This window comes from Gallinula chloropus (genome assembly GCF_964237585.1).
Source record: "Gallinula chloropus genome assembly, chromosome: 2".
NCBI classification, from domain to species: Eukaryota; Metazoa; Chordata; class Aves; order Gruiformes; family Rallidae; genus Gallinula; species Gallinula chloropus.
The window spans coordinates 90,468,093-90,611,025 of record NC_140086.1 but is presented as its reverse complement, the minus strand read 5'-3'; the positions used below and the strand labels follow the sequence as shown (position 1 = coordinate 90,611,025).

The 142,933-nt window shown below is 45.6% G+C and overlaps 1 protein-coding gene across 2 annotated transcripts; it reads left to right on the top strand.

Moving 5' to 3' along the window:
• The first annotated feature begins 25,795 nt into the window (after positions 1-25,795).
• On the top strand, positions 25,796-139,011 carry SLC22A23 (solute carrier family 22 member 23). Of its 2 annotated transcripts, XM_084260038.1 has the most exons (11): positions 25,796-26,445; positions 43,494-43,597; positions 48,619-48,773; positions 107,522-107,690; positions 113,371-113,498; positions 119,882-119,971; positions 124,915-125,017; positions 127,954-128,186; positions 130,559-130,591; positions 131,992-132,115; positions 138,304-139,011. In XM_084260038.1, exons 1-11 carry the CDS (start codon positions 25,915-25,917, stop codon positions 138,659-138,661), a joined length of 2,028 nt encoding a protein of 675 aa, XP_084116164.1. In that variant the 5' UTR covers positions 25,796-25,914; the 3' UTR covers positions 138,662-139,011. The 2 variants fall into 2 exon arrangements, with proteins under 2 accessions (XP_084116164.1, XP_084116165.1); XM_084260039.1 differs by lacking the exon at positions 119,882-119,971.
• The last annotated feature ends 3,922 nt before the right edge of the window (positions 139,012-142,933 follow it).

Below are 142,933 nucleotides of genomic sequence, written 5' to 3'. Positions count from 1 at the left end.
ATTTAGGTGTTCCTCTAGGCCCCAAGTACTGAAGGATGCAGAAATGAGTTGTAGTGACCCCTCTCCCTCCTCACGCCTTCCTTCCCTTCTGCTCTATGCTTTCCCAGAGGCAAGTCACACCAGCTGGCCCTTCTGCAAAGATCTCCTGACAGTCACTGTCATACTGTTTTAGGTGATTAGCCAAAAATACACTGGAAAAAAAAGACAGTGTTTTCTTTTCCCTGCTGGCATACCACAGAGAACTGGGAATGTCAAAATATGGCATGGATGACCATGCCTTGTTGAAAGTCAGGGGAGGGAGAAACTTGTATGTTGAAAAGCCAGCAAAGAACTAAATAATTCATAGTGGGAAATTAACAGGGTTTGGGAATTTCCCTCCTCTTCACCCCACTCTGAGGTGTACTACACCAGGGATCTTTCTCCATGAGATGCTGGCTTTTGCACCCATCACTTGCTGCCCTTTCTCAGATGCAGCAATGAACAGAAGTAAAAACCTCTTTTTCCCCAGAGCTCACTGTAAGCAAACATCAGACTCCCAGATTCCTCTGTACTTCAGGAACAGGACTTCTATCCTGTTGCAGAAGGTCTTGAGAAGCAAAGCCATGAGCCTATGGAGCAGTTGTCCAAGCAGTTGCCTATGGAGTTCAGTAAGACCAGGCCCCACGCTGTCTTGATGAGAATAGAAGGGTCAACAATCGGTCAGCATATTCTTGTGTATCATGCAGCAAGGCCACAAGATGTGGGAGCAGGAGGTGTGATAAGGATTCAGTGTTCCTGGGACTGAGAAAGAGATATGATTCCCAGGCTACAAGATGGGTGGAGTTTGTAAATGTAACCTTTAGTTAAGAGCCAATTAGAATACAACAGGTATAACACGTGGTAGGAATAGTATAAAAGGAAGTGTGTGCTTGCAATAAAGTTGAAGTGCTTTATCAACCACACTGGCTGTCTGCATCTTCCCTCTTCCCACGTCACTATCCACCATCTGAGAATTGCTATGTATGGTGTGACTGCCTGTTACTAAAAAAAAAAAAAAAAAAAAGCTATAGGCCTCTGCTATGGGATAACCCTGCCCTGGGATTTGAAATTCAGAAATAAGGTTTTGAGTCTCCTGAATTGTACATTCTTCAGGGGAAACACTGGAGTGCTTTGTTCTTCATTTCACCAACTTGCCTCCAAAAACCCCTACATCCTTATTTTGCAGGGCATAACTGGGGTGGTATAAAATGCCAGGCATTTCCACAGCATGTGAGAAGTGCTTTGGTAGTCCATATGAAATAGTCTGTACAAGGGACAGAGACTAAGATAATGGGTTTCCACATGGACACAGCAGGCATGGCATACATATATGACAGAAGGGTATGTTAAAGGAGTTCTGTCTGATCACAGCTCTCCTTCATTCTACCTCTTAAAAACCTGAAATAATGATGCAACCTCCAGTAAAACATGTCTCGTTCCTTATTCCTTTTCCTCTTAGGCAAATGATGCAACACCTGAGACTGTTGACACATTGAACTGATCTCACAGCTGACTAATGAGGAGGCAGACAAGCAAAGGTGATCCCGCACCAAGTAATGGGCATAATGGGCTTGATGCCTTTGTGTAATTTATCATCAAATATTATTACATCAGCAGAAAAGAAGACCAAAAGAGATTATATTCCTCTGGGACTCCCTAATTTTAGATTACAAAGTGAGTTAATCAGATGAGAAATGTTTAAAATGAATAGGATCGCCTTTCCATGCACGCTTGGGAATTCCTTGCTTCAATCACAAAAACCACTAATAGAGCAGTGGCAATGTGAGAGCTGAAATTCATTTCAGTCCATTCCTGCCCTCGCTTGCCCTGGCGCAGACTTGTTCCTGCTTGGTGGCCTGGCTTAGCCGCAGCCAAGGACACTGTCACTCCTGGAGGATCTTTACCAATGCTGCTGATGCTTGCACTGCATAGCACCCTGCCCAGTTACAGATGGAAAAATCCATATTCTAAGTATTTTTTTAACTGAGCACCTTAGCAGGTATTTAGTTAATGGTCCCTCTTTTGTTATGAAGCTTGAAATAGTAATATTTGCAATATAATGCAATTAATTTCAAGTTGTCCCATGAAATCTATTGGAGTTCTTATTTTAGCTCACCCAATGTTATTAATGATACTTTTGAAGGGAATGTGGGTTTCTCTGACATTGTACTCCGAGACTTATTGATTAACAATAATAAAATCTGGCCTGGCTTGCCTATCTGGAATTTCAAGTAAAAACCTGCTGGTGCAGCATCAACAACTAATTGACTAAATAATTTTCCTCCATCAGAGATCATAAAGATAAAAGAAAAGAGATTGCCCCCTAATTGTTTTCTAATGGAGGCAGTTGATACACAAACTCCAGTTGCATTAATCGAGCAGCACAGAGTGCTGTTTTCTGAGGTGATGTAGGAGCCAAGCTGAGCATGTCCACAGAAGCAGCAGCCCACACGGAGCAGGCAGCTCCACAGCGCATTACCAGGTGCTTTGCCGAATGCCATCAGGAGCTGATTACTGCTCTTCCAGGAAGAAAACCCCAATGCTGCTCCCAGAGCAAAGCCAACACCTACTTGTTGTGCCATGGCACCTTGGAGCACAGCCATCCATCCGTGTGTGTTCTCCCTTAGTGCTGTTGGCGAACAAGTGAATGCTTAAGCTCTAACTTTTATTCAAAAGCAAAATCCCATAAATCAAGTAAGCAACCAAAAAAGAAGCGATGAGGAAATGGCAGAGCTATCTAATTGTTTCCAGGATACTGTCACCCAAGTATTAATAGAAACCAAGAATTTCTAGGCCAGGTACCTTAATCACTGAATATCCTGAGTTGGAAGGCACCCATAAGGATCATCATCAATGAGCAGTCCAATCTTTGAAACAAGCCCTAGGAGTCTCATGTGGAAGCTGCAAGGGGTCTGTTATTAAAAACAGTGCCTGAAATGGATGGTGCTCCCACATGCTCTAGCATTCCCTCCCCAAGGGTGAAAGGATGTGTGAGAACCCCATTCAATAACCCTTTGTATCTCAGCCCCACACTTATCTCCAATAACTGTTTAAGGCCTGAAGCGTGATGATTAATCTTTCTTCTTAAATTCACATAATTATTTGTAACTTCATTCTCAGTAGCCACATAAATTGTCTGGTCTCTGAATTCTTCTGTGCTCAGACCTCCTTACTCTTCTCGAGCACTCACCCTCTCTCACAGTTTTGTAGTCATCACCTTTTAAAATTACCAGTCGTCCCCTTGCTGTTGTGCTGGTAGTTAGGGAGAACAGAACTTCTGCACCTTGAATCATTCATAAGTAACTATACTTTTTCATCTCCTGTTTCTAGCTCCGCCTTACAGCAAGAGACTGAGAGCTTTAATCACTGTAACCTGAGCCTTTCTAGGTCTGTTACTGCCCCCGTTATTCCCTTCTGAAGAACTTTTGGGTTATTCAACAGCCTTTTTTTTTTAGGATAAAGCAGCACTAAGTATGCTGTTCCAAGAGGCCAGCCCATTCGTTCATTCATCATTATGACATTTTTTGGTGTTTATCTTAATCTCATTTGTTATAAATCCTTCTTGTTGCCTTTTGACTGAAACTGGAGATTGAGCATAAATCTTCACAGAGCTCTCTGGGTTTGAAGAATGTGTCTATTTTCCCTAATTTATCTATAAGCTAAGGTCTAAAAAAAAAATTTAAAAAATCTGTGGACAGGGAAAATAAAGATAATTTCCTTCTTTCTTGCCCCTCTGCATTCTTTACTGTTTTGTGAAACGTTTTAGGAACTGTGCATACAAATGTATAGTCTGGCTCTAACTGTGGCATATACTCAAGGTAATTAGGAATAGAAGCAGATCATTAGGAGACCTACAGGTTTTCATTTGGAATAAACTGTTTCAAGGTAAAAGACCAAGATGTTCTCAGAAACACTAAGCTTGTTTTCTTCTCTCATGGCATTTCTTCAGACTTTCATTTCTGTAACTCAGCAATACTGCAGCTAATAAGGAAGTCACTCAAGAGTTGGAGCCAAGCTATGGCCAAACACAAGATGCAAAACAGTGGAAACATTTACCATCGCAGCAATATTAGCTTTTAGTCTCATTAAGATCTAATGAATAATTATAGTTCCAGGCTCTCACATATAGACTGATGCATTTGGATAGTGGCACTTATGATCATAACTGTGTGCCGATATAAATATTTACAGCTTATCAGCCCTCCCCAGGTGCTGTTTTATAGTGTCAGCAAGTTTAACATTTACTAACCACAAGATGAAGCAGGAACGTGGAAGCAATACTGCTTCTCAGTAGCTTCCCTGTTTACCTTGCTGCACTCACAGGCTGAAATCCACCTGAGAAAAGAGGAAGGCTCATGCAGTATTCAGCATCCAGCACAGGTGAGAAATTACACGCGTGGCAGGCTTGGTACCCTGCCTGAGCTTTGCACAGCAGGGCTCGGTTCGCAAGAGCCGTGCCTGATGTGGGATTTAATAAGGCAAGCAAAAGGAAAGGGTGATGGAGTCCTCACCTAAAACAGATTAGGATGCCGAGCTCATACTGGTCTGCAGACTGGCACAAAGCAGAGCATTGACCAGAGCCAGCAGAATCTCGTTTCGTTGGTGGTTGTCAGGTAGCGTGAGTCTTGTGGAGGGTTTATTATCCAAATAACAAAAGGGAAGGGTAAGTTTTCACTGACATAGAAAGATTACATTGCTGAGGTTCATCTCTGCACAACAATTTTCTTCCTGTTGTTGCTTTTTTTTTCTTCTGTCTTCTCCCACCTGCCCAGTGTCAGAAGTGGGAGAGGAAAAGCAGAGCTCAGCCTGCAAAAAGAGCAGAAACTTCATTTCAGAGTGATTTAAAGAGATTTAAAAAATTTTTCTAGCTCAATGAGTTTGCCAGTGTGAGCTTCTGTCTTGCCCCAGGACATGTGTGAGATTGCTGAAGGCAGTGGAGCAACCGCTTATCTGTGGGGGAATAATCACCGTTGTGAAGTAATGGGCTGGTATGTGGTCTCGTACCCCAAAGTCCCACTCTCCCAAGGTAAGGGACATGGTCAGCATCAACTTGTGTTGGGCAGCAGCAGCTCATGCATTTCTGTTGCTGGTGCCACCAGTGCTCAGAAGGATATGAGCAGGTTCCCCAGTGAGGGCTGCAGACCAAAAGAGATTCCCTTGTTTCTTACCAGGGCCTTTGCACAACCTGCTGGCCTGTCCCTGTCCGTTGAGGATCGCAGTTAGGGCTACAGTGGTTTAATCAATCTGTATGCTCTCAAAATGCAGCCTCTAGCTCCCAGCTGCCTTCAGCATCATGTAACTGAAAGTAAATGTTGAAGGGGATAGGGGTGTGTAAGGCGCTTAAACCCTGCAAAAGTTTGGAAAAGTGCGATTCTCTTTCAGGTTTGTTCCCTGGAACACCGATATCCCACATTGCCAGCTTTTTAGACAAACCACTTGCTTTATTCTGACTACCTCTGCAGGAGGGCAGCCAGGTCCCTGTACTTCAGAAACACCCACTTCAGAGCACAGCAGTATGCTGGGCCAGGTGGTACCAAGGGCTGGGATGGAGAAGTTGCTGCCATGTTTGCCCCAGGAATGCAAACAACGAGGTTATAGCAGGAGAAACAACCAGCAATCTGAGTAATTATGATGAGAATCAAAACTATTAAAAAAAATGCATCACTGCATTTTTCCACCTGTTTCTTTTAACCTCCTATTCCTCTTCTCTTGTACACAAGAGTTTCCCATGGAGAATTATTTTTATTCCTATTATCAACTTTTCTAACAAGGCCAAGCTTCATTTACAAAACAGCTGTCTCTCGCTGCAGTGACTCCACCATCCATTGTGTAGCATCCGAGTTTGACCATAGAATTCCATATAATCTTCCCACTTCGGGCGGGCTTTTATGCTGCCTGTTGGCTACTCCTTCTGCCCCTTGGGAGCAAGTCCCATGGCTAAAAGTGCTGAATGTTGAAATTTATGCTCCTGAATGGATTATACTTATCCTTGTACGGTCCAAAGCCTTTCATTTTCAAAGCCCTCAAGCCAGCCAAGCTATTTTGACTATAAGGTTTTGGGGTAAGGCTGCCTCTTGGTGTTGTCTGACGGATTCTGGCTCTGTATGAGCACATCTTTCAGTTGTTGTTTGATATTATGAGTTATTCCTGGGAGGAAAAGGGGGTTTTGAGGGATGAGAGAAAGAACTTGCTTTTTTAAAGCCTGCTAGAAGTATTTCCTATGCAGGCTGCTTTTCACATTGTGTTTTCTTCCTCTCCTTTGGGACAAAAGCTGCTTTTCTTTATCAAAAGGAAGGATGTAGTTGCTCACAGACCTGGGGGAGAGGGAGGTTGCCTCCGCTGTCTTTGTTGTATTCATTTATGGATTTTGTAGTCTGGTTTCTTAAGATAAGCGAAGCTTGTACAGTCATGTCGTCTGTCTGTCTTCCTACACAATTATTCTTGAATTTATTGGCAAATTTCATTTTAACTTGATAGAGGCACTTGAGATATCAATGATACTAAATTTCCATAAGCGTTAAGGAAATAGATGGTAGATAAGCATGAAAGATTGCGTTAACATCCTTACTGGGGGACAAGCTAATGAACTGATGTTTACATCAAAGAATCCACGTGGGAAAAATAGGTGTCTGTAATTCTGCCATCTGCAGAGCTACCATGGAAAACCGGCTTACTTGCCAAAGGGCATACAAAAAGTAAACACTGCGCTGTCGAGGCGTGACTCGCACTAAATTATCTGTACAAGTGGAGCATCCAGGGTATGCTTTGGAGACAGGATGATAGTGCAGCCACCTCAGCGAGCAAGAGAAGAAGCAGCAGGTCCTGCGGCCCCACCTGCACATGCCGAGAAACACTGGGCAATAGCCAACTGCTCTTCCTGGCTGCAGGAATCTGGGGGTAGCTACCATCTTATTGAAGACACCTTGGGGAGGACTCAGACGGCTTTCTAACTTCACTTTTGTACTTGAAAGTGAGCTGCTCTGAGGCCCGGGGAGGGTGGTGCCAGGGCAGTATCTGTGCTATTCCCAGACTCGGCTCGTCGCAAATGTTCATCAAGAGCAACGGCATGAAGGGCAGAGGTACTAGTTGCAGAGAAGGACAGGGGGTCAAAATCACTTTTGTCATCTCCTATAAATCTCACAGTTCCACTTCCAGGACTAAAACCCGAAACTGCCCAGTGTGCAACTTCTGCATACAACAGCACAAACCTTAAATTGCTGGCACTGCATTACCCTCTGCTTCAAAACCCACTGACTGTATTTTTAACTCCACTTAGGTTGCATGCTGTCAAGGGAAGTTAGAAACCCCATCTCTTTGGATTCAATTATAATGATGATCCTTTAAATATTACTGAGGTACTTGTTCTGTAGTGCGTCAGCTCCCATTTTTTTGTGGTTTGCCAGGGTGTGCAGGCAAGGAAGCTCCTGTGCATTTGCCTATCACAGACTTGTAATCAGGTGTTACAGAACTGTTTCTGTGGAAGAGCAAGCCATTGTGTCCTCTGCTTTGTGGCAGTTAAGTTTAGATAGCAGGAATTAAAAAAGAAATAAAAATAAACTTTTTAAAACAAAAAGTGTTCTTAATCTACCAGCTGCCTGTAAATAGCAGTTATGGTGAAGCTCCTTGCCAGCTGAGAGCACGTTCCCCATGGAGAAATGAGGCAGGGCAGCATCTGCTGCTGTGTGTGCAAATGGCAAATCCCCAGTGGGTGTGGCTGGCGGGGCGGGAGGGGCCAGGGAATGACACCCTCAGAGGATGCTCCTGACTGAGGTGAAATATCATACTGTTGCAATTAATAAAAGAATGTGCACGTCTGCCACAGTGTGTGCCCTGGGGTCTGAGAGACCTGCTTTGGCCGAGCAATGTACCTGCCCTATGCTGTTGCTCTGTGAATGATCAGGCTATCGAAACCACTGGTGTAGCTTAAACCTAAAATTCAAAGCTGCTTGATGGGCTGGGCCCTTTGCTACTTTATAGAGGAACTGATACAGATTTCCATATCCCCCCCCCCCCTGCCAATTCCTGATCTTGCCCCCACAGGGACATCAGTTCGTTACCCAGTAGGTCACTTCAAATGCACTACTTGACATGAGTGAGAGCAGTGGAGTTTGGCCCGATGGAAAATATGGCAGAGGCAGTGCAATATCTGTCAGAGGAGGAAGCTAATTGTGTTGCTCCTAAATGATCACCCTATGGTGCTTATATCCTGAAAAGTAATTGCTGTCCGGTGGTTTTTTTGCCCAGCCATGACCAAGCACTTTCTTTCCAGGAGCAGCAGTGCAGGAGGAAGGGGTTGCTTGTCAGAGCCCCACCAGGGAACTGGAAGAATCACAGAATAAATAACAGCAAAAAAATAATCAGAATTCATTTTTTCTTTGTAACACCTCGAGATCCCAGTTCATTTTTGGCTGTCTTTCCAGCAGCACACAACTAGTGAGCAAACCAGTGAGCCTTCAAGAGATGCACAGTTGGGATGGAATAATTGGACTTTATTGGCTGTCTCTTAGGGACTCATTACTGGGCTTACAAAAATGGACAGTACAACACAGTCTGTATTCTAGGTATATTTTATTGGTGTTTCATGTGTCTACAGCCACTGCACCAATTATAGAGTCTCAGTGAGTGGTTTGTGAGTGATAAAGGGGCTTGGGAAAAGGCTTTGCTCAAACATGGTTCTTGGCTTTGGCTGTTCTTGACTATCAGAGGAAAAATGGAGTTAAGGAAGATGGATGTGGCAGGAGAGACTTGTCTGGTGTGCCTTGCACCCCTAGTACTGACAGTCAGGATCCCTGGGTCCTCATGTCAGACTTGGCACCATCAGGGTGGGACATTCCTAAGTCATTGCTTGCTGTGCCTCCCGCATCACACCTTCCATGATGGTCCTGGGGATATGACACGATGTGGTGTAAAGATTAGTCTTTGAATGTGGATTTATGATTTTTGAATAAGAATTGCTCTCCAGGTAACATGGTAACACTAAGGAAAGCGTTGCAGTGAGGTTTCTCTGGTAGCTGTGAGTATAGCCTGATAGAGAAAGTTAGCGTGTGTTTTGCCTTGTGATAATTTCCTTTTGAACTCGTTGAAATTTCACACCTTTAATTGTTCTCTGTGTCAGAAAATGGGTGTCACCTGAATATTCCCCATCTCACAGCTACACACTGATTAGCTCCAAAGACATTTCTGGTGAAACTAAAGCCCGAGCATATGTGGGAATGGTAAAATATGAGCTGAGCCAGAGGTCAAGTGGTCTGTCACAATGGGCTCTGCAACATCGGACAAAACAGACAACCTTTGTTCAAAAAGGACTAGTGTTCCACTACCAAAGACTTAAATTCGTATGTATTGTGCAACCTATCAGTGCCAACCGCTCACCTGAAGGAGCAGACAAGAGGGACATAGATACACGCAGTTCTTCTGCTCTAACTTCAAGATGACAATTTAATGTGTCATTCTGACAAAAGATTTCAAAAAAATACCTGTCTAGCACAGCAGAGACTTAGGGCCACTGCTGGATCTACCATTTTATCTTAATATTGACTTGATTGCAAATCCAAAGTGCTACGTGAGACTTTTTTCTTCTTGTTCCAAGCGCTTTTCTCTGTCTCCTTCCTAAGCAAAACGAAGATTACAGCAATATTCAAAGCCTAATCTGTTGAGCTCAAGTTATCAGTTAACTTGTTCTGTACTGATAAGCTGTGCTTATTGTTCAGGTTAACTTAACTTTCAAACAAACAACTCAAGCTCACTCATACAATTACATGAAATCCTGCTTGGCCTGTGGGGACATTCCTGCTGTGTCTACTTGTATTGTTTCCATGTCATCTGTTTCAATGGTATCACCACCATATTGCAGTTGGCTGGTGATATCAGCTACTTAAAAGTCCATTTTTGATCATGCTGGCAGCTTAGTGTAAGTTATCTTAAAGGCTCAGAAGGGATGTGCTCGTTTTCTTGCATATTGCGAAGGCACCCGATAAACCAGGAGGTTTAACACAGCCAGGCGATTACAACATGCAGCTGCGTACAGCTACATCCTGCATTAAAATCCTGGTAACTCATTCAGTCTAAAACTCCAAAATATGTTTATACCCATTCCTTAATTATTCAACAAAATGCTGACAGCTTGAGTGAGCTGTGAAAGTATAAGCTTGGGACCCGTGGGAAGCCTTGCTGGCTTTCTCTTAGTTTCAGCAGACAAATAGAATTTGGAGTGCAATTCTCTCCCGTGGAGAGGATCGGCACAAAACATATGCATCTTGAAGGCCTATTTTGATGACTCAACCAGGACTTAATTGGTACATTTTGTGGTAGATCATTACCAAGCATGAATTTCAGTTCAAGTGAGTGCAACTACAGACTAAGGATTTTGTTTGTTGGAGTTATTCCTTTTAAGATCTTTGCTTTTGTGTTCAAGGAGCCAAGCCGAATTCTCTTCCCTGGCACACCAGCAGAATTGTTCTGCAATTCCCAGTGAATTACGCTGTTCAAATCCTTTAAAAATCCTGAGGTTTCCATGGTGTCGCTAAAAGGCATCATTTGAAGGGAATGTCATTGATCTTGCACAAATGAGGGCAGAAATTACTCAGAGAATTTTTAATTTTACATCTTCTATGAGAAGTAAAAGGGAAAAAACAAATATATATATATATATATATATATATATATATTAAAGCTTCACTTGAATGCAGTGACCCCAGACTGCTTCTGCAGCAGCAGCAGCTAGAGAAATTATCTTCTTAGTTTGCATACTGAGCGTGTCAGAAAGAGAAAGGCAGGAACTGCTGGCTTACACCATACTGCTGCTGCTATTTCTGCTGCAGTGCAGAATGATGCTTTCAGATGGGAGCCCCAAAGAAGGGAGGTGGTCTGTGTCTGGGGCAAGCTGGACTTAAATTCAGGTAGCATAAATCCGAAGTGCCCTGCCACCTCCCCTCAGGACAGCTGAGTGCAGCTCTATTTCCAGGCTACAAATGCGCTGACCCTCTCTGCAGGTTGGCATTGAACCTCACAGGTATGACAACACAGGAGAAGTGCCACTCCATCCTACATAGTTAAATTGGGGATTACAATCAGCAGGCCTCTGTATCCAGCGCAGCTCCTTGGAAAGCCTATAAATTCACGTATTTTATTTTACAGGGATGCCTGGAAGGCATTAAACTGAATAGTTTAATTAGTACCTATGCACACTAATTCTACTAAATTTAGTACCTGTGTCTGCTAATCTACAACCCAGCTGTAGGGCATCAGGTATCAAAAGAAAAGGGAAAGTAATTGCTCTAGCCTTGGGGATTAAAAGTTAAAGTTATGATGGACAATTTAGTGAATTCTTTTCCACTCTCAGGAAAAAAAAATATTTAAAAATTGGTTACAGTTGCGTGGAAAACAACCAACATGTTAAGTATCTGTATGCCATGTACACACAGTAGAATACACGGTATTGTTAAATTCTTTTCGGATCAAGTCACAAGCAGGATTTCACAGACTAATCCTGTTAATTACCACCTATTAGTTATCTGGAAGTAAGAACAGGGGAATGTTTTTTGTATGTGGACTCTTGTGGAGAGTCAAGGTCTTTCAGCACATTGGTGCTTCCCACGCTATAGATCAGGACTAAAAATTCACTGCCATTTGCTGTGAACAGGAGGGTAGACATATCTTCTGCTACTATCAGGAAGGACACAGGGTTAAATAGTTCAGTTATTTTTCACACTATGTCAAGAAACACTTAAAAACTTGTTTTTTCAGGCCCAAAGAAGTACAGACTCCTGACAGCCTCAGAAGGGTTTCAGGCAGATCGCCTCTCCACAGAGTATCAGCCAAGTCTTAGTAGCAGAGACCAAGCTGAAGATCCCTAAGGTGTGCTCTAGTTCCTCTCAAGCCTCCCTATAAACTGAAGGAAACAAAAATAAAGTGAAAAAAGTGATGGTCATGCCTGTGCTCAAACAAAGCTCTTTGTGCTGCTTCCTCTCCTTCTGCACCACATCCCTAATGGAGATGCTGCCCCTTTTCTCCTCACAGGTCTGAGGTGAGGCAAACTCACCCGGCATCTGCTCAGCTCTCCTGCTGCTTGCTGGGATCCCACATCTCCCCAGGAAGAGCAGGGGAGGACAGTGTGGTGGGATTCCTACTTCAGCAGGGCTCACTTGTGCAAATCCTTACCCAAGCCTCACTGTGCTGAGACACAGGGGATAGACAGTGTCACCTCACTGTCATCTAGTTCTTTTTGGGGTTCACTTTGGAAGGAACCAGAGAAGTCACTTTTCCAGTACAATCAATAGCCGAGGGAAAGGATTTTTCTACCTTGCCAAGCCCTAGACCTTGACAAAGCCACACTGTGTGTGTTAAGCCAGCAAGCCAGCAAAATAATTCATACTAGCTGAATATTGTGGATTTTTTAAAAAATGCGTTTTCCTTTAAATTCTGCAATCCTATACTATTCTTTCTCCTTAAGGAATACAAAAGAAAAAGTGTATAGGTTAAGGTTAGCAATGGTAACGTGAGCAACAGAAAAGGGTTAGTGTAGGCAGACCTGGTATGAGGCCCATAGCTTCGTGTGCTTGGCATTGCTCTCTAGAGATGCCCATCTCTCACCCATGGCTGCAGAGACACGTGAAGCTCCTACCTTTAGGCATCTATATTGCATTTAAACCAGATGCTGGAAGGGCAAGGGAGATTGGATATTGGTCAAAAAGTTCCTTGGTGCCAGCGAGTACAATGAAATGTCAATTGCCTATTTGGGGTTTTGAGGTACTTCATCAGCCATAATTTATGCTTTGCTACACCTATAGTTCTGGAAAACACGTTTTTCTCTCTGTTCAGCCTGATTTGACTTTTTTCTACTATTCAGGAATCAGTGACAGCAAATTTTGTTCCTCTAACTACAGATTTCAGGTGCAAATTACTTGTAACTAGGTGCCCAGAAAAACCATTTACATGGCTTCTGTTCCTTCTTTTTTAGAGGAAATAAAAATTAAAAAATCCTTGAGACAAATTCTGGAGGTGTTGGACTTTTATATATCCCCACAAAACAGATGAGAGCGTTCAAAGTGAACAAAGTCAGTCATCGGTACATTAAGTTTTCTGAATTCCAGGAAGAAAAAGGAAAATTGCAAAGTCCCTATGGAAAAATTCAGCACTGTACTTTAGCTTGGGAAGAAAAAACCCCAAAACTTTCACTGCCATTATGCTGAACAAGATGAAAATACATCCTAAGTGGAGACATAGACATAAAAGTCTATTCAGCTGCTTTGTGTACAAGCAGATTGTGACCCTGGTGTTTCAAGGAGTTGCAACAAATACTCAACTTCATTTGTTTAAAATGAGATAATGGAAATCATGCCTCTTAAACCTCAAGGGAAGTTTTGTTTAAAAAAATATAATGAAAAATCTACTAAATTGTGGCGGGCAAAATTACAGCACTTTCCAATAAAGTACGAGTGGTTGTGCTCCTGCTGTATGTGGGTAACAGCATGACTGCTTCTGGAGCATTCACTGGATTATAGAAGGTGGTTACAGGATCTGTATTACTGCTGCTAAAGCTAAGACTTACCAATTATTGAGAATAATATTATGATGCAGCTGCTCAAATGGCAACCTGCAGCCGGCTTTGCAGTCAGGCAGTGAGAGAAGGCTGTAAGCTAGGAACTTGGCACACAAGGAAACTCTTGCAGAAAGTGTTTACCCAGGGGATATTCTTGAAAATGTTGTTAAAATCTGAAAACAGAACTGAATTAGATGTTTAAAGGAGATGCTGCACTTTGGGATGTGAAATGTAAAGTGTTACACTGCTTGTTTCCCTCTACCCTGTAAAACAACCTGCCAACAGCAAAGCAGTTCAATTTTTGAAAACTTTGTTGCGCTGCATTTGACGTGGGAGGTTGAAGGGGGTTCAGAAGTTCAGAAAAGGCCCTGAAATACCCAGTCAAATCAGTGATACAGTCCTTACATCCCCATCCCAGAAGAACTTAAATTTCCCTGTGATGCTGCTCTGGGTTTAAAAAGGAAGTTTCAAACACCATGGGCTTCAAAATCACGTCAGAAATGCTGCAAGGAAAAGATATGTTAAGAAAAGAAGGTGAATCACTTGTTCAGCTCAGCGGTTTGATGGACCAAATGCATGAGAAAAGTGAATCTGGAGGAACTCGGAATTTCCTTCCCCTTAAGGAACTGGAAACTTCCTAGGGAAACACATACAGAACAAGAAAACCCAAATACTCAAACTTTACAGAATAGCTGTCAAAAGTCACTTCCTCCCAGAGATTGTGTGTGACATACAGTATCCAATTAAAACCTGATCAAAGGTTCTTCAAAGCTATTTTGAAGCTTGAGAACGTCACAACACAAATTACACTGGCAACACAAGATATGCTACAGATGTATGGGTTGGATTTCAACCCCGTGCAACTGGTGACTCAGCTTTGCCTGTTGCAAGCCAGCTATCAACTTACAGAAGGTCACTGAGGTCCATTTCAAAATATTTTTTGTTCAGCCAAACCAAATGCTGACTGTTTTGCAAAAAGGTGAAGCTGACACTAATGTTTTCCATGACAGTAGCAGCCAACCCTAAAAGTGGGAGGAATGTAGATGCCTGGTATCAACCACAGCTCAGGAGCCTGCACCTCATGCAATGGAAAGAAAAAGAAAAGTCTGATTTAAAGCTCATAGGAGGTTTAGGTAAATTAATTTAAAGAAAGCAGCAGACTGTGAACTTCATCTGGCTTGGATTCTGTTCCTCTATCTGTGTATTTAAAAGAAGTCATTATTAGTTTTTTCCAGCTATTTTTATTCCTTCTTTTTCCGCTTCTGATAAAGTGAGGAAAACAAACTCTGTCCTAAACTTCAAAACTTGCTATCTGTGATCTTCTTCCTTTTCTTAATGTGGGCTAATGCTCATTAAGCACTGCGTTGATTTGTTCTGAGGTCTTGGGGTGGTGGGTAGGACGTGTCATTCCCAGCAGAGCGAACAACACAGTTTGTGTTCACTAACTGGATAGAGGTCTGTCCTCGAATCTGAAAAGAACGGAAGGATGAGTTCAAATATCTAAGAAGAAAACTTCAAAATAACTGGCTCCAGGAGCATTTCCCCATAGCAACATGCTTTTAAAAGTAATTGAGAGATGTTAAGAGAGAATTGCTGCATAATTATACAAACATTTCTTCATCTCTTACCACTATGTTCTTAATCGCAGAAGTGACTTGTGGAAAAGAAGCTGAACTGGGCACCAGTTAGTCATCTGCCCCAGGTAAGTTTATGAAAATAAGCAGAAGCCAGTGAGGTGCCTAGACAGAATAACTGTTTGACACTGGAAAAGAGATTGCAAATAGGTCAACACTGCTGTGAAGCTGGCCTAACAATCTCCCTCCTGCCTAAAGTCCAGGAATAGTGTTAAAGCTAATGCATACAGAGCTAATACATACAGAGCCCTTTGTCGAAATCCAGGTGGCCAGGAACACTTGATCCTTATAGAAAGAAGCTGGAGATAAGCAATGTCCTGCCTGAGGTAGATGGCAGGACAGCTGAAGCGGCACGACACGGGAGGCTTTTGCCAAGGTAGGTTTTGGCTCACTGCCTATCTCGTTCAAACAACCATGAAACCAGTGGAAGCCTTTGATGTTCCCCCGTGACATGGTTACAAGTGGGAATAATGAAAAACATCTGCAGTCCCCAGTTCAGACTACTTTATTTTTTAAAATGCTTGCCTCTTTAAACTCACTGCCCAGTAGATGTCTTCCTGGGGAAGATGGTGGAACCTCTGGCATGTCTGAAAAGAAGATTTGTTTGAAAAGAAACATAGGTTTGTTGGTTAAAACCAGCCTCCTCCTTGCAGGTTGAGGCCACTGGTATTCCTGTTCTGCTGGCTGACCACCCCTGGGCCAGCTGAGTGGGCAGGGAGAAGCAAGGAAAGGCCCCAGCAAAAGCTGCTCATCAACCACCCTCTGTTCTTTTATCTCTGAGTCACAAAGAGAAGCGTCATATGAAGTCCTGTTTCCCTTTCTGCCATTATCCTATACTAGGTTTGCTTCTTCACAATATTATTTAAAATCTGTTGTTTTCTTTAAAAATCAAACAAACAACTGGATTTGCATGGTGTTTGTTGTTGTTGTTTTGTTGGGTTTTTGTTGGGTTTTTTTAAAGCCAAACCTTCCCAAGCCAGGTGTTTATTCCCAGCTGACTCCTCCTTTATCGCATTTCCTCACCCAGCTCATTCCATGGCTGCTGCTGGCAGTTTTCCCTCCCAGAAAAAACTTTTCCAACTAGCTATCTCCAGCCACAGAGGAACCCGAGTTTTCTGCATATTCTGTCTTTTCAGATTCCTCAGGCGCAGCATCCTTGCTGGGCAGCAGAGGGGAGGAAGGCTGACACAGGTCTGCAGCAGGTCATTTGGAGCAGCATAGTTGGTGCAGCTGATGCCTCTCACCTTTCCTCCGCTATGCTGGGTGTGTCCTAAGCAAACATCCTGGTGAGCTGCATGGGCTGGCCAGACCTTACTGGTCCAGAGCAAAACTAGCTGGAATTTCACCTTTTGCTTCGGATGCAGCAGATCTGGGGCTCTAGTGATATAAAATACAGAGCCCTTTGGATGAAAAAAGGAGACCGCTTCTCTTCCTCTCACCCTCTGTCTCTTTATTTTGTGGGGTTTTTTTATGTTTTGGGGTTGTTTTTTTTTTTAACTTATTTCAAAATTCTATGGACTCCTTGATTTTAGGCTGCATAAATTCAGGCCAAAAATAAAAAAATAAAGAAGTAAAAAAACCCTAAAGAAGTGCTTGGCATTTCCACGGTAGAACAACATTACTAGCATGCTGGAAAGGGAGTTTTGACCTTTGTGGGGTAAGGTATAAAGCGGTGGTTACGCCTGGAAAGACAAAGTTTGCCAGGCTGACCGTGCTGCAGAGATGTGTTTACACAAGCTGGCCTGGGTTCCAGGTAACTACAAACCACATAACTCAAGTAGCACAAGCCTTTTGCCTCCCAAATTTTCAAATGTTGAAATAAAATAAAATAAAAATATTAAATGTTGTGTTATGATTTTTTCCCAACCTCTTTCTTTCCCTTTTGTTCTTAAGACGGTTGTTTTGTTTCATAACAATTTTCTTGCACAAAACCAACATGCTCTTTCTCCAACTTGAACTAATTAATGCTCTTAAACCATATGCACACAATCATGCTTGTTTTGTATGTGGAGAATAGAGGATGTGCTCCTCTCCTTGCAATTTTTGAAAGGATTACTCAGGAGAACCATGAGCTGAGCCGTGAGCCACTGGCACAGGTGTCCCCTGAGGATGGGCAGAGAAAGAGTATCCAGGGCTGCATTTGTGCAGATCAAATTTAGCAAGATCTGTGCAGGGTATCCCAGTAATTCCTGTCTGAGAGAAAGAAGGGAAGAGAAGAGTTGGAAGGGACCTACAGTAATCATCTAGTCCAACTGCAAGCAGAACTTGCAGGGTGAAAGCAGCAGCAAGTGCCGGCTAACACGTAAATAGGTGGATGTATATATGTCAACATCACCTGTCCCTTCTCAGTCTCTCCACAGGTAACATCCACTTTGGGCCTGTGTTGAAGGATAGAAGAAGCTCAAGTCTTGCTGCTGTGCCTTGGAGCTCCCTCCCAGCCTGTGTCAGCACAGATTCATGCCAAAACTGTTTGGACACTGGGTGAGTCTACAGTACAGGAGCAGGCATGGGAAGAAACACTCTCCCATTGAGCATGTCTCTTATCCCATTGTAAAGGAAAAAAAGAATGAGAGAGAAATATTCCATGTGCAAATAAGGCTCTTGATGATAGGTTCCATTTGTATTAAATATTCCAGTTACGTCCTCCAAGATTGGAACTTGGTGATTCATACATTCAATGCAATTAGGCTTTGAGCTGCCATCCCCAACATTTGTTTGGTCACTTTCTGTAACATGTACATGTGCTTGTACAGTTAGTCTGCGTGCAAGGTGCAATTGTCTGAGGGCTGTGCTCTGAGTCACTGACTTCCCTCAGGGTGTCCCAATTCCTTTCCTCTGATAATCAATCCTTAAGGACTATCCTGGGTACAGTTTGGGTTTTGCTTTCCCTTGGAAACTGAGTTATAGAGTAAAGTGTCAGTAAGCAGGAAGTGATTCCCACTGAAGGTGAAAATGAGCCCATCTTGCTCCTGAAAGAAGTATTGGTGTTCCAGCCTCAGTACTTCTGTTTGTCAGCTGCTTTAGAGGAGGATGCAAAAAATGTATATATATATATATCCACACAAAGAGATTTTTCAACATTAGATGTTCAACTACCATCTTATGACCAAGAGAATGTAAAATAAATTCAATTGGAAACTTTGGTCTTTTGAAGCAGCTCGAAGCTTGTCTAATTTAATTGTTCGCTTAATTTAATTTATTTAATTCTAGTATTTGAAGATGTGTTTAAAATAAAAAAGCACTGGACTGACTTAATCCCTACTTGATTTCACTACATTCCATTAAGGCCTTCAAACAATCTGTGTCTAAAAATTATGCACACTGTACAACTTGTCTTATGTAAACAGTCATAGGTTTTTTGCATTGTTTTAATGTATACAAACACAGAAGAAGCCCTACATTAAAACACCATGAAGAATGCAAAATTAAACACTTGAAAGTCAGAAATTACACAAGGTAAAATAGCTTGTGTAAATCTAATTTGGTCTCTCTCTGTGTTCACATAATGTCTGTGTGTTATACCTGCATATATAAGGGTATAATATTTGTGTATGCACGCTAAGAAAAGCCTTTAATTACATGACTGCCTACTGTTTTTTCCACAGAGTGCTTGCTTTATTCAGTGAACAGGATAGACCTGCTTCGCATATGGGTCACCTTACTGTGAAGAAGGCTTTTCCTTATGTGACACTACCTCGTTAATTGTAGAGGTTGGTGCATCACAAATGAGGTGGGAGAATGGAAGAAGAATTCGCCGCTTCTCCAGAGAATTACATTCGTAACTTAGAAACTCAACCAGCTGGCTGCTGACAGGTATAGAGGTGTCTGAACGAGCTCCTGAACTCCCCTCACAGAAAATCGTCAGGACAAGGTTGTGCAATTTAAGGTGCTGATCTAAGTGAATTCCCCTGATTTACCCTGTTGGAAAGTAAGGGGTGCAACACAGGAGCTGCCTGCAGGCAGGTTGGAAGGGGAACTGCTTTCTAACTAGGCAATGGGCATGGGCTGCTGGTGGGGGTAAGTTCTTCTGGTGGCACAGCTGTGTCCGGAAGGTAACATCTGTTCACAGCCTGGGCCAAGCTAGGGTAGAACTAGCTAGGGTTTATCTTTCTTACTGTACAGTCACTAACAATCTACATCAGTACCATTGTCTTCATTAACCAAATACAAAACCTCATTAAAAAAAAAAATAAAATGGTAGTGTGACAAAGTTTATTTCCCTTAAATCCATGTTAAATGGCTCTAATTATCTTACCTAGTTTAAATTCTGTATTAAACCAGTGCTGCATCAGCGGCGCCATCGTTTTGCCCAAGCGTGATGTTGGGCTTCTGTCACTTCCTCAAAGCAGCGATGTTATTCCAGTTGCATTTGTCTCACTTTATGAGCGCGTGCGGTGAGACTCTGGAATCTGATTTACAAAAGCACTGCACATTCACTGCTGCCAACAGGAGATGTGCTTTGAAAATACAAAATGCTGCATCGCGCTTAAGAATGCGAAACTGCTGGGAGCTGCAAGTTCCCACAACTTCATGGTTTTACCTCAACCTATCCCCCTCTGAGTTTCCCAACATGGAAAAAAAGGTAATAAACCTCCCCCTTGTGCAGACACTGTGAAAATAAATGCATTAAGATTTGCAAAACACTTGGAAACTTCATAGGAGAGAATCATAAAAAAAAAAATAATCCCGTGAGGACGTTAATCATTAGTTCTTGAGTGCAGGGTTTGAAGATGGTGCATTAAATAAGTCATGGGGCTCCATACTGAAAAGGGAGAAAACAAAATATCGAATTGTTCCTCATTAAGACCTAGATTCTCAAAGGTATTTTAAGTGCTTAAGTCCTGCTGAGATTCAGGGCTTCTTAAGTGGTCTTCTTTTTTTCTTTCTTTTTTATTTTTTTTTCCAGAATAAGGCAGGAGATCTGCAAAAAAAATTAATAATATTACATACTCATGTAATTATAGGTTGCATCATAATGCACTATTAATTAAAGGTTGCATCAGAATGCATGTGCACAAGATTTGGGGCATAAATTAACATTGCCCAAGCATTCTCAGTTACAGCATTTACCAACATCAGATTGCTTGACTTTGCAACATCTGTGATATTTCCAATAATTAGTGTACAAGCAATATTCTCTGGATTTAGGATAATAAACAAAGCCACCCACATTCTCTGTCGTGCTCACATCCCTAGCAGATGGGGGATGGAAACGCTTCCACTGCTGGATCCCACCCCATACAGGGTACAGACCTCTGCCAACAGAGATGACACAAGTAATAGGTTGTCATCTCCTATTTGAATTAGGATTAGGGAGGGACATAACATTTTGCCCATGAGTTTCACTAATGTTTGCTGACATTGAAAGAATGGTGTAAGTCAAGTATCTTTGGTTCAGTCAGGATCGGAGGAGAGCACAGTACAGGCTTCTCTGCCTTTTTTCCAAGTGGTTTAGCCCCTTTTACCATTTTCAACCCTTTCCTCTCTCTTTCTCTTTATCTTGCCTCACATTGAGCTCTCGCAGCACTTGCCTGGCTCTCCTGAGCTGAAAAATCCCCTATAGCTTCTAGATAAATCCCTGAACATTCTGATCTGACCCCATAGCTGATCCTGTTTTGAGAGGAGGTGGGACTAGAGACCTCCTGATCCCTTCCAACTTGAATTATTGTATGACTCTATGAAGACATCATGCTTTTCTCCACTGTATAGACAGTTTCCATTCCAATAAATGGTTTTATTAATCGATCTGAGTACCAAGTATCTTTGCTTTATTGCATTGTCGTAATTTCATCTCAATGTCACATGATTCCTTTAGACAAAAAAGGCAGCCAAGCATACACCCCATAAAACAACAAAATATAGCTAGAGTGGTTGTTATGCGGAATGAGGCTGTTGAAAATTCCACATAAACTAGGAATTTATGTCAGGAGCTCTTCAAACTCCTGTGGGCTGGCCTTCCAAGAATCTGGAAATGTTAACGCTAAGGCTAAGGAAGCTCAATGTTTTCTTTCTTTCTCCTCCTCTGACTAAACATGGTGATACTTCCCTGCATCTTGGCTCCAAATCTTCTGAGCCATGGTGGGGTAGTAATTGACAGGATTCTTGTTCTGCAAGAGAAGGCTTCCTCTTCAACAGGGAGAAGTTCACTGAGGTCCTCCACAGTCATGTTGTCCCAGCTCTGAAGCTGCTCTGCATTTCACCAGGGATGAAACTCTTGCCTTGCCAAACTGTTGAGGACCTAGGTTACAGTGGTATGCAATTTCTTTAATATAACTCAGTGATGTGAAAAAAAAGACACTGATTCATGCTTTTCTTGAATCCAACTTATCTTTTAAATGGTATCTTTTTTAATGGGTATCTTCTAGCAAAGAGGCACCCCAAGATCATACATCATCTCTCTGAAGTCAAAGAGGCACTGTTGGAGAAGCCATGCCTTGACCACAAAACATAGGGTCTCACGATGCCTTGCACAGGAGAGAGAGGCTTGTCTATGCCACCTTAAATTCTGTATTTACTCAGGTGCAGGGTCCACCATGCAGCTGGAATGTTCCTTTCAGACCTTTCTCATTGCCTCATTCAAACCAAAACCAATTTTCGCAAGAGTATGTAAAGGCATTCCTGTTGTCTCAAAGATATTTTTCCATGAAGTTTTGCTTCTGTATTACTCATTTCGTGAAAAAATTATTCCTTAACTCCTAGAAATGTATTTACTTTCCCTTTTTGTACTCAACCTTCTTGTACTCAAAACAGTCTCTTGAGGATCACTCTTTCAAGGGCGGGAGAACTTCCACTATGTAAAAATATGTAATTCTCAGCAATATGCTACCTTTGAAATTTTTCAGTTCAAACACAATCTCAGGATGTAGGAACAGCCCCGAAGAGGCATTTGGGACAAAAATGTTTGGTCAGCTTGAGTGAGGGTTGTTGCCTCTGATTATGGGTCAGGGTTTTTTATACTGCATGATTTTATACTCTTTGTACAGTGTCTACTCATTCCCAGCCTCCTTACCTCCTTCTCTAAGGGCTCTTCTTTTTCCTCCATCTCTTCCAAGTTTTCAATTCTTTGCTTTCTTCAGTCAAGTTTATCTTTCCTCAAAACTTCAGCTTGAGAGCTCCGTTCCCCTCTCCATTTCTCCTTGCCAAGAGGAGACCATGACCAGGCCTTTTCCCCTCTGTAGGAAAAGACAGCCAGTGGTGGCTCAGAGCTTGCAGAAAACCAAATGATCCCATTGCAGAAGAAAACCGGGAAGGGTAGGAAGCCACCGCTCAGGCTAAATTGTGAGCTCACAAAAAGGATGCACAGAGAAAATAGGTCAGGTTTCCATGGGGTAAGCACAGAAGTAGCTCCTGGCACAAGCATGCGAGAAGAAACACAAAAAAGCCAATACAACAAATAAAATGTAACCAGCAAGAGCATCGCAAGTAACAAGAAATCGTTTAAGTACATCAGTGGTAAGAGGAAGTTGGGAGCAAGTAGATTACTCATCAAAAGAGAGAAAGCTATTGACTGGTGCTGAGAAGGCTCCGAGTGCCTGAGACCTCTTGGCTAAAAGAGGTCGCTGTGATCAGCTGATTGACATAATACGTATTAATGACAAGGGCTTCAGCCTGGACTGGAAGAGAATCAGTTACAAGGTTACATAGATAATTTAGAGGTGTTGAAACCAACAGGCTGGCTGGACTTCATGCCAGGCCACTGAAGGAAGTGGCTCAAACAGTATTGGAAACACTAGGGTTTGTCTTGGAGACCTCAGGGAAGATGGCCAAAGATCCTACTGATAGAAAAGGGCAGAACTGATGCCTCTGTTTAAAACAGCCAATAGAGAGACAGACAGATAGATGGATAGATAGATGGACAGATAGATAGACAGACAGAAGATAAACAGACCAGACAGACATTTTTTTCCCCAGAACACACCCAGTACACACATTATTTGTACAGATAGAAGGAAACAATGTGATAAGCAACTACTACTTATTGTCAACGAGACATTGGGACAAGCTGGCCAAATTTCCTTTGGTGATATAAGAACAGACCTTTTTATGGAAGAAAGGAGCAAGGGCAGTAATCACCTGTGCCTTGGTTCGGCTCTGCATTTTTGTTCATAAATGAGGGAGTTCAGTTTATGTGAAAAAAAAAAAATTGGGCAGTGGGTACAAACCCATGGAAACAGCAGTTGTTGGTGCTTTACTGGCAAACAGGTGGATTACAGGTGCAATTCCAAAGGGGTCTGACCTGGGATGTTTCATTAGCGACCTTCAGAGATAGCACAAATCAGGCAGAGGCTGCAAGTACTTTGGAGGATGAAGTAAGAATTCAAAATAATCCTAAAATATTGCTCGGAAAGCACAGAATGTGACTGAAAAGCGAGAGGAGGAGTTGGGTTTGCAGGCAGGGTTAAGGCCCTGCGCACACTGTGAGCAGCAGCTGAGGGAGGGGAAACCAAAGGAGAGCTGGGGGCAATCGGTGGCCAAGGAGACAGCAGAAGTGGACAAACTGCAGCTGGTTGTCCTGAAGAAAATCTGGCACAGGGGCATGATAGCAGCCATCATATGTAAAAGGGCACTGCAACGCAGGAGGAGAAAGAGGAGACTTCCCTGGGCAGGGAGCACGAGGTTCACATTTCAGCAAGGAATATTCAGATCAGACAGGAGGTTGAAGTGTCTCCTGGGGAGGCTGTAGGGCTGTTGGGGTACTGGGGATCCCTCAGAGAAGGGCTGAAGGAAGCCCTACAAAAGGTATCCAGGCCCACTGGCAGGTGGGAAACCTTTTTGGTGTCCTAATGTGAGAAAACGAGCTAAGCGGGGGAAGATCCAAGGGGTTTATGGTGTGCATAACAACTCTCTTGCAGAGACCAGACCGAGTAAATGAAAACCCACCGACGGCTCGCTTTTCCATTCCTATTCGGTAACGACACCAGTCCTCTTCTGATGCACACAGGCGTTCCCTGCCCGTGCTGGCGGGCACAAGCCTCCATCGATCTGTTGTCGCTCCTTCCAAAGGAAAAAATAACCGTGCGGTCCAGTAACGCGCGGGCTGCGCTCCACGATGGAAATAGTCCGAGGCACTTACAGGCTGAAGTAAATTTAGCTTAACATAAAAATAACCTCTGCCAATCCAAAATGCCTGCTTTGCAATTAACGGCAGGTGCTGGCACGAGTTATTGTCTTGTAACCGTGCGCTAACTTGACAGGCCGGGGGAAGCAACGCAGGTACAACTTCTCGCACCGCCCTAGGTCTGGGCGTCTCAGAAACGACCCCTTGGACCCTGGGTTCTTCTCCCCCTCCCTCCCCGGGTCTGCTCCCCGCTCCAGACACCCAGGGCGCTCCTGCGGCTCGGCTCCCCGGCGCGGTGCTCCTCTGGCCCGCGCAGCTGCGGCTGCACTGCATTATTGAAGGGATGCCGCGTAAATAATTGATGTGGAAATAGCAGCGCGCCGCGCCACCGGAGCGCCTCCTCTTTCCCCCCCCGACCCTCAGCCCACCCTGCCCTGCCCTCCCCCGCTGCTGCCCGACACGCCGCGATACCTGCTCCGCCGCGGCCAAGCGCAACGCGGCCGCGGGGCGGCGCGGAGCCCGCACGGAGCCGCCCCGCGCCCTCCCCGCCCCGCGGCGCCGTCCCGCCCCCGCCGGCGGCGGGTCCCTGCAGGGGGGCCGGGCCGGGCCGGCGGCGAGGCGGGAGCAGGTGCGGCCGCCCGGCACCGCGGGGGGCGGAGCGGGCGGGCGGCGGGGCCGGACCGGACCGGCAGGTGGGGGCCGCAGGGAGGCGTAGGGTGGTGAAGAGCCGGGCGGGCCGCCCGCCTCTGGAGGTGCGGCCGGCGGCACGGCTCAGCGAGCGGCCTGCCGCGGGAAGGCGCGCGGCGGCGGCGGCGGTGGTGGTTCCCGCAGCCCGGGCCGCAGAGGGGTCGGCGGGGCCCCTTGCTACGGAACCAGATGCACGGGACGGAACGCTGCGAGGGGCCGGCGGGGGAGTGCTTGGGGTTGCCGCCGCCGCTGCTGCCGCGGCCGGGAGGAGATCCTTAGCCGTGCGGGAAGCGGGGAAACCGCGTCGGGAGCTGTTATTTTCTTCTTCTCCTCCTCCCTTTGCCTTCTCTCTCCTCCCTCCTCCTCCTTTTCACCAAAACCGGGAGAGGAGGCGTGTTCGTAGAGAGCCTCGCTGCACCGGTTTTGCTTGGTTTGTTGTTGCTGGGTTTGGTTCGCGGGGAGGGGGGTGGTGTTGGTGGGTTTTTGTGGGTTTCCCCCCCACCCTCCATCCTTTCGTTCCCCCCTCCCCTCTTCTCCCTCCCTCTCCTTTAGTCCATTGCACGCTCGGATCCGGCTGGATCCTTCCTTTTATTTTCGGCGGTGCCTCTCGGAGGGGGAAGGGAGAGCTGGGATGAGTGCAGCTTGACGCACAGGCGAGGGGAGGGGGGGCACCGCCGGCAGCTGCAGCGGTTCGTGGCCGCAGGGTGCGGGTGAGGAAAGGAGCGAGCGAGGGGGCTCTCTCGGTGCCTCCCCCTTTCTTCGCCCCTCTCCTTCCTCCTCTCCTTCCCTCCCCATCCGTCTCCTGCCGGGTCCGGCTGGGAGCGTGTGTGCAATACATTACGTTGCAAGGTGTGTGTGTGTGTGTGTGCGCGGAGGAGAGGGAAGGAAGGAAGGAAGGAAGGAAAGAAAGAAACACTCGCGAGGGAGCCGGGGCTGCCCCAGCCCCCCCCCCTATGTGAGCCCTCCCGGGTGGCTGGATGGCGATAGACCGGCGCCGTGAGGCGGGCGGCGGGGGCCGGCCGCTGCCGGAGGAGAACGGCTCGGTGCCGGGAGCCGCGGGGGGGGGAGCCGCCGCCCCCCCAGGGCCACCCCCCGCCAACGCCGCCGGGGCCGAGATCCAGGCGGTGCCGGTGCCGCCGCCCGCCGCCGCCTGCAGCCCGCTGCTCCTCGACTACGACGGCTCGGTGCTGCCCTTCCTCGGGGGGCTGGGCGGCGGGTACCAGCGGACCCTGGTGCTGCTCACCTGGGTCCCGGCCCTCTTCATCGGCTTCAGCAAGTTCTCGGACTCCTTCCTCTTGGACCAGCCCGACTTCTGGTGTCGGGAGGCGGACGGGCAGGGCAACTGGAGCGCGTCCCTGGCGCCGGGCCACGCCAACCGCAGCGGCAACGGCAGCATCTTCCCCCCGCCTGGGCTGCCCACCCCCGCGGGGGGCAACGCCAGCGAGTGCGACTGTCACGAGTGGCACTACCGCATCAGAGCCGGCCTCGTCCAGAACGTCGTGAGCAAGGTGAGAAAGGCGGCTTCCCTCGCCCCGCTCCCCCCTCCCCCCCGGCCAGCCCTCGCCGACCCCCCCTTGGCCCTACTCCGGCCCCCCTGGGCACCCGCTCTTCCCAAGGCAAGGGGAGCAGCTGACGCGATGCGGGTCTGCCTGTTCCCGTCGCTGCCGGGTCGGTCGGGCGCCCCGTGGGTTACCCTCCCACCGGGAGGAGTTCCCGCATCCCCGTAATCGTTTCTCTCCCGAGGTGTCACGCCGGGTGCCGGTCCTGCGGGTGTGTACGTGGGCGCTGGTTGCGGCACTGAGCTGTAAAGTTACGTCCTGAAAGGGGATCCTCGGTGGCAATTTGGTATCTGTCCTGCAAGTCTCGGGGTGCAGGCAAGGCAGACCGGCTTTCTGTGGGAAAGGCGGACCGGTTAGGGAGGCGAAAGGGTTTTGGAGAAGGCTTAGGGTTGTGATACCGCTCATCTTGGCACAAGTGTGCCAAAGCGGTCCTCCAAACCAAGAACCAGGTTGATCTTTGAGGAAGCTGGTGGAGGTGGTTGCTGTTGGGAGTGAAATGAGACCAAGTTCTGCTGAAAGCATCTTGCTTTGCACTTATCCCCTTTGACAAACGTTTCAGTAGAGCGGTAAAAGAAGAAACGTCTGGCGCGAGTCGTGCTCCAGAAGCAGAAAGCGCGTGTGCTGCTCTGTCTGGTGTTTCCCAAGGTGATGGCTAGGGTGGAATATTTCTCATGAGGAGGGGCTGCGCCGCGTTCCGCGCTCCGTTCGTGTTTGCTGAGCAGCGCACGCAAAAAAACCCACCCCGCCTCCTCGCCTCTTCACCTGAAAGCTTTGGCTTGGTTATGGTACCAGCCCAGCAGAAGCCCTGCCAGTGGCAGTGTGGGCCTCGTTGGTATTAACACACACCATGGGAAATGTAAAAGGAAAACTGTTAAACCAGGAAAGTAGTTCCCTCAATCTCAAGACGCTCCCACCCTCTGCTTCTCCCCCCCACTCCCTAAAATCAGCAAAAATTACTTCCTGCCTGGGAGCAGCGTTTGGGATTAATTGTGCTTATCTAGTTGGGAGAAAGACAAGCAGCGATAATCAGATGACTGGTGTGATGGTGCTTTGGTCAGCTGGCACATGTCTGTATTACTCACTGAAAGTCTTTTTCAGTTTCTCTTTGTGCCCCTTGAAAGTGTGTACAACAGGGGGGAAAGAGCAGGTAAAGCGAATCCCTCAAAACCTTGAGCCCAGAGGGGATAAAACCCAATATATAAATGTAACCCAGCTATGCTCTTTCCATGAGAAAAACACAGGCACACAGTGGACTTGGATGGTTTGTGGTGTAGAAGTGCATAACGAAATTTGACATTTAAGACAGTCAGATTTTTCTCCTGTTTATAACCAGACTTTAAGCCCTTCATATATTTTAGGGTTTAATGATGATGCTTAAGCAAAAATAAAATATTGAAATACTTCCTTTCCAGTATAAAATGTAAAAAAAAAAAAAAAACAACCAAACAACCCACGTTTAAAATGTTTGAATCTTTTGAAGGTCGTTGTCAAGTTGGCCACAAAAGGTCGAGGGAGAGTCAGTTTGCTATCTTGCATGCTTCTTTAAAAATAATTAAAGTGTTCTTTGGAAGAACCTGCGGTAAAGGGCAGATCAATTTTAAGGGATAAATAAACATCTGTGGTCCCTGCTGTCTTGTTTTCTATTAGAAAGAATAATAATCATCTTTTGAGACTACAGGGTTTTTTCCAGTGTGGAGTTTTTATTTTTGTTATATGCTCGCTTCCAAAAACTTGGCAGCTCTTTTGCTTTGATTTGTAATCCCATGTAATTATAATTAGGTTGTTTTTCTCGGGGTCAGGATTCCTCCTCAGTTTGTGCTTGGGTTTTGTTTTGGGGGTTTTCTGGGTGGGTGTGCCGTCTGGTTTTATTCTAATGAAGAAATAGAGGAAAAACCCAGGCAGACCATCAGTGCAGCTTAATTTGCACTTCCTTTCTTATAAACCCCCAGGAGCTCTGACACTGTGGGAGTGATTCTCATAACTGCTGACTCCTCTTACGTGCATCCCACTGTCCTTTGTGAGAGAGAGCTGCCCTGGGTGACTTCAGAAGACTGGATGTTCAGATCTCCCTTAACTCCCCTCAAAAATACATTTGTTTCTGTAATGTATTATGCAGTGTTCTCATATTTCTAAATAGAGTTTTATTAAATCTTAGTCTAATATACGCTCATCTGTGTAGTAGCCAGGGGTTATATTGAAATATCATAAAGAGAGCCAAAAGTATATTAATAAAAAATGCACTTCTGTTTGGCCGGTAAATCCCCTTGTTCTCATCTTCAGGCCAGGCTATAATCACTGCTGGGTGCTCCATCACTGCTTTGTCTTCAGAAATGGCAAAAACAGTTGCGGTTGTTTAGCACGGAGCCTATTTCCTGCTCAGCATTTTGTTGATGGGCGCCCACATGAGACGTTGCTGACCCCTGTTCCTTGGGAGCAGACAGCTGTCCTTAAACTGCGTTAAGCTCCACTCTCCCCATGGCCTCTCTCCTCACGGTACCCTTCACCAGATGATGTCTCTATGTTCTGGCTCTTGCAGCTCTCCCTTCCCCAGTACCTATTTTCTCCCAGCTCGTTGTGGTGCCTGGGATGGATAGAGTGGAGATCCTGCTGTTTCCATCCCCGCTTCATGCTTTGCTTAGCCCTGCTGCTCTTTAAGTCTTTGCTGGAGCCAGGGGTGGCCTTGCACCTTCCCTGAAGAGTGGTGTTGCCATGTTGGGTGCTGCCATTGTCCCGACCTCCTCAACTGAGTCACTGGAAATGGTGCTTTTCATAGTGCTGCCAGTCATTAGAACTGGAAATGGTAATAAAGGACATACTGCTGATTATTTAATGCTGTTGAAATACATATAGCGAAGAGGTCAGATGCATAATTTAACCGTGGGGATTCCAGTGGCCATATTAAATCACCCCTCTGAGCTAATGTCCTGACTTGGTACATAAATCTTGGACTTTAGCTTGGTTTGTACATAAATATCTTCTTCCTTTAGAACAAACCACTCGTGAGCCTTTTTTTCACTGCTAAATGCTTCTCTGAGGATTTCAATCTGGTCTTTATCACAGCATCACCATTATCGGACTGTGATAAACAGAGTGCACGTGTCTTCTTGGAGAGACCCGTACCCTGAACTAGCCTTTTAGGCAAAATGGTAGTGAAAAACCAAATCTGTCTTTAAAGTGGTCTGTGTGTCTCATTGCTGTCCCAAGGAAGGATGCTGAGGAAATACTCACCTTTTGCCACAGGGAAACCTGAGGTCTCATTTTGCCTGTCTGTAAAGTGATGCTTCAGGTAAATTGTTGTCATTATCACAATAAACAGTGTAGCAATAACTAAGTGTACGTAGCAGTGAAGCCTGGCAGGAAGTAGGGCTGTGACCTTTCTAACTCTCCCGTTAACTTCTTTAGCCCTTGTATCTTCCAACCTTCTGTGAAGCCAGCTGCCCCAGTCCTGGGGCAGGGTTTTCACAGAAGCTCTTAGATTCAGGATCAATGGCTGTCACTTTTCCCTCCCGTTAACTGGTCTGCTGTGTTCAGTTGCCTGGCGTGGTGGTGTTGTCTGTTGGTCTGAATGCTCATCTGTCTAGTGGACACTGAAGGCTGATGGTAGACAAGGACTGAGGCTCAAATAAATTGCAGCGGTCGATGGTGTCCCACCCCTCTGCGTGCACCCACAGCGTTCTAGATCATTCTGCCTCTTAAGGGTGGCACGGAGGGAAGTGGTTAGTTGAAAGCTGCGTTTTAATCACCCAGAGCAATTAAGTAATAATATTTCATGTCTAGTCGCAAGGGAATTCCTGTTGTGGCTGCTGTTCTGCTCTAGATGCCTTGTTTTGCTGCAGTGTTATTCTCTTGGCTCTCAGCTTTCCGCTTGATTTGGATTGAGTCATCTCTTTCCCAAGTAACATGTCATCATCTTACCTATTTGCCACTGGTTCGATGGTTCTCGTGGCAATTTTGGATGAGCCTCTAGCATATTGTCCCCTCCAAAAAGCAGAGCTCAATTCAGGAACACCAAATGGTCCAGGGGCAGTGCTATCTTGGTGCAAACTTGGATCAGTTCAGGCTGGGAATGTGATTTTCTTTGTCCCTGGAATGGGGGGATGTCTGTGCCCTTACCAGTCTTTCTTTCCCTTACTTTTATGGTAGTTCTGGCACTTTTTTGGACAGGTCTTCAACTGATTTAGCTGCTAACGTTGTAGAAAAGTTTCTTTTAAAATACATTTTAAAAAATTATTATATCTTGTTCTGCTGTGTTAATGAAGTGAAATGGCTCTGTGTGGCTGCATGTCCCCTAGACTTTGGTGCGGTCTCACAGGAATATTGCAGGAAACTGTGAGTAGCCAGAAATGGTAAAACACCCATCTCTCTGTGATAACAATGGTGATGATGAATTTGGCACTTCTGGTAGGGTGATATTTCTTGTGGCGTAGGGATTAGGTGTGTATTTCTATTTGACTCTTGGACTACAGTTGTTAATTTAGGAAGGAACGTGTCAGTGTGATCCTTTGGAATTAAGAGCTGTGCCGTCCTTTCGAGGCACAAATGGGAGGAGGTCTGTCACTTTTTTCCCCCCACATAGCCTCCAGTTGGCTGGTCTCTGCAGTGAGAATTGAGAAGTGCTGATGCTTCACACAGCTCCGCGCGTGCACACGCTCGCGCACCCCTTCCCCCACCCTGCCCCGTTTTGGTTCCTGGCTGACTGGCTTCTACTTCGTCCCAGGTCAATGAACGGCTAAGGGTTAGTGTCCCTAGTGCGGCAGTTGGGTCAGAAGTAGCAAGGCTGAAGCTGCTGTAGCACCCGTGCCCTGGCTGTCCTGGTGCAGATTGAAGGGGTGTGTAGGGACCTGCAAGGCAGACGCTTGCAATGGACAGAAAGACTGTTCTAAATTCCTTTCGGACGAGGCTTTGAAATTACTCTCTCTGCTTCCTGTGGGTGCTGAAGGAGTCAACATGTCTTCTGGTCAGAGGTATACAGAAATACTGGCAGACCAGAGTAAACTATTATTTTTTTTGGTTGGTTTTGGGTTTGGTGGGGTTTTTTTTTATGGCTTCCTCAGCTATGGGAGAGATCCCAAACTTTTTTTTCCCCCTTCCCTCTGCAAGTTAGCTGATAAAGAGTTAGTGGTTACCGGTCTGAGCGCTCCCAGGCTTGAGAAACCTGCTTGTTAAAGAGGGAACAAGGGGTGTTGAAGGCCTGTTCTGCTGCAGCTGCTCTGGGTCCTGCCTGGAGACGTTCAGTGTGGTGAGGTACTCTCCTGGTTATCAGAGTACCAAAAGACCAGGGTGAGTTTCTGGCTGAGTGAAGGAAAGGGATGGCTGTTTCGGGAGCAGTGCTGCAATTTCCTGATGCTGCAGAACAGTCCTCTGCCTGCAAACAGCAAATTACCTGATGTTGATCTCTGAGATAACCAAATATGGTGATACTACCAGCCTACAAATACTTGTGAGCCTAGATACTGGTTTTATTTATTGTGGAAGAGGGGGGGCTGTTATGTGTGGCCCAGAAAATGTTTAAGTAGCCAGTTTAGAAAACAGAGTGGTTTAAGACTGACATCAGAGCTCAGGTAGTCTTAGGTTTTCCATCTGGTAGGGATTTCTTTTTTTCACTAGAGATAAGGTACATAGAGTTAATGTTTATTATCGCCCTTCAGATAAAGCATCTTAGACACAGGAATCTGATTTAAACCTGCCAAAAATAGTTTGTAGTGCTGGTAGGGCTATCAGTAATCCTTCAGGAAGGTAGTTCCGTATTAGAATATCTTCATGTCTTTTTTTTTTTTAGCTTTCCAAAACTTGCTGATAAGCCTTTTGTATTCCTCATTTTCTGTGTGCATGTCACAACTGTGTTTTGTTTGTTTTGGGGTTTTTTTTCTGGATGGACGTGATGTTTGAAAAGGTTGAGGTTTTGTTTGGTTTTCTTTCCACTCCCTAATATATCCGGTATCACAGTCTTCGTTTAAATATACAGACCCTGCCCATGGATGTGGCAGGAGCTGCCAGCTGTGGTGTATATTTACCGGCATTTCAGGCAGTCTAAAACCAAATTTCTAAAGTGGTCCCAACAGTTTTACCTCTTTCCCACTCCAACTACAAGAGTGTGATTATAAAAGATGACCTCATGTTTTTCTTAAAGCATTTGGCAAAGAGGAGGAACTGGCTCTTAGGAAGGCATCTAATTTGGAGCCAGTTCTGATGGTAACCTTGAGGTGAGGGTTATGGGCCAGCTGAGCATGAAGGTGTTCACTTTTAATTAAATAACATCTGGAATAGCACAAGACTTGTGGCTTTCCTTAACTTAAAAAGTTTGGGCTGTCCTAACACCACAAAATCGTAAATGAAAGCTTTCCAAATGAATTCTGGAGAGCTGCTATATTTAGAAAATGCTGAAAGGGCTCTGGTGCTTTTGTGTACCTTGTCTTTTGTTTTCCCTCTCAGCCTGTTTGTTTCTGCCTCTGTTTCCCCTCTGTGCTATCTGGCATCCTTGCTTGGGACACTTGTTCTCCCTCATTTTGGTGCTGCTTCTGCCTTCAGAGTGATTTCTTTTGGGCTTGGGTCTCCTCAGTTCTGAAGCGTGTGCTTAGCTCTCATAATGTGATTTATTTTTATACTCTTTTTTTTTTTTTTCCAGTTCGCTTTTGACAGCAGGTGACCTTGTGTGCACTCTGAATTCCCTTTTGGAGTCAACAGGGAAGGAAGGGACCTGAAGGAGGGAGGATGGAGGTTCAAGGCTCTTCTAGAATGTGTCATCTGGGCGTGTTGCAGAGGTATCCAGGCAAAACCAGTGTTGGTGTCTGGAAACCGCGCAGCGCCATACTGGAGCCGTGCTGGCCCACACCCAGCGCGGGTGCTGGGCGGCCTGCCGTGCCACCAGCCCATAAAACCTGGCAGGCAGCAATGATTAATGCACATGTTGAGTCGCTCCCCCCTATCCAGGCCACGTCATACCTGCTGGGACCATGCAGTAGGTCTGCGCCTGTTCCCACGTGGCGGGAGATGGATCGGCGGCTGGCTGCGGAGCGTGCCAGCGTTCGGTGCAGCTTCCTGGGAACTTCTGCCTGCCCTGCAAACTGATGGGGCAAGGGCAGGTGTGCCATGGGGACAGTGGTCTGGGTGGGACTCGCTTCTCTGGAGAAGATGGAGAAGATCTGTCTTGTTCTTTTTCTTTACTCTTTACTACCAGGACTTTGTTAAGCATTTTCTTTTGTCTTTTAATTTGGGAGAGCCCCAAATGTTAGTTGTCCTACTGAAACACAAGAAAACAAGGCTAAAGTGAGTATCTCCTGGTACTCATTTCTGGGACCTTTATTTAGATCTGCAAGACAGCAAAGACTGGAGAATCAGGGATGCTCCTTTTGCGATGCAGGGGAGCGGTATGTTCGCCTCATCCAGTAGCATGTGATTTATAGTTCCCCTTGCAAGCTGTTTTCAGAGCAGGGTGGCCCGGTTCCCTGGAAAAGGTTTTCAGCTCCAGGCAGTTGTGGAGGAATTAATTTTGGCTCAAGTACCATCTCCCTGTTACTTTGCAGTGCTCTGGAGCAGCTTGGTCTCCTCCTGGCCTCTAGACCGAAGTCCACGGGCGTGTATACAATGTTGCAACAAATATCATTATGGATAGGGAATGTAAATTAAGCTTTTAAGACCTTTTCCCTTGCACTGTTTCCCAGGGCTGTGTAAAACATTGTCTGCTGAACAATACAAGCTTGACAGACCAGTTTCTTTCTTTGATTTGTAAAACAAGTGGCGTATTTTTCTTTCTTCTTCACCATAATGTTTATTTAAGTTTGAATTAATACCAGACCCTCTTCCTCCCCCCCTTTTTTTCTTCCTGCCTGAATTATAATAGCTGTAGTCCTCAAATGATGAGAGGGCAGGGTCACAGCAGAAATAATTGCCTGTCAAAATTAAGGTGTCTGATCTTTTCATCTACAGTGACTTTGAGTAAGCATTTCTCATGAGCAATGGCTTCCTCGTCATCTCCTCCATTTCCAAGTTTTTATGCCATGCTTGACACTTTCAATCCCCTCTCGCCCCAATGCTCAAAAAGGCCCAATTCTTCCTATTATGCTCTTCCTGCATAGATTAGGTTTTGCCCTGTTAGCCCCCTCAAGGCTGCCTACATGCAGGTATGTTTTATGCACTCATGGTTTTGGCAGCCTGAAAAATACCAGTTCTCAAAGCATTAACTTGGTTTTGATAATCAGATGATAGGAAATGTTAATATTTAACCAAAACGTTGGGGCTTTTTTCATCCATATGGCTTCTATTTACAGTGCCTAGACCTGTTCTAAAAAACAATTTGAAAACTAGTTTACTTTTCTATTTAGTTTGGTCACAAAGCCAGTCCGAGCGGCGTGTACCTTGATCAGGATAAAGGCTGTCATCAGCTGCAAGCAGAGGGATGGCACTCACACCCTTTGCTCCCTGTGTGTGACAGGCAATGTTGCTCCTGGCTGTTCAGTACAGTTGGAGGGAGACAAACTGCAATGGGTCTTAAAGCAAAGAATATGTTTAAAGTTAGCCAGATTTGTGACAGTGGCTCCTAATGATCTCAGAATGCATGTAGAAAAGATAATTACAGCGCTGGGATGTAAAAGAGATGGAAATATCCTGCTCTCTGGGAAGTTATGAATGCGGTGTTGGTGAAAGCTGTGAGCAAGGCTTTATATCTCCCGACTCTTTGATGTTAGATGACATTATGGAGTTGGTAGCAGCGAAGTAGATCCCATCAGCTGAGAAACAAGTTAGTTGACTAATCTGGGGAGGGTGAAGGCTGGAGAAGATCAAAATGTCTCTGAGTGAAGGGAATTGCTGCTACTGAAAATGAAAGAAGTAGTGGTGGAGCAGTGGGTGGTACATGGCTGCTACTAAAATTGATTTAATCGCGTTGAGTGTTCACAAGACTGTCATACGATTAACAAATCGTATTTTAATTGTTAGCGTATTAGTGATGATTGTTTACTTAGCAAACTTCCTTCTTCCCTCTCCCAGTGGGGAAAAGAAACAGATCTGTGATGAGAGCCAGGTTGAGAACAGAAGAGCTAATTGCTCCTGATTAAAGTGTGAAGTTGAAGGGTAGATTAAACTTTTCCTAGTTTTGCCATGTTTCAGGTGGCATCTGATTATCTTGGGACTCTGCTGATGTGTTTGGTGGATAGCTCGGAGGGTTGTTTTTGCTAATGGCATAGACATTAGCAAACAGGAGTAATTTAGTGCAGAGCATTCAATTTAGAATCTTTTCCAGTTTATTTTACTGGCTCTGAAATGAGGTTGATTCCTTTTCTCTTGCACCCTTAAAGCTTTGAGTTTGTTTTGTGCTTGCAGTGTTGCTTGAGAACCATCTCACCATGCTGGGGAGATGGCTTCTGCAGGAGAGCCGTGAGCGAACATCTGAGGTGTGACACAGGGCCAGCAGCCTGGCGCCGCTTCACTGGGCACAAGCAGGAGATGCTGCAGTAACGCATCTGCTCGCAGCACCGCCTGACTGCTGCTGGCAGTGGGAACGGGGCCACGCATGTACCCCATGCGAGCAGGATGGCATCCCCACATAGGGCGTAGTGGGGACAGATGAGTTACCCTGAGGTAATTAGCGTAGGAGGCAAGTGTGTATCTGCCTCTCTGATGGCAAGCAGCTTGGCACAACCTCCGCCTTAGTTTCCCATCTTCACAACAGAGTTGAAGTTTGCCAACCAGGAGGAAGTGCTGGGCTTACGTATCGGTTTGCATGTGGTGATGAGTGGCAGCCTCTGTGCTCTGTTTTTAAGGCTGAAAAAAAACCCCAATACGCTTCAAAAATTAATGTGGAAATTTCACAGCTAAGTCATGTGTACCTGAAAATGTAGTTTTGAAAGATGTATTTCAGCAGCATCAACTATGTTAAACTTCAGGAACCATTAGGGAAATTTGTGAAGCCCACAGTTGTGTGGTCCTGTACTGTTTTGTGGGGATGGAAGCTGTTTTCATAGGTACGTGAAACTGCTTTCATACAACACTGCACAGTCTAATTATATCTTTCTTGGAAGACTGCTAAGCACGTGTCCTCTGGCTCACGTGCCCTCTCCTCTTTCTCTCTCCCCAGTCTCCTCTCTTCCTACGTCCCCAAAACCTTTGGCTTTGTGGCAGTAGTTAAAAACTAGTTTCTTTGCTTTATTTTCCAAATGGTGCATTGCCCAGGTGGTCAGGCATGTCTGTAGTCAAAGCACCCTGACAATTTCTGTGTATGTGACCTTGTGCTCACTGTTTGTGAGTGATTTTCCTGGGCTGCAGCTTTCCCTGCCAGCTGTCTGCCATGGTCAGAAACAGTTTGCTGGTTTCCAAGAATGAAAAGTGCAGAAAATGCTGTTCCCGCTGTAAGAAAATTAATTGGACAAGGAGCTGAACAAAACAAACCCTCACATCTGTTGAGTTAGCAAGCTCCAGTGTATGGAATAGGGATCTGGATTTGTTGAGAAAGGGAGAGAGGCAGATGTTGAGTAAAAGGTGGTGCTCTGATGCCAACAATATCTATTTTGCTACCTGAAGAAAAGTTCTTGCAATCTTGCATGGCTATAAACTTCTCAAAATACCATCGTGTACATGCTAAGTAGAAACTTGTTTATTAGAAGAGTTTATCTTGAAGAGGTCCTAAGCACACGGGCACTGGCTGAAGATTTGCAGCAAAAGCATCCACTTATGATAAAGCTGAAGAAAGTTAGATGTCCCCAGTGCTTGGAGGTCTGGCATCATACAGAGAGGCAGTAGCTTAAGTCAGGTGTTGACTGGGTGGTGGGTTGAAGCATTCCAGTGTAGGTGGTGTAGGCTTCTTTGAGTGGCTGTTCAAAGAAAACAAACAATGAAACCTCTCAATAGCTGATTTGTTGGTTTGCTTGTGGTTGGGTGTTTGTTTTTGTTGGGGTTTTTTAATGACTCCTCTGTTTTCTGGGGAAGTGCAGTTGTGTCTGATAAAAACCTCAGGCTTTTGCAAGGGAAAGATGTAGTCAGGGAGATGTTTGGTTTTGAATGTGGCTGGTCAAAGGAAGAACAACTTTTCCATTTTACACCTTCCTTAATACTTCTAGAATTGTTTGGTTTGTTTTCTAGTTGTCATAATGTCCTCATTTTGAAATGTGACCTTCTGAATACTTCCACCCAACAGGTTGTACTGGTGGTCAAAACAATGCCAGGTGTTCTCAAGAACACTTTATTGACACTTAAAATATGGATCAGGGAGTGCTTTGCCCAGCTGTGATTTCAAAGGAGAGGCATCCCTACCCTGAACCTTGAAGGTTAAGCTATTTAAGTCTCCTGTTATTGCTATGGCTGAGAGGGAGATATGGGGGACACCTGAGGGGCATGGTCCTGAGGCAGTAAAACCACCCTGACTTCACATGCTCTAGCTGGGCTGGCACATCTCTCTGGGACGCTTGTCCTGCAACCTCTTTAGAGTGGTTAATTGCACAGTTGTTTTCTGTAGAAACATATTCTTTATTTCATCATGCCATTTTCTGGAACTTTCATGCTTTCTTGAATAATAAAAATACAGCCAGAGGGTCATCTTTGGCTGGGGCTTGAGAAGGGGAGGAGAGAAGGGTTGTCCTGTACCAGCCTGGAGGGAAATCTCAGTGCAGAGGTCCCCAGTGGCAGAAACTGAGTGCTACTTGGATAGTTTAGTACTGGGAAAAGGCCTCATCAGTGGTAGCTGTATTACCGTGGAAGTACTGACTGCCTGGTTTTTTGGCTTTTCTATCAGGTGGGTTTTGGTGAGGGTTTTTTGGTAGTGCTTGCTCTGCTGGCCTGGAGCTTTTCCTTCAGGAGTAAGTACCTGGAGACTGCTTTGTTTTTTGTTATATATATATATATAATATGAAAAAAACCCAACTTTTATTCCTTTTAAAAACAACTTTGTGGTTCACTTTTTTTAGAAAAATACTCTGAGAGGATCTGAAGGCATCATAAATTTAAGCTCTCACTAGATGAGGTATTTATATAGAAGATGGATTCTAGCGCTGTGCAGGGAAAATTGACAGGGTTTGGCTATAAAAAGAAACAGGCAAAAGAAGAACAAAGAAAGATGAGACCCAACACACACGGACCTTCGTGACAAATTAGAGCTTTTTATTTTCATTTACTTGTCTTTAAAATCACCATCTAACCTACAGGCAAGCTTGTGGCTTTTCCCTAGGAGGCATTTGGGTCTGACACAGTAACATACAGTCTATGTGATGTGTAGAGACTGGGGCTTCTGAAGTGGGACCTTTTCTCTAGGGGTCGAGAGGCTGCTTACAGTACACAGGGTACATTATGTGCCTTGGGATGGAGCCTACAGAGGCCAGCACAGCTGCCAGGTGCTGCCTGGCTGGGCAAGGGTGGACTAAGGGTGCAACTTCATGCCTGGCTTAAGGCCTTCAAAGGCTGCAGTGCTGGTGACCCTCTGGCCTCCTTGTGCTGAAACCAATGTGGACAGCGGTCAGAGCAGAGCTATGAGCCTCCCTCAGACTGTTTGGGGAAGGGTCTGCTTTCTTTCAGCAGCCATTTGGGCGTTGGAAACGGACTGACAGTCCACAGTGCAGAGAGAGGGTGTGCGTGTCCAGCTCCACTCTCATGGGCTCTTTGTGCCAGGCTCTGGGCAAGCACTGGATCAGATCATCTCTCCTCCTGTCTCTGCTCATTTTAGGATAGAAGGGTCTTATTTGCACTTTTCCATGCAGTGTGAGGGTAGAACTAACCAAATCCTTGGTAGCCATGTTATTATGACCTTTTTGCAGTGGGTATTCAGTGTGCTTCGATGCCATAGACGGTGTTATGACCTCTGGAGGGGAAGTGCTTTCGAGGTAGGAGCCCTTAGCTGAGACAGCTTGTATGTGTATGAAAAACAGGCAGCAAACTTTACATTTGCAACTTCTGTAACTTCAGCGCAAATACTGACTCACCCTATGAGCCCTGTCCAGATTTTCACCCCCTGCAATGGAGTTACAGTGTGGTTACTCCTTGGGTGTGTTACCTTTTGCCAGAATTCTTGCCAAGCATCTTGCGACTCAAGCAGTCCTCCATCTTGATGCGAAGCAGGGTGACTCACAGCTCGGGCTGTGACTCACAGATATCAATTAAACATTAGGATCCTGAAGGTGTGACTCCTTAAGCTTTGTCATAAAAACGCTGTCACAACATGAAAGGGGGAAAAAAAAAATCCCACTTGCAATATATTGTACATCTGCATAGGTAGCAAGTTCTCTACGTTGCTGTACTCTGCTACAAAAAAAAAGCACATTTTTGTTAGGGGCTGTTCCCTTCAGCATATTTTGTATACAGTTATTTTGTTTCAGCCTAACAATAGAGTCCTGTTAGTTTAGCAAGTCACTTTATCAGACCTCTTGCTGTAGGAGGATGGATGGAGGACAGAAAGCCAGACAAAATGCAGGCGCTCAAAGAGAAATCCTGGGGAGCACTGTAAAACGTGGCAGTACCTTTCCTTCAGGCTGGGTGCTGATAACTCCCAGGTGGGATGCCGGGGGCATTCAGCCAGAGGGGTTACAGGATTTCATGGTCTCCCTGCTTTTGACAGATGAACCTACCATTTTGCAAGAGGCAGTAGAGAATTACTGTCTCGTCTCCAGCCAAAACAGTCTCCCAGGGCAGATTTATTTGGGAATACCACTTGAACCATCATCAACCCTGTCCAGCCCAGTGGGGTTTTTTTCTGCAGGGGCATGGAAACCTGTCACACCTTTGCAGAGCGAATCTGGGTGCTGTGTTTGTGGGGTGAAATTCCCACCACTTACAACGGGAACTTACAGCTGGGCTTTGCGATTGCGTGTCGAATGCCCTCAGCTCTTCAGGCCTGAGACTGCAAGCCTTTGGCTTTTCCATGGGGAAGGGACAGGGGAGTGCAGATCTCTAGTGAAATGTCACACTTGGGGCGTGATGAAGCTTTACTGGTTCACTCTGCTGCTCTGTTCAGATGGGTGAGAACAATACGCTAGCAATTAAGCACGTATTTTGTCCTACTAATCTCATCTTTACCTGAGTTTGCTTTTGACTGCAGCATCTGTTTTTCTTTTGTGTCCTCTCCTTATTCTTCTGCCCCTATGCCAGTCAAATACCCTGGTGGTGCCCACCACTGTCCTCCCAAATTTATTTTGGATAAATGCTTCACAGTGGCCTCTCTCACCAGTTTGCGGCAGCTGCCCGAGGACAAACCGCAGTATGAGTCACAGAACAGTTGGGGTTGGAAGGGACCTCAAAGCCCATCTAGTTCCAACCCCCTCCCATGGGCGAGGACACCCTCCAGTAGACCAGGTTGCCCAAAGCCCCATCCAGCCTGGCCTTGGACACTTCGAGGGATGGGGCTTCTGCTCTTAGTACTGAGCAAGTAATTTGGGGTTGCAGCAGGTTCTCTGAAAGTTTGTGCTACATCAGCTGCTGAAATATTTCACGATTTCCCGTTTTACAAATTCTGAGGTTTTGGAGAGGTTTGGGGATGGTCAGGGGCTGCCTGCATCTGGCAGCATCCATGTTACGCCATCTTTGTGGATGCAGAGGATCAGCTCTGATTTACACTGGACTGCAGAGCGAGTGCTGCTGAGGGCAAGAAAGGGCTGGATGCAGGGTTTGTAAGGAAATAAATGTTTTTATTTTCAAAGCAGCCAGGGAGTTTGGCAATAGCCTTAAAAACAGGCAAATGATGACTCCCAGGTAAGTTACCAAAGGGAGTTGGGTGCGTTCAGGCACCACTGAAGGACCAGCTGATAGATTTACTTCTGCTTTAAGATGCTTGCTCTGTGTGCCAGTGTGCCAGAGTGGTTTGACATCTGTTGTTTTGGCCTGAAATTTCACAACAGCCCTTCATGACTTTTTTTTTTCTGGCTCTTCCAACCGTGAACCTTTACCTATGTGTAATCTGGTACTGCACAAGCTGAACCACTGCTGCCTGGAGCTTGTGAAAGGGCTGGCTCTCTTTGACTAGCAACAGTGAGCTGTGAGAGTGAACAGGCACTGGCATTACCTGCTTTTTCTTTTTGCACTTGGATGACATTGTTGTTCCTCAGACAGCAATAAAATTAAAAATTAACAGCTTGCAGAGATTGCCTTTCAAAAATTGTTCTTATATAAATATGACAATTTTGTTTGTAGAGTAAAATTAAGTTATTAAAAACTGATTTCTTATTTCTCAGCAGCATATACACCTCCTGGATTGTGAAAATAAACCTGGAGCATTTGAGAGCCTGCCTGGAGCTCAGATATACCTCTTGAATTTTGCTTTGTTTGTAGCTTGTCTGGGCAGATGTTTTCTCTGCTAACTGGAGATTGGTTCTGTAATTGCAAATATTGGGGACTGCGTTTCCCCGTTTGCTAAATACTTCTAAGGCGTCAACATCTGCAGAGAGCAATTCTCACTGCCTTGCTGAGCTGTTTGCTGCAAATAATTCATAGCTATTTGGTGGGGAAAATACTCAGCCATACTACTCGTTTCTGGCTCCTTGGTGCCTTTAATCTATAGCTTGCAGGATCAGACACGTATGTCCCAACTTCTACAAGTCAGTACAGTGAGGAGCTCAAAAATACATTTAACAAAAAGCCTGAGACTGAATGTTTGCAGAAAGCTGGTATGTTTCTTTCTGCCACGGAAGTGCTATGCTTCTTGGTGAGGTGCTGTGTTGTAGGGAGGATGACAACTGCCATGCACCAGAGGGCTGCACTAGAGCTAGCCTTATTTGTGGGAGGGCTGTATGTCATGGGGATACTTAAATCTGTGCTGTACCTAATTGAACTCTTTTGAAGGAAGTGTTTCTTTCAAAGTTGCATCTGACACTTAAAAATAAATTCCATACTTTCTTACTTTGCATATTTGCCCCTGAAACTTGAGTTACTGGTGTCAGGAGGACTGCTACTATTACAATACACACGAGCAGCCATTTGTTCTGCAAAGTTTTCATTTTGGAGTATCTGACTCTCCAAAGTTAGCAGTGCTTATTTGTCATGGAATGTGCATGGCTTCCACTCCCATCAACAGTTGAACACTGCACAAACTGTGAGCAAATGCATCTTCCTACATTTATTCAAGAGTATAATAGTACTACCCACACCTTACATGTAAGAGTGGTTATTATGTGTCTGAGAGCACCAAGGGTGTTGGGTTAAAGCCAGGATTGCAGCCTGGCTCTGCAGAGGCTCAATCTGATGCCTCAGAGGAAGATGCCTTGGAGTTTAGAGAAGCCTCACCTGAAACCTTGCTGTTCCCATCTTTCCCATGGGAATGAGGCAGTGCCCCAATGCTGGGATGCCTGAAATGGTCCATCTTCTCTTCCTTTGGACAGAAAGGGCAATTTTGGCGTCAGGGATAGTTTTAGTGTGGAGGTTCAACCCCTGTCTGATTTCTGAGCTGTGAAATGTTGCTGCGAGAGCTGCTGACCCAAGGAGTCATGCAGCTGCATCGGGATCTCTGGCTGCCACATTCGGCTCCGTGCCAGGACTTGTCCTGATGAGCTGTGACATTAGTCAGTCTTCATTCAGTCTACTACCTGGGGAATTGGGATGCTTTTCTGAAAGCAGAACTGCCTTGGTGCTGTGTGTGGGGGAGCCTGGAGCTGGTGGCCATAGGGGACTGTGGCAGAGCAGCTGCTTGTCCCGTGTTTCCAAGCAGCACTGGGGAGCTCAAACACAGAATTTGCTCTTAAATGGTTGAGCTTTATTTGCAGGGCTCTGTTAGTAGGTCTTGGGCGCCACTACTGCAGGATGCTCCGTTACATCAGTACTCACGGGGCCTGGAGAGGGGGGAGACTTTGAGTTGGATGTTGCCATCTTATAAACAAGGGGCTGATTAAAACTTACTGTAGTGATCAAGTCTTTAATTTGCTTCTTGGGGTCTGGGGTTTGCCTTGAGGCAGAAAGCTTTCTTCTGCTGTTTCTGTGCACTCATACTAGGACTGAAATTTGGAAGAAGCTCTACACCAGTGTATGCATGTTTAAACACATCTGAAAAAGTAATTTATTTCAGTTTATCTGTTTTGTGGGTTTTTTTCTTCCAGTGGGATCTTGTTTGTGATTCTGCCTGGAAAGTCCACATTGCTAAATTCTCCTTGCTGGTTGGATTAATCTTTGGCCACTTGATAACAGGATGTATAGCGGACTGGTAAGTGCTTTTAATGCTCTAAATAGCAACAAAAATATTAAGCATTGGTTTTATTTTCTTCTACTTTATATTAATGAAGAACCTTTGCATAATGATTTTTCAAATTTCTTAAAGATGCATGATGAATAAATGGTTTAAAGCTGTGTTAATTGCTTGAACTGAGTATTTTATATCAAGGTAAATAACATGAAAATAAGCAATTTGATAGTTGACTAGGTTTATTTCCTTTTGGCGTGATTTATTACAGCTGTAGCCCTAGTACAGAACCAAGTATTTTCTAATTACGTAAATGCAGCCCCTGGTTTAGGTTTTTCTTTTAACCAAAAGGTGGGACCAAAAGAAACTGGAAGCAGCATTGATTTGTCTGAACGCAAGACTGGTGTCGTGTCAACCTTGTGCTTACGCAGTGTCTTTTTTGGGGGCAGGAGGGGGGAAAGATTGTTTTTTGCAAACCTTTCAATTGTTCTATTTTTAAAGTTCTTGTTAAGCAAACATTTTGATGTAGTGCTAAGGAATAGCTGACTTCTGCGCTGCTAATATTACGGTATTAAATTTAAAAGCATGGAGTGCAATTCCTTAAATTACAGTAGTAAAAACATTATTGGATATCCCAGTTATTCTGAGTGTTTGGCTTTTATTTAAAAGATCTTGCATTGCAAAAGGGGGGGGACAACGACAACAGGAATTAAAGGTATGACTCAAGTCATTTCAATGGGAACTTGCAGCAGTCTGAAACAATAGCTCTGGGATGCTGGCCCAATCATTACAGTGCCTTCCAGTACAGTTGCCAGTGTTGGTGCTTTAAACAGCCCCAAGTTAACTCTTTTGATGTTGATTAAAATGAGTAAGGAAGGATGAAGACTTGTCTGTTAGGGAAATCCTACAAAGCCTCTGCAACTCACCCATCGGTTGAGAGAGAAAAGGCCCCACAGCTGTGCAGTAGCCTGGCTCAAGCATTCAGAGCAAAATTGCATCTTAATTCTTGAATAGTCACTAAAAGGTTTTAGGTAAGAGAGGAATTATGACTTTTCAGTGAAGTAGGGAATGTGCATGATGAAATACAGTTGAATTTTATTAAAATACCGAAGTAAAACAGGGCTCTAACACCACATAGAAAATATAGTGGGGAAATGAATGAGGGATCTTACTTGGTTTTCCTAAAAAGGAATCAGCGTGGAGAAAGCAGACTTATTCCCAAGTTAGGGAAATGCTGCTATAATTGACAAATAAGTCTTAATAAGTGAAACACTTGTCGCCTAAGGCACCAGCTTCAAAAGAGAAATGCTGTTAATAGCTCTTTGCCACCAAAAGAAGGAGGATCCTGCTCTTCCATCCCTGTCTGCAGCGTGTACTTTGTGCTGCCACATGCACTTGTTGAACCCTTTTACAAGCTGCTTATCTGAGCTAATGCAGCATACTGTTACCCTGACAGAAAAATTAGCTTTGTTTGGAGGTCTGGGTTTGGGTTTTGTAGTGGTTTTTTTTTTTTTAGCAAGTTTAAGAAAATTTAAAGAGAATCTGCTTTCCAGCTGTGGTGCAAAGAATAGAATGAATAACTTGGTGGCTGGGTGGACAGGTGAGCCCCTTAACCTTTCATGGGTGACCAAAAAAGGAGATCAGTCCCAAACAAGAGTAGAGCAAGTAAAAGGAGTAATGTATGAAAGTGTTACACAGTTTCAAAATCTGTTTTTGTTTCACTTGGGTGCCCAGTCTGGTTTAGATAATTAGAAGATGCTTGGGTACCATTAGGGTTTGGGGCTTTGCTTTTCTGCTTTTTGAAGAACCTTTTAAAGGTGTAGATGGCAAAACAAGTGACCTTAAATACACTCAATGCCTAAGTAGAGTGGTCTATGTTCAAAATACAGTAGCTGTATATGCTTGGGTAGCTCTACGTGGAAAAACAGTTGGGTGAAGGTCTGTAAACACACTCGGCTGTGCGATGCCTGACTGTGTGTGATGCCTGTATAGGTTATTTGTTCAGCAGTGTTGCTGGCAGGTTTGCCTGCTCTGGATGGAGGCTGTGGAGGTGTCTGTAGAAGGCTTCCTTCTTGAGCAGGCAGGTTTGGTGTCCATGTAGCATCAAGACAGTAGGTATCTGCTGCTCATTGCCCAGAACAGCCCCTGCTTTGCAGCTGCTCTGGTGCCTTGTGGAGCCTTGGTACCAGTTCAGGTCCCAACAGCTTCAAAGAAGAACATGGGAAGAACAACTTGATCGGCAGCAAGTGCAAAGCTCGATCTTCTAAGGGTGGCAAGGTAGATGCACAGGAGCATGGGAAGAGCAGGTCTTGTCCCATTCACTTCCCCCCCGTGGTATAACTCTGACATTTGGAGTATTTTTTGTTTCATCTGCATATTGCACTGTGCAGATTGCAGGTTCTCCAAAAGCCTGGGCTTGCTTGTATTCCTAGTTATTTAACCTGTGCAGGTAGTATTTAGCATTTCATCTAGATAATAGCATACACTGTAGGCTGAGGCTTTTGTGGCACAGATATATGTCTCTGGAGTAGTTTGGGTAGCAGCAGATAGCTGCCATCCTGGGGCTGTTTTACCGGAGAGATTGTATATGGCTTTAATTTCTCACAAGCATTTCCATGTAGTGTTAGTTGGATAACTCTGTCAATGTATAAATGGCTCTTTTATACTCCTGTCAAAACTCTGCAGGATCACCAAATACATGGCTGGTAACTACCCTGGAGTTCGGATTTTTGAGAAACGTGGTGTATGCCTCAGTGAGGACAGACTGGTTTTGCATGTGTGATCATGCCTCTTGCCGGAGGGCTTATCTGGCCTCAGTTGGCTTTCACAGGCCTGGGAAGATCTTGAATTTCCTGATTCTTCGTTAGCAGCAACCATTCATTTGCATAACTTGTATAATGTTAGAATAAATTCTATGTCCTAATGATGGATAATCTCTAATAAAGAGAGGGGGAGGAGGGGAAGAAGGGAACTCATGTACACTAAGCATGAGTTCTTTTTTTAATCAACATCAGGGAATGGCAGGTCAGGCTTGTGATGAGAATTAAGTTCCTAATTCTGAGTGTTTACATAATGCCTTTCATCTACAAAGTACTTCCACAAATACTAATTAGTATGAATTGCAGCTTGACCGTTACGAAAATAGGGCTGCAAAAGTCTGCGCTGATCGCTGATAACACAAAGTTCATAGTTGGTTGATAGTTTTTATTCCTTTGGTATTCAAGGTTTTGTATGAGGTATTTTCCCTGCCTGCCCAAGTGCTTTGTGTTCCATAAATACAAAATCTAAAGCACAGCCAGCAGTAAACGCCCCGGTGTCCAGCATGTTCCCAGTGCATCGTGTATGACCAAGGCAGTGACGTTGTGTTTCCACCCTGAGCTCAATAGCAGCTCATCTTCTGGCAGGCTGAGCTTGTGTGTTTGAAGGCTGTCTTCAGTTTGCACGTTGGTACTTTCTGTTTTGATAACACAGAACGGTTAATGCCAACAGGTTAAATCTTTGAGATACCCCAGAGGTGATGCGACAGCTGAAATAGTCAGTCTCTCCGTATGCAAGGAGCCTTGACATCACCTTCTTAGGTGTGACTTCAGTAAAGCATGAATAGTGACACACATGCAGGTGCACTCTTCCAGTTACAAGCAATGTCAGAAATTATAGCTGTCTCCCTTTCAGCCCTTTTACCCTGGATGTTGTTGATCTTGTTCCATTCTAAATAAAGCAAAATCCAAAGTTTTAATTGTGAATGCATGTATACAATACACTTTATAGCTGCTGGTAACAATCTCCTGACAGAATTGAATAGGAACAGTTTGGTGTGTGGAATGGGACCTCAGGTTGTGAGATTTCAGTGCACTGATGTTCAACCTGATGACTGCCTAGCCCCTGATGGACTACTTTGAAAGGCTCATGAAAGCTGCCTACGAAAAGCAGGTTCATACATTCTTTGTGGAAATGGCATATGGAGCTGACTAAGAGGGATCCTCAGATCCACTGGAAAACTTGTGGGAGTTGACAAGTTGAAAAATTTTGGAAATCTCCACATAATGATCCAAGACTTGCTTAAAAATAGCCGTGTGCTCTGGCACTTTATATCGTTCTCCTTGCACAGGAAGAGGGGGAGAAAGGTGAATTATAAACAGTAAGGATATGAGTAAGAGATGTGAAAGTCTCGTATTCTTTTCACATAAGAGCCAAACTCTGCAGCGAGTGCCCCCACATTAAGCAGCAGCGTAGCTCTTCTTCCTTGTCCGTGCTGCACCAGCACGGGTGGCTGCAGGTTGCAGCTGCAAAGCCTGTCTGCAAAGGAGGACTGCGAATCTTCACACCCACACTCCCAGTAATTGTTTTTGGAGTGGTTTCTTCCTCCAGTTGGGCTGGTTTTGTGGATCTCAGCAGCCGCTGTGGGGATGTGAGGTAGAGGGACTTACAAGTTTGCAAGCATTACTATCAGTTCTCTAAGGCTTGGGGAGGTGATGTGAAGCCCCAGTTAATGCTTGGTTTGTATTTGTTAGATTTGCCCACAGTGAGGCCAAGAAAAGCAGTTTTCTGAGCCTGCTCCTCTTTCAGATGAGGCTGAAAAGCATGTGTTTAGAAGAAGGGGTCTCTCTAGTAATCTGTGGGGTGGTACACTATGGAGAAATAATATACCATGTAACACCATATACTCTGCTGTGCTGCTACAGAAAGCACTGAGAAGTTGCTTTTAGTCTCCAAGGTATTTGCTTATGGCCTTATTGTAGTTCCTAGATGTTCCCTTGTTCACCTTTGGTGTTTTGAAAATGCTGTTTAAATCAAGCAGTGATACATCATGTCCTGTTCCTGCTTAGTCCCATCGGAAATGAACTTGTCACTGCAAAGCTGATGGAGGAATCTAGGTTTTAATATGCAGGGGAGGAGGAAAGAGAAGAATGAAACAAGCATTAAAAATGGAAAGTAGTGTTTGGAAACGGATTGCATGACTTGTTCCCCCATTGGTAGTTACGTCTGTCTAGCATTATGTCCATCCTGGCTTTTAACATTGTTTTTCCCTACTTCTTTATTTCTAGGGTTGGTCGACGGCCGGTACTGCTCTTCTCTGTCATATTCATTTTGATATTTGGACTGTCTGTGGCACTCTCAGTGAACGTGACCATGTTCAGCACACTCAGGTTTTTTGAGGGGTTTTGCCTGGCCGGAATAATCCTCTCCCTGTATGCACTGCGTAAGTATCCCTTCGTCACCCTGCCAGTTGTCATCTTATTGAGTGTGTGGTTTCCTGTTCTCTGGCTTCCCACTTTTACCCAAACAGATCAAACCAGAATCGTATGGACTGAAAAAGCTTTAGCTGAAGTTTTGGTAAGGAGGTAGAGATTTTGCAGCCGTCTCTTTAGGTTGCTGCGGAGCAGACGGTGAAGCTGTTTGAGAGCTTGTTTCAGGGGTTATAAGGCGGTTTGGGTTTTGTTGTTGTTATTTAAGCCTAGAAGTCATCTGTGTTGTGGCCATAATATGGTAATGGGAGTGGATTTCACCTTGCAGCGTTGAGCTCAGTAGGACACTCCCCGCTTCTGTTTTCTCTAGCGGTATGTATTCTGGCACTTCTTCAGAAATTCTTCTGTTGCTTGCAGCAAGAGATCCTGTGTCCCTGCCTAAGGGTTGTAAAGCACAGCAAAAATATGTGAGAAGAGCCTGAAGTCCTTTTAGCAATATTTTTTTTTCTTTTTTGGTTGTCTGTTTCATTGGAGGCGGAGGGAGGAACAACTGATAACTTGGGAGAAGGCTTGTAAGAAATGTCTACATACTCATATCTGGAGTGGCTGGTAAACTTGTAGCCAAAACATTTGAAAACCCTTTTCTGAGGCCTTGCCTTCAAAGAGTATGTGTGTGATACCACCAGCCTAATCGGTGTCCCTTGAATATGCTCTAGAGAGCTCTGACTGCTTGTGCTTCCTTGGCTGTTTGTAATTAACAGGCAATATTGCACCAGTCAAGGAAGATGCAGTATTTCCCCTTTTCTGTTACAGCTCTGGAAGAGTATTGTCTAACTATACCCTGGAAGTTGCTGTACAGATACTCATAATTTTTTGTTTACTTCAAATTATAGATAGTATCTGACCCATCAGGACTTAGAACAATATCCTTAATCTGTGTGGAATGTTTCATAGGGTTAAGTTAAGCAATATTTTGGCTTGGTTTTAGTGTGCACCAAGGAGAAAGAAGCACAACTAGAGTATACAAGAGCTTATTTTGTATTGCATTTCTTTGTTATGGCTGATAATGGTACCCAAGATATGTTTGTGGGTTTCTTCTCTTGCCTTTGGTCATGTAATCTCTACTGAGACTTTTTCACCAAAACTACCACTGAAGTCATCACACTTCTACTGGAGAGTGTTTTAACTTCTTTGGGAGGTAGCTTCAGCCATTACCAGAATGACATTCAGCTGGAAACTGGGATGCTTGGAATTTTTCACAGCCCAGTGCAGTATATTAGTTGTTCTTGTTCTGGGTTTCTTTGGTACATTATTTTGGGGGTTTTTTTGGTGGGTGGGTTGGTTTGGTTGCTTTGGCAACTAAAGACTTCTTGGGAAATGCCATCTAAGTAAAAGTTTCATCATGGATCTGCTGGGATCAGGGCAAGAGAGTGCATGTGTCACCTTAGATGAGACCATAGCTTGCCAGCCAAGGCTTTCATTCAGAAAATGGGAGATGCTGGTAGGCTGATGCTCTGCTTGAGCCAGAGCAAGGATTTGAGTGTGATTTGCTCCTGTAATTCAAGTGCTTGCTACAACAATTGCAATTGCAAATGGGCAGCTGTCTGTATAGGCAATGCATGGATAGAGCTACTAGGTGTTAGGAGAGATCTCTGTGAAATTAACTGCAACCTGAACATCACTGCACTTCTGTGGGTGTGAGAACATACAAAAGATGCAGCACCTGCACCTCTGGTAAATCTTTTGACCTTCTGCTTGTGAAGATGAGGAAATGGGATGATTCTGAATTGAATATTGTCATTTAAACAACAACAAAAGTTGCCATCTTAGTTGTAGAGTCATGAGAGAGGATTAATCCCTAAAGTTTTAAGAGAAAGATTTGCTTGTTTTATTGTTCATTTTGGGTGTAGTACTCATAATCTGTTAGGCTCCCTCTTGATTTAGATTTACTGACTTTCCCTTTCTGCTTCAATCTGTGTAGCATGCCATTGATGTGGAGTCATCTTGTGTTTCATAGCCCCTCTTCCCTTTCTCTAAATGGCCTTGATTACTTCCCCATGAGGTTTCTTGCCCCTGAAATTCCTGCTCTGGTAGCCCTGAGCAGAACAATAGAAAGTGGAAAGTATTATTTGCTAGACACAGTCATTAGCCAAAGTTGTACAGAAGCAAGCTGTCTAGGCTTGCATAGCCTGGAAAGGCAATTAGCCTGCCACAGGGATCCTTTTACACTGTGTTGAGTTTGCTAGTTGAGCTTGGATTTATGGCCTGCCTAAGGGAAATTGTAAATAGGAGTCCTGGGTGCTCTGGGAGTGGGAAGAGCACCGAAGTGCTGTCTTTAAAACACAGAGCTGCCAAGGTTGAGCTGCCCTCACCACTCAAACCACACTCTTAATAGCTGAACGCTTGTTTTCCTACCTGTCTGCCCTAAGGTGCAGAGTGAGCCTAGGGATGAGACTCATCTTCTGTGGAGGAAAAGCACTGAGCCTAACTTGAGCCCCATGTGCTTCTCTGTGTGCTTTCATCAGCGTTGTAGTGAGCTAGCTTCTTATGGTCTCCAAGTACAGCCCCTTGCCTGGAGCTGCGTGGGAGTTGTCTAAAGAAACCACTTCTGAATGTTGATTTCTTAAACTGAAAATGTTTCCTGCAGCTGCTGTAGTTTTAGTGGAAAAGATGTTTCAGGTGAAACTTCTAGTGAACCTGCAGGAAGAGATGGGCTTGGTGCAAGGGATGGTGCTTGCTGCAGAGGAAAGGTGAACTCCAGCTTTTTCTTCCTGGGTGCTTCAGGCCATTGGTCATCAAGGAGAATGAAAGAGGCAGTTAATCTTCTTCCACTGATCAAACACACACAGCTTTGAAAGGCTTTTGTTTCAGGCTGATGTGGAGTTGGGCAAGCTTATACAATCTTTTAGAAAAGGTTTCCTGCCCTGGTACCTAACCTTCAATGGGTTCCTGTGCTCCCCAGCAGATGGCTCATATCTTGTGTAGTGAGGCACCACCAAGGTCTTTGGGAAGCTCTCCCCATGAGAACAAAGTGGTTACAGGCATGCTGTTCTTGGCAGTCACCTGATGCACAGAGCTGGAGCTGTTGACCATGATATGCTGGTTAGATGCCCCACTATGTTTGCTGAGCAGATTTCTGCAGAAATGAGCTGCCGCTTGTTGGAGGAGTGGAGGCAAGATCTTCCAGAGAGAAATGGTGGAGAGGGGTGCTAAGGAGCACTCTGACTGCAGTGGTTGGAAGGGGATGTATGACCTGCCCAGCATTTAAATGTAGAAAAGAGTATAGATTGGGGGGCTGGAAGAGGACAGGTTGTTTAGAGGAAGCAGGAGAAAAGCTTCTTCCCCTTCCTCCCTGCCCCGTTCTTGAGAGTGTCCTTTGTCCCAGTATTCGTTGCTGGGTGCACATCCAGGGAGAAAGGATGGGCACCCTACACCTGCTGGCTTGGCACTGATGGATACACAGTGCTGTAGCCTGTTGCCCATCTGAAGATGACAAGGTTTGAGTGGGGTGGCCAGTCCTGCAAGGAGTTTGCCAAGACTGAAGGAAAGAGGCATAGGAACCCTGAGCAGGGACATGTATGCCAAAGTAATTCCTTGGCTGGTGTCTCTGGACTCCTGTGGCAGGCAGGGTGTGCTGCTCTTGCTGCAAATAGCTCTGCTTACTGTTTGCAACTCACATGGGACAAAGTACACTCAGCAAATGTGGAAGTCATGGGAGAAAGCGAATCAGATGTCTTAAGGGCGGGGAGGGTGTTGCTCCTGGGTCACTTTAGTCTCACTGAGGCATTGCCTCAGCTGTGACCCCAGGGCGGCCTTTTCCTGTGTGCTTGTGCAGGAGGCCTGATGCTGCCGCTGACTCAGCACCGGTCCCTTTCCTAGGGCTTGCTTTCACTAGCTGGTGTGAGCTGATGCAAGAGTTCTCGTGGCTGAAGGCCGGAGTTTCCCCTCTCCTCTTGTGTGCCACTGCCAGAGCCGTGCTGGCTGGCCTGAGCCCCTGCAGCAGAAGCCATCCACCTTCCCTCTGAGGAAGACCAAGTGCACTGCTGTCAGTGGGGATGTCTCTGCTGGCTTTGTCCCCTCTTGCTTTAGAAGATCATCTACAGGGCATCACACCCCTTGCACTGTCTGATCCTGGGGGATAGAGGAAGAGTGTGGCCTGATACCACGCAGTGCCAGTTAAATAGGTAAAAAGAAGCAAGGGTTCCCTTCTAGCTGAGCACTTCCTAATGCCTTACCTGCCTCCTCCCGACATCCCTGCTCTTGTCACTTTTTGGAGCTGAATTATATTAATTAAACTATTTAAGGGGGAGCAGAGAGGGGGGAAGAGTCGTATTTATTTTTTTGTGACAAATGCTCCTGGCAGGTATAATGAGCCTCCTGTTCAAGTGCTGTGTGCCATTGCTAATGGCTAGAGCTCATCTCAGGCAGCATACGCCATGGCATGGATTTGCACACAATTGCAGGACGTTCAGCTGTTCCATGGGTGACTGAACTACACGTTATGCTGCAAATTTAGAAAGTCTTAGACATGAATGAACTAGTAAATAGGGTCTGGAAATAGCTTTGCTGAAAGGGAGACAGCATCTTCTCAGGTTGGAGTGAGGAAGCAGGGGTGCCTCTCCAATGTGTAGTAGCAGAATGAGTAGGCACGTTGTTTTCTCCTGTGCTGTTACAAGCAAAAAGGCAGAAACGCTGTTGAAAATCATAGGTTGTGTTTCAAAAGCCTGGAGAAACTTGGCAAAGGTTTTCAGGCTGGTTAAGATGTCCAGCTGTGATGTATCTTTCTCATTTATAGCTAGGTCAATCTAACCTGTTACTCCTGTAAATTGCACAGGCACTGATCTGAGAGAGGCTAAATGTGGCTTCTTAGGATTTATTTTTTTTAACACATATCCTGGAAAGCTAAAGTGGCATGCTAGAAAGCTTGCTTCAGTTTGAAGAATGAGCAAGTGCCAAAACGGCGCATGGAAGCCTCTGGGTGTTTGGCTGTAGTGATGTCAGATGTGTAAAATAATTTTGATTCCAGTCCGTTGTCAGTATATATAGGGTGAGATTTATCTTTCCTTTCCCTCCCAGAAGCATACAGGCTCAGATCCTCGAGCATCCCAAGTTTATAATTTCCCCCTCCCTTGCAGTTTGCTTTATTCTCCATTTTCCTCCCCTGCCTCTGCAGTAGCAAGCATGGCCCCAGCTGGATAAGGCAGGTGAAGCACTGGAAGTTTCAAGCTCTGAAGTTATCCGCTGTAATCTGAACCAGCTCAATAAATAACTCTGCAACCCATTCCCAAATCGGATGATGTGGAAAACATCTGAGCGCTTTCCAGTACATTGACATGTGCTTTAGCTCTGCAGTAACGTGCAGTTCTCTCAGCTGACAGGTCTGTGATAAGATCAAGGTTGTTAAGCCACCTACCTTCTGTTTATATAACCAGCCTTTCCCTGCGCTGAGTCACTGGGTGCAGATCTAGTAGGAGCGATCACAGAGGGATCGGCTGAACAGAAATCTTACTGGATCACCTGCAAGTGGCTATTAATTGTTAAATGATGTATCTGTAAACAAAGAGCAGCCACAGGCTGGTCTAGCATTGAGATGGGATGCATCTCTGGAAACGGCACCTCTATTTTTGCTAGCTTCGTGCGAGAGCTGTTAAAGAAATAGTATGAAGTAGGAGCTGTTCAAAGAAAGGACTGTGCATGCCCTTTTTCAAATGCCTGGGGGCTCAATTTATGCAAGAGTGGAAAAGGTTATTGGAATTACAGTATTCTCCTTATAAGTATAAATCTTCCTTACTCTCTGCATTGCTTCCTTCAGTACAATCAAATTATGACTTCTCTTATAATCTGTTGGCCTCTTTCTCCTCAGTGCTTCCTCTGAGTTTACTTCCTGATTTTGGTGGTCAGAGTGGGTATGAGCTCTTCTTGGGGACGTCTGCCATTAGGACACGGGCTGTTTTCCTTATTTTAACCCCTAAAAACTACTCTGGAGCAGAGGTGCCCTTGAAAAATTATTAACGTATTGTCCCGAATCCGGGAAAAAACTGTAGTGTTTGAGGCAGCCTGTTTGAAATGAATTTATACAAACTTTTAAAGTGTGCCAAAGGGGAATAAAAGGAGGATCTTTCTAAAGCTCCTTGGGAGGTTAGATGGTGTTTGGTTAATGCATAAATTGCAGTGGGATCTAATTTTCATCAGTTTTTCCATTTCAGTTGCTGAAAGTCTTGCGTGTTGTCAATGTGACCGAGACGCCTAAGGAATTAATTTTATTTGAGGTACTCCTTGTATGACTGGTCAATTGGGAATGCAATTAAGATGCAACACTGCAGTTGTTATACTTGCGATGATGACAATCGGATGGGATTAGAGTACACTTGTAATTTCTCCAGCTCAAAACACAGCTTGCATTTACCATTTAAAGTGTCTGTCTTTTAATTGTTCCAAAACAGCTCCAGCAGTTTGGGTATGCTCAGTATGCAAAATCTTACCTTCTGTCATGGAAAGACTTGTAACTGTAACTGTTCAGGATTGTAAGGACACTTTAGGGGATTCTCACTGGTCTGCTCATCCCTGCTGTGCAGCTAAAAGCTCATTGCCACTGAAAGGAAGTGGGGTGGCTCCTTTCCTCCCCTTCCAAGCCCTTTTGCATGGTGTCAGCTGTTCATACAACCATGGCTTTAAACTACAAGGGGGTCTTTAAGATGGTTGTAAAGTTAAATCCAGAAAACCTTTCACCTGCAGCTCTTTGACTGAGCTAAAGCGTTGTTAGATCCTTACTGTAAATGTAAATTGTCAAGTGCCTAAGTGTCTGTTCCCTGTGCTTTTTTCTTTTTCCCCTTCCCCTTTCGCCCCTCAGCTGCTAAATGACTTTTCCTTGCTATGTAGCTCCAAGCTAGCATTCAGTGTTGTGGAGGGTTGCTGGTAGCAAAAGCTTCACATGGCTCATGTGCACGTATCAGCTAAGACCTGTCTGGAAGGACTGATACCACTGCAAGATACAGACCACCCATGGCCCAGCAGAGTCTTTTGGCTGCTGTGTGCTGCACAGCACCCCTGCTAGCCTCCCTCCTGAAAGCGGGGTCTGTGTCATAGCTCTGAGGAGATTCTTCCACCCAGGCCGTTAGGTCTGCTCCTTCTCACCAGCAACTTGAAGTGCACAGCCTCCCTGCTATGACCTGCCCAGTGCCTGAGTCCCAAATACTCTGCTTAGCTTGGCTGGGAAATGGTTCTTGCTCGGTGGTTACAAGGGTTTGTTGGTGCAGCGATATTGTATCGCTGGGGTATGTCTCATGTTGTTGTGGGTTTATGGTTAATCCCACGCTTCCATGATTGGAGCAGTGTCTTGTGGGTTGCTGTTTTGTTCTCTCTCTAAGAAATTTTAGTGGTTTGGAGACAGGGATGTGAAAGCTCTGTCAGTTGGGATTTTTTTTCTTTTTTCTTTTATTTATTTTATTTTTCCCAGCAGGAAACTAATTTTTTTTTTTTTCCAGAGAGCAGCTGTACATATAAAGCCTATTCTGCTAAGCCTGTCAGCTTACTGAATTTTAGCTACCCTGCTCCTTGGCTGTGTCCCTGCACTCGGCAGAAATTGAAAACTGGTAGAGCTCAAGTTGGAAGTGAGATGGGCAGCAGCAAGCTCGGGAGCTGCCCTTAAGGTAGTCAGCATACAGGGTTGGATATTTTTTTTTCATTATTATTTTTTTTTCTTCCCTGACTCCACGTGTTAACTTCCTGCTGCAAAAGGAAGTGTGTGTAAATCCATAAATCACCTGCGAATGAATAGCGTGTTACTTCCCTTTCCTGCCCGTTCCTGCAGGTTAGCTTATCAGGGAAACGCAAGCCAAACTGTCGCGACAACAGGATGTGCGTGGAGGAAAAAGCCACGTGTGTGAGGAAGGTGGATTTAGAAGTTATCTGTAGTGACTTGAGTATTCAAGTCCAGAAACAAATGTCAGCACACAAATTCACATAAATATTTATGTGCCTTTCAAGGGGAACCGTAATTTAACAAGGCTAGCCAAATTTCCATCCCCAGTCACGCAGACATGATTCCTATTTTCTCGCTTACAAATAACATAACCCTGTGGGATTTTTACTAGTTCAAGTTAATTAAATTCCACTCAAAGCATGAAATTTGCAGGCAGTGCTCATTGCAGTATTTCTACAAATGCATATTATTTAGTCAGATACAATAAAAAGTTCACTTTTGTTTTAATTCTTCGTTTCATTTATTGCCAGTCTACAGAATTTAATCATACACGCTGCACCAGTGCTCATATCACTCAGTTTTTTAATGAATACTGCTCAGTGTCAGTTAGTGGATGAATTTGTTCACAAGTCGGATGCTGCAACTACTGATGGACCTGAAAGTATGAGCTGTGTTTTTGTCTTTCAAGAACATATGGTCCCTTCTTAAACGAACTGTACATACACTTACGTAGTTTTTAGAGATAAGTGGAGACATAAGTGCTCGTTAGTATCTTGAAAACTTGTTTGCTCACATTCTTTGAATTCTGGGTATGGTTTGAATTGTGAGAGAAGAAATCAGTTCACTGAAGTTTAATGAATGATGTGCAGACGTTTGCAAGCATTACTCCAGTTTTGCATGAGCTGTATGTCTGCTTTAGTCACCCATGCATTCAGCAAGGAACCTTTCAACCTAATTAATCTTGAATTTAGGTTTGGTATTAAAACAGGTAGTATCTTAGAGAAAAAGGGTGTTTAAAGGAGGCTCTGTGGCTTGGAGGTGTAGCTGTCCCTTGATGAAGAGTGTCTGTGTTGAAGCGTGAGAGGGAGCATGGTCCAGTGCTTGTGTCAGAAGCTCTGGATCCACACTCCCCCACCTCTGTGGGTGGTTTCCCCAGGTCCTGGATGCTCCAGTATCTCTCACCAAGTGACTTGTGTTTGGAGGAATTTGAAGCAGGCCAACCATTCCTGCGGCTTCTCCTTCCAGCTTTATCCTATTCCTGTGGCAGAGATCACAAATTTCTAGATCAAACTATTAGCTCATACGTGGATGTCCTCTCCCATACAGTCAGGTCTTTAAGCGCAAATACCTCTCCTGTCAGTGGCTTACCTCACCTATTTGGTATACAAGGTTAAAGACATATGCATTTCATTTTGTTGCTGTTTGTTTTCTGAGGAGAACAATCTCTGGCAGGCGCAGCAGCAGCGGAGCGCAGTGTTTGCGTGTGCTTTGGTGGGAGGGGGGAAGGTGCCTCGGTGCAGTGGAGGAGGGCAAGCTCTGCTGGAGTGTGGTGTCCTGTAATTAATAACGCTGTGAAAAATGCAGGCTGGGAGGTCTGCGTGCCCCAGTACTAAGGCAGAGGTAGGTAACTTTAGGTACCATCTGTTACTCACACCCTTGAGACACTTGGACTCTGAGCGACCTGATCTAGTGAAGATGTCCCAGCTCGCTGCAGGGGGGTTGGACTGGGTGGCCTTTAAAGGTCCCTTCCAACCTCACACATTCTATGAGGCTAATTTATAGAGAAACGAGGAGGGCGTTTTTTCCGTGTAGCGTCAACAGCACACGGACCAGGGATTGTTTTCTAAAATAAATGTCTGCTTGATGTGAAACTGCTGTCCAGATGTAACAAAATGCTGCTCTGTCAGCTTCTCTTTAAGGGCCTCTTCCAGTGCTGGTGTTGTTTCCACCCTGATTTCAGTCCTGTACTGGTTGGCAGCGTAGCTGTCTCCTGGGTACGGAGCTGTTCTCCCCTGGAGCACTCTACAGCTTTATAAGATAAGTGAGAAGAAAGAAAAATAACAAAAAACCTTACAGGAAGCAGAATCAATAATGTGGTGAGGCAAAAAGCAATATAAGGCAAGAAATGTTTTTCTTATTATAGCAAACAAAAATGGATTGAATGTAGGGAGGAAAAATGAGAGCAACTTAAAAAGACGGTATAATGGTAGAAATAGCTTATGTGGTAAAATTGCAACCAGCGTTCCTAATAAAAATCTCATTTTGGTTTCATTTATAGCTTTGACTTTGAAAAGGGGGTTTTGTTTAGAACTTGACTGACTTGTTTTTCAAGGCACAAATCCAAATCTGTGTTTCTAGGAAGCTTGAAGAAAATTAATTAAAGAGCTTTTGAATTATAGATCCATTAAAAATGAATGTGCTTTGGAAGTTAAATAAATAAAGCTGTTGGTGTTATCTGCTGGAAAAAATGGATTCTTTTGTATCTGTGCAGTAGAGAAACCCAATTACAGCACTTCAGTGCTTTAGAATTTGGGCAGGAGAAGTTTTGATTATATGAGCCTTGACTCTACCCATGTGAGTCTTTTCAGATGTCATGTGTGAGTTTAGAGTTATGAATCAGCCAAAAGTGTTGTCCCATCCTTGCTTATATTTTTTTCTTTAGTGTCTGTTTTAAGTCTGGAAGAAAATATGTAAAGTTCAATGTGTATGTTGTAAACATTAAGCCTGATGGATTTGACCTTTTCAGGAGACAAACTTCACCCTTCTTGACTGAGTTACATTTCAATAAACCAAGTATTCATGCAGCTGCCTTTTTTCCCTTCCTGACTTTTCCTTAATGCAGTTCTTTTGTTGAGAGTCGGTGCTTTACATGGGTCTGGGGCCAGTAATGTGGCAAAGCAGAGAACAAGAATAGCCAATAGATGACTTGGAGGGAAGATAAAGAAAATAGAACATATAATATGTACAGGAGCTGCCAGGTATTTTCTAAAAGAAGAAATCTGCTCCTGTCCAATGAAGAATGATAGCAGCAATTGAAGGTTTTTTAACCTCGTTAATTTGGAAACAAAGCCATGGCCAGGCAAGGCAGGCAGTGTGTCACACATGTGAATTGTGCACTGTCTTGGTGTTGTGCTTTGCTGGGACCCTGGCTGGGAGTTCCCAGCACCTGGTGGGACTTGCACTAGAGATACTAGTGCCTTTCCCTGCCAGGACAGCTTTGTATATGACTTCTGTTTCATTAGGAAATGCTTATTTATTCATAGTCTCTGTCCCTCCTTCAGGCCGCTGAGACTGGTACTACTTGCCCGGTGGCACTCAGCTGACAGATTGTTCTGCTCACAGTGCAGGTGAAATACCTCACAGAAGTGGACTGCTCTTAGTAAAACCCCACCTGCCTGTGCGAGTCGGAGAGGGCCTTTTATTCATGTGCATATATATAAATAATAATTAAAAAATCTTTTCTGCCCTGCTTGCTGTCAGTAGTTAAAACCTCAGTGTGACGGTGCAGGAGCTGGTTGAAGCTTCTGCCCTGCAGGAGGAGCAGACAGCAGCTTGGCGACAGCCCAAACTCTGACCTAGCTCTGCCTGTCCTGAATCTGCCCATCCTTCCCTGGCAGGTGCTCCCACCTGCTGCTGGTCCTATGGTAAACTGACTCAAGTGTGCTAAACTATTAATTGTACTGTTTGACTTGTTTTAAATCCAGTTTTCTCCTGGTCTCTTTCCTCCCAGCCAAAAACTCGCCATGGGGTCGGGTTGGCCTGGGCAGACAAAGGAGGAGAGGAGGAGCAGGTGCCTGGGGAGTTAAGGAGGGCGGATGGCCTGCAGGAGCCACGGTGCTAATTTGACTTGCCATGGTGCCCTGCTACAGATGCGGTTTAAGAGGCCTTGTGGCTTCATCACAGTGCGGATCAATCAATCAATTCTTGCAAGCGTATTGAAGTGACCTTAGGTCAAGAAATTCTCTTGGTGAAAACAGATTAGGCTGTTAGGAGTCACTGCAAAGCTTGCCTGTGTTCAGTGTGGTGGGTCGTTGCTGAACCTGGGACTTCTTTCTTCCAGCCTTTTTAAAGATTAGACAGTGTTTAATTGCATCTTGGCAGAGACAGCAGGTCTAAACTGTTTAGAAATGTATGTCTTGGACAGGTTGATGTTTCCTCTCAGGATAGCTGTCCATGTTTGAAGCAGCAGCAGATGGAAGTCCTTCCACTTCTAGGCACTAACTTGCCTTGGAGAACACTGCATAAACTGGCAGCAGAGAAAAGCATTCTTAATTTATAGGGATTTGTATGGCTTTATTTGCCCTTAGAGTGAGGAAACTGGATTTGGATTTATTTAAAACTTTGAAATTCAGTTGAAGAACCAAATAAAGGTCAGGTCTTGGTTATGAGGCTTGCACTTTCCTGGCTAGCTTTTCTTAACAACATCCAAATGAGTGAATGAATAGGAAGCCTCCAGTCTGCCAATGACAACAAATAATCTGTGATTCAGAGTAAAACCTCTTGATTATGAACTTGACAGTCCTAAACTTTCAGGAGCCAAAATGCAACCTCTCAGTCTGATATTACAATACTGGACAGACCCAGTTTCTTTCAAAAGATAATTTTGTTGTGTTCCCTTTGTTTTCTTAAGTAAATTTTGCCCTTTAAAGAGATTAGATTTTATTTTTGAGTTTAGGAAAAAAACAAAAGGTTAGGAATCTAAATGAGTGATAGAGATTATGATGTTTGTGTTTAGGATAAAGATGCTGGAAGATACTCTACTTTGAAGTGTCTGTCCAGCTCATATGACCTTGATCACCTATTCAGAGCATTTCCAAAATCTTTGGTGTTGTCATAGTGTTCCTTTTTTATTCTTGCTTCATTTTTGATTGCCACCTAAGTGGCTGCCACAGCCTGTCTGTCTATTTGAGTGTATTTTACTCTGTAAAATAAGGGAAGTTTCTGGATTTGTGTGTTCAGACATCAGGTATTTCTCACACTTGTTTTGTTAGAGGTGGTTGTACCGACAAGGCTAAGTTTCACTATCTCAATGCTGGAAGGAAATAGTCCTCATTCTTTGGAAAAAACATCTGTGAGAGAGGTATGCTACAGGACTTTCATTGTATTGAGGGAATTTATTAAGGCTTGTAAGATTACTGTGGAAACAAATTTATACTGGTGACTCTGAATTGGGAATATTGGTGTGCAAAGTATTGTATGCAATTTTAATTTCAAGTAATAGAATTTTAGTGACTTAAATTTTAGGTGTTACTGTAACAGGGTTAAATCCCAAACTAAACCATAGCTAAGGGGGGGGTTTCATACTGCATTGCAGTTATACTTGCACGATGTGTAACTGGTATGAAGTAGTGCTGTTGTGATGTAAACTGTGAGGCAATCTCAAGACAGGCGTTCAGTGTAAAAATGCATTAGATTTAAATTCATTCAAAAGCTAGGCATAAAACTGCTGCTCACTTGAGAAACCTAAGCAGAACAACTGCCAAAACTTCCACTGCCCGTTTGCTCTGCAAACTGATGTGTCTTCAGAAATCATTCGTCTGCCTGCTGACTGAGGAGCTGCATGGGAATAGGACGTAGGTTGCAAAGCTCTGTCGCCTGTACCTGGGGAGGCTGACAGCGGCATGTCCTCCTCTGAAACCCTCTCGTCCTGCCCCAGCACAGGTATATGTTGAGAGGCACTGTCAGTGCAGTGTGGGTCTGGGGATCAGCAGAGTTGCCGCCTACGTGTCCAGTATCAACTCCTCAGAGTACTGGGGTTTTCCTGATGGTCTTTAAGGAAAAGTTCTACTGTGTGGGAGTTGTGCTGCAGGTGTGATCCTAGTAAGAAACCGATGTTCAGTAATTATTGACTATAGCGTTCCCATTACTGTGGTCGCAGTGTGGACCTGTGTTTGCACTCTTGTAATGGCATCTTAGCTCTGGAGGGTGAATTGCTCCGCAGCTCCTGCCGCTGGGGAGGAGCAGCCCTGCTTACCAGCATCCCTCTTGGCAGCTGCTTGCTTTCGGTTCACTTTGACACTTGTCTCTTCTTCAACCACTTAATCTAGCCAAAAAAGTTACTTTGCTGAGCTAATTTTCTGCACTCCTATTGAAACATGCAATTAGGGAGCAACCAGATGCAAATATCAGGTAAATGTCAGGGGAAGGGAGCATGTGGAAAGGTGGGCTTTGCTCCTGGGGTGGCAAACTGCATCCTGAGCAGCACTATCAGAACTAAATCTGAAAATACATGTCTGCAAAGGTGCGACCTACACATTACAGCACAGCCAGTTTCAGAAGCTTCTGCCACACGTTGCCACCTCCTGAATTTGCTGATTTAGCCAGTTTTGTAACTGCACTCAAAGCCAACTGTGAAAAGTGATGTGACATAAACAAAAATATTCACAAGTATTCTCTTGAAATATTATTCCTGCCCTAGCAGTGCCAGGTTGTTGGGTTGGGTTTTTTTTAACAGATCCACTTTAGGACTATTTCGTGATTGCACCGGCAGCGGAATTGGTGGAGATGAAGAAAATAACCTGTAGCATGCTCTTTTCTTCTCACACAGTGTTGTCTGTGTGCATTCAGGATGAGCTATATGTAGATGAGGTTCTCGTGTACTGCAGAGTATGCTTCAGATAGAGCAAAATGGGAAGGGAAGAAATCAGAGCATCATCCTGTAGCATATAGAAGTATTCTGACTTCTCCCTGTACTGGAGAAACTAAATGTTTCATTCTGAATCAAACTTAGTATCTGTGTTCTCTGGTGGTAATGTGGTGATTTCAAATGCTCTTGAGGAATGGTTTGGCTTGGAAGGCACCTCAAAGATTATCTAGTTCGAACCCCCTGCCATGGGCAGGGACATGCTTCTCTCAGTCAGGTTGCCCAAAGCTCCATCCAGCCTGGCCTTGGACACTGCCAGGGAGGGAGCAGCCACAGCTTCTCTGGGCAGCCTGTGCCAGGGTCTCACCACCCTCACAGGGAAGAGTTTCTTCCTGATACCTAATCTAAATCTGCCCTACTTCAGTTTAAAGCCATTACCCCTTGTCCTATCACTGCATTCCCTGATAAACAGCCCCTCTCTAGCTTTTCTGTAGCCCCCTTTAGGTAATGGAAGGCTGCAGTAAGGTCTTTCCAGAGCCTTCTCCAGGCTGAACAAGCCCAGGTAGATAACATGAGTTGCTCTTCTGTTACCCACCAATGCTGTAACTCTGTTGTACATGGCCACTGCATTTTTCAGGCACAGTTTGCCCTTAGTAAAGCCCTGTTGGCTGTTACTGATCTCCTTGTTTTCACCTGCTGAAGCGTAGTTTCCAGGAGGATCTGCTTCGTGATCTTGCCAGACACAAAGGTGAGAATGACTGGCCTGTAGTTCCCTGGGTCTTCCTCTTTTGCCTTTTTAAAAATTGGGCTTATGTTTCCCCTTTTCCAGTGAGTGGGAACTGTACTGGATTGCCACATGAATTCTTCCTTGTGTCTTGATACCTGGATCATACATTTTCACTGCAGTTTCTTTTCTTGCTAAACTAGTCTGTTGTTTCAAGGGACTCAAGCAACCAGGACAGACATAGGTGAAAGCAGATGTCAAAACAGTAAAATTTCTTGTGAGGTAGAACATCGTTATCCCCCCCCACAATATACATAACCTATTGTTGGCATAGTCTCCTGTGCAATGCCTTCATTTATCTCCTCTGTATCAAGTTCGTAATGACTTGAGATGGGCTCATAGAAAATGCTGAATAAACACAATCCAGTGTAGCCTGAAACATTCCTTGTATTTGGTTCTGCATGGGGATGTGGTGGGAGAAGCAGCTGCTCCCAAAATCTGCAGGCTATTAGTATCACGATGTTTACCTGCACCCAATAAGCCAAGGAGTATTCTTTCCCCCATTGATTTCAACCAGGATAACTGAGGGTGGTAGTCCAAAGCCTTCAGGTAGGAAGTCAGAGGCTTGCTTTGGAAGCTCCTGGAAGCATGTTTGCCACAGAACCAAAGGCTGTGAGACCACCTAGCTCCTGGGGTCCCGGTCAGTTGGGTGTTCCTTCCAGAGGGAAACAAATTCCCATGTGCTGGTTGGTGGGCTTTGTCTCCGTATTATTTTTTTAATAATCTTTTTTTTGTGGGGCTTGAAAAAATTTCATCTTTTCATGTCTCTTATTCTAAAGATAGTGTATTGAAGAAGCACAATGAAAGACTGGCGGATACAATTTGCAAAATTTATTATCTGTGTGATGATAAAAATGGTATGAGATGGGGTGCTCGATTTACAAGGAGAGAACACAGGCTTTTTAATTCTGATATGCTGGAGTGCTTGACACCTTTTGCAGTGTTAATTCTTTCCATGGGATACAGCAGACCGTCATTGTGCATGCACCTGATGTCTGAGGGTGTCTTAAGGGGCAGATATTCCATACTGTGGCATTGAGTATTTCCTCAGTAGACTTGGAGCCTGTGACTGAGATGACAGAGGACTGTAGGACGAGCATTAGTGTGGTGGTAGACTGTCCACTCTCATTTTCATCACCTGGCTTCTGTCGGGATGAAGTACCTTGACACTGCTTATGGTGCTGGGTAAGGCACAGACATGCCTTGGGGAATATTTGCTTTCAGAACACCTGTGGAAAATGGGCTGGCCCCACAAAAATTGCTGTGTAAAGCCACCATGAGGGAACATAACCACTTTCTCTGTCAGAGGCGATATGTTGCGTAGCGCACAGTTGGTGGGGACACAGACCTGCTTACATGCACTTGTATGACATGGGAACATTTCTCTGTACAACAGCCTAATATGTGATGTAATAAGCTAATGAAATGTGACTGGAAAGCACGGGAGGGTGTAGGTGGGTTGTGGAGGTGGTGGTTTCACCGCCAGTCCAGGCTGTGGTCTCTTATGCTTTCCTAAAGTAGCGCAGATCTTTGTTTCCTGTTTTGTTCTGTGAGCAAAGCATCACATAAATTGTGCATGCTGACTTGCTGTCATAAAATTGTAATGAAAAAAACAACAGCAAAATCAGAAATCCTAAATTCGTTGTTAATACAGTTCTCTAATTCCCAAGTTGGAATGTAAAATTGAGTTCTTTCATAACTTAGGAAATTTGGTTTGTTTAAAATAAAAGAGGAAAAAAGGGTTAAGACCAAAATGGTGCTTTTTTTGCCCTCAGGTGTCTCAGCATAGAAAAACATTATGGGATGCAGTGCAGTCAGCAAATCACTTTTCATCCAATGCAAATGGTTCTTACCCGAGTAAAATCATATACTGCTCTGTGTGTGTGTGTCTGCCTTACTATTGACCCCGGTTTCCTGGCAGTGCCACTTAAAGGCTTTTGTTTGTTTGGAGATTGGCCTGGGCTGAATTCCCCGGCCAAGCAAGCGTGATCTGTCCCTGAAATGTTCTCTGCCCCAGCGGTCACCTCTTCTCCCTCGGGCACCCAGGGTGCTGGTGGCAGCAGCTGGCACTGGCACTAGCATCACTCACTGGTTTTGGTCTCCTCCCTCACACAACTTCTTAATGAAACACCTGATGAGTCACTGATAACTAATCTCACTTGGGTGTAGGGCCATCACCTCCCTGGAGGCTGCGGAGAAGTTCTCTCTGAGTCTTGAGGATGCTGTGAACCAGAGAGATACCATTTGCATGCGGCTGAGGCTTCTTTCTTCGTGTAATTTTATAATTCGGTACCTGTAGGGACAGCAAATTGGAAGTGAAACGGGCACAACCAGAAGGAAATGATTGTGTCCCTCACTCCCCCAGGCAGCACTTTTACATAAGAGGGACACTTTCAGAGATGCATATTGAAATTGATTTCATCTTTCTGCCCCATTAAACAAGCAATTGGTTTTCAACAGCAGTTCACAGACGAATTTGAGTCGAAGCAGGCTGATTAACTGGAGAACAGCCAGCTTGGCAATTGTTTGTCATCTCCTGTTTAATGCTCGCCATGTACAGTAGTGATACACGCATCAGAGGCTTGAAACTTTTCCCCTTGAGACAATGCAGTAAATGAATCTGTTGAGAAATCGCTGAGATTCTAGTCTCCCTACCAACTTTTTCATTTAACCAAGTTAAATACTGCTAGCTGGAGTTGCCCAACTCTGTGACTTGCAGGCAATGCTGGAAAACTTTTTATTTTTGCTTTTTGTATCTAGAAATGGATGGAGTTTGGTTGGGTTGAATGTGCTGAAGTGAAGCTTAATCCCTGTCAGTTATAACAAAAAATCCTCATTCAAACACAGAATATACTCTGCTTTTACTCACAAAGCTAGGTGATCTTTGCATCTTTTTCTTCAAAATTATGACATCCCAAAGGCACGTATACGCATTCCTATTCTGAATATCTGAATTTGGGGTGCTCTAGTGGCTAACCGGACTTCTGAAAGGTGAGGATGTTAAGGAGTATCTCTTCAGTCTCTGACAGGTTTTATCTTTAATTTCTCAGTATTGTAATTCTGATTATTTTAAAGGAAATATAGACTTACTTAAAAGCTCTTCATCATCACGACCCTTCTTTTGGTTTGTTGGTGGGTGAGGCAAACATGCTGTAACCTCTCGAGGGCTGAGAGGGGGAAAGGTGGAAGGAGGGAGGAAACAGCTGGTGCGATGTACAGGATGCCTCTTACTGATATTTTCTAATTCGTTCTTACAAAGTTAATGCAAATGGTAGAGTTTAAATGGCTGTGTTGCTATCTGCAGGGAGGAGGGAGTGAATCTGCAAATTAAAGTACAAGGTTATTGGAGCACTTATCTACCTATAATATTGGTATATGTCTCTGAACCGCTGACTATTTTTATTGCTGCTGCTTTAATAATTAATCTACCCTTTGGAAGTGGCAGGCTTTTTGTCTAGGATTAATGTGCTCTTAACATCCTCGTGTCTGCCACCTCGTCCTGCTGCAGCGGGCTTGTCCCATCTTTGACCACACGCTCATGTGCCTTCATAGGAAGTGCTACTAATCCCTCTCTGCTGCCAGGTTCCGGCATAAAATCTCCAGTGAAAGTGGTATGAAGTGGATTGCTTGGCAGCTCCCCTTTCTTTCCCAAGTCGTTTCCTGGTGGTGTTCTCTGAAATGAGCTTTTGCTGCTTTTTGTGTGGGATGCTCAGCATTGTGTGCTGGGCTTTGACCTGTTCACCCTTCTGCTTTCCATTAAATGCAACTGGTGCCCAGCACAGATTGCATGGCATACAATCTGGCTCCGGGAGGCGGTTGATGAGGAAGAATCATCATCTGTAGGTTGTACATTGTGCTGGGCAAGGCAAGGAGAGGTCAAACGTCTTTTACGTTTTAAGGAACGTTTGGTTGGTGGATTTCTCATCCCTGTGTTGAAGGAGAGAAGAGAAGCGAGACTGGGAGGTTGGCTAACAGAACTGTGGAAGATGGCAGAGGCAACACACTTGTGTCTCAAGGTAGCTTTTGTGCCTCCAAGAAGCAAGTGTCTTGCTAAAGGCGATTGCTTAGGGGCAGGCAATTATCACAAGCTCACTTAACTATGGAAGGAGGGATGTGCCTAGGAGGGGCTTTGTAGGACAGTGGAGTAAGAGGTAAGCATGGCAGTAGGAGCTGGCAAAGCTGTATCTGTGCATTGGGGAGAGGGAAGGAGAGGGAAATTTAGGATAGAAAGTAGTAATAACAGGATTCTGACTCAACTTATTTTTGAAAACCACAGAGTGGAAAGAGAGACAGAAAGATGGAGAGCCTTGCCTTCTAACAAGATTTATTCCAAACTAGTACATTGAGTGACTTAGTGGCCAACATAGGCCTTTTGATGATCCCCTCCCTGCTGTGCTTGTATCTAATTTTTTTCATATATCCATAGCTTAAACTCCAAAAGCCTCTTCAACGACACCAGTGACATCTAAATATAGTCCTCCTCAGTGGATGGTGGGGTTTTTTTCCTGTTTGTGGCAGCCCATGCAGTAGAGACCGCATGATGTTTGCCTTCATAGTTAAAACCACTTTTTTAACCCAGGTTTCCAGAGGCAAAAGGTAATATTTTTCTGCCTCATTGAACTGTTTCTAATTCAGTTGGGGCATGCTTCATAGTCTCCAAACAAGGTCATAAAGGTTGTCTAGAAGTAATAGAACAGCATGGCTGTACGGCTATTGCCCAGCTTCACTGGTGGGAAGGTCTTTCTGAATCAGCAAAGAAAATTGCTTGAAACCAGGTCTGTGCTCCTTTGTTCCCTGTGGTGCTGTTGGTAACTGCGCACACGATGAGTACTGGCTACAATTGATGGCTAGTAAGAAAAACAGCATTATTTTTCAATCTGGTGCTTTTCCTGGTCCTTTCTGTCAATTTGCAGCAAAACATCCACCAACAAGGCAAAGATGCCCCATCAGAACAAAGTATACCGTTCCTGCAGTGCTCATAGCAATACAAGGCTCTTCATTTTATTTTAGCTGTGTTTGAACACACAAATTTCTAGGGTTGCTGAGCTATACAATTTTGCTTGGGCTGCTGCTCTAGCAGTGCCGCTCCAAGTCATCAGAAATACTGGGCTTTTTGTCTTGTAAAGCCATATGGATTTTAGTTTAGAAACAAAACAAGTGCTGATTTTATTCTCTGAAATTTAGCTTAGGTATTCTTCTGAAAAGGATGCTGGCATTAGATGTAGCTTCTCTCAGGGAGCAGCTTCTGTGTACAGGAGTTCACCACACACAGATTCATGAGAAGTTTGTTTTGAGACACATACTATTTTCCCTTATATTGCCCTGTCTGTATCCTGACTGCATTGTAGGGCTAATAAGCCACCCCTCTTACTTCACTTTGCATCAGAGCGTGTCAATTTATTCCTTCTCCCTGGCTACTCCAGATGCACTGTTCAACTGACTGTTGTCTGTAATTACTATTTGAGTTGTTCTGGGCTTATAGCTATTTATTTGTGTTGGAAACTGGCCAATGTTTTCCATGGGATTATTTCTTTTTGCAAAAGTTTTTCTAGTCAAGATGGTTTAGGCAAAGCAATGGAACTGTTAGTTTTGGGACAGTGAAGGCTAATTCAAAACTCAGAAACCTTGATTTACAGCCCAGCAGTGTGCACTGCTCAACCTATGGGAGATATATAAGCAAGAGAAAGTGCTTACTGCGCTTCATGTTTGGCCTTCCTTGAAAATGTGAAGTTTTTTGCTTGTGGAGAGCAGCACTGTACAGTGATAACAGAGTGTGCTTTAGATGGTCTTACTAGTTTTTTGTTAACTGCCAGCAGAACAGCAAGTTTTTGTCTTGGGAAAGGGCAAAACTAGCATAGGAGGAGGACCCTCAGCAGTCTGGAAACAGCAAATTTATGGACATGGGACAATGTTCTGTTGGCAACAGCATGGGCAGGTCTAATGAAGCAGATTTCATTGTTTCTCAGCTCGCTACAGCGGCTGCTTCAGTTAGCTTTCTTGCTCCTGTTAAATGTGTCCTTGGGTGCCATGGGTGCAGGTGGAAAACTTGGTTTCTCCTGAAGTAATAGGTTTGCTTTTCTGAGGCTGAAGGAGGCCAGGAAGCCAAGTCAATTTAGCGTGGGTTTCATCTGTGAGGTTTCTAGTGGTTTTTCCATAGCAAAAGCTGGCAGAGTGTAGAAAGGAGCCTTGGTGACCTCATAATTGAATAAAATGAGACTTCTGGTTATGTTTGGGAGGGTTACTTAGGTTGTCATAAATATTTCTGCTCACATTTAAGCCCACAGACTTTCTTTTTTGGGAAGAAAAGAATTCAGGGTGGATGTTGCTGCAGTCTAGGGACTTCACTCCCTGCTTCTGTGACTTCTGTGTGGTTTGGTAAATTGCTGCCTTGTCTGCCTTGACAATATACAGTTCTGGGCAAAGGAGGGTGCCACAAATGAGACTTGAAGGGTTCACCTGATCTGTGCTTCTTCCATTGCCCTCCAGACAGAATGAGAAAGGAGGCTGCCCTTTTGGTGGTGCCTGCCTGTTCCCTGCCTCTGGAGGAGTGGGGAGCTTCATGTGCGGAGGCCCACAGAGCAGATGGGGCCCTAGAGGCTCCTCTTCCTCTGTTCCTGCTCGTTAGCTCTCCTGTTCAGCAATGCATATGAGGCAAGGAAAATGCTGTGCATCATGGGTGCCTGGGTATTCTACTCTACTCAAGCTGGAAGGGGGAGGAGGCAGCTGGACCCAAGTTTCCTGTGTCTCTCCCTGTTTTGGCCGATCCTCTGCTTTCCCACCCCCCATGCCCGTCCCGAGCATTCATCACATACTCTTTTCACCCTCTTTCAGGCCGTGCAGTAGCACAAGAGAGCCTTTGTTGTAGCTGGCGTGCAGTGTCTGTAGACCGTGAAAAGCACTACGGCAGCCGCCTGTTGTTGGAGGCTCTGCACTGGGGGACGTTTCAGCTGGGAGCTCTGAGCTGAGCAGCGGAGCTGTGGGGAGGCTTTGGGGATACAGAGGGCTGCTGTGGAGTGAACTGTGTGGAAACACGCTGGCGGTGACTGCCGTGGGAGTGTGTCTGTGGAGCAACTGCTGTGTGTTCACATAGCGGCGAAATGAGCCCTGGGGTATTTGTAAAAGGGAAGAGACTATTTTTTTATGTCAAATCAGTGACGTCAAGTACAGAGGCCAGAGGGAGCAGTGGTGGCAGCTGCATCATCCACGTGGAGGAGGACTACCTCATCTTGGGGGACTTCTCAGCTCTCTTGCACCGCGCAGCTCCCAGTCTGTGCTGCGCCTCGCAGCCAGCCCATGTGTCTCATACTACAGCCCAGCGTTACATCACACCAAAAGTCATAGAACCAGAGGAACGTTTTGGTTGGAGGAGACCTTTAAGACCATCAAGTCCAGTCGTTAAGTCATGGAGAAGAGCTGTCCTGGGGAGGCTGCCAGCACTAGAGAAAGCCCTATTTTGTATCAGCGTGTTGATGTTATGCATCGTGTTCAAAGGCCGTACTAATTATAAATTGGTCTTGGGAGATGAGGCTAAAAATAACTTTAAGTCGTCTTGTCTCTCTTGTCTCTGTAAACAACCTGCAACGCTGTTTGGAAGTGTGGCACAGTTTTCGTGTTGCAGGGAGTGAGCATGCTGCACTTGAAGGACTTTGGGAGTCATGATGCGATGCTTCCTCATTGCTAAGTTGACGAATAAAGAGGGGAAGGAATTTTTTTGACTACTAGGGATGGAAAAGGGGATATTTATGAGATTCTCTTCCATGCAGTTCTGGGAGAAATCTGAGTTTCCCCTCAGTATTGGGGGAGGAGAGGTGTTTATTTTTATGTATGCCATAGTAGCACTGCATTTTTTAAATAAGAAAACTCCCTTGAAGCACCAGAGGCAATGCATTGCTGGACCTGGTGCTCACCAATGTGGGGGAGATCATTAAAGGTGTTAAGGTTGGAGACAGCCTGGGCTGCAGTGACCATGCCCTAGGTGAGTTTGCGATCTCAAGGAATGTGGGCCTGGCGAAGAGAGGGATCAGGACACTGAACTTTAAGAGAGCAAACTTTAGGCTGTGTAAGGACTTGTTGGTCAAGATCTCCTGGGAGGTGGTCCTCAGAGACAGAAATGTTGAGGACAGATGGCTACTCTTTAAGGATGCCTTTCTGAGAGCTCAAGGACTCTCTGTCTCTCTGAATAAGAAAGTGAGCAGGAGGGGCAGGAGACCAGCATGGCTAAGCAAGGACCTGCTGGTCAAACTGAGGGAAAAGAAAGGCAAATACAAGCTCTGGAAGCAAGGGTGTGTAGCCTGGAAAGAATACAGGGATGCTGTTTGGACTTGCAGAGACGGGATCAGGAAAGCCAAGGCGCAGATGGAACTGAACTTGGCGAGGGATGTTAAAAACAACAAGAAGGGATTTTACAGGTACATTGGCCAGAAGAGACAGGCCAAAGAGAATGTACCCCCCCCTTGGTAAATGAGAAAGGAGACTTGGCTGCAACTGATGAGGAGAAGGCTAAGGTACTGAATGAGTTCTTTGCCTCAGTCTTGTCTGGCAGCCAGGATTCTCATAATTCTCAAATCCCAGAACCTTGCATCATTAGAACTCTAGGTGGGAACTGGGGGAGCAATCTCCCCCCACTGTAAGAGCAGATCAAGTCTGTGACTGCCTCATGAGACTGAATGTCTACAAGTCTATGGGGCCGGATGACATGCATCCCAGGGTCCTGAAGGAGCTGGCTGATGTGGTTGCTGAGCTGCTCTCCATCATATTTGAAAAGTTGTGGCTGTCAGGAAAGGTCCCTGGGGACTGGAAAAAAGATCATGTCACTCGCATTTATAAGAAAGGGAGCAAGGAAGACCCAGGGAATTACAGGCTGGTGAACCTCACCTCTGTGCCTGGGAAGATCATGGAACAGATCCTCCTGGATGACATGTTGGAGCACATGAGGGAAGAACATGTGATCCAGGACAGCCAGCACGGCTTCATTGAGGGAAGGTCATGCCTCACCAATCTGGTGACTTTCTATGATGGAGTTACAGCATCAGTAGATAAAGGGAAGGCAACCAATGTCATCTACCTGGACTTGTGCAAGGCCTTTAACACAGTCCCCCATCACATCCTTATCTCTAAATTGGAGAGATGTGGATTTGATGGGTGGACCATGCAGTGGATAAGAAACTGGTTAACAGACCGTAGCCAAAGGGTGGTGGTCAATGGGTCTATGTCCAGGTGGAGGCCGGTGACAAGCGGTGTCCCCCAGGGGTCTGTCTTCGGACCGGTGCTCTTTAACATCTTTATCAATGACATCGATGATGGAATTGAGTGCACCCTCAGCAAGTTTGTGGGTGACACCAAGCTGAGTGGTGTGGTCGACTGGGTGAACCTAATGAGGTTCAACACTGCTAAGCGCAAGGTGTTGCACTTGGGACGGAAGAATCCCAGACACAGATACAGACTGGGAGAAGAGCTTATTGAGAGCAGCCCTGCTGAGAAGGACTTGGGGATTCTGGTGGATGAGAAACTTAACATGAGCCAGCAGTGTGTTCTTGCAGCTCACAAGGCCAATGGTATCCTGGGCTCCATCAGGAGAGGAGTGGCCAGCAAGGACAGGGAGGTGATTGTCCCTCTCTACTCTGCTCTCGTGAGGCCCCATCTGGAGTACTGTGTCCAGATCTGGGGCCCCCAATACAAGAAAGATGTGGAACTGTTGGAGAGGGTTCAGAGAAGGGCCACGAAGATGATTAGAGGGCTGGAGTACCTGCCCTACGAAGAGAGGCTGAGGGAGCTGGGCTTGTTCAGCCTGGAGAAGAGGAGGCTGCGGGGGGACCTCATTGCAGCCTTCCAGTACCTGAAGGGAGCTTATAAGCAGGAGGGGATTCAACTTTTTGAAAGGATAGACAATGGCAGGACAAGGGGGAATGGATTAAAACTAAAGGAGGGAAGGTTTAGATTACATATTAGGGGGAAGTTTTTTACAGAGAGAGTGGTGAGGTGCTGGCACAGGCTGCCCAGAGAAGTAGTGGATGCCCCATCCCTGGAAGTGTTCAAGGCCAAGTTGGATGGGGCCCTGGGCAACCTTGTGTAGATCCAGGCCTGAGGTCGGTGGCCCTGCCTGTGGCAGGGTGGTTAGAGCTCTATGATCCTTGGGGTCCCTTCCAACCCAGACCATGCTATGATTCTATGATACTATGATTCTCTGTCCTGGCAGTATGAATTTGGGTAGAAACTCTCATGTGACAGGATTTGCCTCTGTGTGTGCAAGAAATCAGCTGGTTCACTGCTAAATAAAACAGCAGTGTGTGCTGTCACCTAAAAGGTAATGTGTCCTACTGGGAGGGGTGCCAGAGGCGAGAGGAAGAGTTGGGTGTAGCTGTCCCCACAACAGGACTGGTCTGCAGAGCTGGAACCGGCTGCAGTGTGGCTGCAAGGACAAACCTGTAGCAAGGCCCTGAAATCTCTTCAGGCCCGCACAGGGCTGATCCCAGCCAATCTGCTGCTCTGCTCCCAGGGGAGCTGAGCTCCTTCCACCTTGAACCTCCTCAGCCTCCTGTGCATACCCCATGCAAACATGCCTGGCGTTTGGGAAGCTGAATAAAGCAAACGTACTTTTTAGTGAGGAAAAAAAGCACTTTGCCTTTCCCTTGTTCTTCAGCTCAACCGTGACTTAAACTAATGTGGTACAGCACATCTTTCCAGTTTCTTTTGAGTAATGCACCTCACTGTAGGTCACGGACTGACCTGTGCTCCGAACTCTACTTTTTATGGAACAGGCAAAATAAGAGGAGAGGAGGGAGGAGCAGCCAACAGGCTTAAGTGCCTTTCCTTTCAGTACTTTGGGACCACACTGACAGTCTTGAAAAGAAAATGCTTGAAGCACACAAAAAGGTTTGTCATCTGAACTAAATTATTCATCAGGAGACTAAAAGAAGGGTGTGCAGGGACATAAAGTGAGCACACCCCACCGCAGGCTGTAATGAGCTAAAATACGGGCACGTTCTTGAGGAGAGACCAGAGTGTCTCAATTAGCTCAGCGCCGTTGGCTGCCTGAGTGCGTATCGGCATCTCCTGCACACGGGTGATGCCAGGCATTCATCACCTTTGTGCTCGGTTCTTTTAGTAGCTTAAGTAAAATTAGGCTTTAGTCTGTATTAGCAGTAGGGAACAGCAGTGCAGGTTAATAGCGTGCTGTAAATCTGCGGAATGACTAATGGCAGTTGGAACCCCTTTGCTCCTGTTGTCCTGTAACTCCCCTAGGTCTTCTCATTTGTTTTTCTCCTTGCTCTTTGTCTCGTGAATGCTTACAGCTAGCTTTGCTGAGATGTCAGCCTCCTCTGTGTCCCCTTCTTGCATCACCTCTGTTGTCAGCTGCTGAGTACATGTATGCTCTAATCTGTCTCCATCAGCATTTCAAAAACCGATGGCTTCCTCCTTTAGTTCTTTATTTTTAACCATTTTAGGTTTAACAGTCGATTTTCTGACTCTCTTGCTTCTCTAGCTAGAGCATCATCACTTGTATATATCCTCTGCATTTCATAGCAAAGGTGAATGATATGTTGAGAGCTTTAGAATAGGTGAGTGATGAAGAACTTTTGCTCTTCTTTCTTTCAGTCTGCCTTAATGCTGTTGTGGAAAGGCTGGGTTGGAGAACCAGGTCGTGCAGGGTGGTTTTAATGCTGTTAATGCTGTTTTCTCTCTTTGTCACTAGTAGTGCTTTAGGTAGTCTTTCTGTTCATGAACTTGAAGGGCTTGCCTTAACCTTGATGACAAGCTTAGATTTTACAGCAGTGTGATTTAACTCTGAGTGCTAGGGCTTGAATAGAAGTCAGCCTGCATTTGGCATAGTAGTTAATACGCTTGAGGTTGGTCATCTTGTAAAGGGACTGAAGTGATTCCTGGGATGAAGATGCTTTTCTGTGTGCTTCCCCCCCCCAATCTCTCTCTATCCCCCAACACCCTTCTCTTCCACCCCCCGCTTCTCTCTCCCTCATATATTAATTAATAATAATCATAGTGTGGGTGGGGATTTGTAGAGCTAGAAATGGAATGAACTAGAAATGACCCAGGAGGCTTCTGCTATTCTACATGTGTATATATAGCTCCTGGACAGTCACAACAAAGAAGATAGTGCTAATTATTTTCTAAATAACTTTGATGGAGGCATGAATAGAAAAATGTATGTGAATATTTTTAGAAGATTACCTGAGCAAAACCTCTAAATTTAGAAGTTGCCTGATCTGTTTTTAAATAATGTTCCAGAAGTCTTTAACAGCGACTAAAAAAAGAGAGAACTTTTCATTGAAGAATCAAAATAGTCTTAAATGAAAAGCTGAAAAATTCGGGCAGGCATTTCTATTAGATATACTGAGGAAGGTTGGGGCAGGTGTTAGAGAAGCCTTTTCCTGAGAAGTCATTCTGTGTGCTTTTGGTGTTGATATCTCATAGGGTGCAGAGCTCATCTGAAGCAATAACAGGAAAAGCAAACTATACAGAGCACTGCGAAATATGCTGATTTAGGGATAAGGAACTTATGTGGAATATTTGGGTTGTGGCAGTACTTTAGGCTAGCTTCCTTTTTTTCCTAATTCATTTATATTCAGTTGTGCTTCTTGGCAGTATCTGAGTTTTTCCAGACTCTGAGAGAGTCTGATTCTCAACCTGAGGAATACCAGTGGAGGAGCGAGAGTAGGGGCATGTAGGTAGGCATGTAAATAAAATGTGAATGTCTTTCTGCAAGGAGGAAGATCATCATGCAGGGTCTACAGTGGAAGCCATGGGTCTTTCTCATTATTATGCATAGCCTGGGAGACATTGCAAAGAGTTCATGTGAAATTGGGACAGTAAGCACATATTTCTTTCTCTAAAATGGTTAGGGGTGGAGTTGTCCCAAACTAATTCACCTGGGAAAAAAATTTAGTCCTGGGTGCCTTTCTCTGTAAAGAACTAAATAGTTCTCTCCTGTTGCTGCAGCTCTGGAAGGCTCTGGGTTTGGTTGGATGACCTCCTGTTTGGGTCATTTAGACATCTTTCTGATCCCTCTGTGTATTCAAGCAGTCACGTCCTGGGACGATGCTGTAGTTGGCTGATCTAGCCCAGCCTGCTGCTTGTGGTCTTTTGAGTTGTAGGAGCATGCATTTGGCTCTGCTGACCAACCATCTGCTGAATTCAGGCACTTCCTCATCTGATGAACTTTAGGCTTTTTGCTCCTATTTAGTGTTCCTGCTAATCTGGAGGGGCTCTGGTTTTATGTCCCTTTTAGCTCTGCGCAGGGGCCTGTTACAGTTTGTGTGGCCCAACAGAGAGGCTGGAAGAGCAGTGTCCAAATCCTCAGTGCTTGTAGCTACACCAAACAGTCCCAGAGCCTGCTTGAGCGTAGGGATGTGACGTACACCACGTGCTTTCCATGGGGATCTGCGTTGCTTATATCCTCCTCTTCCTGTAAGATTGCAGCATCACTCAGACTTCAAAAAGCAAGGGTTAGTGGGGTGTTGACCCAGTTGTCGTAGTTTTGCTTCATTTTTTATCTGTTCTTTGGGGTTGTTCCACTCCCCCTTCATTAAAACTGGTGAGGGCTTCTGAAGGGAGAGTGTGTCACCTCAAACATGAAGCCTTTCCTTAAACTACATTCTCTTCCTATGGACTCCCTTTCAGGGGAAGAAAAAAAGGTGGGGGGTTTTTTGTCCCTCCTTCCCTCAGTCCAAAGTGCATCCCAGTCTGATGCCAGCAGGTTGACTGTGGGGAACAATTAAGCATTTCTGGATTTGTCAATTTAAAATTTTGGGTGTTGTTCTGCTACAGTTCACATGCTGGCCTGTGAGGAAGGGTCCAAATTGATACAGGTAATGAACTCCGGTGCTCCCAGCAGCTCACAGGCTCCTTGGCAAGTACGGAGCCACCTGAAGTAACAGGATGCAGATTGGCAGGTTGCTTCATACAGAGCTGAGGTGCACAAGAGCTGTGATTGCATCATGCTCAGGATGAGATTCCCTCCCTGCCTGCTGGAAATTTTTTATGCATGGGGAGAACAAGCAGCTCTGGATCATAACAGGGAGGCATCAGTGGGCTCTGATCTTCAAGTCTATTTGATTGTGAATGAGAAGGAAAAGACCCTTGGGGGGGAACAACAACCAAACAGCAAAAAAATATCAAAAAACCCCTCCTAAACAAACGACTGCATGGGGGTTGGCTGTGGGTTTGTGGGGTATGTGCTTGTAGCTGGCATATATTTATCTCTGTGTTTATTCCCATATAGATGGTACTGTGAAAAACTGGGATCTTGCATACTGAGTTACACAAACAACTTTATGCTGAGCCTCTCCTCTTTAATTTCTCATGCCTCTTTTATTAGTAATCATTATGTACCTGTGAGCAGAAGGGTGACGTATTAGAATATGTGAATTAAAAGCAACTGCAATGTGAAAGCAGATGATTGACGGTTGGAGGGGGGAGTGCAGGGAAGACAGCTTGCTTGGCTGCCAAATTGAAAAGCATGTTCGTTCACAGGAGGGGAGGTTGTCTTTGGTGTATTTCATTTTAATTTTGATCCCTTGGTTGGGCTCTGCCCCCAACGAAGTTATTCAATATTTCATAGAATTGTTGGAAGGGACCTCAAAGATCGTCTAGTTCCAACCCCCCTGCCATGGGCAGGGACACCCTCACTAGCCCAGGCTGCCCAAAGACCCATCCAACCTGGTCTTAAACATGTCCAGGGATGGGGCTGCCACAGCCTCTCTGAGCAGTCTGTGCCAGGGCCTCACCGCTCTCATATTAAAGAGTTTCTTCTTAAGGTCTAACCTAAACCTGCCCTCTTTCAGCTCTTTCTGTCTTTATGTAATGCAGGACTTTAGTTTCTTCAAGGTAAATGCTTGTAGGTACCTGTACAGATGGAAGAACTGACAGGATTGATGCAGAAATAAGGGTATTAGGACTGGATTTGCCATGTGCTCGTATGTTCTCTATACTCTTCTGGGCATCATCATACAGAACTGTTGTTGCAAAGAACTTTGCTGCTTCATTGTTTTAAGGAATCTAAGCTGCTTCTTGGGTGCTGAAATGAAATTCAGTTTGCTAGTTTCTGTCCCATTAAGCCTTCAGAAAGAATGAGGAGAATATTTTGATAACCTTTCATTTCGCCCTGTACCAGGCTGAACCGATCATCTGTGACAGTATTGAACAAACCCTATAGAAGTGGAGGGGGGAGGTGTGTGTGTGAAATCTCCCTACTGTTGTGTTTGCAGCCCTAGGAGCATTGAGCAAGTATGCTTGCAGGGATTCAGCATAGTTTATAAGTAGGAAGTGTAAAGTTGTTGTTTTTTCCAGGCACTAAGTACTGCATAATTGAAACTTTGTTAAATTGTAGAACCAATTTATATATCCTTCTCAAAAGCAGGGGTCAAGCTTTCTTGGCACAAGCAAACATTTAACACTTCTTTTTATTTAATCCAAACAATCTTTCCTGCTGGCAGCCAAATTGCCCATGTCATTTCATGCTCTGTGCTGCCAACACATTCTCTCTCCTCTGTAGTACTTGTTACCTTGTATTGTACATACTAACTGTAGATTTCTTTTTTTTCTGGAATATCAAGCCAAGTTGATCTGAAGGAAAAATAATTTCTTTTTGAGTTCTTGCAGCTCTTCTATACATTTCCTATACTAACTGATTCTGCACTCCGAAAACCAAACCTGGCAGTAGAAAACAAGTAGCTATGTTGGGAATGTGAGGGAAGAGTCATGAGCAGCTTGTGGTAATTCTTAGGACTGGGTGGACATCAGAGGAGAAGGTCTAGCTTTGCTGCACAAAGGCTAAATTATGGATATTTTTAATGGGTTGGTAGCTAATTTGGGGAGCAGAGAATGTGAGCTTTTTGGATGTGGTTCTTTCAGGCAAATTTTGGTGCTTACTCAAATTGGTGACAGTGTAAATTGGTGTTAATCAGAACCAAGTCATTTTAAACACACTGACAGCTCTCCTTGGTGTGCCTAGAAGGCCAGAGCACTTAGTCTGTAAGGTGTGACAGCTCCTACAAGAGCAGTGAGCTTTTTTTTTTTTTTTTAAGTGCCCTTTCTCTTGGCTTTGTAGTTTAAAAGTGGCTCTTGAGCTTGTCTCCTGTGGCTGCGTCAGATGGACACTTGTAGAGAAACTATCCCAAATACAGTCTCGCCATGTGGTTCTAGCATGGGCCACAGTCAGAAATTGCTCTTCAGATTTCCCAACTTTGCCTTAAATTTTCTGTGTGTCCAGATCAAGATGCTTGTTTTTCCATGTAACTAATTTATTTTTTTAAGCTTGTTTTCCTAAGAAATTCAATAACATACCTCATTTGGTCACTGCATGTATTCCTCCCCACTGCTTGCTTTCTCCTTTTCCCTCTGCCCCCAACACTTTTAAGCCTGTTGACCAGTTCCAGTCACACAGAAGCAAGCTCAGCTCAAGTAGCTCCTCAAGGTGAAGGAAGAACCTGTCATGGTTCATGGCTTTGCCTATGGGCAGCTTGTTCGCCCTGGTAGGTGCCATCCAGACAGAAGAGTAGGACTTGAGGACCAGCAGAGTTGGTATGGAGCAGAGACCACCTTGTAACTCCTAACTTGCAGTGAAGGCTGAACTTACAGAAAAGGCAGTGCAGGGCGTCCCAAGTACCATTTGCACCGTGATGGATTGTGGATTCCTTATGGGGATTTGGTTCAGCCTCCTTATTTTGCAAGGCTCTCCGCCAGCAACAGACCACAAACTTGGCATGCAGTTCCTCATCGTTACTTCAGCTTTCTCTCTGAAGCCAATTCTTACCAGGCTTGAAATTTATGAAGTTGGAAGGAGGAATCAAAGAGGAGATGCATCTGGAATTGAAGAGGTCAGTAGACTTGCCGCGCAGGGCATGCTGGAGCGGCTGTGCATGTTGTTTCAGGGCAGTGCCATCCCAGCAGCACCAATGTGCTTGGCATTCAGCACCTTCAGAGGGGGCTCACCTTCAGCTGAAGGGCAAGAGGAGGGGTTTGCACAGGTTTTAAGAGTAGCTAGCAAAATAGGTAAAAGCCCATACAGCATTTAAGCTTTGCTAGCCATTGCCAAGTTTCCACATGTTTATAACATCAAGTGCTCCTGTAAACAACTTCTCAGCCCACATCCTCCTCCGCGGAGGTTTTGCTTAAAACCCTGTACTGTACATGCCTATGTGCAGCCATGGTAATGACTAACGACTCTCCAAGCTAAGCTCTAACTTTCAAGCCTCATTCTACAGCTGACAGGGCTAGGAAGTGCTTGTGCCTCTTAAAGCTTCCTGGTCAAACTTCTGTGAAGTAGTTCCCATTCCTGGAACAGAGGAGTCCACTAAAGGCAGTTGAATAAAAGGAGAAGTAACACAGGCTGGAGATGAAAGGAAGGCGGCCACTCCTAACCTTTTATGTGAAATAAGTAGGCGTGATGCTCTAAAGCTGGTTGTTGTTTTGGACTGGGCTCACATGAGGCTTTACTGAAATCCGTGCTGTGCAGGGCTTGGGGCACTTAGCTCATTTGAGGTCTGATGGAGGCTTGGCCACTCATGCAGTTGGAGGTAACCTGCAGGCCAGGAGGTGGTTGGTGCTCGTTGATAAAATATATCCCAATGTGGCAGCAGCATTCAGCTGGGGTGGCCTGTCAGTGACAGCAGGGCATTGCCATCCTCCAAGCAAAGGCCCATGTTGTTCCCAAACCTCAAGCTCTCAGTGGGCTCTTTCCTGAGGGGAACGAATGTCTTCTGTGCGTTACGTACCTTATGCTTCATGCATAACTCCTCTCAAGCAGAGGGGAGCTCTCTCTCCTGTTGTTGGAAAGAAGAGCTGAAATGGAGGACATGGTGTGATCCCAGCAGGATTTAGAGCCCAGTCCCATTTTTGGGCCCTCTTTAGATACTGTGCTGATGCCAAAGAAGCATCAAGATGGTGCCCTTATCTACAACATCTCTGAGGTGTCACATCAGCAAATGGTGCTGTGTTCTATACACCTGTACATGTTGTCACTGGCTTCTCATCTACAACTTAAAACATGCTCAAAGCCTCCCTTCATTAGGCTGACTAGGAAGCTGTTGGAGTTCACTTGTATGTAAGGAGGGCAGCAGCTTCTTTCTGCCTCACCGCTAAGGGGCTGGGGGTGGTCTTGTGAAGTAAAGTAAAAATACTGTTTGGTAAAGCAGGTTTGGAGCAGTGTCTGGGGTGGGGACTGCTGTTTCTCACACAGGCATTTCTGGGCACCACAAGTCTCTCTGCGTTTTGTAGACAAAGTCTTTGTAGTCCCTTCAGACTGATGTGTAATATATGCTTGTTTTTTAAGAGATGGTGCTGAGGGGTGCACTTTGAGCCATCTGAGGGATAAGGAGAAGAGGGGTGGGGGGACGGTTAGACAAAAACGTCTTCCGCACAGTCACTAACAGGGAACATTTGGTCACAGAAGGGCCATATGTGGGAGGACCAGGATTTCTTGACCTTGGTTTAGTTCTCTGAAGTTATCTGGAACAGAAACAATTGGAAAAGAATGATGGACTTCATGTGTGCACAAAGCAGTTATGTTAGATTGTACTGGAGAAATCCAGAGTAGTTGGCCCCCAGAGATGCCTGGGTTTCACTGTTGTGTTGCGTTAATTCAGACCAAGATGTGTTTGCAGTTAGAGGGAAAGTTCTCAGTGAAGTATAATGCACAGACTAGCAGAACAAGGAAATCCTTGCACCTTCCATTGCTGCTGTTAAGATTTCTGATGACTCTAATGGGTTATCTCTCCTTCTGGAAAGGAAGCTGCATGGTTTGTAGAAGTACCTGAATTTCAGTTATTTACTGATGTGCATCTGGCTTGTTGACTTGCCTGAAATTTTCACTTGCCAGAAGGTCAAAACCAAACCCACTTGAATGCAAACACATTAGTTCCCTTTTATCTGCTCTTTGGAATAGGCTGGAAATGGCTTGTTTGTGAGGATAGTCTGTTTCTTGTTTATAATAGTTTGGTCTTTGGACTTCTCTGTAAACATCAGGATGAGGAGAATGTGTCATGGTCATCAAACCAAGCTGAACTTATGTGTTTGGCAGTAAGAGTCTGTGTTGGGAAATGGAATGAATCTACTTCGGGATATATTTAGAGAGGAAGTGTAGTGAGCCCACATGTAAGTGAATTTAAATTTAATTAATTGAAGCTAAATACACTTGTCTAATCTCCCTGACAAAGTATCATTTGCTCTATAAATGCATTTTACCTGTTGGCTTGGATTTCTGTGTCTTTAGTTGTGTGCTGTTAAGTCTTGCTTCAGAGGTGTAAAAGTCTTTTCCTTTTTTTTTTAATTAATCTGGGTTAAGAGATTCATATACCGTTGTTTCTGAGCGTTGCCGTTCCTGCATATCCAAACACTAAATGTTAAAGCAGTAAAATAAATAGCCCCTGACTTCCCCTCCTCCCCCCCCCCCCCCAACTTAACTGAGGAAGAGCTTTTCTAGGGTTTCAACATTTGAGGAGTTATTGCAGTGGTCTGGCCTCTTCCCACCACACCACAGCTTCTTGTCTCGACAAAACTGACATCAGCAAAATATGGTTACAAGGTGCCAGAATGTTACGGCTGTGGTTTTGTGATGCAGTAAATCTGTGTTTAAGATGGGGTTTGTGGGCTTAGAGGTACTCGGCAGCCATGTGGCTTTATTGCATGCAGAGTCACTCTGACAATTCTCCTTTCTCATAGCAAAAACATATGAAGGCTATTTTATTTTATTATCTTTTTTGTTTAATTTGGCAGGCATCAATCAATTATTGCCTGTCTGCCACTGTGAGTGCGGGTCAGGCATTGCTGTCCTACCTTGGACGTATTGTCCAAGTCCTGTTCAGCATTGGGCTGGGTGGACTACTTTAAACTGCGAAGGTTTTTGGATACCTGACTGCATTGATGGTGCATTCATTTTCATTTCTTGTTTTTAGTTTGGTTGGGTTTTTTTTAAACTTACCACTAAGTCTAAGGTTTTCCTGGCTGAATGAAGCAAAATCTAAAACCTCTTGATATATTTTAATACGGCTGGTGGCAACCAGCGACATTTTTGAGCCAGAAAACCTTCCTGTATCTGTACTGGAAGGGTGAGCAAAGGAGCTTTAAAATGCAAAACATATTGAACTTTTTGTCTGTCATCCAGTAGGGCCAGAAATAGCTGATGGGAAAGCAGGGAACTGAAGGACACAGATTGCTTCACATAATACGCAAATTTGTGGTGGGTCTCCTAGCCAGCACAAGAGGTGGTTCCCGCTGCTTGCTCCCAATCCCAATTTTGGAACACATCTTAAAGCAAGCCAGAGATTTGGAATGGAGAACATAAAGACCTGGAAATAGATTCTATATTCTTGTCTTCAGATAGCAAGGTTGAAACCCTAGCTTAAATTTAGAACTTAATTATTCAAGATGCTTTTCAAAAGGGAAGTAGGTGATCACTGGTTGGTAGTAATTCAAATGTGTTGATTTGTAATTAAATATAGTTTTCACATTCATTTGGCACTGTTCCTGGAGATCGGGGTGGGTGCATGCTGTACGCGTACACATGCTCACTGGAGCAGTTGTAAAGCTCAGTGTACACTTGCTCACATCCCTGATTAATAGTTGTTTCTTCCTTGTGGTTTATGCCAAGCTGCGCTTGGATGGAAAATGGAATTAAAAAGCATCAATATTGTTTAAAGACTAATTATTAGTGAAATAAAAGCTTGTTCAAGTGCTTTTCTGTTTGAGCAAAATAGAAGTTTACCAAAATATGGCTTTGTTCTTTAAAGCTACCCATTGTCATTAAACAAAGGAAGCATTGTGCCTTTCTGTTTCTGGTCACCACATCCCTCAAGATTGTAGATATGACAGTACATAACATAGTGGATACAAGAGGGAATAGAAGAATAAGCTTTCCACGTGCTGAAACATCCCCTCTCCTACTGCTTGCTTTCAGTGGCAAGTTCAAAGCCTATAGTCATAGGTAAGTTAAATTTTAAAAAAGCTTTTCTGCCCATTTGGGAAAAAGCGTAGCTGTCAAAAGCTGAGTTAGATCTTTGGCAAACTCTTGTTTCAGAGTGGTGGTCAGTGGTTTCTGCATGCTCAGCGCCTCGCTCTCTTTCAGGTTTTGACAGCATATCATTGTTTGCTTGAACACTATTTTGGATTTAGTTCTTTTTAATTTAATTTACAGTAAACATACTGTGATTTCAAATGCAGATTTAAAATGATTGGATTAAGAGAACTGAATAGGTCTGATTTAATTCTAGCTGTGGAAGTGCAGAAAAGTGTGATTTGGACTTGAAGGGTTCTTCCTTGCTCCCTGGGCCACTGCCCACCCCAGCAGCTCTTCCTTTTGCTGTTAACTTTTTCTTAAAATAAAAACTTGATAACTCTCATACCTGAGCCATCCCCAGATGACAAGCAACACACTTCAATACATTTTCTAGAAAGGAAGGCTATCCTATCCATGTATTGCAGTGCAGCATTGGAGATTAAAAACTAAGTAGCAGGGGGTATGTCCAAAAATAAGGAGAAGCTGTCTTGGGCTCGCTGGTATCTCTGCAATGCGCTTAACCTGTCAGCAGGTTAGAAGTGAACCCTCTCAGAAACTGCTGGTCACGTAAGAAGGAGCTTCTCTAACACCCTCTTGGGAATGCCTGGGTCACTCCAGGGTGAGGGCAAGCGACAACAAAAACATCTTTTAATGCATTTGACTTTCTAAATTTATCTTCGTTCCCTTGTCTGACTCCTGTGGTGTGCGGTAGTTCTTGTATCGGGGAAGACTTCTGCATGTGAGTGGTGTTTGCAAGGAGACTGGCACAACTCCTCTGGTAAGGAGCTTGGGAACAAGAAAGGTCAGCATATATCTCTGTGTGTTCCCAGTGGGGAAAGGAGAAACAGCAGTGGTTTAAGAAGAATGGAGATGGATTTTTTTAAAACAATAAATTTAAGGAGTTTGACTTCTCTGGGAGGGGAAAGCCCCGAGTGGTCTCAGTCTAAAGTGTTGTTCCCATTTTTTCTTGTAACAGTTCTTGATTTATTTATTGTGATGTCTAAATAAAATTGCAAAGTCAAAGGTCACTAAAGCACCATCAGCTTGCTTAGGTTCACTTTAAGGTTTCGGCAGGCGTTAGCCATTGTTTAAAAGCAGCTCCATCATTGGAGCGTAAGTCCCCCCTGCAGACACAATGGAGACCCAAGTGTTCTCTGGTTCAGGAAGCAACTTAGTCATAGCTATAAAAATGGCCCAAAGGATGGTAGGTAAGTGTGTATGGACCTCCACCCCATGTAAATGTAACAGAAGCAATAAATGTCTGGGGTGGGTGGGGTTTGGCTGTGGGAAGAAGCTGAGTGCCTTTGGGATGCAGCATCTTTGGAAGGGAACACTGTGAGCTGTGCGTGAGGATGGCTCAGCTCATGAGTGGCTCAGCTCAGAGAAGAAACCTGGTACATCACCTGGTTTTAGAAATAAGCAGGACTGCACCAATGAAATCAGCAAATCATGTATTCTGGGTAGTATCTCCAAGGGTGCCCCTTAGGGACATGTCTAGATTCCTTCGTAGTATTTGCATTTCTTGATTTCCCATGCAGAATACATCCTCCGTCTGGTTCCCAAGGAAGGAATTATTCTCCTCCAAACTCCTCCTTAGTCACTTGCCTGTGTGTGCTGATGAGGTTTAAGAGTGGAAGGTCTTGCTCTTTGAAAGGGCTATCCCAATGCAAAGAGGCTCTGTGGCCTTTCTGAGGCTTCTGATGGTAACCACTAAAGCATGTAGTGTTCACACTAACAGCTAATGCTGAAGAAAATGGGAAGTGGGAAGGAGGGGGGAGTCAGGCTGCTCATTTTGGAGGGATTATTTATTAAGCCTCAGATCTGTGCCTTTGGATTAGGAGCAGATTTGGCCCACAGTACTATGTAACACCATGGATTGGTGTGCGTTTCTTTTCTAATACGAGATAGGGAAATCTGCTTTGTTTCCAGCATTGTAAATGTACTAAGAAATTATTGCTCTACAGTCTCTCCTTGTTTCATTCCAAAGACGCTAAGCCCCTTAGTGTCCCAGGGTGTCATGTTTGCTCCAACAGACATGCACATTTGGAGCTTGTACAGGGCTTTGTAACCAGCTTCTTACTGGGAATGGGCTGCAGTGACAGAGAACTTGGTTTATTTTATTTTTGAAACACTTGTGGATATCATTAGTTATCTTAAAGCATTAGTTATCGTTAAGAATTTTAAAAACCAGACCTACCTGTCCCACCTCATCCCTGTACTTGGAAATTCAGTGCTTTGGTTGCTGACCTGCCAAGGAGTGGGTCATTTGGTATGTTGTGAACAGGAGTGTGTCTCCAGCTGTGCCCACATACATCATTCCCCAGGGCTGTACAGCCAACTGGCACCAAACCCAGAGCCCCTTCATGGTAAGGAATATGCCAGACAGGACTCAGACATGTGCTGTATGTTACAGAGAGTTTGGTGCTTTGAATATTTCTGGCATAACTTGACAGCTTGCTGCTGAAACTCGTTGTGATCTGTGGCATGGTAGTGTTAGCCCCAACCTCTGGCATTTGTTTTGCACTTTAAGTAAGGGAAGCTCCCTCTGATTGCTGCCAACCTCTTCCCATCACTGCTCTCCCTGTTTCACCTCCTGTTCCCACTGCATGCCCTGTTCCCTGCATAACCCCTGCTGCTTGCAGGGTGTTGAAACAGCCCCGAGCCTCAGGAAAGGACTGAGGGCACTCAGTGGGCAGGCATCAGGGCAAACATCCTACAAACCACCGTGCTAGAAGGATGGTGCAAAGTTTCTTCCAAGTGACCCTGTGGTCAAGGTGCTCTCAAACACGACCCGCTGTGGTGGTTCAGCCCCAGAGAGCGGCTGAGCACCACACACCACTCGCTCGCTCCCAGAGGAGAAACAGACAGAGCCTCCCTGGTTTGGGATAAGGACAGGTTACTTAGAAAAATCATCATGAAAGGAGAACAATAATGGCCAATTACACTCACACACAGTGCTAACACAGAGTGCCTTATTGATGCAATGGTTACAGAGTACTGCCTGACAGCAAGGACCAATTGACCTGATGCCCCAGCCACACTCAGACTGTCCTGGAGGCAACAAGCCTGTGTCCTTCCTTCCCCAGCCAGCTGCTTTTATGGGGAAGTGATGTCAGGTGCTGTGGAAAACAGCCCAGGCTGACTCAGCTCACCAGGTCTAACTCAGCTCACCTGTACTGGCTGCCTAGGGAGGTTAACTCTGGCTTGGCCCGAACCAGGACACCCCCTTATTGGAGACTAACAACTCCTGCACTTACTTTCCAGTGCTTAGACGTTTTGTGCATGTTGTTATTTAAAACAAGACAAACCATGCAAATAAAAAAGCAAACCACCTCTTTAATGCCAAAATGTTTTGCTCTTCTCCCTGCAAAAAAAATGTTTGGAGGAAATGAACTTCTCTTTCCAGAAAAGGAGATGAAACAGGGAGGGTATCCCAGCAGAAAACAGCACTGGTGAGTGGCAGGTGTTCATACTGTTTTCAGCCATGTATTTAATCAGTCAGTATTTTTAGCTTTGTCAAATTCAGAATAAAATCATGTCTCTCATATTCCTTGTTCTATCAATTTTTAACCATCCATACTTTAGAAGACTTGCTGCAGCTATTGCAGGACCCAACCTGTGAATTTTTCAGAGGCTGGATATGTTTAATTAACTTGGTTTTTTGGAGAGGGACTGCAATGGATGCCAGCTGTGTGATGATACGTACCGGGTACTGAAGCATGTGTAATTTCCCATTCTTCTGAGGCATTATAAATTGTTCCCAAAGTCCAGAGGCCAGTTGAAGTTGCCTTGCTTGAGACAGAACAGTCAGGAGATGAAGCAGGTTCTTCACCACCTTTCTGGTAACATGTGAAGGAGAAAATTAGATCCCTTCATGGCAAAAGGAGTATTAAAAGTTATATTCCTACCCGGGTAAATTCTCCATCTCATTGTAGAGCAAGGATTTTACTTACTTTTTTTTTTTTAAATTTGATGCTTATTTGAGCTGGAATAAATTGCTGTGGATTTTTACAAAGCTCCTCTACCCCCTCTCAGGAGCTGACAGCGCCTAAACAAACATGAAGTGACTCCCATGTATTTTGAGAAGCAGTACTAGTTGTGTTAGGGTCCTCTGGTGATGCAAGCCAAGTAGTGTAAATACGGGTAGAGACTAACTGCATATATCACAGCACACAATTGCCTGGTGGTTTAGGTATGAAACCATGGAAAAAAGAGGGTGGAAAGGAGACACCTTCTGTTTGGTGTGAGATGCCTGTTGGTGCGGGTATAATCAAGAGAAACACATTCTTAGGGTGGTGGTCTGTAATTTTTGTCTTAAGCCTTGTCTTTCTACATGTGGTGATGTTTCCAAGAGTAAAAATACCTGTTTGGCTGCTTTAAAATTCGGCATGTTTAGTTGAAGCAGCAATAGCATGGTCAGTCACTAAGTGAAAGTGTACCAGAGGCATCTGACTGTGGGAGTGTTTACAGCATTAGGTGCTCTTTCTGCTGGAAATACATTTGTCACCTGAAAATACTGATTTGCTGGTGCTGTGATCATATGGCACTCTCAATATCAAAAATAGTGTCCAGATTGATTCTACTGAAGCTTACTCTGATGTTGGACAGTTAAGGGTCCCACTACCTACTGTTCTCTTTCTGTCTTAAAGAAATATTAAATTCAAATGTCCTTATAATGACAATTTCCTATTCTTTCCTGAAATAAATTGTGCCTTCTATGAATGTTTCTAGGAGGTTAATGAATAATTGACTACCGAGAAAAAGCGAAGAGCCTTTTAATAGGCAATTAAATCTGGTATGATGTATGAAAATTATTAGGCCTTGAGCTTTAAATGTGATATAAATAGCTTGGTGTCCAAATACAATATTTGGACATTAAGATATCCTTACTAGCATCAATTCCAAACACTGATATTTATTTCACATGCATCTGCAAATAACTTTAATTTAGACTGAAAACGATGAAGCGTAGAGCTTTTGTGTTTAGGACCTGCATTTGAATACAGTTATCCCTGTTATGTTATTCATGTTTAGGTGAGAATGGAATCAAAGCAGGTGTAGGTGTGTTTATTCCTTCCCCCCCCACACTCCCCCCCTCCTTCTTAACACTTTTTTCCTGTTAGACCTGTGCAGGCATTTGTTCAAATTTTAAAAATCAACTTTGAATCTTTGTATCTTCTTAGGAAGGGTGTGTAATGGTAGTTAAAATGAAATTTTACAGCTGTTGCTTTTATAGTCACTTTTACGTGGTAGCTACTGATGAGCCAGTGATAAATCAGTGCAAGCCTCACACACCTACACTTTTCCTTCTTTGTGCAGAACCCGGGTACTTTGCACTCTTCCATGTGGTAGACTGCATGGGGAGTTTTCCTGTTTTGAAGAGGAGTTTGGAAATGAAGTCACTACCAGACTTCAGATCTTAATCTTCTCTGTTGTTTGCAGATGCATCTTCACCTGTCAGCCGGGTCAATATAAAAACCCACCGGTGCTGCCTAACACCCAGGGGCTGTGTCTGTATCAGCGTTTCCAATTTCTCATATCTGGAGCTCAGAAATTGGCTATAAATTGAGTTCCCAGAAAGAGAAGGCAGCCATGAGTCACAAAGCTCAGCCATCTCCTCACCAACCTACTGGGGGACCATACTGACTGCCTGGGGCTGGGCAAGGCAGAGGCTGGTGGTTTGCCTTGTGCCAGTTCCGTGCTACCTCTGTGTGTTTGAAGCTTGCCATCAGTCATAAGTGAATATATAAACCTGGTTGTGGTTCAATATTTTTTTTAATATCTGCGTTGTTCTCAACCCCTCTTTCAAATCCACATACACACCTAAAAACCTAAAAAATTTCTAATTTTCCTTTGCTTTGGTTTTTACGTGATTATGCAGGAGCATTGTGGGTGATACCAGCTGGGTGATGGGGATGAGAGCCTGGCATTAACTAGCTCAGCAATTCTTAGGCTTTTAAGCCCTTCACCTTTCCTGTATCCATTGGTTTCCATTGCAAAGGTGGCCTCCCTTTTGGATGAGTTTATTTTAATCAGACACACGTGAGTAGGTGGCTGCGCTGTGGATGTGTTAGTTATAGCCCCACAGTGTCAGATGCAAAATGATCTGAGCAGCAGCTTCTGGACAGGTTAAGGGAACAATGACCTCAGGGTGATGGTTACACCTGTGCTTCTTAAGTCCACGTAGGCAAAAGCACAGGTTTGTGGTGTCTGGATTTGGGGGCAAGGGAAGCCTGTTACTGGCAGTGAAACTGTTGCAGGAAGGGTGTTGCTGCAGGGATATGGGTCCCCTGTATTCACTGGCAATTTACACTCAGGCAGTGAATGTTGGAAAGTGCCAAGTAGGGGGGTTAGGTCAGGGGAGTGAGTTTTAGAATCATAGGGGTTGGAAGGGACCTCCAGAGATCATTGGGTCCAGCCCCCCTGCCAAAGCAGGTCACTAGCTCATATTGCACAGAGAGGCATCCAGACGGGTCTTGACTATCTCCAGAGAAGGAGACTCCACCACCCCCCTAGGCAGCCTGTCCCAGGGCTCTGTCACCCTCATTGTGAAAAAGCTCTTCTGCATGTTGGTGCGGAACTTCCTGTGCTCCAACTTGCAGCCATTGCCCCTTGTCCTGTCTCCACAGACCACTGAAAAGGGGCCGGCCATTTCCCCCTGCATCCCATACTTAATTATTTATAAACATTAATAAGTTCCCCCCTTAGTCTTCTTTCCTCAAGGCTGAGCAGTCCCAGCTCACTCAGCCTTTAAAGCCTGCAAAGGAGCACATCCCAGTGCTCTGGGAGTTCTAGGCTCTCAATGAAAACTGCAACAGTGGGCAAAAGCTAGCTGCCTCTTTTGGAACCTTTTCTTCTTTGAGAAGGCCATTTTCTGTTCTGCTGCTGCCACCAGCGCGCTGCTTCTGTGCAGTGGATGCAGGGGAAAAGAATGGGATGCTTGTTCTCTCACTGCTGGAAGACAGGCTCGGCAGTGGTTGCACTTTCCTGTACTGCTGTGCTCCAACTGCACCCAAACTTGGTGATGGCTTTGTGGTTTCCAGGGAGAGAGCTGGGGGCTGTGCATGCTCAGGGCTCAGCAGACCCTGACCTTCAGCATGGGTGGTGGACCACGCAGGACGTGGTGGCTGGGTGGTGGAAACAGCCCCACGAGAGCCCCATCAAGGCAGGTGTGGAGCAGAACAATCACGGTGGTGATATAGTCAGCCCTGCTCACCACAGGGGAGACAGGGAGCTTTATGAGCTGTTTCCAGGCCCCTGCAAAAAGACCTTTAATCATTGCAAGGGACAACCTCCTTTCTTCAGCCATTCCCTCCCATTTCTAAGCTGGCTAAATGTATAATCTAAATGGAGAGCCATTTCCTAGGCAAATTACAACAAAAATATATTTTGCTAGTAGCAGGGCACTTAATTTCTCCTGCTTTGAGTTGATGTTTCAGGGTGAGCCTCTGGAGCTGGTTCTTGACTCACAGATGCTACCTGTATACCCTGATGGATGGGCATCCTTTTCTGCATTAAAATGAGAACTGCAGAGTCCCATGTTTCTTTCTCAAGTTACTTCTGGCCTGTGCAGGTATGTCTGTAAACAGACACAGATATCCCAAGCAACGTAAAAGCTTATAGTGAAAAATGCTTTGAACTTTTTACATGGCAAAACAAGTACTGGTTTGTCATGCTGGTACGTGGACACAGAAAGGAGTTTGTGGTGTTGAAGATTTTGTGTGTCACAGTAACACAAGGCATAACCAGTCTGGCTCTGGCTCACCCTGAACGGAGGGGTTTTTCACTGAAATGGTGATTGTAGGGACTTGGGGTGGGTCTCTTGATGTTTAGAGTTATTGCAGCATTGTAGGGCAACACAGCACCAAATAACTCTTTGCAAGCTCAGGCAGGCTGGGCGCTGAGGGACACATGTCTGCTCAAATGCTGCTGAGCTCAGATGCCTGCAAGTTGGTCAGGGTGTTGTGTCACCCAACACTTGGCATTTCCTCTCCTTTGGCCAAGAGCTGGAAAGGAAGTTGGTTTATTTAGACAAGAGGCGTTTGTTTACTCCTGTCTATTCTTACTCCTGGTAGAAATGGCGTTCCTCCTTCCATGTGAAACACCTGGCTAAATTATAAATGTGAGGAAGTGGCTGAACTGAATTGTTGCTTATTGGGTTTGTAGGATTGCTGTATTTTATCATATCTTAGCCACACGGCCACCTATTCCTATTAAAGTAAGGAAACGCTGTGAGTAACAAGCTCCTGTTCTGAGTGTAACCTTGCCCTGGGGTAAAGCTGGTGTTCTGCAGCGAGGCCAGCAGTGCTGCAGAATGTCTCTTGCCAGCACAAGCCCCTTTCTTGCCCACTGCAACTATGTCCGTCCACCACTTGGAGCCACCCCAGCACCCGGCAGCTCCAAGCCTGAATTTTGAGTTTTCCAGGGTTTCCAGCTTTACCCCTTTTTTAGATGAGAAAGCAGTGATTACACATTCCCTGTGCCTGGAAGTATTGTGCAAATGGGCAGGGATCTGTATGTAGAGAAACTTGCTGTTCAGTTCCTGATAGTCTCAGTCTGGGGCTTTATCCAGGGGTCCAGCCTCTCCTGGATGGAGAGTGTGGGCAGAGCTCAGTGGTGGTCACCTCTGGGTCAGGTGGTCTGTGTGGGACCTGCAGGTTGTTGGGTTTTTATCTCAGATCTCACCATTCAGAAGTCACTTCAATCCCTCAGTCAAACCTGAAGCAGACAAAGGTCTTTTCTTTTTGGAAAACCAAAAACAAAAGTAGCAAGGCTGATTTTCTTATTCTCGTTCCTAAATGACATAACATGCCCATTTCTCTTAAATATGTGATGGAAGCTTTTTGGTTTGTAGCTTATTTTATTTTATTGTTCAAGACCTGCTGTTCTGAACAGTTTTGCTGTTTGTTTATTTTTATCGCTCTCTCGTGTTGCTCCGCCTTATTTACTCATTTATTTTTGCCCTTGACTCAGAATTCCAGATGCATCCCAATTATGTAGCCCTCTGAGCTTTATCCTTCATTGAGCAAACATCAGAGTTCAGTGTAATAAACACGACCGTTCTTTGGCAGCACACTCTGCATGTCTTTCATAGCTGAAGGGTTTACAGCACTTTCAAATGTCTTCAATTTTTTTTTTCTTCAAATTTTGATTAGAAACATCACTCAGCAAGACTGAGTAGCAGTCTGCATTTTCTCTGCTTCTGTAAACATATATAAATGCAAGTGGACGTTAATTTTATTTTTTCAAATTACTCCTCCACTGTTTTTCCAGTAAGAACAGATCTTATGGGTCTGGCTACGCTTAGTTCCTGTGTAAACTGGGCCGATCTGTAAGAGGTTTCTGTGGTGCTTATGCTGGAGGAGACGTGTACATGTGGTGTGCTCAGGTTTACTGCATGCCAGCAGGTACAGGGACCTGTCCTGGGCAGGTGCTGGTGTCCAAGCCCTGCGTGGGGGTGCTGAGGACTCCTTATCACACCAGCCATGGCAGGATCAGCCAGAGTCTTTCCTCTCTGGTCACCCAACATTTTTCTCATGGAGGGAAAACATTGCCTTGTTTGCCACATGCTTGTAAGTTGTTGAGTATGGTTACAAAGCAAATGGGTGTTTGAGTTGAAAACTGTCTTTGCCTCATCTCCTTACTGGCTCTGCAAGAAGACCCAGAGGAAAACTTGGAAACTTTAACTGGATTATTTCTGTTGTGTCAAGCAATGGAGTGATTTGCTCATAGCTCACTGTGGGGAGGAAATCTGATACGATAAACAATATGACAATGGGTCTCCCCTGAGCCTCTGGCCATCATCTCCTTTCTGCAATACTGCTGCCTCCCTCTCCCACCCCCTACACGTTTCTCCTGCTACAAAAGGGAGCTAAATATGGGGGATTTTTCTGATGTAGCTGAAGCTGCTCTTTTGAGCAGGGGAAACCTAATGCACACCTTGCTCCTCTGGCATTGCAGAAGCAGCATGTAAAAAGTCATCTTGTTGTTTATGCACTAGAAACAATTTAAGTGTTACTACATGAAGAAAAATGTTATTATCTTAACAAAGAAACTGCCTACTGTGTGCTTCTGTTTTCAAAGTGAGAAGTGCAGCTTACTGGAGAGACATCCTCCCAACAGACCATAGGAGCGCAGCTTGGCTGTACCTGGGCAAGGTGAGGTCTGCACCAGGCTCTGCCACCTGGTCCCCTGGGCAGTGTTGCTTCTGCCCACGGGTCTCATCTTTGACTTTACACTGTCACGGGTACAGTGAAGCACAGCTTGATAGAACTGCCACTCAGGGTGTCGAGAATCACACACAAATATTCAGGGCTTGGTAAGAAAAGGTTAACAGTCATTCATCTCCCAGGGTCATGTGTACGTCTTCACAGTTTTAGCTGTGGTTGTGATGTGTACAGAGTTTACTGATGTTGTAATCAGAGCAAGTGAACTCCCCTTGTATGAACTGCAGCTGGATTCTTTCCAAGGAGCTCAGTTTCCTTTTAATGTTGTGTTATTAATTAGCTCAGCAATTCGTTCTGCTTTTATTTGGAACAAAACAGCAAGTGTTGCCATCTTTGAACTGTTCTGTAAGTGGCAGGAGTTCTCTTGAAAGAGGTCTTTCACTGGAGAAGAGTGAACGTCCTCCATGGGAGGATGGCTTCTGCTTGGGTAGACGGGTATATTCCCAGCATACTTGCCAGCCTCCTTGGAAGGAGGATATTAAGAAATGTGAACTTCCTTTTTTTTTAGAAGTTACTGCAGATCAACAAAAGGTTTTCCATCCATTCAGCAGATATAGTTAACTCTTACCACAGTTTTATCAGGATATATTAGTATTTTACCCTTACTAAGCTACATAACCTTCTTGGCTGTGTGATACCCTCAAATGAACTTGCCCATTATTTCAGGGATGATCCTGGGAAAGCTTCAAATTCCAGTGGATGTTTTTGGGTGATCTGGTTTGGTTTCACATGGACATCCTCAGCACAGCACCTCACATGGAAATACGAGATACTGGAGGCATTATAACGCCAGTTCCCCTGTTACTGCTTTTCACCCTCAGGTCAGGTTTTATCAATTCAAGGAATTCTGGTGCTTCAGGTGAAGAACTTTTCACAGATGGTGTTTGTAAAGATAACAAGGAAGAAATATAAGGAACTTTTAAGCCTTGGTAATGATGAGGTCATTTTAATTATCTATGTGGCAGCAGCACATCACACACGTGACTAATAATGACCATAGATAACTAATATCATAGCTTGATGTTCCACTGCACTCACCTCCATGCATGCAGCTCCAGGTGCTGCCCTCCTGAGTTAACCTTGGCTGGGAACAGCGATGTGTTTGAAGAGGGGAAACTTCCCCAGCAAGTTTTCTGCCTGAATTCGGCTGATGGCTGCAGAGCTGCCCACCAGCCAGCCGCGGGGAGAGCTCGCCGTACAGAGCACCCCTTGCTGGGGCAAGGTGTGGTGGCTGGAAGGTGACCCATGCAGCATGCAGTTGGTGTATTTAGTATAGGTAAAAACGTCATACTTGGGCTTGAGTGAAAATTGTAGTAACTTTAATACCTTCAGGAAGCATGTGTTTTCCCAGGGTTGGATTTCCTATCCTTTTCACTTTAAAATCAGTCGGCTGAGAGGAAATATTCACTGGTCTTTCCTTTTTTTGCCCGGAATATTTTAATTTTTTTCCTCCCTTATGGGAATGTTGCTTGGCAAACAAAAGGTCATTGGCAAATGGCAGTGGAAAAACAGTACCTGTACTACTTCTAGCTGTATGTTGGCTGATTTTGTATCAAAAGGAGTTTTCTCACCACCTGTATGCTTCCACAGCTGCCTTGATATTTTTTTTTTCTTTCTCCTTATGTTGTCATGGGTTTAAAATCAGGGGAGACCTGACATGGGTCCAGCCTGTGCCGATTCTGGCGCAGTGGCTGCGTGCCCTGTGTCAGCACAGTCGCTGCTGGTTGTGCTGGTGTTCCCATTCTGCCTGCCTGCCTTTGCCTTCCCTGCATCCATGTCAGGTTTGATGCTGAGTCCCAGAGACAGAGGACTGTTAATGCAAAAGTCACCCTGTTAGTTCGAGCGGCGCTTCCTCCTCCGGTGAAAGCACCCAAAATATACTGTCTTTTTGGCTCTGAATCTCCCAAGTCCCACGTTCAGGGTTCATGAAACATCTATCAAGAGTGCCTGGTATGAATCCTTAAAAACCAGGGTGCCCTGGGGCCAAATATGCAACGGCTTTTCACAAGGATGCTTGTTAATTGTTTTTGATTCAGTTTCCCACATATCCACCAGCCCGTGGTGTGTGCTTTCAGCCAGTGCTGTGGGGTCGCAGACTCTTCCTGATGCTGGTGATGGCACCTGAGCAATTTGCGTTCTCCAGAATGGCACAGGGTTCTTCAGGACGTCACCCAATTTTCTACTGATTGCTTTTGATGTCACAGGTGGTCAGAGAAAGAAAAGGCACTAGGGAGTTTTGCCTTTACAATCATGTGTGTGCTGATGGATGAGAAGCTCCACATGAGCCAGCAGTATGCGCTAACAGCTCAGAAGATCAGCCGTGTCCTTGGCTGCATCAAGAACAGCATGGCCAGCAGGTCAGGGGAGGTGATTCTGCCCCTCTACTCAGCTCTCGTGAGACCCAACCTGGAGTACTGCGTCCAATTCTGGGGTCCCCAGTACAGGAAAGACATGGAGCTGTTGGAGCGAGTCCAGGGGAGGCCCACAAAGATGGTCGGGGGCTGGAGCACCTCTCTTATGAAGACAGGCTGAGAGAGTTAAGCTTGTTCAGCATGGAGAAGAGGAGACTCCAGGGAGAGATAATTACAACCTACCAATACTTAAAGGGGTCCTACAGGAAAGTGGGAGAGGGACTGTTCATCAGGGATTGCAGTGATAGGACATGGGGTAATGGCTTCAATCTGAAAGAGGGCAGGTTTATATTGGACATTAGGAAGAGATTCTTTACTACGAGGGTGGTGAGGCTCTGGCACAGGCTGCCCAGAGAGGTTGTGGAAGCCCCATCCCTGAAAGTGTCCAAGGCCAGGCTGGATGGGGCTTTGGGCAACCTGGTCTAGCGAAGGTGTCCCTGCCTATGGCAAAGGGGTGGAACTAGATGATCTTCAAGGTCCCTGCCAACCCAAACCAGTCTGTGATTCTATGATTGTACTTTCTGCTTGGTAAGCTAGGTAGCCAACAGCTAAAAGCTGTTAGTAATATGCAGTTCTGGGAATATGGTCGAATTTTGGGCTCGGAGCATTTATACGCTTCTCCAAGGGCAGAATGGTGAAAACCTCCAGCCTGCAGGTGTGTCTCATGTGGGATCAATGACAGAGGAGAGAGGGGCTGCTCCTCACTGCCCTGCTACCTTAGCAAGCTGGGAAACATTTAATAAACCTTTTAGGTTGCTAATGCTTTGTTCTCCCCTTTTGGAGGACCATCACCTGTCTGAATGTTGCAAACAGATTTAGAAGTGTTGCTGTTAGAATTTCATCTGCCACTTGACTAATTAAAAGACAGCCACGCAGATTTGTGGCTATTGAATTTATTCTCCGTTCTTAAGTGGCTACAATATAGCTAAAAATTTGCTAACAAATACAGATGCTGAATCCTTTCATCTGGGGCATCAAAGAAAATGAGCTTCTCTGGTACTTCTCACATCGGGGTTTTTTTCAGCTGTTCTCATTCATTCCTGTCAAAAAGATGCCAGTTGTGATTTAGATCCTGCCAAGAGCAAAGGGGCCAGCTGCTGTGAGCAGCAGAGGTGTTCGATTTGCAAAGTTTTCCTGTGATAGACTCTGTGCTGCCTTTAGAGCAAGCCACCTGCTCTGAAGGAGGAAGAAGCCGATATATTTCTATGCGATCTTTTTGTACAAGAATAAATACCAATACGGGTTTGGAGTCTCTTAATGGGGTAGGAAGTTAGAGACTGGAGGTGGAAGAGAAATCATTTCATAGATAGCGGTTAGCATATATGCATATGTCATTGCAGAGCTTCTTAATCACTCTTTAATTGGTTTAAATTAAGACACCCTTATTCTGAAATTAGTGTGTTCTGTAGCTGACAGTTTCTTACTCTCTCCACCACTGCTGTTTAGGTTTCCAGTGTCACCGTCCTGGTTTTGTTTCATAATGCCATTATTCACATACAGGAACTGCCATCAAAAATCAGTGTTGGCTGGGAGCTACTGCGTGGCAGCAGCAGAGATGCTGCCGTCTTCCTCTGCAAGTAGGATAGATGGCAACTGCAGTACCACAAATGTGATTTAACATTTCTTTGCTTTTATTACTTCGTGGATGGCAGGCAGCGTGGTGTGTTAAAGGTTTCTTATGCCGTCAGACGCCTGTTTGGTAAGATGTTGTTGTCTTGTGCAATGTAAAACTCCACAAATACAGCCGGCCACACAATGAACAGAAGAACTGTGCGTGCTCCCTTCTCCGCTGCTGGTGCTCCCTGGGAGCCAGCGTCGATCCAGAGCGTGACTGCTGGCATCGCTGCGTGCCATGCAGCGCTCGGTCAGCCTCTGCCCAGGGTCTGCCCTCGCCCTGCCCTGCTCCCTGCCACAAGCAAGCCCGGTCCCAAAAAGGGGCTCTGCAGCATACAGCCTGTGCCTGCCTGATCCCCAACTCCTGCAACCGCTGTCATGGAGGGCAAGCGAACACCCTGCCTTGGACCTCAGCTGGCTCCATGCCCATGGTCCAAACCCTTGGCCCATGGGTAGCTACAGGCTGTTTGCAGCTGGGGCAAGAGCTCCTCCCAAAATATCCTGACATAGTTGAGCAACACCAGGCCTGAAATCAGGTTGGTGAGTTACCCGTTTGTGCCTTACAGGAGAGGGTCAGGAGCGTGGGAAGGAAAAGAGAAGGAAATGTCACACCTTGAGTTTTGTTTGGATTTTGGACAAAAAAGGTGGCAGTGTTTCCTTTTTCCATGCTGCGCCTCTCTGCGTGCATCGTAGTGCTCACAGCAGCAGAGGCTGAGCAGTCCATCTGAACAATATGTTTCCTAGCAAAGTTTTTAGCGCTATCCCGGTACTCGTATGCAAAATGAACGTGTGATCTAGTAAGAGAATTACCTATTCTGATCAGATATCTGTCTACCTGATAGGTCTGATAGCTCCATCCAGTAGGTACGGGATATCTGTGCTGGTGAGGAGCAAAGAGTGTCACGGGGTGTCTGGTGAGGTGTTGTGCTGGCTGCCTGGCCTGGCAGCTCCTTCAGCTCAGGCTGTGTCAGGCAGCTGATTTGACACACATAAAAAGTGCTATTTAGATACAAACGGGGACTAGTGTGTGTTTAAAAGAAGCCCTCATAAAATCTATGATGTGTAAGAAAACCAGCTTTGAAGGAGCCCCCATGTCGCCTCATAGATGCATTTTAGAATAACTTTTGTCCTGCTGTGCTGTCGGGGGAAAATAATCCCATTTTTCTTACTCGGCCACTGGAGGTTCAGTCTATTACTGCTGTCTTCGCTTGGCAGCAGATTGGATTTCTCCAGAGAGAAAATCAGATTTTTTCCTTTCCATGCACTCTGTCACTGTCCTGTGTTTACATCAGCTCTCAGTTGTCCGCACACTGCGATGCGGGTGATCTCCTTCCCTCCCGTGCGCTGCTTTGTTTGCTGGTCTCTAACAAACTCTATTTACACGTGGTACTTCTGCCCCTTCCTTCTGGGGACAGCAAAGACGATCAAGAAAAAGTGCTCCATGTCTAAACTCAGACAGGGACAAGTGTGGGCTCAACCCCCGGGCTGTCTCAGCCAGCTCTAATTGGGATGAGAAGTGTGCATAGCCCACGGGTAGGGCTTGCAGCTCTTAGAAGTTTATGACTGGTGTAACTGGAAAATTGGGCATATAAGCAGATATGCTGGACTTAATTTATTTACTTTTCCCCCTTAGCAGCCAGCTGCAAACTTAAAGGCTTGTCTGGAGGTTAGTTTCTGCTGCAGTTGTATCTGGTAGCTAGCCCCACTAGCCAGCCCAGGGGTCATGGTTTTCTTGGAATATCCAGCGTGATGATCTGTTTACAGCAGAGGGCAAATCCCACAGAGACCGTTGGGGGAAGAAGAGGTCCTTGAGGTTTGAGAGAGTTTGGTGGGAATTAGGAAATAAGGCGGCAGAAGGGACAGGGTCATCTCCCAGCAATCAAGACTGCCGTGCCAGAGGTGCCGGAGTTTGTCATACAAAGAGAGAGGCTCAGCTCAAGGAGCACGGCGGTGATGGGACATGCTGGAAGTGCTGAGCAGGTCAGGAAACTAAGTGCTCTGGGATTTTCCTTTTCTCTTTGTGTTTCTCTCTCCGTTGAAAAACAGAGCACACACTCTCAGCGCCACAGCCTGTGCTCTGCTCTTCACTGAGCTGAGCAGCTGCTGGGGCTGAGGCAAACCAGACCCTGGTGCTGCAGGATGCTACCACCACTGGGAATTTCTGCTGTCCTGTATTTCACACATAACATGTTTACACATACGTGCGCATCGCCTGTGCTTTCCTCAGCTGAGCTGATGGGATGGGGCTTGTTCATCTGAGACTAACTCTTTTCCACCCTTTTGGGATAGGGTGACATCACGAGGAGTCCTTGGAGAGAGGGAATTAAAGAGTGTTTGGGGTATAGTAATATGAAGGAAACTGTCCAAAATCGTGATTTTTTTTTTTTTTAAATGGGAAACAGTGAATGTGAATCTAGAATCAGCCTGTCTCCTTGGGGGGATTATTTTCAGTGGGAATGCTATTGCCCAGACTTGAGGTGCACTTTGTCTTGGCTATTTTCTCTGAGGTATACTCCTACATAATTACAGGCTCGGTAGCTTCTAGACTAAAACTGCAATGGCACAGAAAGTCAGCTTGTGGTTCCTGATGTAGCTAGCACTTGGGCTGTGGTGCAAGAATTGCTTTGTGTTTCAGGACTGGAGATAGGTGAGGGAATGCTAGAGAGTTGTTCAGGCATTGTGATTTAACCTCTCTTTCCTCTTAATATGTTATTTGCAAATGACTTACAACTTTTTTTTTTTTCTTTAAGGAAAAGTATTTGCTATTCATCCTTGTGCAAATACCCTGTGAGAATAAATGTCAGCCTTTGAAGGCAAATGAGACGGTTTCTGAAATCTGAAGCAAGTTGTTCATTACTAGTGTGCAAATATAAGACCAAGTGAGAAAGGATTGGATGTGGTCCTCAACCCCTTTCACAGCAATGACAGCTCACCCCATGTGGTTTGGAGAAAGTGGGCTATGTAGGGCCACGCTCTGCGCCAACGTGAACTGATGTTAATCCAGTTTTGCTGTAGTCCTCCCTGGTTACCTGTCTGTATGTCCATCTTCTCTAGATGCACTGCCCCTTCTGCAGCTGCAGGCGGAGCGAGTGGGAGAGAGGAGCTGGCTGGAAAGGGGAGAGGGTAGAATTGCAGATGTCAGGCTGCAAAATACGTGGGTAATTTTAACTCAGTTCCCCATCTTCTACTCAAAAGAGGTTGCCTGAAAAATTTCTTCTCCAGGATCCCAGATCAGGTTTTTTCCATCCAAGAGCCAGGGAGAGGAGAAGCTGCTGGCAAAGGTTACTTGCCCCTTCCAGTCTCAAGTCAGTGTGCCCCTTCTCATCAATGCAGGTTACATTTGCTGTAACCAGCTGTCTGACTTGCAGTTTTACCATGCCCTCTCTGCCAGTGCCCAGGGGCAGCGACCTCCTTTACGAGGGAGCCGCTCTGCGTGCGGTGGGGCTGAGCACTTGTGGCATTGCAGAGCCTCTTCGTTAGCTCCCTCCTTGCCCGCATCCCAATGAGTCTGAGTGCTCGCAGTCCTGCGGCGGGCAGGGATGACACATGAGCCCTCCTGGCACAACCCTGTGTCCCATGAAGGTTGTGTGGCAAGCTGGTGGGAAGACTGCCACAGTCCTGCTCAGAGCAAGCACTTGGGCTCCCCCCGCCATCCCATCTGAGCTGTCAGCAGTTTTGGGATCTTCCTAAATTTTGCCAGCCATGCAGAGGTATAAGCCAGCAATCTGCCCTCGTGTCCAAGAAGGCAGATCGTATCCTGGGGTGTATTAGAAGGGGTGTGGTTAGTAGGTCAAGAGAGGTTCTCCTCCCTCTCTACTCTGCCCTGATGAGACTGCATCTGGAATTTTGTGTCCAGTTCTGGGACCCCACCCAGTTCAAGATGGACATAGAACTCCTTGGAAGAGTGCAGTGCAGGGCCACAAAGATGACCGAGTGGAACACATTCACTATGAGAAGAGGCTGAGGGAGCTGGGTCTGTTTAGCTTGGAGAAGAGGAGACTGAGGGGTAACCTCATTAATGTCTATAAACACGTAAAGGATGTCAGGAGGATGGAGACAGGCTCTTCTCAGTGATGCCTAATGATAGGACAAGGGGCAGTGGGTGCAAGCTGGCACATAGGAGGTTCCATGTGAACATAAAGAAAAACTTTTTCACTGTGAGGGTGGCAGAGCACTGGGACAGGCTGCCCAGAGAGGCTATGTACTCTCCTTTTCTGGAGACATTCAAAACCCACCTAGACGTGTTCCTGTGTGACCTAATCTAGGTGATCCTGTCCTGGCAGGGGGGTTGGACTAAATGAACTATCCAGGTCCCTTCCAACCCCCAACACTCTGTGATTCTTTGATTCTCTTAGTATACCAAAATTGTTGGTTTGAAAGTGCTTTTCTTGAGCTTGGCCTTTGTCACTAGGAACAGCCAATACAATTGCAGTGGTTCTTATTCCCTTGGTTAATTTTTGAAAATATTTCCCATGGTATTTCTAAATAACTGAGTGAGAGACTATATAGGACAGGAAGTTTTTGTTGTTTTTTTTTTTCCCCAAAGTCTCTCAGCAGGCAGATTTTGCACACCCACACTCGGTTCTCTCACTGATTTCATTCCTGCATGCTCTCACACCCATGCACTTGTGAATACCAAGGCATATGTCCACGTGGTCTGTCCAGGGTCACTTGTGTGATGCAGAGTCAGTGGCTGCTGTGTCCTCATCACATCCCTGATGTTTTTCTTGGCAGGCAGCAACAGAGGGGTTTGGGGCTGCTTTTCACATGTTTTGGGAATTGATGATGTTTACAATTTTTTGCTTTGTGTTTTTTTCTCATCCCTTGTAATTATCAGGCAAACTTGATTAATTTCTGTTCCCTTTTTTTCCTCATAGTCTTGTTTGTTATGACTCCAGTCCTGTTCTTCATCTTCTGGACACCTTATCTTTAGGTCAGGTTGCTCCTCCTCCTTTCGTTACCTGAATGAAAGGACGGGTAGGGTGCGATTGGCACAGTGAGCATGTGCTGTTTCTTTAGCTCATGCTCTGCTCATCCTTCTGGTGCCTGCTCACTTTCTCTCACACAGCCATACGCTCGTACACACACATAGACTTTTATTCTTCCCTTGTTTGTCTCCAGTTTTTAACACTTCTGGCACAACTCTGTATGCAGACTCATGGAGTAACAGATCTGGCCCCAGTGCTTTGCCTTCCATGTCAGCATGTGTGTTTGCACGTCCTGAACGTGAAAGGCTTGAATTCCTTTTAGGAAGGGACATGGTTCATACCAGCTCTCCCTGTGAGGCTGCTGAACATTAATTTGGTAATTTCTGACAGATGGGGTCTGAAAGGAGGATTTCTGCACTTTATTCCCAGACAGAGGCAAGTGCCATGCAATGAGCCTTTTGTGTTCAGTGTCTCACTCATGTCAGTGATGTTGACAGGGTTTACCTGGTCTGCACCCCACGTGTGGCAAGACCATCGCCTTCAGGCTGGAACAAACTTGCAGAGTGTGTGGAGCAGTTTTGCCATGAGGGTTGGCTGGGTCCCACTTCTGCACTTGTGGTGTCCACTGTTAGTGCACATCTGCTCACAGTGAGAACGTCTGTCCCATGTGTCCTGGGCACGTCTGATTTCCCAGGGCTGCATTGCCTGCAGGTTTCAACTTGCCCATGCAATGGTTTGCCTGGGAGTTAGGGAAATTAGGCATCTGAGTGGGATCTGCTGCTCTGACTGTGCTGCTTGGAGCAGAAATGCTGGGCAAGGAAGCAGAATCCTTTCTACGCCTGTCTCCTTGCCCACACACAGTTTTCCAAGTGAAGCAAGCGGATGTATCTGGGAGGTTTTGGTACTGCCAGTAGTTTCTGTGATTTGTGTGTATGACAGAAGCTTACTTGACCCTCAGTGCTCCACAAAGAAATTGAGGTGGAAACCTTTTCACTGAGCGGAGGAGCTGGGGGTTTCCTGCTGGATTTGCCCGGGGTGGATAAGGCCGTTCTCTGCCTTGTAGGGATTTGGTGTGAGTTGGTAATTCATCATGAAAGCTGGGTGGAAATCGTTGGCGCCGCAGAGGACTCATTCCCTTGTGCATCGTGGCCCAGAGCATCAGCAGGGTGCCTTTCCCAGAGCTGGGGCAGAGGTGCTGCGGAGGGTGGCTTTGCTGGCAGAGGTGGGGAAAGGTTGACTGCTGAATGCTTGCTAAAAACGGTGGCGCTGAATGTTTCATCATATAAAATTGATGGCAGAGATATTAGAAAGTCAGTAGGCTGTCCTAATGTGTTGAACATTTCAACTGGGATGTGATATTTCATGTGTGTGGAGCGCCTGCTGATGTCACTTGAAAGTCATGCTCACCCAGCTACTGCAGGAATTGGGGTTTTTTGTCTTCTCCAGCTTTTTTAGAGGAAAGGGCAAAAATTGATTGGGTGCATGTGATAATCCAGAGGAGGTTGGTGCTAAACAACCCCTGAAGCTATTTCTTTGCTCTGCAATTAATAACTGCTGCATATGGAGTTACATAGTGTGCACCAGTGATTTCATAAAATATAGTTTCATTATTTGGACCACTCTTCCTGACCTCATATAAAAGTTGTTCTCTTGGTTATTTTTTTTTTTTTTTTAATCTGATACTAACCTAAGCAGAGTGATTGAAATGCCAAAACCTCACCTAGCTAACACAGACTTCCCGTTTCTATAGCAACAAAGCTCATCCTTGTACTTAATGAAGGAATGTTGGGGTGTGAGTAACTATGACTTGGAGCTTTAGAGAAACAAACAGAGCTGCTTTATATTTGAAGATTAGAGAAATGAGACGGAAGTGACCTCTTTGCATTGAGTACAAAAAATATTGCTGAGGCTTGGGATACTTCATTAGTAAGAATGAAACCATATTAATGTCATAAGGAGCTCTGTGTATTAATCTTGTTTTCCTAATTAAAATGTAAAAGCCTTTTACAGCAAGTAAGAGTCTTTGAGGGATTTCTCTCCTCCACCCCTTTGCCCCTTTCTTTCCCAAACCTGCTGCATTTGTGGTTAAGCTGATGAAAATTTGGGCTGCCTCACAACAGATAACATTTTCCTTCCTTACTGGCAAAAATCCCCAGATAGTTTTTGTCACTGGCTGAAAACAAAGCACGGGGGGCAGCAGTGTGGGGGCAGGAAGTGCGTGGTGTTTAATCCCACATTGGATCTACAGTCTAGTTCCTGGTCAGAGAGTTTAAACCTGCGTCCCAGTGATAGATGCTGGACAAGCGACAGATGAGGGAGCAAATGAAGGAGCAGCTGTCACCTCTTCCTAGTACCTTATAGCTTTTCAATTACAACTTTAACAACTGTTAAATTCTAATCTAAAATGACCATTGGAAACATCCCAGGGAAGAGCAACAATGCTGACAGCGACGCATCATGACTGCTTACGAGCTTATGCTTCTGTATCAGGGAGCCACTAAACGCTGCACAACATGTGTGGCAGGTTTATTGTGCTCAATTATAAATCCACAGAAGCCAATGTGGGCAAATGGGAAACATGAAATAGGGGCTTCTGTTGCAGTCTCACCACGGTGAAAAAAATCATTGGAATGTATTTCCACAAGGCAGTCCTATTTTTCTACTGGTTTTGCTGTGATTTTTAGGTTGGGGTTTTTTTTTTAAGGCTCTGACTCTGATAAATCCATCTTCGTTTCTGAGGACTGAATAAAGGTTTGCCAGGACTCTCGGGGTTTAAGGAAACTTTTTTTTATGTACTCAGCTCACTTGTCACAAGGCAGCTGAAACAACCAATGATGACAGTGATGGGAGCAAATTGCCCCACAGCAAAAGGGAGGATGGAGGACAGGATAAGGCAGATGGAAAGCTGGCTCATTTGAAAGTTAATCAAGATTAGCTATTGCAGAAACAAAAAGCAAACCCAGAAACAACCCACTCAGCCAAATCCGGCTTGAAACTGGCTGAGTTGTAGCCTATTAAACCATGGACAGGTGGCATCCCATGAGAGCTGGGTGGCTGTATCCAACGAGGCTCTTCTGCCTCTCAGCATGCTGATTGGAAAGGCGTATGGCGTCTCTGAGAAGTGTGAAGAGGCTCAACCCAAAATCTCTGGATTGTGTTTTATCCTACATTCCATTTAAAACCCCAAATATCTTATGATTTGGTAAAAGGCTTCTCGAGGCAGAGATCGAAGGGATGCCGGCAGTGAGGATACAGTGGGTCTGCAGGAGATGTGATAGGTGTGTGGAGGTTGCAATGTTCGTGCCACAGCCAGCTGTTAATGGGCTCCACTGTCGCTGCTAGGGTGTGTGAGGCCTAAATACAGGAGGAAACAAGATTTATGTGACTGTATAACTTTGGCAAAAGGACTAGAAGGACACTAACTCCCTGGATGTTTCATGAAGAGGTGCTCTGTGGGTGCCTTTGCCCATGAGATGCTCATGTGTCTGCATGTGTTCTGTGTTTCAGGGATAGAGCTCTGTCCTCCTGGGCACCGGTTCATGATCACCATGGTGGCGAGCTTCATCGAAATGGCAGGGCAGTTCCTCATGCCAGGGCTGGCCGCCCTTTGCAGGGACTGGCAGGTCCTCCAGGCAGTCATCATCTGTCCTTTCCTGCTGATGCTGCTCTACTGGGTGTAAGTATTTCTTCCTGCTGTCAGGTCAAAGACAACACGAGCTCCTAATGTTGGACTTGTAAGGTGCTTCACTGTCGAGAAGAGTGTGTGCTTCATGATATGTATCATAGAATGCACGAGGTTGGAATGGACCTTTAAAGGTCATCTAGTCCACCCTCCCCCTGCAGTAAGCAGGGACACCTTTAACTAGATCAAGTTGCTCAGAGCTTCATCAAGCCTGATGTTGAATGTCTCCAGGGAGGGGGCCTCCAGCACTTCTCTGGACAACCTGTTCCAGTGTTTAACCACCCTCATAGTGAGTAACCTCTTCCTCATGTCTAATTTAAACCTACCCTGCTCTATAAACACTTATATGTATATATATATCTCAATTTGTTCCTCTGTGCACCTTTTGCAAAGGTTTGACTTTGAAGTAATACATAACTTTGCGATTTGCTTTAGCACACACATAGGTTGTGTGCTGTGACGTGGCGGGAATGGGGAGATGGACCTCTCTTGAGCACAGGTGTACTTTGCAATTACTGTGGCTGTCACTTCTGCTTGAGAGATGAAAGCAGTCCTTGAGAGGATGCATCTCAGCCTAGATGCTGCTAGATTGCAGTGGTACAGCTAAATTTTTCCCTTAAAAGCCCGTATTGTGGTTATGGGCTGTCACTGTTGGTTTCTTTGGCTTGGATTGGCCAAGCTAGGTTAAAAATAACACATCAGCTTGTGAACAAGTATGCTTGGGCATCCTTTGTGTGTGTGAGGTAGCCATCCCTCAGCTAGGCTGCCTGTTCAGCTGTGCTGGAGCAAGCACACACTGCGCCAAAGGCTGGGTGGCCAGGCTGTGCCAAGCAGCGTCTGGGGATGCTTCCCACAAGGAACCCTCCTCTCCTGGCTGCTCCCACTCCTCTGTGCCTGCTGCACCAGCAGGACCGCAGCACTGCTCCAGCTATCCTGAGAGAAGCAGGGTGGCTCTCACCTTGGAGATAGGGCCAGGTCCATCCCTACCAGGACTTTCTAAATCTAAAAAATCTTTCTTGTTCTGTCTTAATAGTGACACGCAGTGGCAGCATAACACAATGGGAGGCTTCAGAGAGCAGTGCTGTACAAAACCATCACAGTAAGAACACGCCAGGTCACCTTGTTTTAAAGATAACACTAACAAGTCTAATATATTCCCTTGGTGTGCACTTAAAAAAATTAGAAAAAGGCCACCACACTGTGCAGGACCAGGTTGTTTATACACTGTGGGGTGCCAAGCTGCTAGCTGTGATGCCTGACAAGTTACAGCGTAGAAAAACTGGCTACAGTATGTAAGAATTTTTGACAGTTGTGTATTTTTCTATTGGCATATGAAGGCATTATGGAGTTCTCATTGTGGTAACCCTCAGTGGGGATTTCTTTGCTTACCCCTGCGCTCACAGAAATAGTCATGCTGCAGCTTGGGCTGAGGGCAAAACGCAGCACGCAGGGGAAAGCTGCAAGTCCTTTGCAAGATAAAGGCAGCTTCTTTCCCCACCCCCCCACCCCCCCGTTTTCCCACATATATCATCTAAATAGTCTCATCTCATCGGTGTTCATCCTGATGATGAATAAGCCGGAGTGTTCTTGTTGATGTACAATGCCACTCTCACAAACCTGCCATATGTTACACGCATACAAACATGTGCAGGTCTGCTCCAAAGCCTCCTATTGGGATGCCAGCCAGCTAGAAAGCATTCGATCCACCACTGGATAGAACCCAATATCAAGCATGTTTTCAGATATTTTGTGTCCAAAAGAGAAAGCACACTAGTATGAAGATGCCTGACAACACGGGCAGCGGTAACTCCTCAGCAGTCTTCTGGAGGCAGCATGTTTTTTAGGTGGTTGAGTCAAGGTCTCGTAAGTTCCTGTTGGGAGGTTGTCCATGGGTGACATTGAAAGCAATGGGTAATGCTGACATTGATTTCCTGGTCTGCAAGAGCTTTGTGGCTTTTTGGCTGGGCAGAATCACAAGGTTGGAAAAGACCTTTAAAATCATCAGGTCCAACCGTTCCTGTCCTATGCTAAACCATATCCCTAAGTACCTGATCCACCCTTTTTTTAAACACATCTAGGGGCAGGACAGACATACCTTGCAAATAGACTCCCCCCTCCCTTTATGTAATGCATGATGCGGCAGCTCGCTAAATGGCGTTAATGGCCTATGTAACAGGGTTTGCCTTGCCCGGGGTTTTTGCAGTTGCAGAATGGGACCCTGGTTAGGATGCCCTCTCAGTTCTACTGTGGGTACAGTATGGGTTTCTCTCTTAGGCTTTTCCCCTCCATCTGTTGCATAGTCTCTGGGAAGTGCCACCGCTTTATTACCTCTTTCCTTTTCCCCATTCCCCTGGTACTGCATTGGGGAATAGCACATGGACCCTCAGCGTATGTTACAGACAAAGGAAGAAGACTGATCTGTAATAAAAGTAGGACTAGAAAACTGCACTGCTTGTTAATTCCCCATCATGTACCCTAAGCAGTCAGCCCAATGACAGTGCAGTAGTCCCTGTCCCCTGCCACCTCCTTGCTGTCTTTGCTTCCCTCTGCTGCTGTGAGATCTGTTTGCCCCTCTGTGCTGGGGCTTTGCCCTCTCCCACCTATAGATTTGCTCTGGTCCCAGCCACATACACACGGCAGGCTCTACCATCCCAAGGAAGCGGGTTGCCAAGCACAGTGGGGAGCCCGGCACGGATGGGGAGCAAAGAAGAAGCAGATTTGTCTAGGAAGGATGGGCTGGTGGGCAGGGACACCTGCAAATCGAGGAGATAGATGCCTTTGCTGAGCGCTCAGGTTGTTTTGGAGAGGCACCTGCGTAAACTGGATGCGAGCAAAGGGATTGGTGACAAGGACATAAAAATAAGCTAATAGAAACTAGGCTTCTTTCAAAGCATGTCTGTGTGTTAGAGCCATGAGGGAAGGGGACCTCCCTTTTTACAGAGGTATTATTTCCTCTCCCTTGGACTCAGGAAGCTCCTGACAGGAAGAAGCTACGAAGGTCACCAGAGGTATCAATAATCTGAAATAAACTTCTTCACTTAAACCAAATCTGAAGACTGGGAAGGGGTGGCCAGTTCTTTTATGGTACTGAGAGATTGGATGTACCCTCACCAAAGTACAAAGTTGTAATAACTAGGCTTGTTGCCCTTGGTCAGACCCATGATTGACACTCTGCACCCTTTCCATGGGCACAAGTTTGCATCTGGACAGGATCACAGTTCTCCTTCCAGCTGTGCCTGGTACCTGTCTGGCCTTTTTCTGTCTGTCAAGGATTCTTCTTTGCTCTTGGGATTTCTCGGACTTAGGATCTTTTTTCCCAGTGTCCCTCCCACTCTTCCCCTTTTCCTCTCCCAAACAGCAGCTGCATAACAGGATCTGAATGTTTCTTCCCACCCCTTGATCTTTTCTTCTGCTGCAAAAGGCTGGTCCTTTCCTTGCTGATGGAGGAGACACACGACTATCAACCAGGACTCTGCAGTCAGCTCAACCCAGTGATCTCAAGATTGCCCACCCTCAGCAGAAAACTGTCTCAGCTTCATTTTGTGTATATGAAAGTGGTTTATATGTATAAAGAGCGTTTAATGCCAGGTGATGAAGCATGAGGTTGTGACCAAATTTCTGTGCAGAAGTCCACAGAGACTGGGGGTTGGCTTTTTTTTTCCTTTGCTTTTGAGTTTGTGATGGTGCCTCATTTGCCAACAGTAGGTATGCACAAAGGACCCTTGGCAGCAGGGTCCATGCTCCACAAGTGAGCTCAGGTGCTTGCACAGAGGTGATGTGGTCAGCACTTCCTCCTCCTGTGCCCGATAGCCTGGGCTCATCGCAGCCCAGGAGTTTTTAAAGATCCTTAATGTGCCTCCCATCGCTCACTCTGGGTGATGGAGCAGCTGAAAGATGCGAGGCTTTGGCACATTCAGTTTGAGAAACCTGTAGGAGCTGGAAGGCAGAGGCAGTGTTTGTCCTCACAATGCCCCATCACTGCAACTCTTTTCCTGCCCCTGGGAGCAGCTGCTCCCTGTAGCACCTGTTAATTGGGACCTCTAAGTGGACCGTTCAAGAAGTGCAGCTTTTAGGCCAGTGGCTGAGGCTGTCCTCACTCCCAAGGCAAGTGTGTGGAGTTCTTGCATTCAAAGAATTCTTAATTTTTCAAATACCCGTTTGCAGTACAGGACTTTCTGCCAGGAGACACGCCAAAGCATCTGTGAAGTACCAGTGGTAGTAAATAAGCTGTCAAGTTGAATGACTGTCATCATGGCTGTTATATATTTTTATTGCTTGATGTCATTTGGATTGCGGTCTGCCTGACTTATCTGCTTTTTTTTCTTCTTAAAAAAAAAACCCTCAACCAACAAACAGACTTTCTCTAAGATGATGGTTTCACTAAGCTGTCTTCCAAATTGCATCAGCCTTAAAAGATAGTACCCTGATGGTGCAATTGCTTGGTCTATGGCTTAGAAGAACTGAGGCAGCATCCACAGCAAAGATCGGGGCTTTGTGAAGGAAATTTGAGGTTTATTATGTACCTGAAGTTAGAAGTCATTAAATTTGTTCTTAGAAAAGATCTTTTGGAAGATAAAAATATGCTTGGAGTCAGATCTGAAATTTTACATATCTGTAGAAGTATGGGAGGTTTTTCTTTGTTTAAAATCTACATACTTCATAGAATCTTAGAATATACTGAGTTGGAAGAGACCTATAAGGATTGAGCCCAACTCTTGGCTCCACACAGGGCCAGTCAATTGGACAAATTGACATCTATCTGGAGTTCAGGTGAAGTCAAATTAAGTTCATTTTGGACAAAGATATATGTCCACATGGCACTTGGACCTCAAAATCAGAACATTGCTAATGAATTCTTCTTTCAGTTTTGTATTAAAATAAACCCATATTAAAAGAAAAGAAAATTTTAAAAAAGGAATAATGCTTGGTTAAGCTAATGACTGGTGTGAATATCAGCACTTGAATGAAACAACCAGATGGAAAAAAGACTTTTATTTTGTAACTGTGTCCGCATGTATATTTTTAAGGCAACTCTGCTAACATAATGTTGTCTCTACCAGGGGAAACTTTGGGGACAACAACTGAATGTTGCCTGGAGCAGATACAATACTGACCTGTATAAAAGAATGGCTTAAAGTCTGCATATGTGGGAGAAGATTTCTGACATCTTTAAAAATTTAAAAAATCTGTTCCATTATAATCCTAAAAAGTAATTCTTCTCTTTCCTCTCTCTCTGTCTTTATAAGAGAATCCAAATCACTTCTGTCAGCTATTTTCCTTTTTTGGCTTGAATTACAAAGTGTTAACCGCAGATCTCATTCATTCCCAGCTTGGCAGTAAATGTCTACTGCAGACAGTGCTGCCTCCATCCCCTGCTTCTCTCAAAACTGTATTAATGGGCAGAACACCTCTAATGTGTTATAAAATTCTAGTATGCCCTATTTCTAGGTGATAGGTTGGTTCCTGTTTCTTTTGTGAATCAAAGTAAAAGAAATTGTTGTTAATTTGTCTGTTCTGGGTTTGTTTTCCCTCTTGTTTGTTTCATAAGCAATTCTTCTGCTTTTCGAGAGTAATTACACAGCTCATGAATGGTAGAACAAGCGGCTGAGCACTGTCGGTTCTTCCTCTGGACAGAAGCTTGGAAGCCACCCTAACGTGTATTCCATCTTTAAAGTATCTTCCCAGAGTCCCTTCGGTGGCTGATGGCTACGCAGCAGTTTGAGGCATCCAAGGAACTGATCCTTCAGTTCACGCACAAGAACAGGATGAACATGGAAAGCGACATCAAAGGAGTGCTGCCCGGTGAGTAGGACAGACAGACAGACAACCAGAAATCCCTCTGCTCTTCTCTATAGGCTGCACATGGCGTTGCTGCCCGAAATTAGTCTATTTGTTGCCTGTCAAATCATCCCATTCACTCATTGATTCGTTCATTCATTTTGCTTTTCTTGACAAACCATTCCAGACTCCAGCACGGCTTTTAAAATTACTCGGCCTGTTGAGTAGCCCCGGTAGTCACAGTCTCATCTCACGGTGCCATGTGTCTTTAGAGACGTCTCTTGAAGAACTTTGCCATGGCTACAGAGTGCACCTTCAGCCCCATGTGCCTCTGGAAACTCAGTTTTAAGGAATCTGCTCGCTGAGATCCTGCCCATCACACAACACTCATTTTGTTGGTTTGGAGAAGCGGCAGCGCTTGAACTCCCAATTTTGAAGCACCAGCCCTGTGTCAGACCCAAACCACGTTGCAGTTTCTCATTAAAGCCTTGCTCTGAGAGCTGTTCTGCTTTCCATTCCTGCATCATCTGAGTGATGCTGCTCAGCAGATGGGGGCTGCCTGCAAGCACCAGCGGTAGGGTGCAGCTTTTAGTTGAGTCTAAATTATCCCTTCCTTGTTTTGCTGGTGCTTTCAGAAAGAGCTGATGCCTCTTGTCACCAGCATCCACTGAAATTGGCGTGCCTCTGTCTCGCAGGGTGCTTTGCAGAGGAGACTGTGAGTGTGTGTGTGTGTGTCTCTACAACAAAGGTGAAGAGTTTCTGGGTCTTCATCTCACCAGCGCCCCTGTCAGACTTGGTTCAGGCTCTCCTTCTCGCAGGCCTGACGGTGCCCATAAAACACCCGCTTTGCACTGTCACTCACAGTCTGTTTCGGACTGCCCACGCTTCAGAAAACAGTGGAAATGCTTGTTTTTTCACCACTTTTTCAAGGCCTACCTACTCTGACCCCTGGGGCTGCAGGGAGACCTCACCTGGTAGCTTTGCCCATGAGTACGGATGATGCTTCCTGTGTTTGGCCAAAGGTGTCTGGAGTAACTGTAGCTTCAGTCAGTGCTAAAGGCATCAGTAAAGCACTGGAACAGACTTCATCTGAAATGCAAAAATGTCACCATTAACATCAGTGCCTAACAAATGAAGTGGTCTTCATCAGGGAGGGGTGAAAAAATCCAATTTGGGACTCTGATATTCACACCCAGGTCACTGCTGTGATTTCTGGTGCAGCTGGCAAGCGGGTGTTAGTTAGCTGGTTGTTTGCACGTGGGTTGTGTGGCTGGGATTACAATTCCTGGATCTGCATTGTGCACAACATGGTTTTACAGCATAAACACTGTTTTTCTGGGAAAAATCTGAACATCTGGGGGGTATGTAAGAAGCCATTAACCTGGTGATCATGCCCCCCCACCTCCTTTTTGCAGATCTTCCCTAGGGGAAGTGATGGATCTTGTAGAAAACTTATATCTGCAGCAATTAAATACCTTGCAAGATGGACTTGGAATTTCCCAACCAACTCTAAACTTGGCTTTTTTCAGCTAGTCAGCTTCTTGAATTTGCAGACAAAATGAAATCTATTTTAGGGGGAGAGAATATAAATTACCTTAGTTTCCTTTAAGGAAAATGATAAAGATGCAACTGTGTGGTAGAGGTATTGATTTAAGCCATGTATAATGATATTGTCCTTGGAGGAATGCTAAGTATCAGAATGGGCTTTCTGACTATTATTCATGACTGATTACTTTTTCCAGCAGTTTCACGGTAGCAGCACTTTCCTGTTTAAGGAGGGACTCCCTTTCATGTGGAAAACAGAGCGTTGTTAGACACCTTGATGCTATGGATTCCCTGTCTGCAAATACATTTAGACATATGCAGTTGTCTGTACCTTTGCAAACTTGAAGTGATATAGAACATGGTCGTTTCTGCCTCCTTGCTGATGCTGGATTTGTTTGGGATATTGTTGGGATTTGTTATTACTGCTTCCCTCACTTCTTCACTTTAAAGTCCCTCTCCAACTCCACACATTCAGGCTTTCCTGACCCAGCTCTGCAGGGCTGCTGGATTTCTGTAGGGAGTGTAAGAGAGAAGCACCATCAGAAGGCTGAAATGAGCGTAACTAAAAATTTTGGAAGGGCCTTCTCTCTCATTTCAGGTGTGTGGCACCTGAAATGTGTGGCATCAACTCATTTCAGTGTTGATGGTCTGAGTGAGGACAGAAGAAAAGTAAAGAAAAATCCCAAATGAAGAATTAATGGGATCAAACCACAGTCACTCTGAGTGGGTCCCTAAGCAGAAGGAAGCGTTTCTCTGCCTTTGTTTGTTAGTATCCCATACCCACAGCGCCTGTCAGAGGCATGAAAAGCTGGTGCTTGTCTGGGAGAAAGGACACCAGGGAGCCTGATGCAGATATCCCCTCTTTTTTCCCGGATTCCTTTGTTAGGCTTTGTTTCCTCTCTGTGTGGAGGCTTTTTTGTCTGTGATTTGTTTTATTCTTTGTTTTACACCCGAAAGGGCTGGCAACTGTTTTGCTCTAGTTAGGGGCTATTGTGTTGCTGTTGATTATTTCTCCCTGCATTGTGTTGACAGCCTCTTGTGATGGAATTACTCCCAATACCTTTAAATAATAAACTGCTCACTTGCAGTCCCTTCCAGTTGGAAACCCCACTGTAATTTTACTCACACATACCAGCCAAATTAGTGTATCCTATATAACAGATCGTTACAGGACTTACAGCAGTTTCACGTGTTCCCATGTTGGCAGCCAATACGAGTCCCATAATAAAAAGAAGTAGTGTTCATGTGGGTGAAGTATTTCTGGGATGGAAGAAACTGCAATTCTGAATTGCTGTCCAAGCAGTGAATGGGGTTTTTGGTTGGGTTTTTTTTTTTTTCCTCTTCTGAAGAATCACACCATTCCCATTGCCTGCTGAAAGCCTTTGCTGGTCTGTTTGGCTGCGCTGCCCATAGCGTAATGTGCCACTAGCCCTTTGTAAGGGCTGTTTGCCCCACAGGCAGCTTTACCTTTTGGGTGGGAGGGGGGGAGAAAGGAAGCAAAATTTGTCTGCTGGTTTTGAGTTAATTCATAGGGTGAGAGAACTTTTTGGCAGTGCTCTTCTGGGAGATGACTCTGAAGAGAACAGCTTCATGTCCGGACAGTGGTCCAGACACAGTCAGAAGGTCCGGCAGCTGCAGTAACAGCGCCTGTCTGGAGAAAAGCAGCACAGGGCAGCTGATGGGAAATCCTCAGCCAGCAAGAGAGCAACTGGGACAAGGGACATGGATAGGAGTCCAGGGTGTTGTAAATTAACACTGCCCTTATCTTCTCAGTAACCTGCCCCAAGGGTGTAATGCAGCGCCTGCTGTTGGCTGTGAAACCAGAGGAGAGCTGCTCCCTCCACAGCTTTAAGTGGCTCTATTTTTGAAAGGCTAGTGCACCTTGTGGTTTTTGGCAGGAATGATTAGCCTTCACAAAGAGTTTTTTGAGTTTATGTGGTCATATGCTCTTCTCTAATGTGGAAGAAATCTAGGTGTGCTAATCCCTAATGTTCTGAGTCTCAAAATTTCATCAGTTAGCTCAACAATTTTCCCTCCTTTTAGAAATAAAAGTTTAAGTTCATTTTTGCACTGAGGAATTTATCCAACTGCATATTGAAATGCCATTTGTAAAACGGGCTTGGGGAGCCATGTTGACAAATAATTCAAACCATTATCCCAAAACATCAGCTTCAACCACAAGGAAACAAAATGTTTTTTACAGGACAGAAGGGTGTTCAGGGGAATTGGAAATCCCAAAGTGTCACCTGTCCTTATGCTGTTTAAAGGGGTGCTGTTTAGGTGGCTGTTGTTATTTGGGTAGGGTGCATGGTTTCAATTCATGTGGGGCCAAGGGTCTGTGTGTTGGCTGGAACAGATGGAGCGCTGCAAGCTGATCCCAGCCCTGTCAGGGTGTTTGGGTGAGCAGGGAAATGCACCACTTAAGAAGCCATGTCAGCAGTTACCTGAGTGTCAGACTTGACATTGCCATGGAAACCCACCCTCCCTCGTGCCATTTTCCTCTACCCCCATGGCGGGAAACATTTTGATGCTCCTTAACAGAAAAATAACTGCTTGGCCAGGCTGAATAAGGGAAAAAAAAAAAAAAAAACCAACCCTTTTTGCTCAGCTCTAGATGAAAATTGGAGTGCTCCTGTGGACAGACAGGTTACAGCGGTTCCTTCCCAAGGTTCCTTTCCAAGCTTAGAGAAATACTACCCCTGCAGTTACAGAGGTGGCCAGCGAAGCTACAGCATCCAAAGAGATGCAAAGGCTTTAGCTTGCAGGGCACGTTGTGGAGAAGTAGAAGGGGTACAGTGGTGGCAATACTGTGTGTGTGTGTGTGGGTTTCATTTAGGAAAGCTGTGGGTTTTCAGGGGCTTGCCTTTTAATGAAAAAACATATAATGAAAAAATACCATTCACACTTCTTGCTGCTGAGCAACATGCTGCCATGCCTTTTCCTTTATACATAAGCTAGTTTCCTGGTTTGCTTTGCTATTTTTCTTTTTTTTTTTCCGAAGCCTGAGGCTTGGATCCATGTGCTTGGCATGCTTTTTTTCTTTTCCTCTTGGGTAAATAGCAGAGGGAAGGGTGAAATGGCCTTATGTCTGAAGAGTCAGTCTCTTTCCCTAATAGAAGAGATTACTCTCCCTACAAAGCTTTACTCGTATCTTTAAACAGTCACACCTACAACTACTCTACGATTTTAATGCTTGTGGTGGATGAAGAGCCAGGTGTGTTAGCTTAGGGGAAGAAAGCAAGTTCACTGGCCATGTAATATATGGTAACTGCATGTGATGCTACTATGTACAAACCTACCAGCTGTGTTCCTTCACTACACCCCGTTTCTTGGTTGTTTAATGGTGTCAGACTTAAATATCCTGCGCAAATCCCACAGGGCAGTTGGGTTAATGTGGGAAATTTAGTTAAAATAGTTCAAGGTGCTACTTGAAGGCACCTTTAAGTCTTACAAAGGATTCTGGGTCAGCCACAGAGATTTTCATCTCACACAAAACCAGCCAGTGATTTCTGTTGCCCACTTGTATGTTAAATCAGCTTTCAGGAGGGGCTGAGTTTCTTCCAGCAGTCCCCTGTAGTCCAGGAGCAGGAACTGATGGAGCTTGTGCAACTCTTTCAGGACATGCAGTAAAACTGCATTTATCAATAAAATCAATACACAGCAAGTAACAAAAGTAAAAGTGATCAGTGTAAGTCCTGTTCTGCTGGCTAGGTCTACAGGAATGGAAGAGGAGGGTCCATGCATGCCCTGACCATATCCCTGACAGGGGCAGTAGTGATCTGTGACAGCAGCAGGATTTGGAGGGCACAGGGGAAAAAAAGGAGCGCTCTACTAAGGACATGAAACTGGGATAAGCCAAATATGCTGGAAAACTTATTAAAAAACCCACAACCCCCCAAACACAAAAAATAAGGGGGGGGTGGTGGTGGTGCCAGTTTCCCTTTAAGCTTGAATGACTCTTTCTCACCAGTGGAGTCCTCTTGCAGACTCTGTCTGGCCGCGCTCCAGCCTGTCGCAGTTGCTTTGTGCCTGGCTGGCACACTGGCTCTTTGTCCACAATGGTACCTTTCCTCTGGAGGGGCCGGCTCTCCAGGGCAGGATCCTGTGAGGAGGCTGGCAGCAAGCCCTGGCACTGCCAGCGCTCCCCCGTGCACCAGGCAGGAGGATGAGCCAGTCTGGATGCAGATGTGAGGGGTTAGGAAAGGAAACCTCGGGAACCAAGCGGAGGCAGGGAGCAGTAAAGAGGGGACTGCTGGACAGAGAAGTGGACAGGCAAGAGAGGAAATGAGAGTCGAAAGAGTTGTGGAGGCAGAGAATAAAGACAGTTGGAAGGGACTTAGAGGAGCAAAGGTGACGAGGGACTGGGTGGAATTAATGACTGCACAGGAAGAAGAGAGGACATGTAGAACAATGGAGACCGAAGTGGCTATGACTGTTTGCTTCCCTCCTCTCTGGAACAAGCTGTTTACCCTAAGGATTCGGTCTCAGCACTCTTCTCTTGTGAAATTCACTCCTAAAACTTGTGCCACACCCCTCTGTACTACCCAACTCACCTGCTCTGCCTGCTGAGGTTTCCTCCATGGCTCCTACAGTAGATAGCAGCAAAGCATGTGTAGGTACCTGAAACCTCCTGATGGCCCAGACATGGCTCCACATAGTGACATTTGAAGTATCCTTTGTGGTGTTTGGGGGGGAGAGGGAGGTTTAATGTTGTTAATATTGAAGGAATGCGAACATTGACAAGTCATGCTCTGGGAAATGCAAGAAGTCAGGTTGCCTGGGAAACCCTTGCTTGGCCTCCTGGCATGAAGGCATGATGATACAGCCTTTAATAACATGATTACAACCTATTTTTTCCACAGGCCATAGGATGGACGAATCAGTGCATAGGATGGACGATGCTGTGGGAATGAAGCTGTTGTCTGTTCCTCATTTGTTGCAGAATTTGGAAGGTGTGTAGTGAATGAGGCAGAGGGTTGCAAAAGGAAAGAGGACAGTCTTGGGGAAATGAAGCGGAATGCCCTCTGAAGCTCTGTACTCATTCCCTGTGTCTGCCAGGGATGCCCTTGTATGATGGTGGAAACTTCCCTGGAATCAGGGAAATCTTGCAGTGTTGTCACTAATCCCAATTTCTTCAGTGTTTGTCTGTAGCTTGCAATTCCAGGGCTTGATTTGCAGGAATCTGGAGCATTTATATTGGCACGTACAAGGGGTATCGCTGCATGATTTTTCTCATTCTGGACACAATTCCTCCGTATCTTATCTCCCTGCCTGCAAAACAGGAATAATCTTTGTCCGTACAAGAAGGTGGCAGGGATGATTTCATTGGTATTTATGAAGTACATGAATATTCTGACAGCACTGTAGGAATGTCTCTGAGGAAACCTGTGATTTTGTACTCACTGGGAGGTTTGGATAATAAGGCTGAGGGGCACATGTTGAATGGGATAGGTAGAGGCATCATTAATAGCTGCCCATTTGCTGACTGCAGAGAGCATTCTGGGGGATAAACTAACGTGTGATCATCTAATTAAGTGCTGTATCATAATGCATATGAGCAATTGAAGATTAGAACGGCAACCTTATGCCTGGCTTTTCCTCTCTTCTTTTGAATGTAATTAGAAATACAGGATTGAAACAAATTATTGCAATCAGTCCTTTGCTATTACAGTCATCGAGTTCTGTGGTTGCTCTCATGAAATGAGCTTCATTTTAAATGCTGCTGAGTATTTATGTCCCGTGCTTTTGTTAGAAGGCCGTTCCAGACTCCAAATTGCTCTTGTACCGGGGTACGCTTCAGCATTCAATTCAAGTACACTAGAGCCACCCAGTTTCTTTGTCTTTTTTCCCTTCCCATTTGCTCCTGTCTGTGTCTGTCTTTATCTTAAACCTCTTTTTTTCCCATGCCTGTAAGCAGACAGCAGCCCCATTCCTTTGCTGAGCTGAAGGTTCTCCTTTCTCTCTCTCTTCTCCTTTTATAAACAGGCTTGCTAGGGCTTTGATTTCTCAAATATTAATGACCAGAATTGTAGGGCAGCACCAGCATTTTCATTGTGTGAATTGCAAATACCTCATGGACACAACAGGCTGGTGCCTTATAGTTAGTGCCTTACAGACACTTGTGATCAAGCAGCATATAACCAAGTGCAGTGCAGTAGTATCTTCCAGCAGAACCATTTGCCATTAGTTCCTGAGTGTCTCACCTTGTAATTTCGGGGGGTTTTAACTCATTTTTGCCACACATGCTGTCAAGCTCTCCCAGTTCCCTCTGATGTCCCTTTTCTGTGCTGTACTGCTGGCAGTGCCTCACTTTATCGCAAGCAAACTTCACTGGCACGTTCCCAAGGTTTGTGCCAAGCTTCCTAGTGAGGTTTTTAAACTAAATTTCTTTTTCTGAGAATAAGAGGAGTCATCCCACCACTAACCTCCGGCCACCTGGTAGTGATTTTCATTTTTCTACCCCTTGTTGCTGTCTGCCCATCAATCAGCTTCTTGCCCACCTCTTAATTTCTGTATGTGACTCAATAGCCTTCAGTATTTCTTTACTATTAGGCTTTTCACAAATGCAATGTATCAGGCTGCTAGTTCTCCACAATTTAAAAAAAAAAAAAGCTAGATAAATAAATGAGCACAAAGGGAGTTCATGGGGACAGAAATCCTGGAAGGTATAAATAACCCTGTGTACCAGTAACTCAGTGTGGCTGAGAGTAGGTTGCTTCAGCTCTGAATTTTGGACCAATTTACCTCCTGCTGCAGAGCTGTCGTGCTCCGGGGATTGACTGAGCCTCTGTGCTGGGCTTCCATAGCTCTTTTCAAGTTCAAAGAGCTACTTGACAGTATCGTTTAGCAGCCAGGAAAATACAGCAGAAGTCCATCACCACAGGACACTTGTCACTTTGGACATCCTTTTTCGGTAGCTTGATTTGAGCTTTGTCTGTTTTGTCTTTGCCAAGTGATGCAGAGATGGGTGGCTTCATCTAAAGGCTTTAAAGATACTTTCTGATTTTGAAAGCTCTGCTCCTGAAAGGCAGAGGATCCCACGAGAATTCAGCAGTGCTGGGAGCTGGAAGCTGGTAGGGTTCCCCTCCCCGTGAGACTTTTAAAGTCTCCCAATGAATAGTTTTAATTTCCACTGAGATATAAAGAGTTAGCTTGTTGACAGTTTTCCTACTGAGGCCCTGAATAGGAAGCCTAGAGTGTGTGTGGGCTCCAGAGTATGGGAAAACTCCTAACAAGCCTCTGAGTAAATGAATAAAAATGTTTTTTATTTTCCACACTCACCCTTCTGGTAAATCAGCCAGAACCCAGACATTTAATGCAAATTTCTTCTGAACAGGCAACCTCAGTGCCCAACCAGAGGATAGGCTGGGGGTGGAGGGAGTTTCCCTGCTGTTATTCCAGCCACTGACAGAGCAACAGTTCGCTTCCATGGAGTTTTGATAGCTGTTGCTTTGACTTCTCTTCCAAGACCTCGATGTTGACCCGTGAAGTCCAGACAGCCTGAGAGCTGCCGCCCTCCTGACGGCTGTCGCAGTCAGGCAGAGCAGGCCCTTCCACGCAAGCAGGCTACCTCCACGCACAGCGGGCCTCTGGAATGCCTTTTCTGGAGGTGATGGCTTTTCTGCAAGTCACATGGCTTGTTGGCTGCTATCTGGATGGTATTTCGATGATTGTAGATGATTGGGTTTGTGGTATCTGACCACGGTAGGAGTGGAGGGCAGAATAATGTTTGGCTCCAAAGCGTAACCACGTTAAGCATTGTCTCTTCTAATTTAATTAAGCTGTGGCTTAATAAAGCACATATTGACAATTAAATCTACTTTCTCCTCTCAAAGAAAAAAGTAAAAGTGACTTTGAGAAACAAAACCACCCAAATTAAGAAAATTCCAAGAGCGTGGCATCAGGGATTGTCTTCTGCTGATGGAGGCAGAGATGTTTTGCACTGACAGGCCAGATCTGGACACTCTTAGACAGTTTGAGAGTAAACCCTTAAGTCCTCGTGAAGTCTGTGCAAACTGTGTGGGTTGGGTGGTGATTTTTCTTTGTTGCCCTTCAGCTGAAATAGTTAAAACAGCCATCATCAGCTTTTCAAAACCTTGTGCTGCTGCTAGTGCTTGCTTTGTCTTCTCCACTGTGGAAGGTTTGGCTTGGGCTCAATTACAGGCTTTATAACTATGGTTTATCTAACTGCTTCGCTTGTTCTGAATTATTTTATTCCTGCTTACTCCTTTCCAGAATCTTGCTACGAAAATTGTTTTGACCTTGCTCTTTGAGATTAGGTACCATCTTTTTTATTGCTTTTTTTCTATTATTTTTTAAATATAGCCCTAATCCATTGCTGAGCCTGCTGAGTGTTCCTGTATTGCAAATATGTATTTGAACCAATTTCCCCTTTTGCTCTGCTTCTGGTTTTGTGCTTTTTAGAGCTTCATGCTGAGTAGATTCTGGGGAGAAACGGATATTATCAGGTAGTAAGGAAAGTAGTACGGCAATAGTCTGTTTAAGTACGATCGTTAATGTAAAATAAATACCCTTTGCCGCTTTTCTCAGATGTGTTCCCTGTAGTTACTCTAGATAGAAGACCAGGAGTGACCCGTGAGCAGTGAATAGCTCAACTATTTGCATGTAAATAGTAGGGGGGTGTGTGTATTATTTTTATTACATAATTTTCAACAGCAGAAAAGTGTATCTTTCTGTTTTGATTGTAAATGAGGGTGATTTGTCTCATTTCTTTCTGCGGGCCTTGCTTTTATTTCTCCCTGCCTGGCATATCTTGAAGAGATTGCTGGTCCGCGGAGTGTGGCAGGGGTTAGGGCAGGCCAGCGGGGACGGCTGAGGACACCCAGGCTGATTGAATATGCACAAAGGGAACGGATGCTGGGCTGCACTGCTGCCTTCAGAAGCAGCCAGTCTTTCCCTTAAAAAACAGTCCTAGCTCATACTCTTGGAGTGCATCGTTTTTTGTGATGCTTCTTTATAGGTACAGCTTCTTCCATTGTTACCGGCCTTTACCTTGCAGCTGTCTTGCTTGATCTTGTAGCTTAGAACCAGTGGTTTCACTGGCATGGTTGGGCAGGTGTTCAAGCTCCAACCTCGTGATGTTTGGGAAGTAAGCAATGCCCTTCTTATTTTTATGTTTTTAATTTTTTTTTGTCCTGTGCCAACAAGAATATGAGATGCAATACTTGGGAGGCTCGTGCATTACTGTAACGCTGAAAAAAAAAATTGACACAAAGAAAAAGGGTTTTTTCTTTAAGGAAATGTCTTTTGTGTCAGACATCCGTCAGAACAGTTTTAAATATTTGAACTGGGGGCTTGGTGGGGCAGTGAGGCAGCTGACAGTGCCCTAGCCACTTCTTTCTGAAACCTGGACTCAAATGAACCTCAAAAGATTCCCATGAAAAATGAATTTCAGCTCCAGCCCTTTCCGTGGCGTTTTAGGTGTGCATTGCAGAGATGCAGTGGCTCTTGTAAGAGAGTCACGGGACCCTCTTTGAGAACAGTCCTGCACAAGCTGTGTCCTGCTTGTGAGGGTTTAAAAATTCGCAGAATCCTGAAATTCTTCAGGAAGTTTTGGATTGAGCTTGCCAGGACCAAGCTCCATATTGCCCCTCTTCTACATATGTGCTTTAAACTGGGAGAAGTTTTGGGTTGTGAAGGAGTTCATGGGCAGTTCTTCAGCACCAAAAAAGGTTAAGGGAAACCTGGAAGAAGGAACCTGAGGTGGACTTGAGGCAGGTTGCTCAGTGTTTTTATAGCTCCTGTCCATACAATCAACTCCTGTTAGTGTAATCTGCTCTCCAGAACATCCCTCAGAATATCTGGAGTTCACAAGCGAAGCTTCTCATTCTCATTCTCCTCAGTGAAATAATAATTTTGATTTGATTTGTTTCAGAGCTGGAAAAGGAGATTGCCAGGAGACCAAAGAAAGTCTGCATTGTTAAAGTGGTGGGAACCAGGAACCTGTGGAAAAACATCGTTGTGTTGTGTGTGAACTCGTAAGTCTGATCTCTTTCTGTTCCAACAGTTGTCTGGTTGGTGAACTGGAAGCTGTAGCAGGAAATGATGGGGCTGTTCCTCCATTTCTTAGTATGGGACCCTTCTCTAGTGTCTTTGATAAATGGGCCTGGAACAACACCAGCTGTTGCAGGGGACTATTTTATTTTTTTTCATGGCAAACATGGAGGAAATCACTGACTCTTTCACGCAGCAGCACCACCACGAGTCTTCTTGGGGGCTGTGCTGCAAGTGCATTGCTTGTGCTAGTGGTCTCTCAGATCTCACAGAGCCAAGTGCTGGTACATGCCCACACATGCAGTCCTCTGCTGCTGCCATCCCAGGTGCCACAGGAGTACTAGATCAAGTTGCTTACATCTGAAATGCCAGCAGTGGAGGGGAAGATGTTGCTTGCCAGTAAATACAAACCTGCTCCCTTGTATGACAGATGTCCTTGACAGGTCTTCAAAAGCAGATTACAAAGTGCTTCAACTCTCCCAAGTTATGTACAGGGCACGCAGGGACAATGTGCTGTCTTGCACAGAGCAATGTGGTGCCCGTGTCCTAAGGCTTCAGCTTGGGCATGTCTGTGTGGGCAAAACTAGGCATCTGCCTGAGAGTTTTGCAGGGTACTGCAAAATGGCACTGAAGGTCTCAGAGCCTGTACCCTGCAAAACAGATGGGCTGCGAATTTAGCCTCTCACCAAACCAAACGTTGCAGCAGCAGCAGGGGTGGGTTTTCTAATTTTTCTGTCTTGTAAAACACCCATTATTTTTTTTCCACATGGGAGGTGGGGAGAAGACTAGAAATCCTCCATCCTCTACTCTCTTTAGAAGTACACAGCTCTCTTGTGGCTTTTTCTTCATCATGTCAGGGCCCAACTCCACAGCCTCACTCCTGTTAACAGGCACAGGGATCAGGTTGTAGCCCAGAGATGCCAGCCCCCGTGCTAGGCAGGTAGTCACCCAGAGGCACACGGGCTTCAGGGGTCTCCAGCAGAGCGGCTGCAGAACCAACTCTGGTTTTGTGATTTTGTGTCTCTCTCCCACCTACCAGTGTGTGACTCCCTCTGTTCTGAAACAGCATTTTCCTCTTAGGCCAAGCTGATACATTGAATAGCCGGTGTTAATTTTAGTTGTGCAAAGCCTTTACAGGGAGAATTCTCCCCTTCTCCCTCCCACTTTTTAATTACACATGCTTGGAAATACCCGAAACCAGAACTAGGCAGCCCCAGGAGTGACTTCTGGCAATAGCATGTTGTGGCTGTTTCCTGTCCAAGTAGAGCGTGAAGCAGATGTATGCTGGAGGAAACAGCTTTCATGTTTGTTTTTTGGGGGTGGGGGAAAAAAAACCCACCACCAGCCCTATTTAATTTTAATTCTGTTATTCCTGTTAGATAGGGCTGTGTTAAATTATAGTAGTGTTAAAATATGGAGAAGGAAGCTTTTGCAGGCAACGATGAGACATGATGGGAGATAAATGTATTTAGTTTTAAAAGCAACTGTTCTGAGCTGCTCAGTTAGTTAAGATAACAGAGTAATTCCTGGGGCAGCAAGCTGGAAGGAAAAGTCCAAATGATACATTAATTTAGTTTATAGGTTGTGGCCTAAATAACATCAGCAAGTGTGTTTGCATGGACAGAAGAGAGAGAAGACACACGCTAGTTAACTCTGCCCTCTTATTAAATATCATTTTGTTGATTAATATTTCTCTTCTGGGAGGAGTCAGTTGTATTCTAGATATCCAGAGCAATGACGTTCTTGCATAGCAGCAAGCACTTGCAGTAGGTTTTTATCAGGGGGGAAGGTGTTTGGTAATGGGAACATATTTTTGAACTGCAGTGTTGGTTCACAAGATCACAGGAGGAATTCCCCAGGCTGTCACGCACGCAGCAACTGCGTATTCCCCCAACTGTTCCTGTGCAGTTCATCCTGACAGCACTTCCAACTCATGACGTTCAGGCAGATAGAAGTGTATCAGCGTAGTGTCACTACATTTCTTTTGGAGCCCTGGGTCTGTGCCCGCTGCTCTGTCAGGCACAATTAATTTGTGATGTGAGGTTTGTCTGGTCTAAATGCCAGGAACCAGGAGGCCCTTGGTGTTTGTGCTGTGACGGGTGCAGCTGGAAGCACTGACCTCCTGTAGCAGCTCTGCTGCAGTTTTGTGTCATGTCAGGGGTGATGCTGGGGTTTCTCATCTGTACCTCCAGCCCCCTGCTCTGCCTCCCTTTTGCCAGGTAGGGGGGGGACAGGAGAAAAGAGGAATGAAAGTGGCAAGGTGTTGCTTGCTGGCATCAGGAAGATACTTCAAAGGAAGGGAGATGCATTGCTATGGAGGGTGGTGTAAACACATAGATTGGATGCGGGCTCGCTGTTTCAGAACTGTAACAGTCATTGCAGAGCAATTCATGACTTCAGATGCTCATTTCTAAGGGGGTTTCAGTTGTACCAGTCTAACTTGGGAAGTGAGATGCAGTCTTTGGTACAACAAATGCCACAGGCAGGTGGGTCTTCCTGGAAGACACATCAGTATTGTGCTCTGTTTTTCTGTCCAGGCACATGGGCAGCTTCATCCCTTCAACACTGGCTCTGTGGCCATTGGCAGATGCTCTGGGAACAGAATGATATCCTCCTTAAGATGGAGGAGTTCTCTGGTTGGGAAAACCAGTGGTGCTCTTGGAGTCTTTATAAAGTTGCTTGTACCCCGATGTTGAGCAACAGATGACACCAGCTGATTGCGAATCTCTGGTTGAACGGGGGTGTCTCTTCTCAACAGTAGCACCCAGAAGTCTGAGTTGAGTCTTTTTGCAGCAGGTGTTACATTCCTGCAGCAGAAGAAGCGTTTCCTGCGCTAACGTGTTCTTACACCGAATGACGCAGCCGTGCGTGGCGGCCTTCTCAGCCAGGACCCCCCCTCACCCTCTCCTGTCTCCCCCAGGCTGACGGGCTATGGCATACACCACTGCTTCGCGAAAAGCATGATGGGGCACGAAGCCAAGATGGCCATCACCCACAACTTCTATGCGGACTACTACACCATGGCTGGCATCGCACTGGCATCCTGCCTGGCCATGTGCCCGGTGGTTGGGTTTCTGGGGAGGAGAGGAGGACTCCTGCTTTTCATGATCCTTACAGCTCTGGCGTCGCTTCTGCAGCTGGGCCTTCTCAACTGTAAGTTGGGGACGAGAGCTTTTCAGGACACAGGGACGTTGACAGGCAGATAAGGGACCAGGATATATATACACACCAGCATTTCCTTTGCCTCTCTCAGGTTTGACATGCCATGCACTTGCTTCATTCAAGAAGCTGGATTCGTTTGAAGGGTTCCCCAAACGCTTGTTGTCTTAGGTTCATTAACAAAAGGCATTGTGTTTTGGATGAGTCCCTGTAGAAAAGCTCATTGAGCATTGGTGTTACTTCTAGGGCTGTCACTTAAAAACAAGCACACAAAAAAATGCATTTAATTTTATTTCAGTGCCTCTGGGGAAAGAGCTCAATTGGGATTGGGAAGGGAAAACTTTTCCACTTGAGTCTGCTTCCCAAATGGCCTCTAAACCAAACATAGGTTAAAGCAGTAGGTCTGTGTCCTCTGCCTGCTCTGAGCATCTTGCTACGTGCAAGCAATATATGGGTACCATGGACATATGCAGCTGGGAGGCCCTACTTTTAGCATGGTGTGTTCACACAGTCCATGCCAATTCACACACTTGATTTTGTGAGGTGACACAGCTTTTCAAATGGGTTATTCCTGCCAAAAGCAAGAATGTCCCACCTCCTTGTTTGCAGGCTGCAATCTTTCTCTGGTCCTTTGGAGCTGCTTCAGCTGTTAAAACTGCTACAGAAATACTCCCTTTCCTTTTTTTTTAAATAATTTTATTTTGTCTTAAATGTCTGATGGCAGAGGAAGTAGAGCTTCATGGATCAGAGAGGTTTCAAAGCAGAGGGAAGGTGGGCTGTGCTCTGCCACTCTGACAGTTGCCAATCGTTAGACCTCTGTCCCATGAAACCTCAGCACAAGGAAAAGGATTGAGAGGTGCCTTGGACAAACCAGAAGTGAGACAAACGCCAGAAGGCTGGTTGTTGCTGGCTTCCATTTCTAAGTTTAGAAGTAATTAAGGGCTTTAATGAGAGAAAGTTTTTTGTGTTGAGGATGGAAAGATTTCACATTCCTGAGCCAGCAAGAACTGTCCATGTTTACAGACTGTGTTTCCTGAAAGCATTTACTAAGCTAACCTTCAGCAAACACTCTGTGGGGGCATGGGAGGAACAGGGAACCTCTTTCATGGCATGGAGGAAACTCCAACATCACACGTGTTTGCTCCCAGCTCAGCACAGACACATTTACGTTCCCTTTAAGCACACGTTTGCCGTGTCCAGCAGTCCCTGCCGAGAAGGTGAAAAGCCCCCTGACCCCATCCCATCCCCAGCCCATTGTCAAACTGTGACTGTTCACACCCACACCGCACTTGTGTGTCACCTCCTGAAACTCCACGCTGGTGTGGTGGTTCGTCAGGGTGTCTCTGCACTAAATTTGTCTGGCTTTTTTTTTTTTAAGGAATAAGATTTTTTTGAGGCTTTTGAGATAATAAACATACAATTATGCCAGAGCCATTAGTCTGCTCCAGAGGCATGAAAATCTGGTTGCAGTTTTTCAACAACAAGAGTGGTGGAGGTGGGGAAGAACATGCTGTAGGAATCATTACCTTTTCCCGGCCTTCCCTACTCTGTCCTCACCCCTTTGCAAGGAGGGAAAGGCAGCCATGAACTTCAGAGCAGTTCATCTCCCCCTGCTCTAGCCCATGCCCCCCTTCTTCCTCAGAAAAGCTAGACAGTGTTTTGAGGGAAGCAGTGACCCTGCTGGTTATGAAATCTGTTACAGCCTCCTGCATGTTTTAGTTTAGCATAATTTGGGTGTAATTAGCAAATGAAATCAGATTTTGAGGAGGAGGGTGAAAGAGGGAGAGGGGTATTCTCCATCAGCAGAGAACCTGCAGCAGACCTTAAGGATTCCCATGTGCCCTTCTCCTTGCTGACTGGTACTGTCATGTGCTCCTTTAAGGTTGGGACACGTGGCAACAGGTGGCTAGCATGGACCACCAGCTCAGGGTTTTGGCAAGGAAGAGGTCTCCCACCAGCACAAAGGTGCTGATGCCAAGGGTTTTGCTCTCTAACTAAAGCTCCGCTGGCCATTCCCTTGGGGCTGCAGCAGGACATTCTCTTCTTCCTCTTCACTAACATAGAAGAGGTCTTTGTGTTAATCCCAGTGGTAATTCTGGGGCTCTTAATGATGCTTTACTGCAGCATTTGTTATCCCTCTCTCATTAGCATGCTGTACTCCAGCTGAAACGGGCCTGGAAATGGCATGTCCTGTCTGGTGGTTGTGGGTAGAAGTGCCAGTCATGGCATTGGAAGTGTAGAGGGGGCTGGGGACTGTGTGGGATTTACCTTGTTTCTTTTTCTTTCGCATATGTAACTACAGTATGTTCTTGTTTTCTCTCCCTCTCTCTTTTATCTTACTCTGCTTTCTGTGGTCTTGGATCCAGTGATCGGAAAATACAGTCAACTTCCAGACTCAGGTATGGTTTACAGATGGGACTGCATCATGCAGGAAGCACTCCCCCGGGAGCAGTGGATCCAAAAGGCTGGGGTCAAAGCACCCAGGGTGGAGTTACCTCCTCAGAGGGGTGTGGGAGGAAAGCCCACTTCTGCAGTGCCTTGGGACCCCGCTTGTAGGCAGGCCTGTTTGTTTATATGCAGTCTCCTGGTGTAGCATCTCCTCCACATATTCTGACAGGCCGCTGCATGTCAAGAGAAGGTACAGATGTCCTACAAGGTTGTATTTTTAGATATGGAGCAGTGCTTCCTTTCAAAGTCTCCTCCTCAGAAGCAACGTTCCAAATTTGGTCTTTTCCATAAAGTTCTGACATGCCAAAGTACTTTCTGACGAGGGTGACTAAAGCACCATGGAAAATGGTTCCCTGGGCTAAAGCACCATGGAAAATAGTTCCCTATCCCAGCCCTTTCCCCAGTCAGATCTTGGGACTTGGCTGTAGGAAGGGGGGGGGGGGGGGGGGGAGTTGCTGCAAAGCTCCAGTCCTTCCCCAGCACCTCTGTTAGGCGTGATGTGTTCCCTTCCTGTGGCACAGTAGTCTGCAGGGCCTGCTCACTGGCCAGGAAGGTCCACGGGAGGTTGTACAACCCTGGATCAGATATCCCACCCTCGCCTTCAAAAGGTGGTGGGCAGAGATCAAGCCAAGGGGCTTATCATGGTTGTGGCCAGCTTCCTTTAGCTTTGTTTACATTCGCTGGGGCTTCTCCCTGTGCTTGATGGACGCTGTTTGCCCTCAGAAACCTCGCAGCCAGCCAGCCCGCCATGACTGGCTGAGCAAGCAGCCCTGTGGGACACAGGTACAGGGGAGAGCTTCACCGTCCTCAGCATCCTCTTTTCTCAGCCAGCACCGTCAGGTGAAGGCTGTCAAGGCTGGTGGTTATGACGGAGTCCGCAGACTGATTACATGCAGGGGCTTAGCAGGGAGATGGGAGCACTTCTGTTTCTTTCCCCTCCTGTCCCATGAGCCTCTCCAGTGCCTAAGCCCCGAGCTGTTCCAGATGTTTGGCAGCTTGATGCCCGCCTCCACTTTTCTGTCAAATGTGGGAGGAAAGTGGCTGGTGCCTAAAAGGCTGCCCAAAGATGTGTTTTTTCTTGGGTTTTACCTTTTTGTGGTGGCTGGGCATACATAATTTGGAGATCACTGCTATTTTTGGCATGGCATTATGATTATTTTTTTTTCCACGCGTGTTTGTGTGTCGGCTGCTTGGGGAATGGACTTTATAAATACCAGTTTTTAAATTAGTATTACAACAGTGACTCAAATTCTTGTCTAGGGAGAATGAGTAACGTAAACCTGTTTTCTTGTTTCCTTCCTTGGAAGTTTGGCCTCATTCTCCCTTTTAATGAGCACACTTTTCTTGACAGGTATGAGTGACAGCGTCAAAGACAAATTCTCTACCGCGTTTTCCATCGTGGGTATGTTCTCTTCTCACGCCGTTGGAAGCCTCAGCGTGTTCTTCTGTGCTGAAATCACACCCACAGTAATCAGGTGAGATGTCAGAGCCCCCTTCTTCCAGGGATGGGGAAGAAATTTGGTTGGTAACTGGCAGTGTAGCCGCACACGCTGTACGGGAGGGGGAATTCCCCTGCAGCTGAAGACCTTGCAGCAAATTTTGGCCGCTTTTCAGTTTACTGCCGCTGCAGTCTGTCTGCTGAAGTCGATGCCTGGCCTGCCTGCAGATGGAGAGGCTTTGTTTCGATGGCTCCACCTTGTGTCCCATCGCACGATCATCAGCAGGCCAGGCATCGCACGGGTTGCGTCGGCGCGCAGTGCGCTACAGGCCTGACTACTCGGCTGAACCAGTTTGCGGGGCTGAGGCATGCTGATGGCTTCGCTTACCCTGCTGGTTGGCCTGTACGAGCAGTCAACAGCCCTTGGACTCTACAGCCTGATGTTAAAAGAGAAATTCCACGAACGTACAGAGGAGGACGTGGGTGCAGGGAGTCCCTGACGGTTAATCGGGCCAGCTACAGGGGCACTTGAGTGGGAAGGAGGGCTTGTGACCTGTGGTGTGAAACACTTCTGGTGTCTATGAGTGCCCTGAGTGTCTGCAGTACAGCACCAGTGTGAGGGGCTGGCCTTTACTGCCAATGAAGTCGTCTTTCTCTCTGCACCCTGATCTGTCTTAGCAGAGGCTCAGAGTTTTTCTGAAGAGGAGCGCTTTCATCCTGGGGAGTAGTTGAAATTGGGCAGGTGATCTTTGCTGGGGAGCTTCCCATAACAGTCTTTGTACGGCCATGGTTTGGTACCGTTTTGTGTATCCACTGTTATCCTTCACAGCGCAGAGGTGCTGCTTGTGTGTTCCGGATCATGGGTTCAGCAATGCCATGGCAATTGGGGAGTCTGCCCTTACTCCACTGAATTTCCCAGGAATGTAGGTCATATGGGTGGGAGGGAGAGCAGAAGGAAGAGGACACTCTTTCCTTTTTTTTTTCCTGTGATTTATATGCCTTTTCAATAACTTTGCAATAGTATTATAGCAAAGCTGTCAGTTGAGTACCCAGAGTCTCCTTGATCCATGGCCTTTTCTTCCAAGCTATCTGACTTTGTGAATGTATTTTACAGATAACATTATTTCCACAGGGAAAGGCAGTGTGAACGGTGAGGAGATTATACTGCAGCCCAAACCGCTACCAGCTATTTACTTATGTGCGTGTCAGTCAGCTTGGTGTTCTTACGTCTCTTTAATTTTCCCCTTGTCTCTGTTAGAAAGACACACAGATAAGGAACTGGCCACATCAATCAGAAGAGAATCTGCCAAGTAAGCTTGGATGTGCAGTGTGAACTTAGCAAGCTTTTTTTTCCTTAAATCACTTATGTTGCTACAGTGGAGGAGACAAAATCCTGTCTGGGAGCCAAAATCCTGCTTTCCCTGACTCTGCTGGGTGACACCAGGCAAACAGCAATAGCTGGATATGCCTCAGGGTCCCTGTTTGTTAATAAGGATGGTGACAGTGCGTTGCGGTCCTACCACCATGAAGCTCTTAATGCAATCCACTCAGGGCTGTAATTAGTAGGTGGAGCTCAGGTGGGTACATAAACCCATGTTAGGCCAAGGTGTGGTTAAGCTGCCATGTGTCTTGCGTTTCAGTGGCTCTAAAATAATTTCCCAGGTGCTATTCAGTGTTTCAGAGCATCTTAATATGCTTTTGGTTGTATCTTGTGGGTTTCCCCAATCAAATCCTTTACCTGTAATCCCCCATCCCTGAGGGGAGGAGAACAGCACTGTCATTACCAAGGCCAGCCCATAGCACCAGTCCAGCTCAATTGGGTGTTGTTGAGATGGTTACAACAACATGGGAGGAAAGCAATTCCCTTCATTGCCAAGAAGTGCTGCCAGTTCCAGAGACACAAAGGTCCTACACTGTCATGTGGCACAGAGGGGTCCTTCATACCCTTGCACTGCACTCCAGTCTCCTGGTGCTAGGTAGGAGGGCTTCACCAGAGAGCTCCCATTCCTTGCACCAGGGGCTTCAGTTCAGAGCTCCTTCCAAACGCTGAATTTGAGCACTGAGACACCCATAGTCCATCTCCACTAATCCTGATGGGAACGCCACTGCAGGTTGCGTGGCTATTAAAGAGGAATAGGCTGAGGAAAGTGTGGTGTGTCATCTCCCTGTCCTCTGCATGCTTGGTTACTAACAAGTGGAAAAGAATTCTGATTTGTTTTTTCTGTGACCTGCTTTTGCCCCCACCCAGACAAAGAAATGAAGAGAGGGCAGCATGGCCAAAGAGCTTTACCCATCAGCAGCTGCCTCAAGCCAAATTTCCAGTGGGGTCCAGTGCTGCTTACTGGGACCTGACTTTCCAAAGGTGGTGCCTTGCCCTGTGAGACTGAGGGTGTGCTGGTGTGTTACTGAAGCTCTGCCCCAGGACAGAGCACACAACAGGGTCACTTATGTACAGCAGGGAGAACCACCGAGGTTTTCAGGGACTGACTTCAAGAAGTGGCTGAGCTGACTGGACAAAGCCCTAAGAAAACCTGCTCTGAATTCAGTGTTGGCCCCATAGTACCTGTAGGTACTCTCCAAAAGTCTCCTCCAAGTTGAATAACCCTCTGGCTCTTTGGTACTCTGAGCTGTGCCACATGTCAACCCGTGACAAACAGCCACCTGAAACAGGTTCTCCTGAGCAGCGCTGAGAAGGGCAAGTGTCCCCATTTTTAGGTTTAGACTGCTCCAAGCAAAGAGTATCAGTGAGGAAATTTTGCTGTTACCTGAAAAATGCTGCAGTAGCAAGCAAGGAAGTTTTGCTGCCGTCATCAGGGAGGTCCTTTCTGAGGCCAAACTTTTGGACCAAGGTCCCATTGCAGTTCGCCCATGTCAGGACCATAAGCCTCGTGTAAACCACCCCTCCAGCCTCAGTGCTGCTGGGTGAGTGGGGCTCGGGGAAGTGGGGCTGACTGCCTGTGGGAAAGCCCCCCCAAGCAGCTGGTGCAAGGGGAGAAGCTGGGGTTTGCTGTGGGTGCCAGCAGCCCTCACACTCCCTCCCTTGGCTCCAATCTGCACCTCGGGGTGCACCTGAAATACGAAGGTTGGTGCCCCACTGTGGGAGAGCCCGTACTGATGAGGAGTGGTGTCCCAAAACATGCAGCAGACATATTTGGTTTCCCACCTGCTCCCTTGCAGTGCCTGTAGAAACAGCAAGTTACGAGGGTGTTGCTCCTGTTGCCCTGCACCCATTTCCTTGACATGCACATGACCAGCAAAACATTCCTGATCGTGTTTTCAGCTTTATTTCTTTTTCTATTTCTATATTTGCAGAGTAGTAAAACACAAGAGGGGGAAAAAAAATTCTTCCAACCCTCCTCCTGCCAGGTTTCGATGGCGCTGGATGAAGTAACACCTGCTCTGATTACTGATGTCTTATGGAAAACTGGGGTTTTTTTTTCCTTCTTCCTCTCCAAGCCTGAAGCTGCTTGACCTGCAGTGACAGAGCTGCCTTTGTTGTTGCCTTTCCCTGTTTCCTTTCAGCTTGCCCGCTGCCCTTCTACAGCAGCTTTTAAAACTCACCTCAGGTCTTTCTTGGGGAGTTGAGATACAATTTAGCCGTAGCAAGCAGTGATGTAAATGAGCTGGGCTTTTGTTGCTCCAGAGCCAACTTGGAGAGGGATTTGCCATGCATTCGGGGCGCTGATTACTCGTCTGGGGGTATTAATGAAGTTGCAGGGAGGCCGGTTGCACAATGGCCGCATTCAGCCGGGTTTCCACGCTGCCGCTGGAAAGCTGGCACGTCTTTAACAGGGGCTTCAGCGGTACTTGGGGACGTCAGTGTTGCCTGGGAAGGATGCTCTGCAGAGTCTGGAGAGCTAGAAGAGACATACGTGAATTTTTGATCCAGTCAGTGTCCCCAGAGCATTTTTGTGAGGCCTGTGCTTGCTGCCCTTCAGCTGTCAAGTAAGCAGTAGTGGATTTGGGAAGGGATTGGGTGAAGATCAGCTTTGACACAGTGGTTGTCTGAGTGACTTTGGCGTTTGTAGGCTGATAGTGCTGTGATTTCTACGAAGCTCGTTAGTCAGGGAAACTCTTTTTCCAACCAGTTCCTTTCCTTTCTGCAGGTGTCTTCTGCAAGGTCCAGTTATCAGTAATAATTCCATCTCTGCCTCTGGGCCAGGAACTGAAGCACCTGAAGCCCTATCTGATCACCAGAGGGTTTGGGAATAGATGGTATCGGTGTGGTAGTGAAGAGCAGAGGGATGGTCATTAATTAAGCTCACAGAAAGACCTCCCTCTGCAGGCAGCAAGGCCTTTGGAAAATAAGTCCAGCTGCCACTTGCTCTTGGAGATGTTGCTAAAATGAGTCACTTGAGGGTGATACTGGACCATCCAGAGCCCTCTGTCATGCCACAGCAGGAGGAGGGAATAATCTGCCCCAGAAAAAACCCAGTGGTACTGCTTCCCTGTGGGGTGACCCAGCAGGAACAGGCCCTGGGAGCACGGGCTGTGCCCCAAAACAAGGTGGGCGTGTGCATGTGGCCGGAGGTGTGCCAGGCACTCCGGCCCTGCACCTGGAGAGACATCAGTAAGCAAGACAAGGAATTGCAAGGGAGGCTGCTTGTAAGCATCAGCAAAGAGCACCAAATTCAGTTTGCACCAGTGGCTTCCATGCTTGGGACTGGGGTGGATGAGGCTGTTGTTCTTTTTTTATTTTTTATTTGAATGTGCTTTCACTCTCTCTGTGGTGTGCATAATGTATGATCCTGATACCCGAGCACATTGCATTTAATAAATAAGCATTTGTGCCATAAAGAGTATTTTATAATGTTACCTATGCACAGTTTGAGCCTTTCACCAGTGCTAACCTTTCTGTAACTCCTTTCTATGATGCAAGAATACACAAGAGCAGCAAGAAAGAGCAGAGTGACTTACCTCAGTTTGTCCAGTCAGTTAAGAGGTTTTCGAAATTAATCCCAAACTCTTGTCCTCCTATTCCAGACACTACCTGTGTTATCTTTTTTTTTTTCCCTTCCTGAAAATGATGCATGTCATTATGACATCCACGTGTTGAGAGGTTCCAGCCACAACGTGTTTTTATGGGGATAATATTTCAGCGCTTGCCGTTTGGTATAACGGATTGAGGCAGTGGCCTGTGAAGTCTAATCTCCTGCCTCCATTGCTGATTGATGCCAGACAATACTTTAGAGGCAGCCAAAATTGACTTGTATCAGAAACAGCATGGCCAGCAGGTCCAGGGAGGTGATTGTGCCCCTGTACTTGGCACTGGTGGGGCTGTGCCTTGAGTGCTGTGTTCAGTTCTGGGCTCCTCACCATAAAAAGGACATTGAGGTCCTGGAGCGAGTCCAGAGAAGGGCAACCAGGCTGGTGAAGGGGCTGGAGGGCAAATGATATGAGGAGCAGCTGAGGGAGCTGGGGCTGTTGAGTCTTGAGAAGAAGAGGCTGAGGGGAGACCTTATCACTGCCTACAACTACCTGAAAGGAGGTTGTAGAGAGGCGAGCGATGGTCTCTTCAGCCAGGTGACAGGATATAGGACAAGGGGAAGTGGCACAAAGCTGCACCAGGGCAGGGTCAGATTAGATGTTAGGGGAAAAATTCTTCACTAAAGGGGTTGTCGGGGCCTGGAACAGGCTGCCCAGGGAGGGGGTTGAGTCACCATCCCTGGATGTGTTTAAAAGACAGGTAGATGAAGTACTTAGGGATATGGTTTAGCACAGGACGGGAACAGTTGGACTCGATCTTAAAGGTCTTTTCCAACCTTGTGATTCTGTGACTTCTGCACCTACTGCTTCTTGGTGTGCCTCATCTAAGCTGGAGAAGGCTGGCACTCTTTGCAAAATCTGGTTTTCCCTCACTGAATATGGTAATACTTGGACACAGGCATAGTTTGGAGGGCTGTCTACATGCTCATGTGGCAACGCTCCTCTTCTCCTTCGGTGGGGCAGTTACACGGGCGGGAGAGGCTACTTAAGCCAGTATAGTTGTTTCCCCATGCAGAGGCAACTACACAGCAATGATCTACAACAGCAAAGCAACTGCCCAGCAGGACAGTTGTATGGCACGAAAGCTGGGAGCAAACCTGGTTTGCCTTAAGGATTTTGGATGCCGGAGGAGCGTGGGGGGGTCTGCTGGGGCTGTGGGCTCCCTGCCCCATGCTGATGGGTCTGTGATGGCAGGAGCGGGATGCGGGGCCGGGCTCTCACCTCTTGCTTTGCTTGCAGGGGAGGAGGGCTGGGGCTGGTCCTGGCCAGCGCGGGCTTCGGCCGCCTGACCGCCCCCATCATGGAGCTCCACAACCAGAAAGGCTACTTCCTCCACCACGTCATCTTCGCCTGCTGTACGCTCATCTGCATCATCTGCATCCTGCTGCTGCCGGAGAGCAAGAACCAGAACCTGCCTGAGAACATCCCGGATGGGGAACATTACACCCGGCAGCCCCTCCTGCCGCACAAGAAGGGGGAGCAGCCCCTGCTCCTGACAAACTCTGAACTCAAGGATTATTCCGGCCTCCACGACTCGGCAGCTGTGAGCGACGGGATCTCGGAGAACACCACTGCCAACGGGATGAAGTCGATGTAACTGGGTGGATTATTTTTTCCTCTTTATTTTTTTTTTTTTGGTTGGGTTTTTTGGGTTTTTTTCCTCCCCTTCTCTCTCTTTTGTATTTTATTTGATGCTGATGTGCAGGAGGAGCGGCACTTTGGGCAAAGGTGTTTTGCACAGATTTTACACACCAGTGATGGAGCAGACGTAGACTTGGGGGGAATTCAACTCTGCTGCTAAAGCAACTTTTGGGATCTTCAACTATTGTGCAGATTGCTCTTGAAAAAGTATGGGAGAAAAGACTCATCTGAGAACATACCTGACTGGAGGTAGCCCTTCAGAACTCTTTTTTTTTTCCTGCCATTAAATATGTATATTTATTTTGATTTTTTTTCTCAAGAAGCACTTTATTTCCTTTTCCTATCATAGATCACAAAAATGAAGCCATCTTATTATAAGAGGTGCAGCCATTCCAAGAAAGAAACCATGGCGGAGGGGTGCGGGGGGGGGTGGTGGGGGTGGTGGCGTTGTTTTCTGTTTTGTTTTTGTCTTTTCTTTAAAGGAAAGAGGGATCCACTGCAAAGTTGAATTGACTGAAACTTAGACTTGTGCAACATTCTTCTGCCTGTCTAGAAAGTCCAAGTGCCCGGGTTGCCTGCTGCGTTTGTACACGCCAAAAAAAAAAAAACAAAAACCCCACAAAAAAATGAAAAAGCAAAACCCTGTTGTGACTCTGACTGCATTTTAGGCAGCGTTATGTTTGGTTTGTGTAGCCCACGTGCACTTAAAAGTTACTTTCTGAAGTAGTACCTTTATTATTTCTTCTTTTCTTTCACCAAAAGCGGTGAAGAAAATCCTACCCAAACAAGCCGATTGAATCCTTTATCTATTGCAGACTGTTCCTGCTGGTCTTCAGAGTAATATGCACCATGTAAATGGCTTGACCAATGAACACAAAAATGAATTTTGCTGAGAATGGGCTTCCTGGTAGTTAAAGCCAGAATCTCTGGTTGACTGCTCCAGAAGAGCATAGACCAGGAACAAAAAGTGAGGAGCGCGGGCTATGACCTGTACTGCTATTCCACAAGGCCACGCAGCGGGATTCCCGCTCCAGGGAAATGAGTGCGCTGGCGTTGCCTTTCCTGTGTTTAGAACCAGGGGTTTTGTTTGCAATTTAAGCAGACAGAATGCTGAAGGAATGAATTGGCAGCCTGTGATTAATGACTTACAGTCTGCTGTTGGCCGTCTTGGGGCTTTTAGGGGTGTTTGCTGGTTCCAGCCCAAGAATATACAGTGAACTCACCCAGGTTCCCCCCCTTCCCCAACTGCTCCCGTAGGATTTTCATTCAGGAAATTTAAAAAAAAAAAAAAGAAGTTTCTTTCAAATTGGATGGATGTTACTCTCAGCTAAGCAAAGTGAACATCCAGTTTGTCTCCTGCTGTGCAGATGGCACTTTGATAGTGGCTACTTGACTCCTCCAGCCCCCCCAAACCAACTGCTTCCTTCAGCCATCTGCTTTAGGTTCTCACTCCATGAATACCGTGAGGAACTAGTTTGATGCGAGGAGTCCGTAAACAAACAGCTTTCTTGCATTTTAGTCAACCTCCCCGCTCTCCCTCCCTCCTCTCCTTCCTCACCCAAGCCATCCATTCGTGATTGCTCCTCAGTAGTGCAGGCATCCAAACAAACAGAGCAGCAGGATGTCGGTGTTGCATTGACTGTCCGTATGATTGCCACTTTGTTTGATGTACATCTTGCGTCCGTTCGTGCGCATGGGAAGCGCTTGTTTGCACTTCCGTCCTCAGCCTCCCCTCCCCTTTCCCCCTTTGCTGTATATATTGTCGATTAACTGCTGTACCTAACAATTTCCATCCTCCATTAGGCTGCCGATGTCCTTTTAGAGGCCCAAATAAATCAGAGACACGTGCTCCCCGGCGGGCGATGCAGCAAGTAGTGCAGCCTCAGACGCTGACGAGCGCGAGGGGACAGGTAGACCTGCAGAAGTGACAGAGATTGTTGTGTTCAGAGTAACAATGTTGTCCTAAAGCTGCTAATTTTTGTACAGAGGATGTGGACGTTCAGGTTCTTCTGGAGCCTGGTAAGAAACACTGGACCCAGTTGATGGTAGTTTTGCCCAAAGTTACACTACTGGTATGTTTTTTTCCCACCGTTGCTTGACTTGCTGTGACAGCGAGAGCCTGATCTTCCTTACACTCAAGCTTTTATTGCCCAGCTTGAGCGTGGCTGCTTCTCTTTTTGTTCTGTGCCGAGACTTCTGCAGTCTGCATTCACCTAAGGGGGGAAAAAAAACTCGACCCAGGCCTTCCCCGTCCATGCAGTATTCACGTGCCAAATTTGTGCAATAACTTTTGCCTTGGATATGAGCTGCTCGTGGCAAGACACACACATTGGGGGGGGGGGGCAGGAAGGGGTGGGTGGGGGGTGGGGAAGTGGGTTCACAACAAAAACTTGAAGAAGCAAAACAAACCTTAATGGAAAAGGGCTTGAAAGCAGAGGAGCACCGAGGCGGAGAGCGGCGTGCTGCCATCCATCGTGCCCATGGAGCCAGCAGCTCCTTTGTTCAGTGGTGTCTCTGCGTGCGTGCTCAAGCTATGGTACGGCTCTTGGTAGACCATCCACAAGCCTATTTTAACCTGGCTGCTTCCAGCACAGCCAGTGGTCCTGGTGTGCTTGGTCCTGGTGTGCTCAGTCCCGGTCCGCTCACCGCTGTTGTCCACAGCACTTTATCGTTTCCTATTGTGGTGGTTGCTCTCTTGTGACAGACGGGCCCAGGGAAGAAAACAGTTGTTTAAGCACATTGATGTTTAGATAATAAACAAGCTGGGTGACAGGAACATGCAGCATTTTTAATTATTTTTTTTTTAAATTCTAAAATTGACTTGATTTGCTGCTTTTTTGGGGGTTTTTTTGCCTGAAACCAGGTAGTTGGTACTGATCTTCTGCGAGGTGGGGAGCCCAAACTTCTCAAGTTGGTCTGGCCCCCTGCCTCTGTCATGCCGCTAAAACACAGACTAATTCCCTGCCTTGGCAGCTCCGGTTTTGCTCCTTTTCCTGAAAAGATGAACACTTCTGTGACTGCTGTTCTGACTCTTCCACGCCTGCATGGAGTTGGAAAGCTTTAGCTAAGCGTAGCTCCTGGGGAGGAGTCGGTACAGCAGACGCAGCAGGGCAGAAGGGCACTGCGGAGATGCTCACCATCCCCTGCCCAGTCCCGCAGCGGGACGGGGCGCTCGGTCTGCTGCGCCATCGGCTCCTCAGCCACGTCTCCTCTGCAGCCATCACCAGGGAAAGCTTTCCTCAGGTGGCTCCTCCTGGCCGCCGCAGCAGGGGAAGCGGTCAAAGCTGTCCTGTCCATTTCGGCCTTTTCTGTGAACCTTCAGTAACCTCTGAAGCCCCTCGGTGGATTCTTCTCTGGGTTTACTGCTTGAGGGCTTCCTTCCATCTTCTTAAGTTAAAACAAAAATGTGAAAGTGATATATTATGCTTGATCCTGGGGGGAGGTTCCCCCTCTTACGGTTTCAGTACTGCTTTTGTTGCCAGGCACACTGCAAATGGATAACGACAGTCACCTGTTTGCGAGTGTTTTGTGGCACCTCAGAAGGAGTTTGTGAGATTGACTTTTCAGTTTCATTAACCAGGCTTTTTTTTAATGATTTTTTTTTTTAAATGAAAGTATTTTTAACTGTTGCCACTTCCTGGAGCCAAACACTAAAGGTCACCAAATTGGAAGCAGAAGTGCCATTAACTGAACTCTGTGAATGTCAAGTCAAGTTGCGCCTTGTAGCTGGCACATAAGACAACACTATTAAGGTGGGGGGGGGAAATCTCCCCCACTGTAACTTGTTGGGTTTTTTTTTTTAAAGAAAATAAAATGAAAAAACCTCATTTTAAATGTATTGTGTAAAATGTTTTGGGAAAGGAGTATGGTGTGCTATGTCTAGTGGGTGAGAACTCCCTCCCCATTTCAGTTTCTGATGAAGTTCTAAAGAATCGTGTTACTGTACGTTTTGATCATGAATAGTCTGGTGGTGCTTCCTCATAGCACAAGCTTAAATCAAGTACTGAAAACAGTCTTACAAGCTAAATGTCTGCATGATGTTACATCCGTTGTACCTACTGAAAAGAACTTTGTATGTAGATGTACAGAATAAAATGACGTTGTCCCATCAGTTTGCTCTCCTTGGTCTGGCTCTCTCACAGTGGCTTCCAAAACCACCTGGCAGCAGCTCACGTGGTACCTCTCTCTACCAACAGAACGAGCTGATTTTAAATCAGACTAATTAATT

What these genes read in the sequence shown, in the direction of transcription:
- SLC22A23 (XM_084260038.1), top strand. Translation starts at nt 25,915, where the DNA reads ATGGCGATAGACCGGCGCCGTGAGGCGGGCGGCGGGGGCCGGCCGCTG. An exon ending in CTGATGCTGCTCTACTGGGT is followed by an intron (nt 107,691 to 113,370) that starts GTAAGTATTTCT and finishes CCATCTTTAAAG; the next exon opens with TATCTTCCCAGAGTCCCTTC. An exon ending in CATCAAAGGAGTGCTGCCCG is followed by an intron (nt 113,499 to 119,881) that starts GTGAGTAGGACA and finishes TTTTTTCCACAG; the next exon opens with GCCATAGGATGGACGAATCA.